Source organism: Toxotes jaculatrix, chromosome 14, assembly GCF_017976425.1.
Source record: "Toxotes jaculatrix isolate fToxJac2 chromosome 14, fToxJac2.pri, whole genome shotgun sequence".
NCBI classification, from domain to species: Eukaryota; Metazoa; Chordata; class Actinopteri; family Toxotidae; genus Toxotes; species Toxotes jaculatrix.
In genome coordinates, this window is record NC_054407.1 from 8,761,497 (window position 1) to 8,884,927 (window position 123,431).

At 39.1% G+C, this 123,431-nt stretch overlaps 8 protein-coding genes across 11 annotated transcripts; 3 read left to right on the forward strand and 5 right to left on the reverse strand.

The window, feature by feature from the left end:
* Positions 1-27,392: 27,392 nt before the first annotated feature.
* On the reverse strand, positions 27,393-33,177 carry LOC121192603 (sentrin-specific protease 3-like). The gene is made up of 10 exons (XM_041054344.1): positions 33,021-33,177; positions 31,438-32,248; positions 31,229-31,334; positions 30,893-31,040; positions 30,202-30,249; positions 29,309-29,386; positions 28,410-28,547; positions 28,195-28,278; positions 27,998-28,048; positions 27,393-27,898 (listed from the first exon to the last, which is right to left on the reverse strand). Exons 2-10 carry the CDS (start codon positions 32,246-32,248, stop codon positions 27,782-27,784), a joined length of 1,581 nt encoding a protein of 526 aa, XP_040910278.1. The 5' UTR covers positions 33,021-33,177; the 3' UTR covers positions 27,393-27,781.
* Positions 33,178-34,884: 1,707 nt separating this feature from the next.
* ahsg2 (alpha-2-HS-glycoprotein 2) lies at positions 34,885-37,593 on the forward strand. The gene is made up of 7 exons (XM_041055415.1): positions 34,885-35,151; positions 35,770-35,880; positions 36,023-36,104; positions 36,204-36,358; positions 36,469-36,564; positions 36,757-36,828; positions 36,930-37,593. The coding sequence occupies exons 1-7, from the start codon at positions 34,954-34,956 to the stop codon at positions 37,347-37,349; spliced, it is 1,134 nt and encodes a 377-aa protein (XP_040911349.1). The 5' UTR covers positions 34,885-34,953; the 3' UTR covers positions 37,350-37,593.
* A 2,263-nt stretch (positions 37,594-39,856) lies between these two features.
* Positions 39,857-45,048, reverse strand: LOC121193055 (protein piccolo-like). Its single transcript, XM_041055174.1, has 7 exons — positions 44,712-45,048; positions 44,357-44,539; positions 44,113-44,234; positions 43,859-44,024; positions 43,062-43,177; positions 39,982-42,984; positions 39,857-39,895 (listed from the first exon to the last, which is right to left on the reverse strand). Exons 1-7 carry the CDS (start codon positions 44,986-44,988, stop codon positions 39,857-39,859), a joined length of 3,906 nt encoding a protein of 1,301 aa, XP_040911108.1. The 5' UTR covers positions 44,989-45,048.
* A 2,763-nt stretch (positions 45,049-47,811) lies between these two features.
* On the reverse strand, positions 47,812-52,367 carry LOC121193551 (profilin-2-like). Of its 2 annotated transcripts, none has more exons than XM_041055904.1 (3): positions 52,038-52,364; positions 50,169-50,361; positions 47,812-48,091 (listed from the first exon to the last, which is right to left on the reverse strand). In XM_041055904.1, exons 1-3 carry the CDS (start codon positions 52,164-52,166, stop codon positions 47,994-47,996), a joined length of 420 nt encoding a protein of 139 aa, XP_040911838.1. In that variant the 5' UTR covers positions 52,167-52,364; the 3' UTR covers positions 47,812-47,993. The 2 variants fall into 2 exon arrangements, with proteins under 2 accessions (XP_040911838.1, XP_040911839.1); XM_041055905.1 differs by lacking the exon at positions 47,812-48,091 and adding an exon at positions 48,098-48,405 and having other exon boundaries at positions 52,038-52,367.
* A 4,027-nt stretch (positions 52,368-56,394) lies between these two features.
* Positions 56,395-76,715, forward strand: LOC121192664 (TSC22 domain family protein 2-like). Of its 2 annotated transcripts, XM_041054438.1 has the most exons (4): positions 56,395-58,941; positions 66,515-66,589; positions 74,209-74,260; positions 74,728-76,715. In XM_041054438.1, exons 1-4 carry the CDS (start codon positions 57,065-57,067, stop codon positions 75,091-75,093), a joined length of 2,370 nt encoding a protein of 789 aa, XP_040910372.1. In that variant the 5' UTR covers positions 56,395-57,064; the 3' UTR covers positions 75,094-76,715. The 2 variants fall into 2 exon arrangements, with proteins under 2 accessions (XP_040910372.1, XP_040910373.1); XM_041054439.1 differs by lacking the exon at positions 66,515-66,589.
* Positions 76,716-77,094: 379 nt separating this feature from the next.
* LOC121192666 (UAP56-interacting factor-like) lies at positions 77,095-81,508 on the reverse strand. 2 transcript variants are annotated; one of them, XM_041054442.1, is made up of 9 exons: positions 81,309-81,508; positions 81,008-81,148; positions 80,723-80,886; positions 79,066-79,214; positions 78,608-78,680; positions 78,368-78,423; positions 78,177-78,251; positions 77,813-77,939; positions 77,095-77,662 (listed from the first exon to the last, which is right to left on the reverse strand). In XM_041054442.1, exons 1-9 carry the CDS (start codon positions 81,379-81,381, stop codon positions 77,561-77,563), a joined length of 960 nt encoding a protein of 319 aa, XP_040910376.1. In that variant the 5' UTR covers positions 81,382-81,508; the 3' UTR covers positions 77,095-77,560. The 2 variants fall into 2 exon arrangements, with proteins under 2 accessions (XP_040910376.1, XP_040910375.1); XM_041054441.1 differs by having other exon boundaries at positions 80,723-80,889; positions 81,309-81,507.
* A 61-nt stretch (positions 81,509-81,569) lies between these two features.
* LOC121192665 (CPD photolyase) lies at positions 81,570-86,869 on the forward strand. Its single transcript, XM_041054440.1, has 10 exons — positions 81,570-81,773; positions 82,011-82,384; positions 82,488-82,636; positions 82,818-83,000; positions 83,263-83,421; positions 84,023-84,221; positions 85,242-85,394; positions 85,624-85,745; positions 85,873-86,032; positions 86,139-86,869. Exons 1-10 carry the CDS (start codon positions 81,751-81,753, stop codon positions 86,285-86,287), a joined length of 1,671 nt encoding a protein of 556 aa, XP_040910374.1. The 5' UTR covers positions 81,570-81,750; the 3' UTR covers positions 86,288-86,869.
* A 22,534-nt stretch (positions 86,870-109,403) lies between these two features.
* On the reverse strand, positions 109,404-111,185 carry LOC121193289 (neuromedin-U receptor 1-like). Its single transcript, XM_041055525.1, has 3 exons — positions 110,498-111,185; positions 109,976-110,209; positions 109,404-109,714 (listed from the first exon to the last, which is right to left on the reverse strand). Exons 1-3 carry the CDS (start codon positions 111,183-111,185, stop codon positions 109,404-109,406), a joined length of 1,233 nt encoding a protein of 410 aa, XP_040911459.1.
* Between the last annotated feature and the right edge of the window lie 12,246 nt (positions 111,186-123,431).

Below are 123,431 nucleotides of genomic sequence, written 5' to 3' on the forward strand. Positions count from 1 at the left end.
TCATAGTATAGTAAGGCGTCAAAATCGGCCAAAAAAAGTCAAAAATTTTTTTGACCTCAAAATGTCATGAAAAACGTCATAGTATAGTAAGGCGTTTTTTTCGGCCAAAAAAAGTCAAAAATTTTTTTGACCTCAAAATGTCATGAAAAACGTCATAGTATAGTAAGGCGTTTTTTTCGGCCAAAAAAAGTCAAAATTTTTTTTGACCTCAAAATGTCATGAAAAACGTCATAGTATAGTAAGGCGTCTTTTTCGGCCAAAAAAAGTCCAAAAAATTTTTGACCTCAAAATGTCATAAAAAACGTCATAGTATAGTATGGCGTCAAAATCGGCCAAAAAAAGTCAAAATTTTTTTTGACCTCAAAATGTCATGAAAAACGTCATAGTATAGTAAGGCGTTTTTTTCGGCCAAAAAAAGTCAAAATTTTTTTTGACCTCAAAATGTCATGAAAAACGTCATAGTATAGTAAGGCGTTTTTTTCGGCCAAAAAAAGTCAAAAAGAATTTTTGACCTCAAAATGTCATAAAAAACGTCATAGTATAGTAAGGCGTCAAAATCGGCCAAAAAAAGTCAAAAATTTTTTTGACCTCAAAATGTCATAAAAAACGTCATAGTATAGTAAGGCGTTTTTTTCGGCCAAAAAGAGTCAAAAAATTTTTTGACCTCAAAATGTCATAAAAAACGTCATAGTATAGTAAGGCGTTTTTTTCGGCCAAAAAAAGTCAAAAATGTTTTGACCTCAAAATGTCATAAAAAACGTCATAGTATAGTAAGGCGTTTTTTTCGGCCCAAAAAAGTCAAAAATTTTTTTGACCTCAAAATGTCATAAAAAACGTCATAATATAGTAAGGCGTTTTTTTCGGCCAAAAAAAGTCAAAAAATGTTTTGACCTCAAAATGTCATGAAAAACGTCATAGTATAGTAAGGCGTTTTTTTCGGCCAAAAAAAGTCAAAATTTTTTTTGACCTCAAAATGTCATAAAAAACGTCATAGTATAGTAAGGCGTTTTTTTCGGCCAAAAAAAGTCAAAAAATTTTTGACCTCAAAATGTCATAAAAAACGTCATAGTATAGTAAGGCGTCAAAATCGGCCAAAAAAAGTCAAAATTTTTTTTGACCTCAAAATGTCATGAAAAACGTCATAGTATAGTAAGGCGTTTTTTTCGGCCAAAAAAAGTCAAAATTTTTTTTGACCTCAAAATGTCATGAAAAACGTCATAGTATAGTAAGGCGTTTTTTTCGGCCAAAAAAAGTCAAAAAAATTTTTGACCTCAAAATGTCATAAAAAACGTCATAGTATAGTAAGGCGTCAAAATCGGCCAAAAAAAGTCAAAAATTTTTTTGACCTCAAAATGTCATGAAAAACGTCATAGTATAGTAAGGCGTTTTTTTCGGCCAAAAAAAGTCAAAATTTTTTTTGACCTCAAAATGTCATGAAAAACGTCATAGTATAGTAAGGCGTTTTTTTCGGCCAAAAAAAGTCAAAAAATTTTTGACCTCAAAATGTCATAAAAAACGTCATAGTATAGTAAGGCGTCAAAATCGGCCAAAAAAAGTCAAAATTTTTTTTGACCTCAAAATGTCATGAAAAACGTCATAGTATAGTAAGGCGTTTTTTTCGGCCAAAAAAAGTCAAAAATTTTTTTGACCTCAAAATGTCATGAAAAACGTCATAGTATAGTAAGGCGTTTTTTTCGGCCAAAAAAAGTCAAAAAAATTTTTGACCTCAAAATGTCATAAAAAACGTCATAGTATAGTAAGGCGTCAAAATCGGCCAAAAAAAGTCAAAAATTTTTTTGACCTCAAAATGTCATGAAAAACGTCATAGTATAGTAAGGCGTTTTTTTCAGCCAAAAAAGTCAAAAAATTTTTGACCTCAAAATGTCATATAAAACGTCATAGTATAGTAAGGCGTCAAAATCGGCCAAAAAAAGTCAAAAATTTTTTTGACCTCAAAATGTCATAAAAAACGTCATAGTATAGTAAGGCGTTTTTTTCGGCCAAAAAGAGTCAAAAAAATTTTTGAACTCAAAATGTCATAAAAAACGTCATAGTATAGTAAGGCGTTTTTTTCGGCCAAAAAAAGTCAAAAATGTTTTGACCTCAAAATGTCGTAAAAAATGTCATAGTATAGTAAGGCGTTTTTTTCGGCCAAAAAAAGTCAAAAAATGTTTTGACCTCAAAATGTCATAAAAAACGTCATAGTATAGTAAGGCGTTTTTTTCAGCCAAAAAAAGTCAAAAAATGTTTTTACCTCAAAATGTCATAAAAAACGTCATAGTATAGTAAGGCGTCAAAATCGGCCAAAGAAAGTCAAAAAAATTTTTGACCTCAAAATGTCATAAAAAACGTCATAGTATAGTAAGGCGTCAAAATCGGCCAAAGAAAGTCAAAAAATTTTTTGACCTCAAAATGTCATAAAAAACGTCATAGTATAGTAAGGCGTCAAAATCGGCCAAAGAAAGTCAAAAAATTTTTTGACCTCAAAATGTCATGAAAAACGTCATAGTATAGTAAGGCGTTTTTTTCGGCCAAAAACAATCTAAACATTTTTTGACCTCAAAATGTCATAACAAACGTCATAGTATAGTAAAGCGTTTTTTTGGGCCAAAAAAAGTCAAAATTTTTTTTGACCTCACAATGTCATAAAAACGTCATAGTATAGTAAGGCGTTTTTTTCAGCCAAAAAAAGTCAAAAAAATTTTTGACCTCAAAATGTCATAAAAAACGTCATAGTATAGTAAGGCGTTTTTTTTTCGGCCAAAAAAAGTCAAAAAATTTTTTGACCTCAAAATGTCATAAAAAACGTCATAGTATAGTAAGGCGTCAAAATCGGCCAAAGAAAGTCAAAAAATTTTTGACCTCAAAATGTCATAAAAAACGTCATAGTATAGTAAGGCGTTTTTTTCGGCCAAAAAAAGTCACATTTTTTTTTTACCTCAAAATGTCATAAAAAACGTCATAGTATAGTAAGGCGTTTTTTTCGGCCAAAAAAAGTCAAAAAAATTTTTGACCTCAAAATGTCATAAAAAACGTCATAGTATAGTAAGGCGTTTTTTTCGGCCAAAAAAAGTCAAAAATTTTTTTGACCTCAAAATGTCATAAAAAACGTCATAGTATAGTAAGGCGTTTTTTTCGGCCAAAAACAATCTAAACATTTTTTGACCTCAAAATGTCATAACAAACGTCATAGTATAGTAAAGCGTTTTTTTGGGCCAAAAAAAGTCAAAAATTTTTTTGACCTCACAATGTCATAAAAACGTCATAGTATAGTAAGGCGTTTTTTTCAGCCAAAAAAAGTCAAAATTTTTTTTGACCTCAAAATGTCATGAAAAACGTCATAGTATAGTAAGGCGTTTTTTTCGGCCAAAAAGAGTCAAAAATTTTTTTGACCTCAAAATGTCATAAAAAACGTCATAGTATAGTAAGGCGTCAAAATCGGCCAAAAAAAGTCAAAATTTTTTTTGACCTCAAAATGTCATGAAAAACGTCATAGTATAGTAAGGCGTTTTTTTCGGCCAAAAAAAGTCAAAATTTTTTTTGACCTCAAAATGTCATGAAAAACGTCATAGTGTAGTAAGGCGTTTTTTTCGGCCAAAAAAAGTCAAAATTTTTTTTGACCTCAAAATGTCATGAAAAACGTCATAGTATAGTAAGGCGTTTTTTTCGGCCAAAAAAAGTCAAAATTTTTTTTGATCTCAAAATGTCATGAAAAACGTCATAGTATAGTAAGGCGTTTTTTTCGGCCAAAAAAAGTCAAAAAAATTTTTGACCTCAAAATGTCATAAAAAACGTCATAGTATAGTAAGGCGTCAAAATCGGCCAAAAAAAGTCAAAAATTTTTTTGACCTCAAAATGTCATGAAAAACGTCATAGTATAGTAAGGCGTTTTTTTCGGCCAAAAAAAGTCAAAAATTTTTTTGACCTCAAAATGTCATGAAAAACGTCATAGTATAGTAAGGCGTTTTTTTCGGCCAAAAAAAGTCAAAATTTTTTTTGATCTCAAAATGTCATGAAAAACGTCATAGTATAGTAAGGCGTTTTTTTCGGCCAAAAAGAGTCAAAAATTTTTTTGACCTCAAAATGTCATAAAAAACGTCATAGTATAGTAAGGCGTCAAAATCGGCCAAAAAAAGTCAAAAATTTTTTTGACCTCAAAATGTCATAAAAAACGTCATAGTATAGTAAGGCGTTTTTTTCGGCCAAAAAAAGTCAAAATTTTTTTTGACCTCAAAATGTCATGAAAAACGTCATAGTATAGTAAGGCGTTTTTTTCGGCCAAAAAAAGTCAAAATTTTTTTTGATCTCAAAATGTCATGAAAAACGTCATAGTATAGTAAGGCGTTTTTTTCGGCCAAAAAAAGTCAAAAAAATTTTTGACCTCAAAATGTCATAAAAAACGTCATAGTATAGTAAGGCGTCAAAATCGGCCAAAAAAAGTCAAAAATTTTTTTGACCTCAAAATGTCATGAAAAACGTCATAGTATAGTAAGGCGTTTTTTTCGGCCAAAAAAAGTCAAAATTTTTTTTGACCTCAAAATGTCATGAAAAACGTCATAGTATAGTAAGGCGTCAAAATCGGCCAAAAAAAGTCAAAAATTTTTTTGACCTCAAAATGTCATAAAAAATGTCATAGTATAGTAAGGCGTTTTTTTCGGCCAAAAAGAGTCAAAAATTTTTTTGACCTCAAAATGTCATAAAAAACGTCATAATATAGTAAGGCGTTTTTTTCGGCCAAAAAAAGTCAAAAAATGTTTTGACCTCAAAATGTCATAAAAAACGTCATAGTATAGTAAGGCGTTTTTTTTGGCCAAAAAAAGTCAAAAATTTTTTTGACCTCAAAATGTCATAAAAAACGTCATAGTATAGTAAGGCGTTTTTTTCGGCCAAAAAAAGTCAAAATTTTTTTTGACCTCAAAATGTCATGAAAAACGTCATAGTATAGTAAGGCGTTTTTTTTCAGCCAAAAAAGTCAAAAAATTTTTGACCTCAAAATGTCATAAAAAACGTCATAGTATAGTAAGGCGTTTTTTTCGGCCAAAAAAAGTCACATTTTTTTTTTACCTCAAAATGTCATAAAAAACGTCATAGTATAGTAAGGCGTTTTTTTCGGCCAAAAAAAGTCAAAAAATTTTTTGAAATCAAATTGTCATAAAAAACGTCATAGTATAGTAAGGCGTTTTTTTTTCGGCCAAAAAAAGTCAAAAAATGTTTTGACCTCAAAATGTCATATAAAACGTCATAGTATAGTAAGGCGTTTTTTTCGGCCAAAAAAAGTCAAAAAAATTTTTGACCTCAAAATGTCATAAAAAACGTCATAGTATAGTAAGGCGTTTTTTTCGGCCAAAAAAAGTCAAAATTTTTTTTGACCTCAAAATGTCATAAAAAACGTCATAGTATAGTAAGGCGTTTTTTTCGGCCAAAAAAAGTCACATTTTTTTTTTACCTCAAAATGTCATAAAAAACGTCATAGTATAGTAAGGCGTTTTTTTCGGCCAAAAAAAGTCAAAAAAATTTTTGACCTCAAAATGTCATAAAAAACGTCATAGTATAGTAAGGCGTTTTTTTCGGCCAAAAAAAGTCAAAAATTTTTTTGACCTCAAAATGTCATAAAAAACATCATAGTATAGTAAGGCGTTTTTTTCGGCCAAAAACAATCTAAACATTTTTTGACCTCAAAATGTCATAACAAATGTCATAGTATAGTAAAGCGTTTTTTTGGGCCAAAAAAAGTCAAAATTTTTTTTGACCTCACAATGTCATAAAAACGTCATAGTATAGTAAGGCGTTTTTTTCAGCCAAAAAAAGTCAAAAAAATTTTTGACCTCAAAATGTCATAAAAAACGTCATAGTATAGTAAGGCGTTTTTTTCGGCCAAAAAGAGTCAAAAATTTTTTTGAACTCAAATTGTCATAAAAAACGTCATAGTATAGTAAGGCGTTTTTTTTTCGGCCAAAAAAAGTCAAAAAATCTTTTGACCTCAAAATGTCATATAAAACGTCATAGTATAGTAAGGCGTTTTTTTTTTCGGCCAAAAAAAGTCAAAAATTTTTTTGACCTCAAAATGTCATGAAAAACGTCATAGTATAGTAAGGCGTTTTTTTCGGCCAAAAAAGTCACATTTTTTTTTTACCTCAAAATGTCATGAAAAACGTCATAGTATAGTAAGGCGTCAAAATCGGACAAAAAATAGTCAAATTTTTTTTTTAACTCAAAATGTCATAAAAAACGTCGTATTATAGTAAGGCGTCAAAATCGGCCAAAAGAAGTCAAAAAATTTTTTGACCTCAAAATGTCATAAAAAACGTCATGGTATAGTAAGGCTTTTTTTTTGGCCAAAAAAAGGCAAAAAAAATTTTGACCTCAAAATGTCATAAAAAGCGTCATAGTATAGTAAGGCGTTTTTTTCGGCCAAAAAAACTAAAAAAAATTTTTGACCTCAAAATGTCATAAAAAACGTCATAGTATAGTAAGGCGTTTTTTTTTCGGCCAAAAAAAGTCAAAAATTTTTTTGACTTCAAAATGTCATAAAAAACGTCATAGTATAGTAAGGCGTTTTTTTCGGCCAAAAAAAGTCAAAATTTTTTTTGACCTCAAAATGTCATGAAAAACGTCATAGTATAGTAAGGCGTCAAAATCGGCCAAAAAAAGTCAAAATTTTTTTTGACCTCAAAATGTCATGAAAAACGTCATAGTATAGTAAGGCGTTTTTTTCGGCCAAAAAAAGTCAAAAAAAATTTTTGACCTCAAAATGTCATAAAAAACGTCATAGTATAGTAAGGCGTTTTTTTCGGCCAAAAAAAGTCACATTTTTTTTTTACCTCAAAATGTCATAAAAAACGTCATAGTATAGTAAGGCGTTTTTTTTCGGCCAAAAAGAGTCAAAATTTTTTTTGACCTCAAAATTTCATAAAAAACGTCATAGTATAGTAAGGCGTTTTTTTCGGCCAAAAAAAGTCAAAAAATTTTTGACCTCAAAATGTCATAAAAAACGTCATAGTATAGTAAGGCGTTTTTTTCGGCCAAAAAAAGTCAAAAATTTTTTTGACCTCAAAATGTCATAAAAAACATCATAGTATAGTAAGGCGTTTTTTTCGGCCAAAAAAAATCTAAACATTTTTTGACCTCAAAATGTCATAACAAATGTCATAGTATAGTAAGGCGTTTTTTTGGGCCAAAAAAAGTCAAAATTTTTTTTGACCTCACAATGTCATAAAAACGTCATAGTATAGTAAGGCGTTTTTTTCAGCCAAAAAAAGTCAAAAAAATTTTTGACCTCAAAATGTCATAAAAACGTCATAGTATGGTAAGGCGTTTCTTTCGGCCAAAAAAAGTCAAAAAATTTTTTGACCTCAAAATGTCATAAAAAACGTCATAGTATAGTAAGGCGTTTTTTTCGGCCAAAGAAAGTCAAAAATTTTTTTGACCTCAAAATGTCATGAAAAACGTTATAGTATAGTAAGGCGTTTTTTTCGGCCAAAAAAAGTCAAAAAAATTTTTGACCTCAAAATGTCATAAAAAACGTCATAGTATAGTAAGGCGTCAAAATCGGCCAAAAAAAGTCAAATTTTTTTTTGACCTCAAAATGTCATGAAAAACGTCATAGTATAGTAAGGCGTTTTTTTCGGCCAAAAAAAGTCAAAAATTTTTTTGACCTCAAAATGTCATGAAAAACGTCATAGTATAGTAAGGCGTTTTTTTCGGCCAAAAAAAGTCAAAAATTTTTTTGACCTCAAAATGTCATAAAAAACGTCATAGTATAGTAAGGCGTTTTTTTCGGCCAAAAAAAGTCAAAAATGTTTTGACCTCAAAATGTCATAAAAAACGTCATAGTATAGTAAGGCGTTTTTTTCGGCCCAAAAAAGTCAAAAATTTTTTTGACCTCAAAATGTCATAAAAAACGTCATAGTATAGTAAGGCGTTTTTTTCGGCCAAAAAAAGTCAAAAAATGTTTTGACCTCAAAATGTCATAAAAAACGTCATAGTACAGTAAGGCGTTTTTTTCTGCCAAAAAAAGTCAAAAAAATTTTTGACCTCAAAATGTCATAAAAAACGTCATAGTATAGTAAGGCGTCAAAATCGGCCAAAAAAAGTCAAAATTTTTTTTGACCTCAAAATGTCATGAAAAACGTCATAGTATAGTAAGGCGTTTTTTTCGGCCAAAGTCAAAATTTTTTTTGACCTCAAAATGTCATGAAAAACGTCATAGTATAGTAAGGCGTTTTTTTCGGCCAAAAAAAGTCAAAAAATGTTTTGACCTCAAAATGTCATAAAAAGCGTCATAGTATAGTAAGGCGTCAAAATGGGCCAAAAAAAGGCAAAAAAAATTTTGACCTCAAAATGTCATGAAAAACGTCATAGTATAGTAAGGCGTTTTTTTCGGCCAAAAAAACTCAAAAAAATTTTTGACCTCAAAATGTCATAAAAAACGTCATAATATAGTAAGGCGTTTTTTTTTCGGCCAAAAAAAGTCAAAAAATTTTTTGACCTCAAAATGTCATAAAAAACGTCATGGTATAGTAAGGCGTTTTTTTCGGCCAAAAACAGTCAAAATTTTTTTTTACCTCAAAATGTCATAAAAAACGTCATAGTATAGTAAGACGTCAAAATCGACCAAAAAAAGTCACATTTTTTTTTACCTCAAAATGTCATAAAAAACGTCATAGTATAGTAAGGCGTCAAAATCGGCCAAAGAAAGTCAAAAAATTTTTTGACCTCAAAATGTCATAAAAAACGTCATAGTATAGTAAGGCGTTTTTTTCGGCCAAAAAAAGTCAAAATTTTTTTTGACTTCAAAATGTCATAAAAAACGTCATAGTATAGTAAGGCGTTTTTTTCGGCCAAAAAAAGTCACATTTTTTTTTTTACCTCAAAATGTCATAAAAAACGTCATAGTATAGTAAGGCGTTTTTTTCGGCCAAAGAAAGTCAAAAAATGTTTTTACCTCAAAATGTCATAAAAAACGTCATAGTATAGTAAGGCGTCAAAATCGGCCAAAGAAAGTCAAAAAAATTTTTGACCTCAAAATGTCATAAAAAACGTCATAGTATAGTAAGGCGTTTTTTTCGGCCAAAAAAAGTCAAAAAATGTTTTGACCTCAAAATGTCATAAAAAACGTCATAGTATAGTAAGGCGTTTTTTTCGGCCAAAAAAAGTCAAAATTTTTTTTGACCTCAAAATGTCATAAAAAACGTCATAGTATAGTAAGGCGTCAAAATCGGCCAAAGAAAGTCAAAAAAATTTTTGACCTCAAAATGTCATAAAAAACGTCATAGTATAGTAAGGCGTTTTTTTCGGCCAAAAAAAGTCAAAATTTTTTTTGACCTCAAAATGTCATGAAAAACGTCATAGTATAGTAAGGCGTCAAAATCGGACAAAAAATAGTCAAATTTTTTTTTGAACTCAAAATGTCATAAAAAACGTCGTATTATAGTAAGGCGTCAAAATCGGCCAAAAGAAGTCAAAAAATTTTTTGACCTCAAAATGTCATAAAAAACGTCATGGTATAGTAAGGCTTTTTTTTTGGCCAAAAAAAGGCAAAAAAAATTTTGACCTCAAAATGTCATAAAAAGCGTCATAGTATAGTAAGGCGTTTTTTTCGGCCAAAAAAAGGCAAAAAAAATTTTGACCTCAAAATGTCATGAAAAACGTCATAGTATAGTAAGGCGTTTTTTTCGGCCAAAGAAAGTCAAAATTTTTTTTGACCTCAAAATGTCATGAAAAACGTCATAGTATAGTAAGGCGTTTTTTTCGGCCAAAAAAAGTCAAAAATTTTTTTGACCTCAAAATGTCATAAAAAACGTCATAGTATAGTAAGGCGTTTTTTTCAGCCAAAAAAAGTCAAAAAATGTTTTTACCTCAAAATGTCATAAAAAACGTCATAGTATAGTAAGGCGTCAAAATCGGCCAAAGAAAGTCAAAAAAATTTTTGACCTCAAAATGTCATAAAAAACGTCATAGTATAGTAAGGCGTCAAAATCGGCCAAAGAAAGTCAAAAAATTTTTTGACCTCAAAATGTCATAAAAAACGTCATAGTATAGTAAGGCGTCAAAATCGGCCAAAGAAAGTCAAAAAATGTTTTGACCTCAAAATGTCATAAAAAACGTCATAGTATAGTAAGGCGTTTTTTTCGGCCAAAAAAAGTCAAAAATTTTTTTGACCTCAAAATGTCATAAAAAAGGTCATAGTATAGTAAGGCGTTTTTTTCAGCCAAAAAAAGTCAAAAAATGTTTTTACCTCAAAATGTCATAAAAAACGTCATAGTATAGTAAGGCGTTTTTTTCGGCCAAAAAAAGTCAAAAAATTTTTTGACCTCAAAATGTCATAAAAAACGTCATAGTATAGTAAGGCGTTTTTTTCGGCAAGAAAAAGTCAAAAATTTTTTTGACTTCAAAATGTCATAAAAAATGTCATAGTATAGTAAGGCGTTTTTTTCGGCCAAAAAAAGTCACATTTTTTTTTTACCTCAAAATGTCATAAAAAACGTCATAGTATAGTAAGGCGTTTTTTTCGGCCAAAAAGAGTCAAAAAATTTTTTGAAATCAAATTGTCATAAAAAACGTCATAGTATAGTAAGGCGTTTTTTTTTCGGCCAAAAAAAGTCAAAAAATGATTTGACCTCAAAATGTCATATAAAAGGTCATAGTATAGTAAGGCGTTTTTTTCGGCCAAAAAAAGTCACATTTTTTTTTTACCTCAAAATGTCATAAAAAACGTCATAGTATAGTAAGGCGTCTTTTTCGGCCAAAAAAAGTCAAAAAAATTTTGACCTCAAAATGTCATAAAAAACGTCATAGTATAGTAAGGCCTTTTTTTTGGCCAAAAAAAGTCAAAAAATTTTTTGACCTCAAAATGTCATAAAAAACGTCATAGTATAGTAAGGCCTCAAAATCGGCCAAAGAAAGTCAAAAGATTTTTTGACCTCAAAATGTCATGAAAAACGTCATAGTATAGTAAGGCGTTTTTTTCGGCCAAAAAAAGTCACATTTTTTTTTTACCTCAAAATGTCATAAAAAACGTCATAGTATAGTAAGGCGTTTTTTTCGGCCAAAAAGAGTCAAAAATTTTTTTGACCTCAAAATGTCATAAAAAACGTCATAGTATAGTAAGGCGTTTTTTTCGGCCAAAAAAAGTCAAAATTTTTTTTGACCTCAAAATGTCATAAAAAACGTCATAGTATAGTAAGGCGTTTTTTTCGGCCAAAAAAAGTCAAAATTTTTTTTGACTTCAAAATGTCATAAAAAATGTCATAGTATAGTAAGGCGTTTTTTTCGGCCAAAAAAAGTCACATTTTTTTTTTACCTCAAAATGTCATAAAAAACGTCATAGTATAGTAAGGCGTTTTTTTCGGCCAAAAAAAGTCAAAAAAATTTTTGACCTCAAAATGTCATAAAAAACGTCATAGTATAGTAAGGCGTTTTTTTCGGCCAAAAAAAGTCAAAAATTTTTTTGACCTCAAAATGTCATAAAAAACATCATAGTATAGTAAGGCGTTTTTTTCGGCCAAAAACAATCTAAACATTTTTTGACCTCAAAATGTCATAACAAATGTCATAGTATAGTAAAGCGTTTTTTTGGGCCAAAAAAAGTCAAAATTTTTTTTGACCTCACAATGTCATAAAAACGTCATAGTATAGTAAGGCGTTTTTTTTCAGCCAAAAAAAGTCAAAAAAAATTTTGACCTCAAAATGTCATAAAAAACGTCATAGTATAGTAAGGCGTTTTTTTCGGCCAAAAAAACTCAAAAAAATTTTTGACCTCAAAATGTCATAAAAAACGTCATAGTATAGTAAGGCGTTTTTTTTCGGCCAAAAAAAGTCAAAAAATTTTTTGACTTCAAAATGTCATAAAAAACGTCATAGTATAGTAAGGCGTCAAAATCGGCCAAAAAAAGTCAAAATTTTTTTTGACCTCAAAATGTCATAAAAAACGTCATAGTATAGTAAGGCGTTTTTTTCGGCCAAAAAAAGTCAAAAATTTTTTTGACCTCAAAATGTCATGAAAAACGTCATAGTATAGTAAGGCGTCAAAATCGGCCAAAAAAAGTCAAAATTTTTTTTGACCTCAAAATGTCATGAAAAACGTCATAGTATAGTAAGGCGTTTTTTTTCGGCCAAAAAAAGTCAAAAAATTTTTGACCTCAAAATGTCATAAAAAACGTCATAGTATAGTAAGGCGTCAAAATCGGCCAAAAAAAGTCAAAATTTTTTTTGACCTCAAAATGTCATGAAAAACGTCATAGTATAGTAAGGCGTTTTTTTCGGCCAAAAAAAGTCACATTTTTTTTTTACCTCAAAATGTCATAAAAAATGTCATAGTATAGTAAGGCGTTTTTTTCGGCCAAAAAAAGTCAAAATTTTTTTTGACCTCAAAATGTCATATAAAACGTCATAGTATAGTAAGGCGTTTTTTTCGGCCAAAAAAAGTCAAAAAATGTTTTGACCTCAAAATGACAAAAAAAACGTCATAGTATAGTAAGGCGTTTTTTTCGGCCAAAAAAAGTCAAAAAAAATTTTTGACCTCAAAATGTCATAAAAAACGTCATAGTATAGTAAGGCGTTTTTTTCGGCCGAAAAAAGTCACATTTTTTTTTTACCTCAAAATGTCATAAAAAACGTCATAGTATAGTAAGGCGTTTTTTTCGGCCAAAAAAAGTCACATTTTTTTTTTACCTCAAAATGTCATAAAAAACGTCATAGTATAGTAAGGCGTTTTTTTCGGCCAAAAAGAGTCAAAATTTTTTTTGACCTCAAAATTTCATAAAAAACGTCATAGTATAGTAAGGCGTTTTTTTCGGCCAAAAAAAGTCAAAAAATTTTTGACCTCAAAATGTCATAAAAAACGTCATAGTATAGTAAGGCGTTTTTTTCGGCCAAAAAAAGTCAAAAATTTTTTTGACCTCAAAATGTCATAAAAAACATCATAGTATAGTAAGGCGTTTTTTTCGGCCAAAAAAAATCTAAACATTTTTTGACCTCAAAATGTCATAACAAATGTCATAGTATAGTAAGGCGTTTTTTTGGGCCAAAAAAAGTCAAAATTTTTTTTGACCTCACAATGTCATAAAAACGTCATAGTATAGTAAGGCGTTTTTTTCAGCCAAAAAAAGTCAAAAAAATTTTTGACCTCAAAATGTCATAAAAACGTCATAGTATGGTAAGGCGTTTCTTTCGGCCAAAAAAAGTCAAAAAATTTTTTGACCTCAAAATGTCATAAAAAACGTCATAGTATAGTAAGGCGTTTTTTTCGGCCAAAGAAAGTCAAAAATTTTTTTGACCTCAAAATGTCATGAAAAACGTCATAGTATAGTAAGGCGTTTTTTTCGGCCAAAAAAAGTCAAAAAAATTTTTGACCTCAAAATGTCATAAAAAACGTCATAGTATAGTAAGGCGTCAAAATCGGCCAAAAAAAGTCAAATTTTTTTTTGACCTCAAAATGTCATGAAAAACGTCATAGTATAGTAAGGCGTTTTTTTCGGCCAAAAAAAGTCAAAAATTTTTTTGACCTCAAAATGTCATGAAAAACGTCATAGTATAGTAAGGCGTTTTTTTCGGCCAAAAAAAGTCAAAAATTTTTTTGACCTCAAAATGTCATAAAAAACGTCATAGTATAGTAAGGCGTTTTTTTCGGCCAAAAAAAGTCAAAAATGTTTTGACCTCAAAATGTCATAAAAAACGTCATAGTATAGTAAGGCGTTTTTTTCGGCCCAAAAAAGTCAAAAATTTTTTTGACCTCAAAATGTCATAAAAAACGTCATAGTATAGTAAGGCGTTTTTTTCGGCCAAAAAAAGTCAAAAAATGTTTTGACCTCAAAATGTCATAAAAAACGTCATAGTACAGTAAGGCGTTTTTTTCTGCCAAAAAAAGTCAAAAAAATTTTTGACCTCAAAATGTCATAAAAAACGTCATAGTATAGTAAGGCGTCAAAATCGGCCAAAAAAAGTCAAAATTTTTTTTGACCTCAAAATGTCATGAAAAACGTCATAGTATAGTAAGGCGTTTTTTTCGGCCAAAGTCAAAATTTTTTTTGACCTCAAAATGTCATGAAAAACGTCATAGTATAGTAAGGCGTTTTTTTCGGCCAAAAAAAGTCAAAAAATGTTTTGACCTCAAAATGTCATAAAAAGCGTCATAGTATAGTAAGGCGTCAAAATGGGCCAAAAAAAGGCAAAAAAAATTTTGACCTCAAAATGTCATGAAAAACGTCATAGTATAGTAAGGCGTTTTTTTCGGCCAAAAAAACTCAAAAAAATTTTTGACCTCAAAATGTCATAAAAAACGTCATAATATAGTAAGGCGTTTTTTTTTCGGCCAAAAAAAGTCAAAAAATTTTTTGACCTCAAAATGTCATAAAAAACGTCATGGTATAGTAAGGCGTTTTTTTCGGCCAAAAACAGTCAAAATTTTTTTTTACCTCAAAATGTCATAAAAAACGTCATAGTATAGTAAGACGTCAAAATCGACCAAAAAAAGTCACATTTTTTTTTACCTCAAAATGTCATAAAAAACGTCATAGTATAGTAAGGCGTCAAAATCGGCCAAAGAAAGTCAAAAAATTTTTTGACCTCAAAATGTCATAAAAAACGTCATAGTATAGTAAGGCGTTTTTTTCGGCCAAAAAAAGTCAAAATTTTTTTTGACTTCAAAATGTCATAAAAAACGTCATAGTATAGTAAGGCGTTTTTTTCGGCCAAAAAAAGTCACATTTTTTTTTTTACCTCAAAATGTCATAAAAAACGTCATAGTATAGTAAGGCGTTTTTTTCGGCCAAAGAAAGTCAAAAAATGTTTTTACCTCAAAATGTCATAAAAAACGTCATAGTATAGTAAGGCGTCAAAATCGGCCAAAGAAAGTCAAAAAAATTTTTGACCTCAAAATGTCATAAAAAACGTCATAGTATAGTAAGGCGTTTTTTTCGGCCAAAAAAAGTCAAAAAATGTTTTGACCTCAAAATGTCATAAAAAACGTCATAGTATAGTAAGGCGTTTTTTTCGGCCAAAAAAAGTCAAAATTTTTTTTGACCTCAAAATGTCATAAAAAACGTCATAGTATAGTAAGGCGTCAAAATCGGCCAAAGAAAGTCAAAAAAATTTTTGACCTCAAAATGTCATAAAAAACGTCATAGTATAGTAAGGCGTTTTTTTCGGCCAAAAAAAGTCAAAATTTTTTTTGACCTCAAAATGTCATGAAAAACGTCATAGTATAGTAAGGCGTCAAAATCGGACAAAAAATAGTCAAATTTTTTTTTGAACTCAAAATGTCATAAAAAACGTCGTATTATAGTAAGGCGTCAAAATCGGCCAAAAGAAGTCAAAAAATTTTTTGACCTCAAAATGTCATAAAAAACGTCATGGTATAGTAAGGCTTTTTTTTTGGCCAAAAAAAGGCAAAAAAAATTTTGACCTCAAAATGTCATAAAAAGCGTCATAGTATAGTAAGGCGTTTTTTTCGGCCAAAAAAAGGCAAAAAAAATTTTGACCTCAAAATGTCATGAAAAACGTCATAGTATAGTAAGGCGTTTTTTTCGGCCAAAGAAAGTCAAAATTTTTTTTGACCTCAAAATGTCATGAAAAACGTCATAGTATAGTAAGGCGTTTTTTTCGGCCAAAAAAAGTCAAAAATTTTTTTGACCTCAAAATGTCATAAAAAACGTCATAGTATAGTAAGGCGTTTTTTTCAGCCAAAAAAAGTCAAAAAATGTTTTTACCTCAAAATGTCATAAAAAACGTCATAGTATAGTAAGGCGTCAAAATCGGCCAAAGAAAGTCAAAAAAATTTTTGACCTCAAAATGTCATAAAAAACGTCATAGTATAGTAAGGCGTCAAAATCGGCCAAAGAAAGTCAAAAAATTTTTTGACCTCAAAATGTCATAAAAAACGTCATAGTATAGTAAGGCGTCAAAATCGGCCAAAGAAAGTCAAAAAATGTTTTGACCTCAAAATGTCATAAAAAACGTCATAGTATAGTAAGGCGTTTTTTTCGGCCAAAAAAAGTCAAAAATTTTTTTGACCTCAAAATGTCATAAAAAAGGTCATAGTATAGTAAGGCGTTTTTTTCAGCCAAAAAAAGTCAAAAAATGTTTTTACCTCAAAATGTCATAAAAAACGTCATAGTATAGTAAGGCGTTTTTTTCGGCCAAAAAAAGTCAAAAAATTTTTTGACCTCAAAATGTCATAAAAAACGTCATAGTATAGTAAGGCGTTTTTTTCGGCAAGAAAAAGTCAAAAATTTTTTTGACTTCAAAATGTCATAAAAAATGTCATAGTATAGTAAGGCGTTTTTTTCGGCCAAAAAAAGTCACATTTTTTTTTTACCTCAAAATGTCATAAAAAACGTCATAGTATAGTAAGGCGTTTTTTTCGGCCAAAAAGAGTCAAAAAATTTTTTGAAATCAAATTGTCATAAAAAACGTCATAGTATAGTAAGGCGTTTTTTTTTCGGCCAAAAAAAGTCAAAAAATGATTTGACCTCAAAATGTCATATAAAAGGTCATAGTATAGTAAGGCGTTTTTTTCGGCCAAAAAAAGTCACATTTTTTTTTTACCTCAAAATGTCATAAAAAACGTCATAGTATAGTAAGGCGTCTTTTTCGGCCAAAAAAAGTCAAAAAAATTTTGACCTCAAAATGTCATAAAAAACGTCATAGTATAGTAAGGCCTTTTTTTTGGCCAAAAAAAGTCAAAAAATTTTTTGACCTCAAAATGTCATAAAAAACGTCATAGTATAGTAAGGCCTCAAAATCGGCCAAAGAAAGTCAAAAGATTTTTTGACCTCAAAATGTCATGAAAAACGTCATAGTATAGTAAGGCGTTTTTTTCGGCCAAAAAAAGTCACATTTTTTTTTTACCTCAAAATGTCATAAAAAACGTCATAGTATAGTAAGGCGTTTTTTTCGGCCAAAAAGAGTCAAAAATTTTTTTGACCTCAAAATGTCATAAAAAACGTCATAGTATAGTAAGGCGTTTTTTTCGGCCAAAAAAAGTCAAAATTTTTTTTGACCTCAAAATGTCATAAAAAACGTCATAGTATAGTAAGGCGTTTTTTTCGGCCAAAAAAAGTCAAAATTTTTTTTGACTTCAAAATGTCATAAAAAATGTCATAGTATAGTAAGGCGTTTTTTTCGGCCAAAAAAAGTCACATTTTTTTTTTACCTCAAAATGTCATAAAAAACGTCATAGTATAGTAAGGCGTTTTTTTCGGCCAAAAAAAGTCAAAAAAATTTTTGACCTCAAAATGTCATAAAAAACGTCATAGTATAGTAAGGCGTTTTTTTCGGCCAAAAAAAGTCAAAAATTTTTTTGACCTCAAAATGTCATAAAAAACATCATAGTATAGTAAGGCGTTTTTTTCGGCCAAAAACAATCTAAACATTTTTTGACCTCAAAATGTCATAACAAATGTCATAGTATAGTAAAGCGTTTTTTTGGGCCAAAAAAAGTCAAAATTTTTTTTGACCTCACAATGTCATAAAAACGTCATAGTATAGTAAGGCGTTTTTTTCAGCCAAAAAAAGTCAAAAAAAATTTTGACCTCAAAATGTCATAAAAAACGTCATAGTATAGTAAGGCGTTTTTTTCGGCCAAAAAAACTCAAAAAAATTTTTGACCTCAAAATGTCATAAAAAACGTCATAGTATAGTAAGGCGTTTTTTTTCGGCCAAAAAAAGTCAAAAAATTTTTTGACTTCAAAATGTCATAAAAAACGTCATAGTATAGTAAGGCGTCAAAATCGGCCAAAAAAAGTCAAAATTTTTTTTGACCTCAAAATGTCATAAAAAACGTCATAGTATAGTAAGGCGTTTTTTTTCGGCCAAAAAAAGTCAAAAAATTTTTTGACTTCAAAATGTCATAAAAAACGTCATAGTATAGTAAGGCGTCAAAATCGGCCAAAAAAAGTCAAAATTTTTTTTGACCTCAAAATGTCATAAAAAACGTCATAGTATAGTAAGGCGTTTTTTTCGGCCAAAAAAAGTCAAAAATTTTTTTGACCTCAAAATGTCATGAAAAACGTCATAGTATAGTAAGGCGTCAAAATCGGCCAAAAAAAGTCAAAATTTTTTTTGACCTCAAAATGTCATGAAAAACGTCATAGTATAGTAAGGCGTTTTTTTCGGCCAAAAAAAGTCAAAAAATTTTTGACCTCAAAATGTCATAAAAAACGTCATAGTATAGTAAGGCGTCAAAATCGGCCAAAAAAAGTCAAAATTTTTTTTGACCTCAAAATGTCATGAAAAACGTCATAGTATAGTAAGGCGTTTTTTTCGGCCAAAAAAAGTCACATTTTTTTTTTACCTCAAAATGTCATAAAAAATGTCATAGTATAGTAAGGCGTTTTTTTCGGCCAAAAAAAGTCAAAATTTTTTTTGACCTCAAAATGTCATATAAAACGTCATAGTATAGTAAGGCGTTTTTTTCGGCCAAAAAAAGTCAAAAAATGTTTTGACCTCAAAATGACAAAAAAAACGTCATAGTATAGTAAGGCGTTTTTTTCGGCCAAAAAAAGTCAAAAAAAATTTTTGACCTCAAAATGTCATAAAAAACGTCATAGTATAGTAAGGCGTTTTTTTCGGCCAAAAACAATCTAAACATTTTTTGACCTCAAAATGTCATAACAAATGTCATAGTATAGTAAAGCGTTTTTTTGGGCCAAAAAAAGTCAAAATTTTTTTTGACCTCACAATGTCATAAAAACGTCATAGTATAGTAAGGCGTTTTTTTCAGCCAAAAAAAGTCAAAAAAAATTTTGACCTCAAAATGTCATAAAAAACGTCATAGTATAGTAAGGCGTTTTTTTCGGCCAAAAAAACTCAAAAAAATTTTTGACCTCAAAATGTCATAAAAAACGTCATAGTATAGTAAGGCGTTTTTTTTCGGCCAAAAAAAGTCAAAAAATTTTTTGACTTCAAAATGTCATAAAAAACGTCATAGTATAGTAAGGCGTCAAAATCGGCCAAAAAAAGTCAAAATTTTTTTTGACCTCAAAATGTCATAAAAAACGTCATAGTATAGTAAGGCGTTTTTTTTCGGCCAAAAAAAGTCAAAAAATTTTTTGACTTCAAAATGTCATAAAAAACGTCATAGTATAGTAAGGCGTCAAAATCGGCCAAAAAAAGTCAAAATTTTTTTTGACCTCAAAATGTCATAAAAAACGTCATAGTATAGTAAGGCGTTTTTTTCGGCCAAAAAAAGTCAAAAATTTTTTTGACCTCAAAATGTCATGAAAAACGTCATAGTATAGTAAGGCGTCAAAATCGGCCAAAAAAAGTCAAAATTTTTTTTGACCTCAAAATGTCATGAAAAACGTCATAGTATAGTAAGGCGTTTTTTTCGGCCAAAAAAAGTCAAAAAATTTTTGACCTCAAAATGTCATAAAAAACGTCATAGTATAGTAAGGCGTCAAAATCGGCCAAAAAAAGTCAAAATTTTTTTTGACCTCAAAATGTCATGAAAAACGTCATAGTATAGTAAGGCGTTTTTTTCGGCCAAAAAAAGTCACATTTTTTTTTTACCTCAAAATGTCATAAAAAATGTCATAGTATAGTAAGGCGTTTTTTTCGGCCAAAAAAAGTCAAAATTTTTTTTGACCTCAAAATGTCATATAAAACGTCATAGTATAGTAAGGCGTTTTTTTCGGCCAAAAAAAGTCAAAAAATGTTTTGACCTCAAAATGACAAAAAAAACGTCATAGTATAGTAAGGCGTTTTTTTCGGCCAAAAAAAGTCAAAAAAAATTTTTGACCTCAAAATGTCATAAAAAACGTCATAGTATAGTAAGGCGTTTTTTTCGGCCAAAAAAAGTCACATTTTTTTTTTACCTCAAAATGTCATAAAAAACGTCATAGTATAGTAAGGCGTTTTTTTCGGCCAAAAAGAGTCAAAATTTTTTTTGACCTCAAAATTTCATAAAAAACGTCATAGTATAGTAAGGCGTTTTTTTCGGCCAAAAAAAGTCAAAAAATTTTTGACCTCAAAATGTCATAAAAAACGTCATAGTATAGTAAGGCGTTTTTTTCGGCCAAAAAAAGTCAAAAATTTTTTTGACCTCAAAATGTCATAAAAAACATCATAGTATAGTAAGACGTTTTTTTCGGCCAAAAAAAATCTAAACATTTTTTGACCTCAAAATGTCATAACAAATGTCATAGTATAGTAAGGCGTTTTTTTGGGCCAAAAAAAGTCAAAATTTTTTTTGACCTCACAATGTCATAAAAACGTCATAGTATAGTAAGGCGTTTTTTTCAGCCAAAAAAAGTCAAAAAAATTTTTGACCTCAAAATGTCATAAAAACGTCATAGTATGGTAAGGCGTTTCTTTCGGCCAAAAAAAGTCAAAAAATTTTTTGACCTCAAAATGTCATAAAAAACGTCATAGTATAGTAAGGCGTTTTTTTCGGCCAAAGAAAGTCAAAAATTTTTTTGACCTCAAAATGTCATGAAAAACGTTATAGTATAGTAAGGCGTTTTTTTCGGCCAAAAAAAGTCAAAAAAATTTTTGACCTCAAAATGTCATAAAAAACGTCATAGTATAGTAAGGCGTCAAAATCGGCCAAAAAAAGTCAAATTTTTTTTTGACCTCAAAATGTCATGAAAAACGTCATAGTATAGTAAGGCGTTTTTTTCGGCCAAAAAAAGTCAAAATTTTTTTTGACCTCAAAATGTCATGAAAAACGTCATAGTATAGTAAGGCGTTTTTTTCGGCCAAAAAAAGTCAAAAATTTTTTTGACCTCAAAATGTCATAAAAAACGTCATAGTATAGTAAGGCGTTTTTTCGGCCAAAAAAAGTCAAAAAATTTTTGACCTCAAAATGTCATAAAAAACGTCATAGTATAGTAAGGCGTCAAAATCGGCCAAAAAAAGTCAAAATTTTTTTTGACCTCAAAATGTCATGAAAAACGTCATAGTATAGTAAGGCGTTTTTTTCGGCCAAAAAAAGTCACATTTTTTTTTTACCTCAAAATGTCATAAAAAACGTCATAGTATAGTAAGGCGTTTTTTTCGGCCAAAAAGAGTCAAAAATTTTTTTGACTTCAAAATGTCATAAAAAATGTCATAGTACAGTAAGGCGTCAAAATCTGCCAAAAAAAGTCAAAAAATTTTTTGACCTCAAAATGTCATAAAAACGTCATAGTATATTAAGGCGTCAAAATCGGCCAAAAAAAGGCAAAAAATTTTTTGACCTCAAAATGTCATAAAAAACGTCATAGTATAGTAAGGCATTTTTTTCGGCCAAAAAAAGTCAACATTTTTTTTAACCTCAAAATGTCATAAAAAAGGTCATAGTATAGTAAGGCGTTTTTTTCGGCCAAAAAAAGTCAAAAATTTTTTTGACCTCAAAATGTCATAAAAAACGTCATAGTATAGTAAGGCGTTTTTTTCGGCCAAAAAGAGTCCAAAATTTTTTTGACCTCAAAATGTCATAAAAAACGTCATAGTATAGTAAGGCGTTTTTTTCGGCCAAAAAAAGTCAAAATTTTTTTGGACCTCAAAATGTCATAAAAAACGTCATAGTATAGTAAGGCGTCAAAATCGGCCAAAATAAGTCAAAAAAAATTTTGACCTCAAAATGTCATAAAAAACGTCATAGTATAGTAAGGCGTTTTTTTCAGCCAAAAAAAGTCAAAAAATGTTTTTACCTCAAAATGTCATAAAAAACGTCATAGTATAGTAAGGCGTCAAAATCGGCCAAAAGAAGTCAAAAAATTTTTTGACCTCAAAATGTCATAAAAAACGTCATGGTATAGTAAGGCTTTTTTTTTGGCCAAAAAAAGGCAAAAAAAATTTTGACCTCAAAATGTCATAAAAAGCGTCATAGTATAGTAAGGCGTCAAAATGGGCCAAAAAAAGGCAAAAAAAATTTTGACCTCAAAATGTCATGAAAAACGTCATAGTATAGTAAGGCGTTTTTTTCGGCCAAAAAAACTCAAAAAAATTTTTGACCTCAAAATGTCATAAAAAACGTCATAATATAGTAAGGCGTTTTTTTTCGGCCAAAAAAAGTCAAAAAATTTTTTGACCTCAAAATGTCATAAAAAACGTCATGGTATAGTAAGGCGTTTTTTTCGGCCAAAAACAGTCAAAATTTTTTTTTACCTCAAAATGTCATAAAAAACGTCATAGTATAGTAAGACGTCAAAATCGACCAAAAAAAGTCAAATTTTTTTTGACCTCAAAATGTCATAAAAAACGTCATAGTATAGTAAGGCGTCAAAATCGGCCAAAGAAAGTCAAAAAATTTTTTGACCTCAAAATGTCATAAAAAACGTCATAGTATAGTAAGGCGTTTTTTTCGGCCAAAAAAAGTCAAAATTTTTTTTGACTTCAAAATGTCATAAAAAACGTCATAGTATAGTAAGGCGTTTTTTTCGGCCAAAAAAAGTCACATTTTTTTTTTTACCTCAAAATGTCATAAAAAACGTCATAGTATAGTAAGGCGTTTTTTTTGGCCAAAAAAAGTCAAAATTTTTTTTGACCTCAAAATGTCATAAAAAACATCATAGTATAGTAAGGCGTTTTTTTCGGCAAAAAAAAATCTAAACATTTTTTGACCTCAAAATGTCATAACAAATGTCATAGTATAGTAAGGCGTTTTTTTGGGCCAAAAAAAGTCAAAAATTTTTTTGACCTCACAATGTCATAAAAACGTCATAGTATAGTAAGGCGTTTTTTTCAGCCAAAAAAAGTCAAAATTTTTTTTGACCTCAAAATGTCATAAAAAACGTCATAGTATAGTAAGACGTCAAAATCGACCAAAAAAAGTCAAATTTTTTTTGACCTCAAAATGTCATAAAAAACGTCATAGTATAGTAAGGCGTCAAAATCGGCCAAAGAAAGTCAAAAAATTTTTTGACCTCAAAATGTCATAAAAAACGTCATAGTATAGTAAGGCGTTTTTTTTGGCCAAAAAAAGTCAAAAAATTTTTTTACCTCAAAATGTCATAAAAAACGTCATAGTATAGTAAGGCGTCAAAATCGGCCAAAAAAAGTCAAAAAAAAACTTGACCTCAAAATGTCATAAAAAACGTCATAGTATAGTAAGGCGTTTTTTTCGGCCAAAAAAAGTCAAAAAATTTTTTGACCTCAAAATGTCATAAAAAACGTCATAGTATAGTAAGGCGTTTTTTTCGGCCAAAAAAAGTCAAAAATTTTTTTGACCTCAAAATGTCATAAAAAACGTCATAGTATAGTAAGGCGTTTTTTTCGGCCAAAAAGAGTCAAAAAATTTTTTGGCCTCAAAATGTCATAAAAAACGTCATAGTATAGTAAGGCGTCAAAATCGACCAAAAAAAGTCAAAAATTTTTTTGACCTCAAAATGTCATAAAAAACGTCATAGTATAGTAAGGCGTTTTTTTCGGCCAAAAAAAGTCAAAACATTTTTTGACCTCAAAATGTCATAAAAGTCGTCATAGTATAGTAAGGCGTCAAAATCGGCCAAAAAAAGTGAAATTTTTTTTTACCTCCAAAAGTCATAAAAATGGTCATAGTATAGTAAGGCGTCAAAATCAGTCAAAAAAAGTCATTTTTTCGAACAGCCTCAAAATGTCATAAAAATGGTCATAGTATAATAAGGCGTCAAAATCGGCCAAAAAAAGTGAAATTTTTTTTTGGCCTCAAAATGTCATAAAAAACGTCATAGTATAGTAAGGCGTTTTTTTCAGCCAAAAAAAGTCAAAAAAATTTTTGACCTCAAAATGTCATAAAAAACGTCATAGTATAGTAAGGCGTCAAAATCGGCCAAAAAAAGTGAAATTTTTTTTTACCTCCAAAAGTCATAAAAATGGTCATAGTATAGTAAGGCGTCAAAATCAGTCAAAAAAAAGTCATTTTTTCGAACAGCCTCAAAATGTCATAAAAATGGTCATAGTATAATAAGGCGTCAAAATCGGCCAAAAAAAGTGAAATTTTTTTTTGGCCTCAAAATGTCATAAAAATCGTCATAGTATAGTAAGGCGTTTTTTTCGGCCAAAAAAAGTCAAAAAATTTTTTGACCTCAAAATGTCATAAAAAACGTCATAGTATAGTAAGGCGTCAAAATCGGCCAAAAAGAGTCAAAAAATGTTTTGACCTCAAAATGTCATAAAAAACGTCATAGTATAGTAAGGCGTTTTTTTCGGCCAAAAAAAGTCAAAAAATTTTTTGACCTCAAAATGTCATAAAAAACGTCATAGTATAGTAAGGCGTCAAAATCGGCCAAAAAAAGTCTAAAGTTTTTTTGACCTCAAAAAGTCATAAAAATGGTCATAGTATAGTAAGGCGTCAAAATCAGTCAAAAAAAGTCATTTTTTCGAACAGCCTCAAAATGTCATAAAAATGGTCATAGTATAATAAGGCGTCAAAATCGGCCAAAAAAAGTGAAATTTTTTTTTGGCCTCAAAATGTCATAAAAATCGTCATAGTAAAGAATGGTGTCAAAATAGGCCAAAAAAAGTCATATTTTAGTAAGACCTCAATATGTTACAAAAAATGTCATACGGCCGTAAGGCGTCAAAATATTACAAAATACGTCATATTTTAGTAAGACCTCAAAATGTCATAAAAAATGTCATAAGGCCATAAGGCGTCAAAATAGGCCAAAAAAAAGTCATATTTTAGTAAGACCTCAAAATGTCATAAAAAATGTCATACGGCCATAAGGCGTCAAAATATGCCCAATGCCCAAAAATGAATGAACTTTTGGACAATAGTGTCTTAAGAGCAACATAACAAGATTTCAGCTCCATCCAATGATTTCCCTAGGAGGAGTTAATTAAAGAAAAAAATGATCCACTGCCATTAGGTGGCGCTGTGACCACATCATTATATTAGCATATCAATCAATTCAGAAACACATGCTCATCATGCCTGATTGTTTTCATCCACATTAGATGAAGTATGTGTGAGATTCAGCCACAAATACATCCATTTCCTGTATGTTGGCGAAGGGTCATTTTTGTGGCGGCGTCACGGCAGACCATGTAACCCACATCAAAACATTTGATAACTTTTTGTCCCTAATGCCTTCTGAGCAATCTGACCAAAATTCTGTACAATCAGACAATTCCCCTATTAGGAGTTCGTCAAAGTATGGCGAATGCGAAAGGCAAAATGGTGCAGACTTTCCAAAATGACCGACTTCCTGTACATCGTGGAATTTTTTTCTTGTCTTGACGTGATGCATCTGTGTACCAATTTTCAAGTCCATAGGTGAATATTTTCACACTCTAGGGATCGCTGCAGAGCTGTTTGGCTGTGCCCAGTCGCACGGACAGTGTCAAACAAGAATTTCCATGGGGGGACAATTTTGGGTAAAGTTTAGTGATTTTTTGAGCACGGGGGTTCAGGGGGTCAAATTATCCAACAAAACAGCGGAAGAAAAATAAAAGAGGAGAATAATAATAATCACCCCAGTTACAGTAGGGCTTCGCACGAATTTCGTGCTCGTGCCCTAGTAATAATAATAAGAATCATACCAATACCAATAGGGCTTCGCACAAGTTTTCGTGCTTGGGCCCTAATAATTTTCTCAGCAACCATGAGGCTAAATTCTAAAAGTTGTTCCCTTAATATGAAACATGCATGAGTTCACAAGACCAGAAGAGACAGGAAATTTCATTATATCTAGTGTACTGAGAAGGTCAGTAATAGAAATGTCTGTTGTGAACTGATTTATTTGGTCATGAATATTACATATTGTACCATATTTATTACAGTATATTAGTGCATTTTATCTGGTTATCATACTGAAAACCACACATTTGAGTTTTTCTTGTACCAAAAAATTTTCAGCCTCAAAATGTCATAAAAATGGTCATAGTATAATAAGGCGTCAAAATCGGCCAAAAAAAGTGAAATTTTTTTTTGGCCTCAAAATGTCATAAAAATCGTCATAGTAAAGAATGGTGTCAAAATAGGCCAAAAAAAGTCATATTTTAGTAAGACCTCAATATGTTACAAAAAATGTCATAAGGCCATAAGGCGTCAAAATAGGCCAAAAAAAAGTCATATTTTAGTAAGACCTCAAAATGTCATAAAAAATGTCATACGGCCATAAGGCGTCAAAATATGCCCAATGCCCAAAAATGAATGAACTTTTGGACAATAGTGTCTTAAGAGCAACATAACAAGATTTCAGCTCCATCCAATGATTTCCCTAGGAGGAGTTAATTAAAGAAAAAAATGATCCACTGCCATTAGGTGGCGCTGTGACCACATCATTATATTAGCATATCAATCAATTCAGAAACACATGCTCATCATGCCTGATTGTTTTCATCCACATTAGATGAAGTATGTGTGAGATTCAGCCACAAATACATCCATTTCCTGTATGTTGGCGAAGGGTCATTTTTGTGGCGGCGTCACGGCAGACCATGTAACCCACATCAAAACATTTGATAACTTTTTGTCCCTAATGCCTTCTGAGCAATCTGACCAAAATTCTGTACAATCAGACAATTCCCCTATTAGGAGTTCGTCAAAGTATGGCGAATGCGAAAGGCAAAATGGTGCAGACTTTCCAAAATGACCGACTTCCTGTACATCGTGGAATTTTTTTCTTGTCTTGACGTGATGCATCTGTGTACCAATTTTCAAGTCCATAGGTGAATATTTTCACACTCTAGGGATCGCTGCAGAGCTGTTTGGCTGTGCCCAGTCGCACGGACAGTGTCAAACAAGAATTTCCATGGGGGGACAATTTTGGGTAAAGTTTAGTGATTTTTTGAGCACGGGGGTTCAGGGGGTCAAATTATCCAACAAAACAGCGGAAGATAAATAAAAGAGGAGAATAATAATAATCACCCCAGTTACAGTAGGGCTTCGCACGAATTTCGTGCTCGTGCCCTAGTAATAATAATAAGAATCATACCAATACCAATAGGGCTTCGCACAAGTTTTCGTGCTTGGGCCCTAATAATTTTCTCAGCAACCATGAGGCTAAATTCTAAAAGTTGTTCCCTTAATATGAAACATGCATGAGTTCACAAGACCAGAAGAGACAGGAAATTTCATTATATCTAGTGTACTGAGAAGGTCAGTAATAGAAATGTCTGTTGTGAACTGATTTATTTGGTCATGAATATTACATATTGTACCATATTTATTACAGTATATTAGTGCATTTTATCTGGTTATCATACTGAAAACCACACATTTGAGTTTTTCTTGTACCAAAAAATTTTCACCTTTTTTTCTGAAGCACTGTTATCTAATTTAGTGTATATTTTATAACTGTTCAGGGACACACTCACATACAGTTGTAATGTGCAGGAGATTAATAAAATACATGTATAAATCTAGGAAATAATGTATTTACAAAAACATATGTAACCTGAAATAAATGAATAAAGAATATTCAGCATGCAGTGCATACAGCACCTGGTCTGTAAGGTGAAAAAATAAAATAAACTTTGTGAAATGTTTGGAAAGGGTTTGATTTTATTTGAAACATTATATACATACTTCTATTGTGCAACAAACATCAGGTAAACTATAACGCAAAATATCGCCAACTACAAGTCGACAACGATAGATGAGACTTTAAAAAAAAGTCAAATAAGGTGTACAGAGATTTTAAACGCTAAAAAAGTAACACGGATATGGACCATGACAGACTAGATCCATTTCAATAGGCAGTCGATTCAGTAATTCAATAAGGCTCTGTTGGTACACTGTATGATGTGTAAAATTTGCACTAACAGTATCGTAAGTCTGTGAGCAGCACAGACACAGCTTGGACTGCTGATCTCATATCTGAATCAGAAGCAGCACGTATCATCAGCAATACATACAACTCTGAGTTACTCATCAGCTCTCTTCATGGAGCTTATAGTCGCAGAGCTCTTTGTAGATTCTCTTACGTATATTTGGTATGTCCTCCTGTGAAAACTGCAGGGGTTTTGATAGAGCAAGGCGTCTAGAGTACTGATAAGGAGAGAAAAAGAGAGGTATAATGTAATGAGTGAACAGATTAAAAAAAAAAGGAAACAATAATGACTGAAGTCATGAATGCTAAACAGTTACCTCCAAGACAAAAACTCCACAGTCATTTTTATTGGTCTGTTGTGGGATTTTCTGTGAACAGGCAGCAGGGGGAGACAAGACATCGTGTCAGTGAGTTTGCTGGGCAAATCTCCTGCAGGTGATGATGCTTACAGCCTGCACCAGGCCTCAGACACCAGCTTCCCTCATTTCAGGACAAAACATCAATGTCTGCCTACCTCATCAAATGACACTGCCCAACCATTTTCAAAAGCTGTTTGCTGCTTCTCCTTTGCTTCTGTCATCAAGTATTTCAGGATGTTCTATTTTAAGCAAAGCATAAAATATACACTAAGTTCTTTGAATACAGACTTATGATTACTTCAAGAAGAGTGACTGAAATGTTTATGTATATTGTTAGAGTGACAAAAATTTACACAAAATTTGTTATTACCCTTGCGACCTTCTGGAGTGCGTTCCCTTGAGAGTCATATAGGCAGATCTTTTTCTTGACAAAGTCAGCAGTCACCAGACACCAATGAACCTCCAGGTGGATTGGCACTAATAGCAAACTCTTAGAAAACAAATCCACCTGTGCAAGAGAGATCTTAAGTAGGGATGGGGCCGATCTGATCCAGTATCGATTTCCGATACCAATATAATTCACGATCAGAAATTTCCGATCCAACCTGCAGAGATTTCCGATCCATGAACCATTTCTGTGCTGTAATGTTGTCTGCTGAAATTACTCCACAAGTGATTCCCTGCGGGCTGCTTTGCTAACTGGCTGCAAAATGTGGAATGGATTTCCTGAACGGAGGCGCGTCTCAGTGTGACACTGAGTAATGAGACACCTCGCCATTCACACAAACGATAAACCAAAGCGGGACACCATAACAGGTAAGTCATACAGGTAATTCACACACCAACAACATATTACTCACAGACTTATGTCCCTTCTAGGTACAGCAGGAAGAAAATGAACCGTGAGTGAGCTTCTGGCCCTCGGGATGTTTAAGATTTGAAAAACCTTGATTTGTTGCTGCTACAAGAGCCAGTATACTTAATTTGTGCTGATCAGATCAAGTAGCCCTTTTTATTTCTATTTTATTTGGAGAGGGGTAGTCTAAAAGAACGTTACCCTTTATGGGTATCTCTTCGGCAGATATCCAAATTCAGGTATCGGGATTGGATCGGAAGTGAAAAAATGTGGATCGGTGCATCCGTAATCTTAAATCACTGTCATCTCATAATAATCTGATGATGAAGACTTAAAAGTTCATTTGCTCTTTTTTTTTGCAAATATATGTTATAAACACAGACAAATCACAGAACTTCCATCTTAGACCTTACCTGCTTTGTCCACCTCTTAACACCTTCATATCCTTTAGTCATGAGCTGCCGGTGGAAGAAACTGTTGAGAAAATGGACCTAAGAGTGAAGACAGAAGGAAATAAAAAGTTACAAAACTACAATTATAAAACAAGGAAGATTTATAAACATGTCTGTGCAGGTTTGTGTGTTTGCATTTGTTTAAAAAATATTCTTGTCAACTGTCATTGTCTTAAAGTTCTTCAAGAGCTGTATATACATGAGATCAAGAAATAGGACAATTCTCTGAGTGTGACGCAGTCAAGCTTATAGGCAAATACTGTGATTAATTAAAGGAATAGTTCAACATTTTGGGAAATAAACACTGGGTTGCCTGGAAGCCTTACAGTGAGGACAAGATTCCTACAGAGGTCCCTGTACCTGACCAAGAAATAATCTCCTGCAAAATAACAAAATGTAATTTTTACTCTTTAGTTTTTATATGGATTTCACAAACAATATATAACTTTTTTTGTACTTTTATACTCATGTTACTTATGTTATTTTTATCCTTATTTTTATGGTAGTTTATTTTTTCTTGTACCATATTGTGGTTTTCCTTCTCTACCTCTACTGTGATCTTCTGAGCTAGTGCAACATAATCTCCTTCCTAATACGTACCTGAACGTAGAGGGAATGACAATAAAGTTCTCGGAATCGGAATCAGAATCATGTTAATTAGTTTCCTTCAGAGATGCTGCTAGGCAGATTTTTTTTTGTTGGACTGAGCCACCTTAGCTGTTTCCCCGTTATCAAGTCTGTATGCTAAGCTCAGCCAACTACCGGTTGCAGTAGCTGCACATTTAACATACAGACATTAGAATCTAAAAGAAAATATTCTAGCATCTTAGACTGTGTACATAGCATTAGATTACCTTGTGACGGGCAGATTCCACAATCAGTTCTCCGTACATGTTCATGACCTAAAGCAGAAACAAACAAATTTATATACAGTTGGAAGCAAAGGTTTGTTCACTCCCAGGCAAATGTTTAAGTTAGTTGTTTAAATGAAAAGAAGGGAATACGACCCCTGATGATTCTCTGACTCCTCAAACTGTGTGGTAATACTCAACAAACCATGGGCTCCTTTTAAGCAACTGACCGAGGATCTGAACATGGAGCTAACTGATGCCTACAAAGCAGGGAAAGGCTATAAAAAGATATCTAAGTGCTTCCAGCTTGAAGTTTTAACTGTTCAAAATGTCATCAAGAAATGGAAGTTAGGGGGACTGTGGAACTCAAGACAGGATCTGGAAGGCGAAGAAAGATAAAACTGCACATCTGCTGGGCAGAAAGATAAAAGTTTAACTGACAAAAGAGTGATGGTGCACCGTCCACTGTGCAGATAAAGTTAGAAATTTAGGCCACAATCACCAAAACTTAAAGAAAAACTTAAAAAAAAAAGCAGCGTTCGTTGAAAAGCAGCGTTTAAGCATGTGGGTGAAAATATCCTACTTTGTGGTTGTGTGGCAGCCAATGGCACAGGAAACATTGTACAGATAAAGAGAAGAATGGATTCAACTAAATATCAGTAAATTCTGGAAATCTGGTGTGTTAGATAATAACCTGGTCGTTGAGCCAGTTCTGATCTGCCAGTGTCGACAAATCATCCAGCGTCAGTGTGTGTTTCTTGTAGACCACCTGGAAGGAGGGAACAGGTTTCTGAACAGTCGCAGCTCTGTATCTGGTAACCTCTGAGAAGATGACATTTTTCCTGCAGAGGTTGGAAAACATAAAAACAATTGGTCCAAGAATAAAATCATTTCATTTCAATGTGACTGCTCCACCGGCAAACACACGACCTTTAAAACACTGCACCTAAAAAAGTCCAGAAAACTTCCATGCAAATAGAGAGAATCATATGACTCAACATGACTGAAGGACAGTCAAATTTAGATTTACCTGTCACTGAAATCAGTGTTAAACGTCCTCTTCAGGTGTGCCAACACGTCTCTCTTTTGTAGCGGGATGAAACTTCCATATATCCGGTAGAAGTTATCAAGGAAGTCTAGAGAAACATGGAAACATTGTAATCTCAAACAGCTATGAAAGACTAAAACGTAAAGCCAAAAATAGAGGTACAAAAATGATAAATGTGAAATAAGATCTACCATGAATGTCCTTAGTCAGTGCTTTAAGACTGACATCAGGTTGGGAGAACTTTTTACAGGTGAATCTCTCAGTGTCAGTATCTCTGTCTGGAAGCTGGTCCCGAAATAGAGTGACAGTAGTATGTTGCCCTGATTGGCAGTTGACTTCGAGCCTTTGAGGTAGTATCATTGCCCTTGGTACCTTAAACCTTGTAATCCCTCCACATGCTTCACCATCTGCACTCAGCGGGGGTTTTAAAGTATGAGAACGTTTTGAAGAAGTTTCAGTTTCAGCAGTATCACAGAACTGTCCGAAGGTTTCTGCTCTTTGAGCAGACGTGGCTTGAGTGATGGCACCCGCAGCAACATCTGTGTCTGTAACCTGCTTCTGCAACGAGCTGGAGGCAGTGCAAGTTTCTGACAGACTGATGGATTCATGTGGCTCCAGCAGGCAATCCTGCCCTCTACGTGTGTCCTCTGATGCTCCATCATCGCATCCAAGTGGTGACACAACAGCTGAAGTTCTGGCTTCCGAGTTTTCTATGTTTAGTGTGTGGTACGTTGGAACTTTCCTGTTATTCTTCTGTGATTGCACTTTTAAACTGAGGCAGCTGCCGGAGCCAGAGCTGATCCCCCAAGCTCTCTTCTTTGCTCTGAAAATCCCAAAACTGCATTTCTCTCTCCGCTTCCTCCACATCCAAAGCTGTAATTTGCAGCACAAGCGTCTCTTGGCTCGCCTGGACAGATGAGAAACTCCCTTGACTGAAGACATGAACTCCTTCCTCCTCTTGAGGTAATTTGCTTTGCTCTGCTGGCTCTGTGTTCGGTTCATCTGGGAGAGATGGACAGAGGGTCACATGAGAACACAGAGTTGCAGGTGTCCTTACAGCGGTGGAAATGGCAGGTGTGAGTCAGAAAGCTCATATGAAGCAGTGCTGAATCTGGACTTTATTTTGTATTCTTTGTGACAAAAATATAATCAGTTTCCACACCATGATCCACTACCTCTAATGCCTGCTTCAGGTGTAATTATCAGTAATACACAGTCTGAGCATCTGCTGCAATACAGGATGGATGGGTTGTTACATGCAGAGCTCCCAAACGTGTTCATCTCACTTTTTTAAAAAGTTACAAAACGTTTTTTTCTGAATTTTGATGAGCTTTCATTGTTATACATGAAGGTTATGGCTGAACAATACAGTGGTTAACTAGACAGTGGTGGAATGTAATTGAACTCAGAACTTGAGTTTGAATGCAGGACTTCTGGTTTTTTATAACCTTGTATTGCTACTTTATAAGTAAGAGCTTCAAACAACCTAAAGCATTTTCAGAAGATGTCAAAGCTGTGCACAGCAGTGCAAGACCTTACTACGAGTCCCACAGAGTCCCACAAGGCAAAGTTAAAAAACTATAACTAAAACTCGACTTCCTCCAGCCTGTCACACCACAGATGGCTCGCGGTTTGGACCAGCCTGGCTTAGTATCTTCTCGACAAGTGTTTCCAAGCAAAGCCCCCCGGCTAAACTAGCTAACATAGCTCGGTTTACAGACACTGGAAAACGGGGAGGGAGGGAGGGGAGTGAGACATGAACACTGTGCCTCACCGTTACTGCCTCGTTTGCCTCATTGAAACCTCGGAGCGGAAATGAGCTCTTGCCTGATAAACGCCTTCCATGTCTACCTTCTGGAGAATTTATGTACTTTCTGACCGGCTAAACCTGCGGGGCTCTCAGCAGCATGTATACAAACCGCTGCACACTGGGAGCGTCGCGTGTGGAATGCGTCATCATGGCGCCGACCAATCAGATTTTAATAAGAACGAGGAGCGGATTCAGGACAATAAACAAAAAATAAATCACTTTCCAAACCAGAGGTACGAAGTGCTTTACTTTAAAAAAAACATGGAATAAAAATAATAAACGGACAGCCCAAAGTATAATAATAAATAATGAATTTTACACGTGAATTTTAAACAACATAAATAATCAAAACCATTTCAACATTAGATAAAATTGAGATTTAATAATTTCCCTGACTGAGATTCTCAGGCAGGGAGTACCAGAGCTGAGGGGCCCTAACAGCAAAGGCCCAGTCACCTTTAGTGACAAGTGGAGACTTAGGGCTCTGACAGAAGATCTCAAACAGTGATCAAGCTCATAGGGAGTTTAAAAACAAGTAGTAGAATCTTACAATCAATTCTGTAACTCACAGGTAAGGGTGAAGGGCAGCAAGATTCTTTCAGAAAGTATTTAAAGCCAGACAGCAGTGCCTTTGGATGTTTGGCATTGGAGCTGGAACTGTTTGTTGTTGTGTTCACTTGAAATATTCAGTTCTTTCATTTTCTGCTTTTTCTGAATTAGTGTTTTCTTACCGGGAGCCAAAAGTATTTGGCATCTTCTCAGTTTTAAATCTGACTATGCTACACTCAAAACTTAATGTAGAAGCAAACAAACAGCTTGTATTTATTTATGAAAACTGCCATTTGGTCCTTCATGTTGAACTTGCAAATAAGTCCTAATTAAGCCATGGAGGAAGAGTGTTGAGGATGTTTTTTTCTCCACTGTTTTCTTCCTGTTTTCTTCTAATTTATCATTTATAACCAGGACATGTGGGATTAAAATCAGTAGAATTAGTGTCATAAAAATCAATGTTAAACATCCACTACAGATGTCTTAATGCTTCACTCTTTTGCAGTGTGATGCAACTTCCATGTAGAGAAGTCATAGTGGAATTCTAGGGAGATTTAAATAACACTGCCGTGAGAGAAAAAGCCTCTATGAAAAAAAACTTCTGGACAATACAACAATGCAATAAAAAAGATAATGAGAAAAACAGAGTTGTCGGTGCTCTATTTCTGACGTCTGTTTGAAACAAACTGCTTTTTACTAGTAATCCTCTCATCAGTGTCTCTGTTTGTAGCCTGGTCCTGACCTGGAGTGACACAAGTGTATTGTGCAGTCCAATGCAGAGCAAACATGTGGGCGGCAGCAAAAAGTGCCAAACATCCTCTCTGATGAACTGTCATTGAGCAAGGAACTGAATCACTGCAGACAGTGGGGCCCTGTTCTGTGGCTGATCACTCTCACTGACCTCTGTGGACAGCCAGAGATGGTTACACAATACAGGTGTTCGAACATAAAGCTCCTCACACATTTTTATATTTAATTCAAGGAACATTTTTGCCTGATTGGCGTTGGGGGGGGGGGGGGGGGGCAGCCATCAAATGATAGAGATGTTTGCAGATGTCTCACTAAAAAAAAAAAAAAAAATTAAGAAAAAAGAAAAGGACAGTGAAATATCACTGATTTAAACTCTAAACTTGACTTTGTCAACTTACATTTGTTTTGGCAGCAGTCCTAAGACAGAGTCCAACCCACGTGTGACGCAGAGTCAGGAGGGATGATGATTGTGTTTAACTTGGCTCTGTTTTCCCGTTTAAAGTACAGGATATATACACCACACACTGCATGAGTTCTGCCTCTCCTCCTTATCCTTATTTGCTCCACTGCTCCGGTACCTCTTGCATCTCTCAGAGAAATGAACCTACTGAGCATCACTGTGGTTCTGGGACTACTGGTGGGGGCATGGGCTCAGGTCAATGTGAGACGGCCTCTGTGTGACTCCCCTGAGGCAGAGGAGGCTGCTCTGGTGGCACAGGATTACCTCAATGGTCAGCACACTCACGGCTACAAGTATGCACTGAATAGGATCGAGGATATTAAGATCCTCTCCAAGGTAAGTCAGCAAGTAGATGCTAGTGCAGTTATAGGCAGAGACACACAGGTAGTGACCTGTTTTTCTATCAGCTTGGAGGTGGGAACATAAAATGTTCTACACAACAAAAAATTTCATATGTACATTTCATCTATACCACTGGACAATATGATCACATACTTGTGATTAAAATGTGAACTGTATCAAGAATGTGCGACTGAATTAAGCTGACAGGAGAAGAAATGTGGTAAAAAAAAAAAAAAAACATATATAACAAATGGCTAAAACATAAAGCTATTGCAAGTAAAACGGAATAATTTCAGAAAAAGCACATTTTGTTATAAATACCTCCTCACTTCCCTTAGTTGTTGCTCATCTTAAATAGAATATATTCTTTCTTTCTTTCTGTCTTTCCATTGTGTTATTTGATGCTGTCAGCACCCAAATTGAGACATGATCCATTCAAGAATATTCAGTTGTTGCTTGATCCCTCTGCATGCATACGTTTCAGAAAAGATTAGCTCTGTTTTTCAGTGTCAGAAACTACATATACATGTTCATCCATGCAAATATGAAGACAATTTTTTTTTCTCTGATGAAAGAAGAAGATAAATAGTGTTTGATTTTATGTCTCCTTAGCCTGATGGAGATGACACGTATGTCCTGGAAATCGACCTGCTGGAGACAGAGTGTCATGTGTTGGACCCCACACCTGTTGCCAACTGCACAGTCAGACCCAAAGCAAAGACGGTGAGACTGCACAGCAAGATACCTGATACCTGAGCTACAGAAATTCAACAAACTATAAAGATGATAATTTTAGGATATCACTGGAATAGAACAGAAGATTGTTATGCTGTTTGGACTGATCTGATTCTTTGTCTTCAATCAGGCAGTGGAAGGAGACTGTGACGTGGTGCTGAAGAAGGTTGGAGGAGCTCTGACTGTCACCGCATTCAAGTGTAAAACAGAGGGTAAAACTTCCTGATTACTCACTAAACCATATGAACACACACACTTACAACCCTACACACAAAAACTTGCGTGTGTCTTTTTTGTTTACTGACATACAGAATCGAAAGAGGATCTGTGCTTGGGCTGTTCAACCCTCCTTCCCCTAAATGATACTGCAGCGCTGGACTTTGTCCATGCCTCTCTGGCAACCTTTAACAACATTACTGTGAATGAATCTTACGCTGTTCTGGAGGTTGGAAGGGTGTCATCACAGGTGGGCTTAAGCATAATCTGTTCAGATGAAGTGCAAGAATTTTACAGGATTTAATGCACCTGCACATTTAATTAGTGTCTCTCAGTACACCAATACTTCCTTTGTTTCAGATTGTGTCTGGTGGCCCAAGATACTCAGCAGAATTTATCATAGTTGAGGCTAATTGCACTGATGACAGCTGTGTGCCCCTGAATGACCCCCTGGCTGTAAGTATGCAAATGCATCAATTTTGTTTGCCACAAGAACAGCCTATTTTTGAAAGAAATGGGGGAATAGTTCTCTAAATTATTACTGGAATGGTGTATTTTATACATCTCTTTAGACCTGATGATAAGGTAATCGAAAAAGACAGGGATATGACAAGCTCCCCTTTAAAAACTTTTTCTTTTCCTTACCAGGAACGTGGTATTTGCATTGCTGAAGGAGTTCAAACTGCTCTCACAGTGGACTGCAAGATGTTTGCTGTTCTGGTAAAATACTGTTTCACTCCTCGATATTATTTTTTGATGGCCATTAATATGTCTTGAAGTTTAACATGCATAAGCCTCTCTTGATGCATATGATTTTTCAGGCACCTGCTATAGATGCCAACAACACTGTAGCTGCTGCTCCTGCCTTGCCACCACTGGTCCATGTACACGCAGGCAGCCTGTCACACAAGCACGGTCTAAGACACCATAGGCTGACCTCTCACCACGACCCTCATCTAAGTGGCCTCCTGTCGGCAGAATCAGCCGAGTCAACTGAAACTGTACCTGTAGTAGTAGTGGTCGATGCTGCTGCAACTGCTGTACCTGCTGCTGATCCCGCTCCAGCTGCTGACCCTGCATCAGCCTCAGATGCCTCAACCAGCAGGGAGGTCCCTGTTTTTGTGTTTAAGAGAGATGTAGCTGCTGCACCAGCCCCTCCAGCAGGTGACACCCCTGCGGCTCAAACAGAACCTGTTCTTCTTGTGCCAGTATGCCCAGGAAGGATCAGATTCTTCGACTAAACAGGTCCCACAGACTCTCTATATTTGCTGCCTTTGGCTACACTAGTGCTAGCGTAATTTTAATTGACACATGAAGATGTGCTGGGGTAGACAGATGTAATACTATTACATTTCCTGCAAAGGAGGAATAATCCATTGTTTGAAATTGTCAGTGGAGCATAATGTATTGTAAAACAGCTCTTGAAATATCTGTAAAATGCATTATAAAGATTTCATGTTGCTGAATAAATCTCTCAAGTCCAAACTTTTTGTGTGCTTACTTTTTGGTCATCACATTCTTTAATATGAACTGAAACACGTGGCCATTGAAGGACTGAGAGTCATGTAAGGCAAAGCGCCTTACATGACATGACAGGTTTGAGGAGGACACACTGATAACCCCTCTATACAGAACTTTCAATGAACCAAATGCATTTAATCATTCATGCCACATCTTTAAGGGCGATTGCAAAACACAGTGCTGTTTGCTGATCATGTTGACCCATGCCAATGACATTCCCGTGAACCCACTGACATTTCTACTAATACAGCCGCTGCAAAAGAGTATCTGTTACTTACGTTTTGTCCTTCATGGCACAAGAGTTCAAAACAGTTTAGCATTTCAAACACTATTTTACTGACATATTAAAGACTGTTCCGGGCTCTTCTGCTGCCAGGAAAAATATATTGCTCAGGTGGATTGATAATACCATGCACCTACAAATGTGAGATGGCATAAGCTGATATGTCATAGGATAATCCAACGTACAAATTTAAAAGTAAATTGGATGATTGTTTAAGAGCTGGACATCTTACTTTAGATACGCTTAGAAAAGACCTCGAAATATTGTATGAAATGGGATGATCAATTGTAGTGATGAAAACTGGCAAACTGCGCACACTGGGCAAACTCCAGATGTGTATATATAGTTATACAATTCAGGTGTCCACCTCCAGAGGAGGTAAAACACATGCCCACATTTGAATATTCCCACCACTATGTTTCACGGTGGTATCATTTTCTCTCCTGTTCATCTCCTTGAATACACCTTTATGTTACTGCCAAGAGTTTGGCCTTGTTTCCCCCTCTTGCCTCTCGTCCTCTGAGACCACTACAAGTCATCTTTCTTTTGACACTACTTGTGCTGATTGGAGTTTTGCATTCTTTATTTATCAAATTCTGCATTTGTGATGAAGCCCATGCTTTTCTGTCTCTCAGGGAACTAAGCGTGATGTATTGATCTTCTAATGGTGTGGTCACTTTTGGTCTGCCTGATGGTGCCTTGGAGTCTAAGACTTCCATACAGTGCCCCTTCAGAAGCTTTTAGCCATGATTTGATGCTGAGAAAGCCCCTCTTTGCTTAGAATAACAATTTGACTTCTGACACTTTCACTCCTGATGTTCTGATGCCATTTTTCCTACTATCACCTGTAATTTGCTGCTGAAACAGTAATGACGTGCTGGAAACTTGATGCACGACCTTATAACATTTGAAAGAGCCTCTGATGAGACAATCAAATCCACCTGAGTGTCGTCTGAACACATGCCTCAATGGAAGGCGGACAATTCAAGCAAATCTGTCTGTTGAGATAGTTTATTCCTTATACCTATGTAGTAAATTGTATCTAATTTAGTTTTGAATTTAAATTTAAGTTTTTAAAATGCACATGTAAATACACAAATGTCTTGGTGGTGGATGAGTTTGAATGTGAAAACCACTGAATTGTCCCTGACGTATGCATTTCAAGTCAAAGCAAATCAAAAGTGATCCAGTTTAGTCCACACTGACTGCTGTTGTTCTTACTGAAGGGTTTAAAAAAAAAAGAGGACTCAGTATTGAGAAATGCCTTTTAGCAGTTGTAGAAAAACTAACATCCAAAGGTCAGGTTGTAGGAGCAGTTCATGGGTTAGAAAACACATTTAAGTATCTGGTAGGCACTAAATATAAGTAATTAGACCAAATTAGACATTTTTTGCTAGACCCAACAGTCAAGAAAAAAAAACATTATACCTTTTACCATTTTAGGCTATAAATATAAAATACTGTGTGAAACAGTGAAACGTTAAAGTTTCAAAGAATTTAAAATTTCAAGAGCAGGTGCAAAGATTTTAGGGCTGCACGCACAGAGGCCACTGTTGATGAATGGGTAAATCTTACTAAGTGTATTTACATGAATGGGTCAATGTTCAGTAAGCACCAGTTCATGGTAAAGCAAAATAAGCAAAACAAATAAGTTCAACAAGGGCAATGCACCTTTTGGGTCTAAAAAGCGGATATAATGCCAACAAGTACTGACTAAACCATCAACTTTGAAATTAGCTTAAAAGGGAAAAAAGCCGTTCTTTACTGCCGATGCCAAAAGAGATACTGATGTCTGTAGCAAATCTTTTACACCCATTTTACAGATTTTGTTCGCCAGACACTTGCAGACAAAAACTAATTCCAATCTTCTGGGAGGAAAAAAGCCAGCTCAGGTTCTGTTTTCATTTTTTTAATTATTGACACTAAAGGCAACTCATTTCTGCTTCAGATTTCCACCCTCTCCATGGATGGGTTGATTCCATCCTGTAAGAGATAAGAACATTAGTTCAAAAGACTTCAAGACATTTTCTTAAAATAAAAAAAATAAAAAATAACAACACACCATTTGCCTGGTGGTCTGCTGCAGAGCTCGATCGTTGAAATGCCTTTCCAGGAACGTGGGCTGGAATCCTTCGGTGGGTGCCTAGAGGTGTAATGGGCTTCCACATATCTTTCAATGACTCAGGGAATTCAGGCCTTAAATGTACTGCACTAACAGAAGGGTCCTGGGGCAAAGGCACAAAATGAGGGTGATCCGAAGCAAAGGCATGCAATGTCAAACTTTCTGATTTATCACCAGGTCTCGGCATGTAGTCGATATTACCAGGTAAAGGACCGGACATTTCCCCCTGCCATTTGGGATGCAGGGGTTTTAAATTCTGAGAATGTGATGGTTTACGGCTGTGAGGTTTAGCAACATTTTGTGACAGGAAGTTTGTGTCACGAACCAGATCTCTGAAAGGCAAAGGAGAGTCATCAAAACTGTTAAGCTCCCTACCTGGCAGGCCATGCTTTAGCAGCACAAAACTCTTTGGCTCAGAAGAGGGATGGTCAGTCTGTTCATGTTGGGTGGACTTCTCTGAGCCACTCAAAAACACCTGTGGTTGTGAGGAGTTATCAGCAGGAGCTTGATCGTCTTGAAGCATGTAGTAAGGGACCATAACATGTTTGAGTTCACTTTGGACTTTAGAATGTGTCAGCCTTTCAGATTCTTTGTGTGGCTTTGTGTTTGATGGCTGTAGGTTCTTGGCTCTCCATTCACGTTGCTGGTTTGGTACATGCTCCTGTTGCTGATATTGGCTGAGATAAGACATGAATTTAGGCCCAGAGGGATTGTTCATGTCCCCAGGTGACAGTTTGCTCATTTGCTGCTCTGGGGACTGTATGTAATACGGCTCATATTGCACCACTGGAGCCTGAGGATTGGACGGAACATTGTAGTGAGCTGCTGATTGGCTTTGCGGTAAATTTTGTACTTTCTCGTTTTGTGGTAGAAATGGCCATTTAGGATATAGTGAATTGGGTATAAAATAGGGATAAACTGGTGGTTCAGGACTTGTAGGCTTCCTGATAGTACTTCTCGTTTGTTCAGCAGGGTTGCCATCTGGTGGCAGGAGATATGGCTGCTTTTCATTTGCAGGTGGGAGGGGCTGCAGTGAAATGGGTGCATAGGTGAAAGCTTGTGCTGTTGCTTCAGTTGGCTCTTGAGGAAGGGGAGCGGTGCCCAAGCCATAACCGAACCCAAACTGTGCCAGTGAAGGAAGGAATGACAGTTGCGGATAGACTGGAGTATCTTTACTGCCACGTCCAGCTGGAACAATATGATGGTGATGTTGATGAAAAGCAATTTGTGGACAGCAATTAGAAAATCCAGATGGGCAAAACTGAGGGCAGTACAAAGGGGGCATATATGGAGGGGCTGGTTGAGGGCCTTGTGGGACTATACCACCAGTAGCAGGTTGTGTGATGGCAACCTGTTGTGGCTGCAGCATGGAGGTAGTAGGGGGTAATGTTATAGGCTGAGGGTGCTGGGGCTGCTGTGGGTAGAACAGGTTAAAACCGTTATAGATCTGGCCATCTGGTGGTGTGACACCTGGAGGCTGCTCACTTGGGACAGGCTTTCCAGTGGGTGTTTTAGCACCATTTGTTCCAGCACCTGGTATCTTTGATGGTTGTTGTGGGTGAGAAGGTTTATGCACTGGCTTCTCAGCTGGCTGTTTTTCAGGCTCTGGCTGCAGGTAGAAGTAGTAGGGGTAGGGCATTGGATGCACTTGACCCCAAGGGGCTTCAGGTTGTTGGACAGAGGCCAGATGTTTACCTGGGTCTGGCTGAGGATAGAGAGGGTAGGGATATTGGTGTACCTGACCTCGCGGGTCTTCAGGCTGTGGTGGCCCTTTGCTCTCTGGAGCTGGTTTGCTGGGTGACAAGTGTCCAGGGACTTGGGGTTTAGATATTTCGGGTTGCAATGGACTAGGAAGTTGTTGTATTTGGCCCTTTGGAGCTGGTGTAGGGGTTTGCTGTGTGGGTGGCAACTGTGTCTGATAAGGACCTTGAGGCAAAAACGGAGGGTAAAATGGATATTGGTAGAATGGCGGGTAAATTTGTCCCTGAGGTTTCTGAGGAACTGTGGGTTCTGGTGGCACAGTCTTTTCAGGTAATGGTTTTTCAGGAGATGGCTGTTCTACTTGGGAATATCCAGAAGCTGGTGGTTGAGGGTAAATATAAAATGGAATAAAGGGTTTCTGTTCTTGGCCCCCAGGCTGGCTTGCAGGTGGTCCTAAAGGTTTCTGAGGGGGTCCAGATGAGGGGATAAATGGATATGGAAGTACATGTTGATCCCACTTATGTGGCGGTGGTTTAGTTACTGGTGCCTGGGTAGAGGGAGTTTCAGGTTTAGGTAATTTAGGATAATACGGAAAAGGGTAGTAAGGTAGCTGCCTTTGGCCCTGGGTGGCTTGAATAAATGGGGGAGATGTAGGTTTAGGTTTCAGTTCAGGCCTGAGTGCAGGAGGCACATCAGGGCTAAGGGGCTTCAAATAGTATGGATAAGTGTAAAAAGGGCCATTCACTTTACGATTAGGTGGTTGGGTGGCTGGGGGCTGCACAGGAGGTTCTTTTTCAACAGGCACTTTTTCAGGTTGGACTGGCCATTGGTAAAATGGAATGAGTGGCTGGGGCACTTGTCCCTCAGGGGCCACTGGCAGATTTGAAGGATAGACAGTTTGCTGGGATTGCAGTTCATTTTTCTTAGTTACAGGAAATGGGAGTGTCTGTACAGTAGGTGGAGCTTTTGTGACTTGATAAGGGTAGAAATAATGGGGGTAAAAAGGATAGTAAGGTAACTGAGGTTGAATGATATCCTTTGGCCGTTCGTCTGGTTTCTTGCTAAGTACCTCTGGATACTGAGGAAAACCTGGGGCCTGGGGAACAGCAGACTGACGACTTGGGGTTTCAGCTGGCTGTTTTGGACCCTTTGCAGGAACTTTTGTGGTTTCAGATTGAGCTTCTGACAGTGATGGACATGAAATCTTAGTTTCTCCTTCTCCAGCCAGTTCAAGGGTGTACATGCCATCCTGGAACAAAATGTTTATAGGTTACACTAAACAGTTTTATAAAGAGTGGAAATTTTTACAAAGAAATAGTACTGTACCTTTGCCTCCAGGCAGGGTGCATAGTGAACAGAGATGACTACACCCTCAGGATGTTCAATTACACTGAACCCACATCTGGGTGCAGCCTTCATCAGTGGCTCCCAGTTACCATTCACTGTGAAGGAAAAATATATTAATTCTATGCACACTTTACACAAAACAAAATTAATCATATCAGCAGGAAGCTATAAAAAAAAAAAGACTCCAAATAAATCACTGAAAAAATGAAACACATCAATGCCTCAAACCAATTCCCACAGCCAGGACCTACTATACTGCTACACTGACTATAAAGCTGAGTGAGTTTAGGCCCGTCATTTAAGGATAAGAAAATTAGACAAAATTATGGGCATAGCACTACTTGCAGGCATTATGGAATTCAAAGTAAAAATTACAATAACAACTAAATAAAAGAGATTAGAGTACAAGTTGGGACAGACAAGACAGTTCATAAACCAACCGCATAATAAACTTATATCTCAGACCTCTGGAATAAGTTATTGTTTTCCAGAACAACTTAATGTCATTACTCAGCCAACATTTTGCTGTATCACTGTCTGTAATGTGCTGTGTGGAATAGCAGGAAAAGCAAAGATGGCACTTAAATTATGACAGCAGTAGACAAGCACACGCGCGCACACACACAAAACACAAAGGCCCTGGCATGACTAAACATTTAGCAATAAAAATGTCAGTGAGAAAGGTTCACAGGGCAGTGCAGCAGACATGTTATGCCTCTACTAAGCTTTAGAAATTCTCATTTAAAAAAAAAAAAAAAATAAGAGCAAAAACGTACAATTTACTTTAATTTTAGAGACAGACACCGTCCATTCTGTTTTCACAACCATGCCCTTAGCATGGCAGGTGACCATCGGAGGGTTAGGTGAAGACGGCCTCATCACAGGGCACGACATCCTCACTGGTACTCCCCACCAGCGCAATGGGAGAACATAGCTGTCCTCCTGAAACCAGCAATAAAAAAAAAAAAGTCACAGGGGTGCACATGTAAATGCTTCAAGTGCGCAGTGCTTTCAGAATAAAGTATCCCACCTCAAGAGCAACAAAGCAACCATCATAGGGCGCAACTAAGACCAAATCTCTCCGTGTTGACCTGATGGTGTAACCACAGCTTGGTGGCAACTTTGACAGAGGAAGAGGAGACAGGCGACTTCCTGAGGGATTCAATTTAACAGAAAATAGGAATTCAAATAATTACATAAAACTGCTCTGCATACTTTAAATGTTGTAGTAAATGGTAGTAAATGCATGACCCCGCTGGAAAGTGAAAACTTACCCCTGTCCACAAAGAACAGAGATCCAGGGGTAGAAGCAGCATCCTGGACTTGAAGCTTCATGGAGTCTCCTGTACATTCAACCTTTGGTTCCATTTTAAGGAGACGTTCCACTGTTGCATCGTCTGGCCACGGTTTTAAAAATTCTTCATGCTGCCCTTTAGGTTGCTTGAGCTCTGGCCAGCCTATTAAAAACAAGGATTTGTCTAAGTTAAATATATAAAAACAATGCCATTATATAACTGTTTTAACAATGATGCACACAGATTCAGTTAAAAGCCTACAGGTCAAACAGGTCAACAGTCTTAAAAGTGATGATAAATTTTTGTAGTCTATTTTGTGCACAACTTTACATACCCATATCTGCTTGATAATCACTGTCAATATCCAGGAGGTTCTTTGTGGTCTTGGTTCCTTTGTGTTTAGCACCTTGCAGAGGATTTTGCCCAACGTAGAGTCTACCATGGCGCAGACCACTCCCTTTACTTTGACCTTGGCTAAGCGTCGAGTTTTCTCTTGATTTATCCAGTGCCTTGAGCCTCGTCAGTGTGGCACAACGGCAAAACGAACTAACAACCACAAAAAGTCCTAAACACAGTAAAATCCTACCGACCCCGCTCTCACTACACGCCATTGGAACGAAGAAAAAGCACCGCACGCAGGCAGATTGCCTCAGCAGTGTGCCGCAAACGCACCACTCTCCTCCGCGCAGGTAGTTTTAACGGTTGAGTGCGTGAGGTCTAGTCCTAATTAAGGCTAATCAAACACGTGACTGCTACGGGTGTTATCAATCGTGCAGGTGAGGGAGGGGCGTGAACAAGGTACCTGTCTAAAACGTAGTCTCGAAATCTTAACAGTAAAATGCAGGTTGAAAAATGTAAAACAAACATTTTATGATTAAACTCTTTTTATGAAGCCTATTTGTCTGTAAAGTTTTTTTTTCTTTTATCTGTTAAGATTTCCCAAGATGATGATGTGTCTTATGCACAACTAAGAGAAATACCTTCAGTACCAGACAGGAGCAGGTTTTATTCAAACAGAAATGAGAAAAGCTTAGCAAAGGCAATCTATTGGAATCAGAAAGTCAGGCTCAGACCCAGGTCATCTCATTTTAGATTCTAGTGGGCATCCTAAGTTTCCCAAGAAACCAAATATATGACATCTTCAAGCAGATACAGAATATAAATGATAGTGTTGGTCAGAAGAATAACCTTAAAGCTACACGGGAAATAAAAAGGGGAACAACTGTAGAAGGTTTATTTTTATGTGGTTTTAAAGGGGTAAAAACAGCCCATTAATGAAAGCCAGAAGCTTATTCCTTTGGTTTTATCAACATGTCTTCTTTCCTTTGGTCTGATCAAGAACTTTCATGAAAGCCAAAAGTCAGATTAGTATGTACATTTTATTTTGATAGTAAAAAGTTTTTCTTCTCATTTATATACTGAACCCAAAAGTTAAAGAGAACTTTTGCTCAATTGTGCTTCCTAACTATGAGAAAGAGCTTATGTTCAACACTTCTTGTTTGAATTGTCAGACATCACTGGAGTAGGCAGACCCCCTCCAATGTAATTCATTCAATTACAGCCTTCAGCCCAATAACATTTAGTTGATCTTCTTCCAGCTTTCTGCAAAGAAACAGTTTGTTGGTCTAATTTTTCTGGGATTCAGCAGCTGAGAGAACATCTACATCCCCTGACACTGAAGATTCTCTCATTAGAGAACAGTGGAATCTATTAGTTCAATAATTAATAGACTATGAGTGGTGCTTTTCTGATTGAGCATACATAACAAGATCTATACCATTTTAACAGAAGTATGCACTGTTCCTTATGCAGTGCATGATTAATTAACTCTTCAATCAGTCTACATTCAAACGTGTACTCAAAAGGCAACAGACAGGACATATTGGCATTACCTCTGGTTGGAATAACTTTTATTTGATCTGTCTGTAAACAAGATGTCCCATCAATTCATGGCATTTGAAATAGCAGATTTTGTGGCAGAAGGAATTTTCCATCTCAAGAAAAAAAAAAAGACAAAATATTGCAAACGTATTTTTCTGTCGTTTAATTCTGTACATATTCCACAAAGTCTGGAGATTACTGATGCCAAAATATCCCTTAGGAAAGTGCCATTAAAAGTTACTTCTTGCTGGGGCAGCAGTTAAAAATCCAACTTGTAGTAGCAACAGATCAGATCGATTTTATGGCACAGAATACACAGTTATTCTCAGAAAATTTTCACAAGACAACTTACAAATGTTCTTATTCCAACCAACACCATTTTCAATATGTTTAGTGTACACAGCATCATTTTTTCTTTTAAATATACTTCTAAGTACCATACTATGACAATTTGTGAATACACCTTTGATGACTAAAGCACAAGGCAAATAATTCCAAGGTGTTGGAGCCCAACAGCCTGGATTTACAGTCAAAATGCATTCATACTGTAGTAAAATGACATTGCCGTTTCATTGGTTAATGGACATGAAGTTAGCAACAAATCAGTTAGTGATGAAAAGTTTAAGTAGTGTTGTCTAAAGAAGCAGTTAAATGTTTTACAGTCATCTGAAGTTGTCTTAATGATTTACAGTCAACAGTGATGCCAACAATCATCCATCAGAACAAGCTGAAGTAATTCTGATAATCCTCTTATACTGACAATTGGTCCAAAGGGGGGGGGATAACTTCACATGAGTGTGTAGTGATTCACAGCAAAATGTACAAATTGCAGGAGCTGACTGACAAATGTCCGAGCTGTCACGGAAGTGGAATGTCCACTGAGACTCCAGGATGTGCGGAAGTATCGTGACAATATCTTGAGGACCTCAGCAATGTCGACCTTTACACTACACTCAAACAACAGCCCAACACCACATCATTAACTTTTAAGACCACATTCAGGTACGACAGCAAAAGCGTGTGACGGAGGGTAAAAGAAGTTGTGCCTGAGGGCGGCGAATCGGTACACACATACAGGACTTTGTCAGAGGAAATGTGTCATTTCTTTAACGGAGGCTATGAAGAACCTGAAGATGGAGGCAGATGAGAAGATGGTTTTGGCTGGAATATCACACTGGGACAGAGAGAAGACAGAGCTGGGATCTGTATGCTTAAGAGGGGTAAAGCATGCAACTTTTAAATGCCCACATGCTGATGAAAAATAAGAATAATAATAATAATAATAACCTGGCATATTTTAGTAATGCTCAAAAAAGCATAACTACACAAACTGTCACCACCATTACATGTGTACTTCCCCTTGGAATATGAGGCAGTTGCTAAGTGAACGTTATACAAGGCGAGTCCAAATTTGTTTAACACGTTTATTACACTTTTTTGCACACTCTTTTGGTTTTTGAACATTTCAAAGAACATGCCATTACTGTAGTGCCAAAAACATGAGAAGTACAATGTTAAAGTGGGAAAGGTTTTTTTCTTTTAAAAAAAAAAAAAAAAAAAAAAAAAAAAAAAGGTAGAGAGAAAGGGTGGGGGGAGTTTAGCAAACAAAAGGCTGTATATAAAAGTAGACTGGGGAGGAAGTAACATTGTATGCCATCTAATCCTGGAAGTAGTGTCGACACAATGCGGTGAGTGGGAGTGAGCTGCTAAGTTGATGGATGGGTGGAGAGGTTGCTTAATATCCAGACTTCCTCAGGTAGTCAGCCATTGCATGTGCTTTCTTGTTAAGATTTCCACCATGGACCGCCTCCTTTCCCATGACTAAAACCAATACTGGAGCACACAAGGAAAAAAAGAGAAATGAACAAAATTGAAGAGTCTCCCCCCTACAGGATGAAGGGGGGAACAAAGGTGACACAGTATCTTACCACTCTTCATTGCTATTAAAAGTTTCCAAGACATTTGACTGCTTGCAGGAGAAATCTTAACAGCAATATTTCTTTTCTCTTCTTTTTGTCCCTCAATTTTATCTAAGTGAGCTTGAAAACATTAAAACCCTGAATCCCTCAAGTATTTTGCCATTGAGTAAGCCTTCTTATTCAATCCGCCTCCATGGACCCCTTCTTTGCCCATTACAAGAACCAAAACTGAAAGAGAAGAGATAGAAAAAAGGGACAGTTAAGAAAAGTAAAAAGGTAAAGGAAAGGCATTCCAAGTAATAAGTATCATCACCTGAAGTGTAGTAGTTCAGGGATATTCGACTGTGTGCCATACAGGTTTTCCTTTGCTATCAACTGATGCAATGTGCTGTCCATAAATACATTACTGACTGTTGATGCCGAGGGTTCAGTGTTAGTGTTAGGACTAGTGTTTTGTTTTTGCTTTTAAATAGGAATAGTCAATGAGTGTATAAATGGACAATGTCCCACACAGTCCTGATCCTCTATAGCACATGGCTGAATATCACCAGTGAGTTTTTGTGTTTTTGTTTTGGTAATAAAAAGCAGAGAGAAGATCCGTGCACTTGATTTTACAAAGAAAACATTTGTCGCACAGACTGGCTCATTCTGCTAAATCAAGACATGACTAGGAAGATATATGCAAGAGATTAATGAAGGTGCAGTTTATCTTCTGTAGAGACTGAAGCATCTCACTGCACTTGTTGTTAACACTTCATTTAACTACCCTTTACAAAAGTACAACATGCAGAGCAGGAGGGTGACAGGTGGAAAAAAAAAAACAGAAAAGGGAGGAATGTTGGGAAAATTAAACTAAAACAGAGTTTGGTTTTGATTGCAATCAGTGTTTCCCTTTTTAAAATTTGGCAGCACACTCAGGTAATTTTTTTCCTGAATGAGGAGAAAATTTATTAAGAAATCTACCAGACTTGTGATTTTGGTGAGCAAATGTATAGACTAAAATGTCTTGTGAATACAAAGCTATGTTGTAGCCAATTAGTCTTAGATGTCAGTCTCCCAATAAATGTTGTCAATCTTATCAACCTGTGAGAAACACTGGAGCAATTTGAGACATTGAAGGCCACAAAGGCAAACAGACTGGAGTAGGCAAACCATGGCTTACATGAGGCTTATGATGAAAATCATCATTAAGTAAATGTATTGTCATTTTAACTTCACAAGTTTGATTCTATAAGTTTTTTGCCTGAGAGCATCTGGGGCCTGACTCTGGGGCCGGTTTTTACAAAAGCAATCTGTGAGCACTGCTTCCATACAGACCACAAATCGGTGCAACAGAGCTGCGGTGATAGACAGAAAATTAACAAGCATTTCAACTAACGATCCTTTTCTAGCCGATTCCTTTCTTGGTTAATCATTTGTCAATAAAAATGTTAGAAAACAGTGAAACAGCCCAAAAAGATGCTTTCAAATGTCACATACTGTCTGACAAACAGCCCAAAAATCTAAAGCTACTCATGAATAACAACAAAAAGCATCAAAATTTGACATTTAAGAAGTAAATGCTCTGCTTTTTTGCTTTGAAAAAGTTAGTAAAAAGATTATTCAGTTATAAAAATAGCTGCAGATTAATTTTCTGTCAATCAGCTAACTGACTCAGCTCACAATCTCAATGACTCTGGTCACGATCACAATGTTTGTCACTTACATTAAGCAAATAAATGTGTGAGTCTTACAGGGCTCTTTCTCATGTTTGGTTCAAAACTCTAGCATATATTTTGATTATCCAAACATGTCAAAAGCAACAGGAGAGGAAATGATCTTATGTTGCAGATTTCATAAATTGGGCCCCTGATTTTCAGTCAGGCATTGTGTGAGGTAGCTCTCATACCCATGTGACATCTTAACAATATTAAACAATATGGTGTCTTAACCCATAAAGGAGTATTTTAATAGCTGTGATGTAGAGAACTATTTTCAAACTACATGTTTACCTTTTCCAGCTCTTCCCACAGAGATATTGTATGTAGGTTCTCCTCCTTGGCTCTTTGTCCTGATGTCCATTGTCCAGTCCCCGTCATCATGGAGGCTATCTCTGAGGACCGAACACTTCTTTGAGCCCAGAGTGAGACCGCTGGTGTAAAAGGTCTCCCTGTCCTTACCGATAAGGACATCAATTTCTTGAGACTGAAAAACACGCAAAACCACAGCATTGGGACAATTTCAGTCAGACACAGATTTGATAAATATGCTTTCAGTTACACGACCAACATAATTCATCCAACTATGAAATGCACAATGTATATAACAAGTACATCAATTAACTAAAAAGAAAGACTTTTGACTTTTTGGGGAACTCAAAAAGTTCCCCAAAAAGTCAAAAGGGCACTACTTTGTTTAGGTATAAAAGTAAAAAAAGCCATCAGTATAATGGCATTGTAATAGCAACATATAGTCATGCTACGCAGCCATGTTCATAAAGGCCTCTTCACTTTTGTACCTCTGTGGTGTCCCTCGGCTTTAATGGGAATTAATGTCCTTTTTTGTGGACACTTCCTGTCAGTATATCAGGAGCTTTGTGTTATATTACTGTCAAATCCAAGAAGCATTTAATTTCATTTTTAAGAGTCAAATTTCCAACTACAGTTGAAGGGATCAAGATCAATAGTCAATGATTCAATAGGCAAGTGTAGAAAATCTATCAGCAACAATTTCAATAATTGTTTCAGTATAAGGGTAAAACAATTAGTTGATTCAGTTATTGCCAGAAAATTCACTGGCAATTATTTTGATTCATTGTTTTAATTATTTTATGGGGGAAAACAAACATCAGGATTTTGCTGCCTCTCTTCTCCATATATGACAGTAAAATGAATATGTTCAGACTTGGTTGATCTGTTACACTGATCATATGTCATTGTTCTCTGATATTTTATAAAAACTGATTAACCAAGAAATAAATCAGCAAATTAACAGATCATTTAAATTGTTGTAAGCTGCAGTCTTATTCCAAAAATCAGTAAAACTGCTATCCTGGCACCAGAATTCCAGCCTGGGAATAAGAGAGAGGAGGTTTGTGAATAAAACCTGGAAACATGCAGATGTATTGATAACGGTATCACAATTTCTGTCCCTTAACACCCCCCATCCCGCACCCAGGCAGTAACAACAGCTTGCAATCTTTGCCTGCAGTAAGGAGCGGAAGTAAAGTGACGTCCATGCACCCGTTAGCTTACATGCCGTCCCTCTTAATGAATTAAAAAAAAAACAAAAAAAAACATGTACACACATTGTCATTGCCATCAAAAAATTATACATGCATTATTACATATTAATATGAGAATAAGACAGGTTCATCGTAGGCTGACCAAACGTAAGCCAGAGGCAGCCTTTTTAACCACAGGCAGCCGGTAAAGCTGCAGCTTAACGTTTTCTAATCAAAGCGTCCGTGCACACAAAAGCATGCACGCTCCCTCAAGTCAGACACCGTCTACTCGCTGGTTTTAAATTAGCGTCAGGTTCATTGAGCAATGTACTGAAATGGCTGATTACTGTTCGTCAACTGCAACTAACTGGTTTATATCTTTATGGTACGTGCAAGCCTTAATGAGCGAAGTCTTATCTGATCCACACGAGGTCTAATCCCGCATCGTTTCCTTAGCAGGAAATAGCCGAGACAGGCCACCGATGAGCTAGCTAGCCCGCTAAGCTAGCACGATACCGTTAGCTTGCTAGTCATTTAGATCCTGCGAGGTAACGGTTTTAGCGCTATTCAGTCTGGTGAGCGTCTGCGTGGGTGATACATAGCAACACTGTCAAACGGAGCCACACTTTCACTCTAATTACTTTTTTTTCACTCTTACCGTGATATTGTTGAAAGTACCACCGGCATGTGCTGCCCAAACATATTTGGCGTCCGTATACCCAACAATGGCGCTATCCTGACAGCTGCCATCGGCCATCAGGTTTTCCACGTAGCTTTGCCAAGACATATTCAAGAAATCGATGCAATATAAAAATCCCTACAGCTTTAGAGGCAAGCTGGCCAAACGAGAGACAGCCAAATTGGAAGAAAGCCTACAGGCGAATTTAGAATCTCCAATCTAACCCGCACTTCGACGTTAACCAACGTCAAGGCTGGGGCAGCAAAGAAAGCCAGGGCAGTGAGGCAGCGGCTGGGTGTAGTCCGTATCAGATCACTCCGCACAATGAGCTCCCCGGCGCTTTTATGGCAGCAGGCGGCGGAATAAAGAGGGACTTATCAGCTCAGCCAGGAGTCAACTGTCTGAGGGAATGCCGGGGTACACATAGAGGCGGGTGGGGATTTACTGATTGAATCATTTAGTCATTCATTCTTTCATTCACTGAACCTGTTTTCGTGTTGTAGGAATAACATGACAAAGAGCGTCACATCAGACAGTTCAGTGTGTGTGTGGCTGAGGACAGCAGCAGATACCGGCGGCGCATACAGAAAACAGCAGGTCCTCATGTGCATGTGGCTGGATGGATCCCAAAATTATTTACTCACTTTCATGAAATCCCCACTTAAACTGTATTTGTGAAGCCTGGTTAGAAGTTCCCCACCGATGGCTGCTGATGAAACATTCTCTCCTGCTAAATCTGAGTTACTCATAAGTTATTTAAGAGACACAAAATGTTTAGGCTATACATTTTATTATAAGGATAGATGGTGATATGTTTCGAAAGTCTCTTACAGAAAATGACACATTATTATTGTTTGTGGTCTAACCTAAACATCCCTACCTCAATTCTGTATTAGAAACACAAACAAAAAGAATATATGTTCAAAGCCATATAATATTAATGTCCTAATCTGTTGTAATAACTGCTTTATATATAATGCTTTATATAATGTTTTATGTTATTCATTAATGTGTGTTATTCATCTTTAATGTGCAATCCCAGTTTGAACCAAAGGGTTATCATTTAATACTTTTTAGATACTGCATTTTAATAAGGTCAAAAGAAAATAATGATTTCTTCACACTACACTTCATCTCATGCTACTGTGGAGACATTTGGTGTGCTGCTCAAGAGAAATCTTTCAGCCCATTTTTATCTAGTCAAAACCAGGAATGAAACGAGGCACCTTAGCAAGTCAGAGTATAGGCTCCCTTCCTATATATTATGATTATATCTTAGAATATTATGATTATATCTTCTATTCAGGTCAGATTAAATGATAAAAACAAATGGTCATTTTACTATAATCCCTGACCAAAGAGATTTTGCCAGTAGTGTAGATCTGTCATTGTGCAGTGAAGTACCCTGCAAGCTGGACCCAGTGCGCACGGAGTTCCCCTGTTATTCCGTATTCTGTGTCACTTTACCTTTTACCGGATGTTGTGCTTCCCACAGCAGCATAAAGTTCAAATAGATTTTCATCAATCATCATTACTATTTATTTGTGTGAAATGGCTCAATATTACCAGAAGCAGCCCTACCAATTGGGTTTATGCAGCTAAGTATATGTCAAAATTCCTTCAAGAAAACAATTAATTTAATATTTGGTACACTGTTCAAGTGTTCAGGTTTTCCCAGTGTGTAACGCCTCTGCAAGTTCCATAAAAGCTCAATGCAAATAACAGACCTGCATTATAAAAATGTAAAGCTACATGTTTCATTGTTTTCACAATAGGACTTCAACTGATTGAAAGGTTAGACATGTAGAAGAGATGTGAACCACCACAGAAAACGAAACAGAGACTGTGAGCAGCCTCATTTGCAGAACTAGATCAGTCCTCTGCAAATTCACCCCATGACACGTGATGGAACTATATGACTTGAGGTGATGAATCCATGCATAAAGTGTATAATGTTACTTCTAATGAGCATATAGAATGGTACTTTTTTGACCATATTGTTGGTTCAACCATTTTGTGGCTGTTTACATGTTCCTCTTATTTATTTTGGAGAACAGTGATCATCAGTGACAGACTAGTACAATTGTCTGAATTTGCATTGTATGGACAATTTTCTGAGTAACTGTCATAAAACAATGATATTAAGGGACATAAGCCAACCTAGATGGTAGCCAGTTCAAGGTTCATCCAAAATAACCAAAAAAGGAAAAAGAAGTATGACACCCTGTCAAAGTGTAAATTACACGCATTGGCCACCAGGGGCAGTGTACTCCGTGTTTTGTTTTTTGTTTTGTTTTTTAAGTGCAGAGCTAAGACTTGTCACACGTCTTTAAAACTGCATTTAGTCCATTTCCATTGACTTTCTTAGATAATAAAAAGGCCACACACAGTTCTTCTCTTCACAAAAGCTGAAAATATAATGAATCACTATGACTTAGTCATGCATGATGCAAAATATTCCTACAAACATGTCTCTGTGAATCAACCTCCCGTTTGTTCCTTCAGAACATGCTGCTTTTTATGACTTGCTTACAATATTTTATATCTAGTAGTGCAGTGATCACAGGAGTTACTGAATGCTCTGTCATATGCTCACTATTTCAATACATCAGAATCTCTAAAAACTCAAGCCCAGTGCAAAAGAACAACAGTGCAATGTACATTCATTTAGAAAAAAAAAGGTTTGTATCAACAACCCTCAATCTCATTAAAAATAACTAGAGAACTATAAACCAACTTCACTTGTTGAATATCTTTTGAATCATCTTCAATAATGCATTGATTTGATGTTTTAGATACTGTTGCTATGCATGGCTACCTGAATGTTGCAATGATAACTTTGAATCTTCCTTTACACGGTTTTAGACCAGTGTAGGCACATTAAACAATGTTTATGGCTCAAGATGTGCATATCACAGTAAAGTATATTAACTGCAGGAGTAGAGTGGTAGAAATGCAGCCACAGGATCCTGTGATCACTATTTTATGAGGCTCCCGGTGTGTGAGACTGCAGCATACAGAAAAATCTATGGAGTGAGGGAATGGGAGAGGCAGAGTTGATGCCTTCAAGTGCTCACCAGTAAAGTCTGACTTCTGTGGCTTCTGTGGGCCTTCAGAGCTTGCAACAAGGAGGAGGTACGAATAATACAGGCAAACCTGAAATCTAAGACCAGGGAGGCCAAGTAAGAAGGGAAGAAGTAAGAGGGGAAACTTCAGCAACCTATACTGTGTATACGTCATTTTAATCTCATGTACATATGCAAATACGAAGATGTTTTTTTTTTTTTTCTGATATTATATGCGAGCTGGAAAGAGACTATTTTCAGTTTATTTTAGAAACATTTGTTCTCTGTGTACCACGTTGCAATTGGGAGTTTGTCCTTAACAAAAGAATTTCCCTGCAGGGATTAATAAAGTTTTCTGTTAATAATAAAGTTTCTGGTTCTCATTAAAAGGAATGATTTAATGATAGGTGGTCACTGAGAAAAAAGAAAGCAAAATAAAATGTATGCTATGCAGAAGTATTCTGATGGTTACTGTGTTTTATAATCAAAGCATCCCAGGGGTCCTTTAGAGCAAGAGCAAGAAAAGAAGCATGACAGCTCACTGTCAAACAAGGAAAGAGGACATTCTCAGTGACATGTTTTTTTCCACAGGTTGCACAAACTTGACATACTAAGGTCCTTAAGGTGAGTTCTGCTGTGTTACCTGATTTTAGGGTCCTGTCTTCAAGAGAGTCCCTGAGAAAAAAAAACCCCTTATAATTTCAACTGAGAAGAACGGGCGGGGTGGGGGGGTGATAGGGGACTAGTAAGGTAGCATCGTTCAGTCTATACAATGTCAAATAATAGGTAATGGTCAGATAATGCTTGTCACAATTTGTGATTAATTGATTTGTCAGCACCAGCAGAACTGATATAGAACTGATTAATCAGTCATTAAAAGTGTTGGCGATTTTTTATTTATAAAAAATATTAATCAACTTTTTTAGTTTCAGCACCACCAGCAGCTCTTTTTTTTTTTTTTGCCCCCTGGCCACAAAACAGGTTAATCCATCTGTGCACTTTCAACTGGAGAGAGACTAAACTGTCAGTATGAATAAAGACTATATAGAGATCTGGGATTAAAATCTGCGTACTGGCGGTGGTCGCAGAAAATGTTCACTTTTTTCGGTTTCATCCTGTCTGCCTGTGCACGCATCACAATTGCTTATTTTTCTGACGGTGTCATGAAGGCAGCATGTAGGGCGATTCTCAAACGCCTCGTACGTACACATCCTTGTGCACCCTACCTACCCACGATGCAGCGCGGTTGCTTACAACATAGCCATCTTGTCAAGAGTGACTGAGTGAGGGAGGTAACTGTAAGCGCTGTTTAGATTCTCATTTGTTTCAAAGCGAGAAATTTGACAGTGTTTTACTCTCTCGATCGCGGTTAGCTTCGAAGTAAGGGTCGCCACCGGATGACCTTAAGCTGGTGAAGCGAGCGATTACAAAGGACTGCTTTCGGGAAGATGTCTCGCATACTTGTTCCGACGTAGGGGGAGTGTGCAGCAGCCAGTTGGCTGTCGACTTGCTAGCTAGCTCGGTGAGTGGAGGGCTGCGGGCCCTCCTCAGCCTAAAGTAGCTCCTGCAGCTGGGCAACACATTCTGCGACAACGGCCGTTTGACAACTGCACAACCGGGATATTAGCAGGCCGGTACGGGCAGACGGAAGGCGCTGGATCACTTCTCGCACCGGCGGATGGTATCGGTGTCTCAAGCCGCATTGCTGGACAAGACGACACGAAGTGTGGCGTTGCGTTATGAGCTCATGAAACGCAACAGGAGACCGAGAGAGGAAGAGGGATGGCGCAGATTCATCTCGATTACAGTTAGCTAGGCTAAGTAAAATAGATACAAGTGTGCTGTTTAATATGATCTAAGCTTTTGGAAGCTGCAACCAGCTCGTCCCTTTTTGACGGAGGATAAACATAGCCATACGGGACTTGGAATCAGGCTGCCATTATGTCGAAAATGCCGGCCAAGAAAAAGAGCTGTTTTCAGATCACAAGTGTGACTCAGGCCCAGGTGGCGGCTATAGGTGCCACCGACGACACGGAGAGTCTGGAAGACCCAGACGAGTCACGGACTGAAGACGTGTCGTCGGAAGTATACATGTCGCGGGCCGAGTACGAGCCTGCGTGTGACAGGAGTTCATCTGAAGAAGCCCTGAATAATGTTGGGGATCCAGAGGCAATCAGTGTTATGGCAGCATCACACATACCTCAAGCCGGTCAGTTGTCTGCGCTATCAGGCAATCCCATTGGGGAGTTTCGAAAAGTGGGAGTGTCGGGCTCAGCTCAAGGTGGTCAGCAGCCGCCGGGGATCGGCGTTACAAGTGGTTTACCCCTTATTACTCAACCTGGGGCAATGCAGCAACAGTCTGCTCCAGCAACCAGCGCTGGACCAGCCATTGTGTCAGTAAATGCATCACAACCTGCTGCAGTGACCAGTTCAGCTCCTCCTCCTGCCACCTCCACGGTGAGTTGCACTTCACGCTTCAGGGTCATTAAACTCGATCATGGTACTGGAGAACCCTTTCGAAGAGGAAGGTGGACGTGTACAGAGTTTTATGAGAAAGACTCTGAGAGCTCTGTTGTTAGTAGGACTGTAGATAGCATTAGGCATGCCAGTGCAACACCGGACCCTGCCGCAGACAGAGACAGTGGACTCGGGCTTACAGGAGGCTCTGTGGTTGCCCCGGCAACACACTCAGGTCAGGGCTTGGGCTCCATGGCTGACGCTTCTCTCTCATCATCTCGCATGCATTCAGTGGAGACACTACCACACCAGCAGCAACAAATCCACCATCAAAGCTTCGGTGCCCGTCAACAGAGTGTTAGTGGGTCGGCCACGCAGAGTGCTTTCTCTAGCAGCAAGCCGACAGCTGCCCCAGCTCAGCAAGCAGTGGGAGGTCTCCAGCCTTCTGCTCCCCAGAGCGTGCTGCCTGTCGGACAGAATGGGTTGCCTCAATCTGGTGTTCACATACAAAAGTCCCCCATCATGCCTCCCTCAGCCCAGCCCATTGCTTACCCTCCCCAGCAGCAGCAGCAGCAGCAAGTTCCTATGGGCCACCCCTTGACCAGCCAGTCATCTGGACTGATGCAGAACCAGACGGAGTACTATCAGCAGCAACAGCCTGCTGCCATGCAGCCAGGGCTTTCCACTGGCCAGTCCCTTCCAGTGTCCACCCTCTCTGCAGGGCTGCAGCCTGTGGGACAAGGACCTGCTTCGGTCATTCCTCCAGCCTCTGGAGGAGCTCCTGTGCCAAGTCAGGTTGGAGATATTGCTGGAGCAAGAGGGGGATCTGTACCTACTGGACAGCCAGCTCCGGGCCTCTTGCAGCAGCAGGCTGTAGGAATGGGTGGTGTCGGAGGCTCCATGCTGGTTGGTGGATCCGCTCTACAGCAGCAGACTGTGAGTCAGTATGCAGCCGCTGGACAGCCTCAACCCCACGGCCTCCACCCCACATCCTCCGGTGTACAAAATGTGCCTGCCATCGCAGTGAGCTCCAGTGTTCCCACCACTGTGCCCGCTGCTGTGCCCAGTGCCTCCAGTGCAGCCATGCCAAATGTGACAGTTTCCAGTTTGCCTCCAGGTCAGATACTCCACAGCAAGACTCCAGCAAATTTGGGGGCACAGGGCCTTCCAGCAGCTGGATTTGGACTGGTGGAGGGTGGTGGTGGAGGAAGGAAGCTGGAGGGTCTCGTCAATGCACAGTCTCCTGTTGTCTCTGGGAAGGAACCAGTGAAGGCCCTAATGCCTGAGAGCCTGCAGCTCACCACTCCGTCTGTCAACAGCCTGTTTGGAATCCACATACCTGTCGACGGGGAGGAGGACAGGTAACAGCTCTCTAGATCTTAATGTTAACGGTAGAAATCTCTAATACACACAGTTTGTACAGTTGCATTCAGGCAGTGTGAGGCCGCGCAGCTGTGCAGAAGCTTGTTTGGCCATTTGCTGTTACACTAAGGGGACAGGGTTTTCCCCTTAGCTTCAGAGTCATATGGAGGGAGGGGGGTGAGTAAAAGGAAGACAGATGGGGCACACAAGAAGGAAATATAATGTAAAGTTTGGTGATTCTCATTAGGGCCTAAATAAGTAAGTGGAGTGTAGCGCCCTTGAGGAAAACACCCATGGTTTCCCCCCTCACAGGCAACAACTCGTTAAACATACACATGACTTATGTCATACAGTGATTCTGTGTGTGTTAGGGTGTGTATTCGTGTTATGTGTGTGGAAGTATTTGGTTGCAGGTCTGATGTCTCCAACTTTGAAGCCCTCCCACATTAGCTGTCACCCTTCAGGACAGTGTCTCGTAGGTTGACCTTGGCTGCAAGCATCTTGGATGTGTTGCTAGTTTCTACAGCGTGTAGAGTTCGCTCAGTTAGCCTCAGGCTACTCCTGACCACTCTGCAAATGTGCTGCATGCCTGACCTTTTAATAAGTTAGTTCCTACTCTGGAAAAGATTTTGTAATGCAAACATAGTAGAGACTGTTTGATTTTGTGTTGCCACTTTTATGATATCATGGTTTCCACTCATAACCCCATCAGGCTCCCCTCAGGAAAGTGTTTACAGAGGATTTTAGAGCACCAGCTGAAACAACTGCTGATTAGCTGTGTATTGCAGATATTGTGCTGCTTAATGATCCTTTGGATTGCTAAGACAGTGCGTAAATACACAAGTATGACTATACAGATGAATATGTGAGACATAATGTTATCAGTGTGCTGTTGTCAGTTATTTGCGTCCTTTCCAAAGTAATCTTTCTCTCAATTCCTGAGTTGTAGCTCTTTGTTTCACTTGTAGTAGATGGCACTCATGAGCGGAAATGATACAGTGCCTGAAATCTCTCAGTGGTTTCCATGTACAGATCTTAGTCTCATAGATGTATCAGAATGTAGACCCGGCCAGATATGCAGACTGCAGTGCCAGTGTGGCTCTGCTTTTCTTCACATGTGGGAGGACAATCTGTTAAACAGTGTTTAGATATATCTCAGTTTGTCATGTGCTCTTTAGGGAAGCTTACAGTTTGTAGTTTGTCAGTAAAATCCATTGCCTGTGGCAAATGCAACTTTGACACTTACACTAGGCAAAATCGAGACAACCGATCCCCTGAAAATTATTTAATTCCCTAAAAAGTGCCAGTGTACTTTGTGCAGTATTTACTGTTACTATTAAAGCTCTTGATTCACAGTATTTAAACTTTTAAAAATCACATTCTTCTCACATTATTGCTTGGTTAAATTGTAATAACAAGACAAATTACTTGAGATAGACTTTTATGCCAGTTGTGTCGTTTAAAACATTATTTAGGTGTGATACAGTGCTCCTGACTTCAGGCCTTCTTTTTTTTTCTTTATTCATTGTACTTATGTGTTGCTTGTGAGAAGACCCAGCTCCCAGGCTGATAAGGGCAGGGGTCTCTTACGACAGTCAGGCACTATCAGACATTGAGCAGTAGCCTTTCCACTGTGTCCCTATTCTGCCGATAAGAGACATGACAGTGGGGTGTGTCAACCAACTGTGCTTGTTGTCACGTTGTGGCCCTTTTCTTTTGCAATGCAAGGTCAGGCTAAATTACTGTATAATCTGTTTAGGGCCTTTGGATGTGGTTAAACACACGCCCCAATGTATAGTAGGGGCATGCACAGTCGCTCTGTAAGTCACTCAGAGCCCCAGCTGACTGGTGTTATTGACTGTTGCCATTTTTTTTTTCTTTTTTTTTAACTACTGGTGCAGCATCAGTGCAGTCGGTGCTTTGTACCTACTACCACACTGATTGACTGACAGACAAGGCATGGCAGTTGTTCATGTACAGATGAAGTGCTGAATGACATTCCTTTGCAGTAGCAACTGTGGTATGCTCAGAAGAGGTGGAGGAAGCTGCAGAGTGAAACTTGTGCCTCACTTCACCAGGCATTTTAACTATGCTCAATACACCCCCGCCACCCAACCCAGCTTTTTTAGTCTCTTGCTTAATTTCTACATTTCCACCACGGTGTTTGTTTTTTCTCTTTCTGCCCCACAAACCACACAACAAAAACACTTCCATTTTCTCCTTAAATGGACTACTCCAGTAGCCAATACAGGGCTCCAGACTGCGAACATTTAGTTTGCAGCTTGCGATCATTTTTTTGAGAAAATGCTGCTATATTTCATAACTTAACATCATAATAAACCAAGATGGGGACAGTTTTGTGTAGGATGTCATCTACCTGTGTCTGGTCCATAAGTCGTCTTGCTCTTGCTCAGCCCTTTACTTTCAATCAAATCGAATCGGTTTGTTTTTCAGCCTCCTGTGCCACTACAATCCCAAATTTCTGATGAGGACAGTTTAGACAAGGAATCAGTAGGGCATCTCGATGTGAAAAAGGCTCGGACCAACTCTTTTCGTCAGGAGTGGCTTGCTCAATTTACATGGCTGAGAAATTGCAAAGAAATGAGCGCCATATATTTTATGTACTGTGCTCAGTGTAGGCCAGTATCTGCAGAGAAAACCAGGTTTGCCAACTCAACCTTAAACTTTAAATGTACAACACTCGTAAAGCACAGCAACATGATGCATAAACTGTACAGGGACAGATGCACTGATAAAGTACTTCATCACTATATATATATATATATATACACACACACACGCATGTACCCACTCAAACACACACTACTGACGGCATGTTTAAGAAGGTTGTAGACTTTACACGGGTTGCACAACCTGGAAGAAACTCTCTTGGCCACTCGGTAGGCTGTAATGTTTGTCCCCATCTTCCTCCACCCCGTAGTTTTCCCTGCAAGTAATTAAAGAAAAACAGATATAGAGATTGAAGATATTGTTCTCATGCTTGGAATATGATTCGCGCAGCTTAATGTTTCCCAGATGGCCTCAGCAACTGAAGGCATAAAATAACACTGGTGGATTGTCTTAATGTCTTTGTTGTACTCACAGGGGAGTTGCTTCTATTTTGCAGGTTCATTTGCATAAATGTATTGCATCTGTAGTCTGTAGGTAATTGAAGTCATACTGGGGAGGTATGGTTTATTGTCCCCAAATAGTGGGGAGCTTATGTAAAATGGTACTCCTTAGGTAGGTAGGAGGAGGGGAGTCCAGCTCTGCGATGTAGTGGAGCAGTTACTGCCACTGTGAATTGAGAGGCTGTGTCTGTGTGGGCGGATGAGGGGAGTGACTTTAAAAGGGGATGGGTTGACTCAGCGTGTGCTTATGTATGTGTGCACAGCTATCCGTGTTGGGGGTTGGGGTGGAGGGAGGTGGCGCTCATTGAGCAAAGTTGCGTGGTCTGGCAGTACTTTTGGACAAATTCACCACAGACATCATCAACATCTTATTCATTTTTAGTCATGGTTAAACTGTGTGGGTGTGCGTCTGTGAGAGGGAGAGTGACACAGAGACAACATGTACCACAGGGTCCTTCCCTTCCCTCTGTGACCTCTGCTTTACTGCTGTATCCTGTTTTCAGTCAGTCCCTCACATTGCTCTCCACCTTCTATTCATTTAATATTCCTTAGCTCGCTCCCCGCTTCCGCAGTGGGGCTCTCTGGTCATATCATATGACATTTTGTGGGCACATTTTATCCAGAGTGCCTCACAGAGGTAGAAATACACACTTTTTTTTGGTTAACCATATTTGGCCTCATTAGTAATCACTGTTATAAATTCCCATTAATTACTGTAACTACTTCACTGCACCAGATCTAAGATCTGTGCAGGAGCAATACAGTTGCCGCATTTAGCAGTAGTGTAATACTTCAGCTTCTGCTCCTGCCCCAAACTCTTTCACCACTCACTGTGTATGGTGTGTGTTTCTGACCTCAGTCTCCTCTCTGTCCCTAAAGCTGTTTTAAAAAGAAAAATGCATTGTTCTGGTTTGACTGACGCTACTAGCCCATATGTCCGTTGGCTTTGCCTCAGTCATCACCTCCACCCCAGGTGTTGAGGCCTCCATTGTTCTGACAAGCAGAAGAACGTCACCGACACAGTCCAGGGTTTTAATGGCTCGTTTAACAGAGGATCTGCTGTACTGTGCTGTCGACAAGCTTAGCTGAGAATATCCTTGTCTTGATTTTGGAAAGTGCCACTTGTGTGACTTAAAGGATTATAAAGACCCACTTTTCAGCTTTTGATTTTTCACCACCTTCAGAAACTACTAATTGTTCTAATAATTAATTATTGTCTTTCTTTTAATCCATTCATTGTATTTCATTAATTCATTTGCTATTCTATGAAATCTTAAAATAGTTGAAGGTCCTTAGACAAAATAATCACAGGAACTAAACTCAGGGAGTGAAGGTCCTGTTAGCACTTTGGACTAATAACGACAGCAGAATAAAAAGTGACTGCTTGTGATGAGCCAGCACAGAGATTATGTTAAGTTATGGTGTTTTTCCTTATGACTTCCAACTGGAGCCATGATTTTTAATCAGTGTTGCAAAGGAGGCATGCAGAGCAGAAAAGGGAGGTTGAAAACAGCTGAAATACAAGATGTCTGGCTCCAAAATAGCAAGGTTGTGCAGACTTTCTTTTTTCTTTTTTTTTTTTTTCTCTCTGACTGCTGCACCAATTTAAGCATTGGACTCCTGTAACACTGTCGGAGTCACAGTGGACAGTGAAACAAACAAAAAAAAGGAACAACACACGTACTTCTTCCTTGTCAGAAAGTGGCACATACATTCACCTACAGTCACACGTAAAGCAGAGATGAGGTGCAGGTTGCAGAGGTCTGGTAAACTCACTTCTTTCTAACTCTACACCCCCAGATTTTTTTCATTTTCAGACTTGGAGTCTTGAGATCCAACCAACATTTCATGCAGCTCCCTCTGAAGCGAAAGCAGCAGAATTCGCTTTAATTTCACTTTAGCTTCTCTCAATTCCTGTCTTGTTTACCCAGTTTCTCTCATTATCACTCTATTTTTTTTTAGTTTGGGGAAGTTGGCTGTACAAATGTGGTTTCAGTTTAAAAAAAAAAAATTCTAGTCTTTATGTTTTGATTCAACAAACAGTGCTTGCTTGCTTGCTTGTAGCCTGAATACGTTCTGTACACTATAAAGAAGTTTGTGTTCTCCACTTTACACCTTGATAACCTGGAAGTACCCTGGAAGTACCCTGTAAATGCCCTGAAAGAAGGGACTTTTTGCGGAACTATGGCCCAGGATCAGAAAGATGAACTGGGCTCCTGCGGTCATCAGGGGGGTAAAGATCCTGGGTTTCTTGGCTCTAATCTATGCTAATCTCCTCCAGTGGCCATGCTGTAATCATGCAGTGGCTCTGGGTTCTCCCTGTAGTCCCTCTCCCTTGCCTACAACCCATAACCTGCTGAAAGAAACTCCCACAGGGCAGCTGAAATCTAAATAGTTTTGACCTACTTCTGCTCTGTGGCAGATGGATGGATGGCGCTGAGAACCTGAAGCCTCACAAGCACAGACAGCGAGAGTTTTCAACACTCTCTTTTAGCTTTTCGCTCTTCGCTCTGCACCCCCGCACCACCCAATTACTCTACCCGTCCATCTACTGCCACCCGCACTTTGTTAGTTATCCCTCAGTCCTCTTTCCTGTGCCACGAGCCCCAACATATTAATGCAGGGTTTGCACTGGAGATGGCTTAGCGAGCTCACTCTGAACTACTGAAAACACAGGAGGAAACACAAGCAGCCCAAATCAACCAGTCGCAATACTCAGTTTTCACAGGGCATCTCTGTTGCCTGTACAGTCACAACCTGTAGCCAAGTTTTAAAGTGTCAGCTTTGATGAAGCCTATGCATGAAGCCTCTGTCAGCACCTTAGCGCCAGAGTAAAAATCTATTTTGACACCTTTTGTTTCCTCTCGCTCTTTTGAGAGGAAAGCACTCTCACTTTTCTTTTCTACTCTTGCACTTCCTTTCAAACAACCCCCCTCACCTCCCACTCACAGCTCATCATTTAAGGCTACTTTTGGTTTCCACGTGCTCAGTGAGTTTGCAAGGTTATTAAGAGGTTCGACACCATGAAGCTGAAATTTTTGACACAGCCACTGGTGTGCGGCTCAGGCACATTGAAGGGGGAAAAAAAAAACATGGGTCATGCTACGGCTAGATGTGTGACAGCAACATGCAAGAATGCACCAAAAGGTTATTTTCGTGTGCTGCCAGGTCAGACGTTTGCTTTGGGGCAGTATCGGGCAAAGCTTGAGCATGTGCAGCCATGGTTTTTGTGTCGGGTTAGCTTGTGTGGTTTCAGAGAGTGGGTTAGAGAAAGAAAGGGGGGGTTTTTCTCTTTCTGTTCTCTTCACACTCCATACTCTGGGGGTTTTTATGGGGGAGACGGCACTTTTCACCACTGCCGAACACACTTGACTAGTTGTTTTACAAAGAGGCGCTTTCATAAATGGATATTGACATGTTACATTTTCGACTTACAAAGAGAGTCATTGAGAGCTGAGTGTTTGCTACTTGAAAACAGGGAATGATGACTCCTCCAGTTCTTACCTCATTCATGGAGATGGTGCTGGACTCCAAGTCATCTGACCTCGGTGGTTTCAGCCGATTGCTCACTTGTGCAGATCTCTGCGTTTTAGCCTCAGTGAATAAGCGAGGTTTTCTGTGGAGGTGTGTGCTTGCCACACGTGCGTGGAGGTTTTTCTTTAGCTGTTGCCTGCAAAGTAAAATTAAGCAGAAGGAATGGGAGGAGGTTTGAGAGAGTGTTTAGTCATGAGGTAATGTGACAAAGGGAGTTTGTGCCAGAGATTTCTAGGAAAAGAGTCTTGGCTGCTATAATATTCACACACATGCAGTAAATCAACTCCTCCTTCCCCTGCACTGTGTGTGTGTGTGTGTGTGTGTGTGTGTGTGTGTGTGTGTGTGTGTTGGGGTCCGAGGTGGGGGGTTTCCTTTCCCCTTCTCTACATACATCCCTTGGCATAGAACACCATGTACTTGTAGTTAATCACCAGGAATATAGGAGGTACTGTTAAACTCCATAAAGGACGGTATTTGACCCAAATTTCAGCTTCCTGTTACAGGTACAACTAAAAAAGCTTTAGCTGAAAAGTAGGGGTTATGACTGATTCTTTTTTTCTTTTTTCAGACTGTGTGTTTATTTGTCAGGAAAACAACCTAAGCATGAGCGATGGCCAGCATACTGTAGGTGAATGGCCTGAGGGGGGGCCCTTAAAGTTTATGAAGCTGTCCTAACCTTTGAGCTTACATTCCTGTGTTTAGGTCAAGACTCCCTTTCCCCAGCCCCTGTCCCATATGTTTTACTGAAAGCTAAGAGCCAGCCACACAACATGAGCAAAGGAGTTTTTCTGAGGTGGAATAAAGTTAGATAAGGACACGTTTCTAGGAATCACAACTTTAGTCTGGTTTCACTGTTTCAACTCTTCCCTATCTCTGTCGCTTCTTTCTTTCCCTGAATGTGACACAGGAACCCCTCCAAGGCTTTCTACCAGGCCTTCCAGTCTGGCAGCAGATTAAGGGACTCAAAGGCCCACAGTGATAGGTACCGTACTATACTGGATTGGACTGGATAGAGTGTAACAACATGTGTGCCGTGTTCAGTAGCAGCAGAGCTTTGCTTGCTCCACATGCATGGATTGAGTTTGGAAACAAAGCTTGGCAGCAAGCACAGGATTGGCCAATAGACTTCTCAACAACATCTCTGTTTCTCTCTCTCTCTCTCTCTCTCTCTCTCTCTCCTGTTTTCTCTCAGCTTCTCTCTCTGGCGCTTTCTTTGACACTCTCTTTCTGTAACTACATATATTGTCTGTGTCACTTCAAAATTCTGGTTGTTTTACTGCCTGGGTGTTATTTTCATTTGTTTGGCCACGTCTCTTACGTCTCGTGTACCAGCTCAGTTGTTGAGATCTCGGGGTGCAGAGACAAACGATCGAATGGAGAAAGTTAAAACAGATTGTAAACATGTGAATCCCAGTTTGAGCTGCAGGTAACAATTAACTTTATCATCAGTTCATCTGACACATTTTCTAGATTAATTAATAATAAACTGATATGCATTTCCACCCACTACTGTTAAGAGAATGTTAGGAGTTGGTTCATTGATATAAACAGCTGGTGCCATTAAATCTTTGCAGATGAGAGGACGGTGCAAGATGATGTAAATAAACCTGTTAATAAATGTATTAACAGGTGTGATGTTTCTGTCTACTGCTTTTTTTAGTCCTTTCAGTAGAGGTTTAGGTCACATGCTTCATGTGAAACCCCATAATTTATTTATTTATTGTATTTATTATTAAGTCTGTTTCCACTGCACAATTTGCTTTTATTTATACACCAAACTGAAAATATGTCTAAAAACAGGTAGATGGAAACACACCTAGCTTCTCCGTTACACCGTTTGGTCTACCAAAGAGAACTGACACATTGATTTTCCAGCAGTAAAATATCAAATGGATCTGTCGTCATTTTGTTTGTATATGTCGTGTTACTATTGGCTGACAACTGCATCGTTAATGGACATTTTAAACTCTCAAATTTTGAAATCAAAATTAACCTAAAAAATCTAGTATTGATCGGGGTGTTGCAGGAAGTGGCTCTGCAGTCCAGTAGACATTTTGAACAGACACCTGTGCTCTTAATTTACGTGAATTTCACTTAGAGTCATTTGGTTAAACTGAGTGTCTGTTTACAGCAATATCTGGTCATGTGACCGTTCCTGTTGCTGTAAGTACTGGGCTCCATTGTAGAGGCGTCTAAAGATCAGCTGTTAATACACTAAGTAAAAGGCAGTTGTTTACGGAAAATGGCCAAAACTATGAATATAATACTGTTGTTAAACACACAGAAACACACAGAAAATGCGAACATCTTCAACTTGTTGCTTTCAGCTTTCAGGTGGATCAGTGAGGCTGAAGAGTGTGTGTGCATGCTCCCTGTAATGCAGGACTTGTATAACAACCTGAGTAAGGCCTGGTTTCTAAGTGCATCAGTCTTTCCACTGAGACACTGAGTTTCTGTCAAACAACTTTTATTTAGTTAAATTTTGAAGTTGTCGTAATTATTACACTTATAAAAGACACTGTAGTACGTGGGCTTACTCTTACTGACATACAGAAACTCTCACCCTGTTGCTGTATAATGAGCAGGCACCTTAAAAAGCACTGACCGCTTTTATAATGCCTTTTACATAAATGAAAAGGGAAGCACACAAAACCATATCTGAGTGACAGGAAATGAAACTGTTTTTAGAGAAATATACAGCTGACGCACCATCACCAGCCCCTGAGAATTACACACACACGCACACATACGCACAAATAATTTCAGTCCTTTTGTTAGCAGCTAACAGGTAAATCAACATTGTGATGCCATTATCTAAACTGAGATGTGTTGTTACTTCGAGACACAATATCTGTTTATTCACAATCAATGTTTTGCTCCATTTGCCCAATTCCAACTCCACTCTCAATATATGGTACTACAAGAATAAGATGGCACAAATAGTGCTGATATAAGCCCCTTCTTGTTTTTTTTGTTTTTTTTTTTGAGTTGTGCTATTGTGGATACACTGTTTTTTCCAAGCAGCTTTTGTTTCCATGGAAGCAAAGATAACCAGGGCTTTGTTTAAGACTTTGTGTTTGGTAGATCTTGGTGATGACCTTTGGTGCTGACCCTCAATAAGTCTATTTTATTTAGGTTTATTTGGGAGCATGTCCAAGGCAACCAGATGAAGTCATAAAAGAGGTTCTGAAAGTGAAAATGTGCTAGAATATACAAGACATTTTGGCAAAAAAAAACCAACACTGACCTTTTTACCATAATGCAGTTGTTCAGACAGACAGTACGCAGTGCTTACTGTCCGACATAATTTAGTAATGCCCAAGTTTGCACTTTTTTATTTTTAACTTTAACTAAGCATTGCTTACTGTAGCTTCACACCACGCACGTTCGTACGTGAGCACATACGAATCGATCTTTACAAAATAAAATGAGAATAGGAGAATCGATTTTATCAACACAGTTCTACACCCCCTGCAATGAAGGCCGGCTGTATAATAGCACCTCTTGAGCAATGTTGAGAAAATGACATGCATATGAAAGCATGTATGTGAAGAAAACCTATATTTAATATCAATATTCTTGTCTTGTTTTTTTTTTTCTTCAGCCGCTTTTCATCAATAGCGGCTTTATTTTTCCTCAAAAAGAAAAATCATGCAGAATATAAAACTTTGGAGTCACCATCGACATTTTGAACTTTTTGCAAACATACATGTTTGTGCTGATATTCCAGGCTCTAAGCACTGAAGAAGTACAGTATTAGATCCATATTGGAGTTGCTTTTTTATGTTTACATTTTTTAAAAATGTTTTCTGCAACCAGCGGAGACTCCAGGAAATTACTGCACCCAACCAAGAAGTAGTCCAGTACACAATCTGTAACATCATGAATTGCAGTTTTTGCACTTCTGTTCTTTTGTACAAATTAAACACGATGTTAGTTTGTTAGATTAAACTTCAGATTGCTAACTTGATAAATCTTTAAAACACACACACACACTCAGCTTCAACATTATGACATTTCTTGTCTTGTTTGCTCAGATGAAATGTGGAGATGAATGTAAATTTTAAAAATAAAACTCAGACTCAAATCTCAATTAATTATATATATTGCTCCCTCATACTCTGACCAGAGTCATGCCATTCGCAGACAGTTAAATGCTTGCTCAGTTGTGACTTCAGCACTTACTGCCCCTGCCTTTCTACGTGCACAGCTGTCTAATGTAACATTAACAGTGGAAGTTGTCAGGTCTTGAATAAAGTGAAAGTAGATATATGCTCATCTGAGTGTGAAAAAAAGACGTGTGATCTGTATACTTTTGGTGTTGATATAGCTGTACCACTGCAGTACATAGCCACGGGCCCAGAGAGAAAAATAAGATCTAAATTAATAACGACAAGAGTTTACACTTTAAAATGGGAGGTATTCATGCATCACAAGTGTCTTGTTGAGACTAACTTGTGCACCTGTTGTCCTTGGGCATATGATCAGGCCTTCCCTCTTAAGCTCTGATCTTGTTTCATCATGTCTTAGGTCGAGTTAAATAGACTTTGCTTAGTTCTTCCTGTGTAGCTGAAGGAAAGCTAATGCTCTTGAATATGCCAGCAGTTCTGCCAGAGGCAAGGAATGACAACTATTCGATGCTCAGATGAGTTATTCACCCTCTCTGCTGGGCTTGCCTGCGTTCTGTGCGAGTGTAAACTTTTCTGCCTCTAATGGACTTTTTATTGACATTCCTATTTTACTGCTAACAGTATATGGGAAAACGCCAAACTCTACCCAGAGCTTCTAAATGTCAGTCCCGTTAATGTAGGAGGTGAAGTTTACAGAGCTGTTAGTTGCATAATCAGTGGCAGAGTAAGTTCAAACCCTCGTTAGCATTCTGTTTCATCTCAGCCCAGCCCTCAGGCCTGCGGGTCTTGACCTTACTTACATCAGTAGATATACAGTGTTTGCTTTCTGACACGGGTAAAACAGAGGAGGTGGCTTTACTGTGCATTCAACATGTTTTGTTTTGAAGTCATGCGCTCAAACAAGTTCTTGACTTCGACTTGAGATCTAGAGGCTTAAACAAGATCATGTGTGTCAGGAGCCAGGCACAGTCGCTCTATTGAGCTCCAAAACACTACTCACTCATGCTGTGGTTTCCAAAATCCCCCCCCCCCCCCCCCCCCCCCAGTGCCAGTTGTTCTTGGAAGTTCTACTTGGAATACCAGATGGTGTCCTAATATGTTTTTTTTTTGGCTTGATTTATTTAATTTTTTGCCTGCTTACTTCAGTGTAACTAGTGCATTTGCCGCTGAGGTAAAGAGTAGCCGCCCAAAACTTAATGACTTAACAAAATCATCTTACCCACTTTGACTCCAGGAAGCAGAATTACAGTTTATCATCCGAGTCTTGGCTCCAGGCATTCTGAAAAAAAAAAAATCTATCTCAGACTCTTTGAGCAGTATTATTGTGCACTGATGTTTTCCAGTCTCTATAGTTACAAACCTATCACTGGCCTATCACATGTCCGGACACTGACAGCACACTTGGAGTTTTTTGAGTTTTCCTCTCCTTTTATATCCCTTGTTTCATCCCCTCTCGTTGTTCTCTCCACTGAAACCAACTGGAGGAAAAGCTTAAGAGAAAATGCAAGGCAGCAGCAAGGCAATTCGCAGGTCCCATTCAGACCCGGCATTAACACGCGTCTCCGTTGATACAATCAGTTAACAGTACAGCAGTTCACACCTGGGGTTGAACTCCGTCTCAAGTGGCCGCTTGTGATCAGGTCTCACTTCCGTGTTTTATAAGCAAATAAACGCACATGATTTCCCTTTGCAAAGACCAAATGCATTGCTGTTTGTTTTAACCAGCAGGAGGCAGCAGTGCACTTATCATGCGTGGTCCGCTGCAAATAATAATAATAAGAAGAAATCAAAACAGTGCGGAGTGGGTTTGTTCCTTGATTTTCTTTTTGGTTGTTATAACCCTCCAACAACTTATGAACTGCGAATCCCCAACAGCTTGGGGAAAGTTCTGAGAAGCATGAATTGGCCTTGTAATCAGATTTAAGTAGGTGAATACTGGGTAATAATAGATTATAACAGGCCTGTACTAAATATATACCATGTGCACAAAATACTGTGCACAATGTGTTGAAATTCTGTTATTGGTAGAAGCAAGTTTTGGGCTTCTATCCTGCCTGAAGCCAATGGTAAAGCAACAAGGGTGTAGCCCACAGACTACTCAGCGTCTGTAGTTTATAGAGTGAGAGATTCCTCTGGGCACAGGCCTATTGAAAACTCCAGTTAGGAAAGAGAACTATAGGAGGGCCTGTGTGTAACGCCTCGTCTAAATTAAACACACATTTGGTACTGGGTGAAGTCGAGGTTAATGCATTTTTTTTTCAACATTTAGTTATGTAATCACTCGTGGGGGGGGGGGGTCACATAATGTGGTCTCAAGAGGGACAGAAAGAAACTAATGAGAGAGCACTGACTGCTGAAATGTGCGTTCTTGTTTGTAATTTATTTCTCGGAGAGATTGGGGTGTGTGTGTCTGCGTAGCCTCAGTTGACAACGTGTCTATCTTACTCAACACATGTCTGCATTGTTCATTGTGTGATGTACTTAGGTGCAGCTCATGTTAGACATTGTCATATGTGACATAGATCAAAGGCAGTTGTGTAGGATAGAGCATGTGAGTGACAGCGTTTCACAGCAGCAGAGGTATGGGGGAACATTCCTTCCCCCTGGTACAGCCCTCTGATAACAATCAGCTGAGTGCTTCCTCTGGCCTCACACATAAATTGGATGGTGTGGAGGAACAGAACATCTTGTCCTCAGAGGGAGTCCACCTTCCTACCACATGGTGGCATAAGCTGCAGTTACATGCCCATTTTTTTTTATCATTCTGACCGAAATCGATCTGATTGAAGAAGATTTCAGGGTCAACTGTTTACATGGGATGTGATTTAATATGGTTTACATGGCCTACGCGTGTAATCAGAACAGCTGTGTTCAGAAGTGATGAAAATGCTCTCCATTCATCACCATACCTCATCCTGTTTGTCCAGAAACTTTGGTTTCGGAGCAGAAAAAAAGCAATGACATTCCCATCAGCCTCAGCTGATGCCTTTTATTGTCATTGTATTCAAGACACAACGAAATTGCAGATGTTTAGTGCGGTCCTCCAAATCACAAATGTTGGAAAACTAAAGTGCCAAAATAAGATTGGGACCATGGTAAACAAAGCCTGCTAAACATTAGTACCTTGAATTATTGGCTGTAGACTGCTGGTCTTGTGATCGGTGCTTCTCAGTCCCTGGAATAACTGTAGCTGTTGTTCTGATCAATCAGCACTGGAATTAAGAAAAGAAATAGACCATTGGATTATAAATGTTATTATCCCTGACCTTGTGATAACATTATAAAGATGAATTTTACAGAGGTTTATGAATAGAGTTAATTAAATTTTTATTAGATTCATAAGTGTTTTTATTAATATATTTCATATAATTCTGTCTAATACTTCCGTCTGTTTGCTTATTCCTCAATGGATTCATTCACTATGTTAACTGATGTTTGGCACCACTGGGCCCCCGTACCCCGCTTCCTCAGCAGATGGATCCAGTATACTTACTATAGTTACCGGTCACTACGAGGCGGGTGGAGCCAGAAATCATGTCAGATGTCCCTCCGCCTCCTGTCAGTCCCTCTGACTCCTCCACCCGTCGGCTCATGTTTCATTATTCTAAATGTGGCCACTGCCGCTCCGCTAAACCTCCGCCGGTGCGCTCCTGTGGCCTTTCTCTCCGCCGACACCGATGTAGCTCCAGCAGCGGTCAGCGCCATGCCGTGCACGTTTTCCTTCAAACCTCCGTGCTGCCCCGGGGACCCGACCCGGCACGCGACCGGGCCTCTCTCCCACCGGACACGCCGCAGGTAACGGCGGACGCCCGCTGCTCCGCTCCGCATTCACGGACCCCCGCACCTGTTGCTCCGTCTGCTGTAAAATGTAAATACAACAATTAAAAGGAGTCGGTCCAAAGAAACCGGGTCATCATAGATATAGATAATCGAAGACCACGTTTATATTGGTCCCTGTGTTTTATATATCTGTGTCTTCCCTTTGGGACTGGTTGCAGTTACTGGAGGCAACACCACACCTACACTGAATATGCCAGTTTCACAAAATGATGCATTATTTACACTAACTTGGATCTGTCGTGTTGCCTGCAGTAAATCCTCTCTGCTTTCTCCTGTGAACTCAGTGACCTGACCTAGATTGGTATGACCATGAGCAGTGACAGGTCATTTTAAATGATCTGTCCTAGATTCCCATGGTGAGCTGAGGGCCAGCGGTTTGATTAACTGAGCGCCAGCTTCTCATCTGTTTTTCCTCGATTCATTTTTTTTTTCATTCGTTTGGATTGTTGTTCATTGTCATGTTTTCCAGTATTCCCTGTTTTTACTATCTGTTGGGGGAAAAGACAAGAAATCAGGAAAGCAGTGGTTTGAGCAGAAAAATCTTCCCCAGGAGGCTTTGAATCCTGAAAACAAATCCTGAAAATGATGTGATTAATTCTGACATGACTTTGTCTTTTTTTTTCTTTTACAGTGCCTCTGGAACCAATGTTGTTGCCATTGATAATAAAATTGAACAGGCTATGGTGAGTAATCCTTGTAACTGATCATACATATCTGAGTAAAATTTTGTCTCATTTTTCTTTTAAATTTAAAATGTATGAAGTAGGTATTCAGTTCAGTGGACAGACAGCAATATCAGGGAACATGATCTATACGCATGTACTTTATTATGTTCTTGAATTTAAATCATTTGCGTCTGGACCTGTCTTCATCCAGCTCTCATGTCTATATTGATTTCTTTCCATGTTTTTAGAACCACAGGGTCTTTATGTGCTGTTTGTCTTTGCATTTACACATAAACACACTCTGAACACACAGCTAGAATGAATACATGAACAACTTTAGCCTTGAGCTTCCCTCTGATGTCCTTGTCTGCTGCATGTAAGAACATGATAAACCAGCCTCTGTATGACTGGTCTGCCTCTGGTTATAGGTCCTACATGCTGTTGACTCAGTTGCACATTTCATACCATGTTCTCCTCTCCCTCAGGACCTGGTGAAAAGCCATCTGATGTATGCAGTGCGCGAAGAGGTGGAGGTCTTAAAGGAGCAGATCAAGGAGCTGTATGAGAGGAACTCTGTGCTGGAGAGGGAGAACGCCGTGTTGAAATCTCTGGCCAACAGCGAGCAGCTGTCTCAGCTGTCCACCCAGTCAGCCGCCAGCTCCAGTGCCACGCCTCCCCAGCAAGGACTCAGCCAGCCTCAGCAGCAGGCCCAGCCTCCGCTTCAACTTCAGCCTCAGCCTCAGCCGCAGTCACACCCCCAGCTCCAGCACCACCCGAAACCCCAGCAGCTCCAGACTCAGCTCGATCCCGGCCAACAACAACAAGTGCAACCCAACGTCACCTCCGCTTGAAGTGCATCTGCCCTGCTTCGCATGGGGCAGAAAAAAAAAGAAGAGCATCTTCTCTACAACTTATTACAGTTAGTGTATGTGAAATTAAAAAGAAGAAAAAAAAACTTTGTCTTCTTAGCCACCAGCTTGACCACAAAGTACAGTGCTTGTATGTGCGTGTGTGTGAGAGAGAGAGAGAGAGAGAGAGAGGGAGAGGGAGAGGGAGAGAGGGTGAGTTAGCAAGCAAGTGGGAATTTGATGTTGGAATGTAAGAGTGTATGCATCTGTACTGTGGGCCTTTCCAGTGTTAATGCAATCATGAAGAGAGAGGGACAGAGAGGTTTAGACAGACAGAAAGTGTGTTTAGAGACAGAGTATCGGGGAAGGTCGGAGTGTCTTTTTTTTTTGGTCTTTCCATCTTGGGTTGACTGCCAAGTCCAAGCGTCTGGAGAGGATGTCCTTTCTGGGACCAGACCCGAGCGAGACAGGCCCTTCGACCGGACCTGAAACGTGGGTGTGTAAAGGGAGGGGTTCACCTCACATAAGGGACAAATGGGAGTGATTGTCAAAAAGAGAGCGATTATTTTTTTAAATGAGATAATTGAGTGGGTAAAGAGTTATTTTTAGCCTTTGCTGTTTCTTGTTGTAAAGTAAGACGTGGGAGAGAGCCTGTTTTTCGGAGCGCCACACCGCTGCCGTTACTTTTACATCAAGTCCAACTCTTACATCGGTCTTTTGAGTTCTACTGTCACGTGTTTTATTTATTACAGGGCTGCTATTTTCATAAATGAACAATTACATGAAACCTGTTTAACAGTAGCCCATTGACTTGGTTTCCTCCTTTCTTTTACAGTGTTTCAACAGACTGGCCAATAGATCCTGGGGGCAATGCTTTATATTTGTCAAAAATGTAGGCAAAATGAAATTCTGACAAACGTGTAACACTAACTCAAATTTTACGCTGCAGTTGCCAATCCATAGTTCAAGTTAAAAAATCCAGTATGAATGTACATTTTTGTGTAAAGTATAAAGTATTGAGAGCCTTGATGGGTGACTCTGCACCTATTTAACATCAAATCTGAACATGAGCCTGCACAAGGCTGTTGATGAAGATTCAGTTCTGTTGGTAGTTTCTCTAAAAGTGAATTAGTATTGCCATAACCCCCCCCCCTCCTCCTTACCTTGTTTTATTTTTTTCCATTGTTTTTCCTGAGGGGGCCAGGGGGAAAAGCTGTGAAATCATTCAACCTACTTTGTAACCAAAGATGCAAAGCTGTGTAAATTGATTATTTTTAAATGCACACATGTATTTGTTTTGGATTTTTTTTTTGTTACTTCCTCTTTCACAAAATATTTTGTTGCTGTTCAGCATGTTCTGCATGATCTGTAATCTTCAAACCACTTTCTTACCTCATTTTTATTCAGCACTCTTATTGTAAGATAGTCTGTGAACAGTGTAAATGGGGGCAGGGGGGGGGGGTGATGTGGCACCGAGAGAAAAATAACCTAGTGTTACTGACACTAGTCACAGAAAAATGAAGTGAGCCATGTTTTGTTCATTTAAATGGTGTTTGAATTTCATATGCCAATAGTTTTGTTACATTGCAAATTTTAATGTATTTAAATAAAAGCAATATTCAGATTCCAAAATATCTCTGTTTGTTTTATAACAAAGTTTCAGAAATCAGTTTATTCCCAGTTCACTGGGAAACTACCTGAAATGGGCTCAAATTGCTCTTGATAAAGCACTGTACTTGAACACATCCTCCTATCATTCAAACATCCAACACCCACACCAGGACACAATGCTGCAAATGCAAAGAATGTGTTGGTGAACTTTCTGCATATGTGACATGCTTCACATAAAAACAGTAACACCAGATTGCTGTAAACCCAACAAGGAGATGGCTAGTTTTTAATTCACAGGCAGGTGGCACTGTTTGATTACAAAAGATGGAGATTTGAAACATGTTCAGCATCAGTGCGCTGAAGACTGACATGAAGCTACAGTTTACAAATATATCAAATCTTTAAAGAGAAATTTATTTGAAGAAACATTACAAAACAATTCTCCAAAAAGGTGTCGAGAACATACCTGCCACCCTAGCAAATACACAGCGGTCCTATCAGTCTTCATAATAGTGTTAACAGCTCCAAGTCCGGGGGCGGGGCGGGGGGGGCTCTTTCCTTCCCAGTACAGGACATCCACAATACAAACAGCTGCATACAATGATATGGACAATGAATGGGAACTTATTTTAAACTATTTCTTCCACTGACACTTGCACACTCGAGTTCTCACAGTTGAGCAGTTGTGCACCTTGTACTCATTTGTCCCACAGTTGCCCTCCCTCCCATTATTAAAGTCAGTCAGTGGGTCAGCACTGTCCCATCCATTAAAAAGGTGGGGATCACCATGTGGGTGACAAAGGAGCTTCTGAGTATTACTCGTCACTGTCTTTTTAATTGTTTTTTTTTTTTTGGCCAGCTAACCCACAGTAACGAATCGGCTGCCTTTACTGCTTTGTGCTGTGGTGGTGCGCCGATCTTTCAGGATGCGGAATCGTTCATTCAATGTCATTGATGTTTGCTGTGGAAAGGAAAGTTTGAGGGTGACATGTTAACACAGTTTCTTGAGCGATATTTTTAAAGACAATGTGGAAATATGAAAACTTGCCGTTAAAGTGGCCCTGTGCCTGTGTATTCAACCATACGGTAATCTTAAGTAGCACGCTCTTACCGGTTTCCCAACACTGTTGATGTCAAACTGCAGAGGCACTCCTTTTGGTATTTTCTTCTCCACGGTTTCCACCTTGACAGGAGCTGAGCTGGCAGTTGGGGGATGCAGGGTCCAAGCAGTGGGAGGCCTATGAAGAAGTCACAGAGAGTCACTTTTTTTTTTTTTTTTAACCTGAAGGCATCTTGTATGTGATATTTGGTTTGAAGGTCACTATAAACATGTAAAATCCCACCTATGTGTAATACAAAGTACCAGTATAATGTTACACTATCGATAAAAAATGTGTTTATGGAAACGTTTCCCTAAACTATGTGTAAAACCAGTGTGTAAAGATTCTGCAGAGTTTGTGCAGAGCAATACTTACTCAGGCTGAGTCCTGGCTGTGGGGTTGTCAATTGAAACAGTCAAGATTCCGCTACTGGTTGTCGATGTGCGCCACCTGGTGGACAAACAGACATGCTGTTTCATATCACCTCAGCTAACCCTTAGATGGTAATTTTAGGCCCCAATGTTTTATCAAAAATATAGGCATTTTAACAGCCTATGGATACTCACTGACGAGTTCTGACTGGAGGAGAGCGAGGGCTTGGCTTTTGCACCTGGGTCTGTACCTGTAACGGACATGAAGAATAAAGTGGTGCATTAACACTTGGATTTAGTCTAGAGGTAAGTTTAAGCCTTTAAATGCCGAGATAAACAGGTACAACTACAAATACTAACATAAAATTCACATTCACATTAATCTACAAATATATTTAACAACTGCCCATAAATCCGTACATAAACATCATGTACCTTGAGTCCCCTACGAAAAAGAAATGTGGCCTGGCGTGCTTCCCTCTGAGTCTGCTGGACAGGTGGCAGTGGTCTGCATGAGTGGAACCAAAAAAAACAAAAACAAAACAAAACAGCATGGAAATACTGCTCAGTCACTGCAGGTTTATCAAAGTATGATCTATGAACTGTACAGTTACACATAAGGTAGCTCCATCTTCACTCCTCTATGCCTGTTTGAAATCTACTAAAACTACTTCCTAGATTCCACCTCTTAAAACTGAATCTTGTGTTTAATAAAATGAAAAAAATTAATAAATAAACAGCCGGGGTTCTTTCATCACTCCCACAATTCAGTATGTATTAGCAGAGAACTATACATTACTATACAGATTCAGAGAACAAATAAAGTTATCTGAATCTGAATTAACGCAAGTGCACCATAGGATTGCACATTAATGGTTATAAGGTGTTCTCACCGTCGTCGCAGTTGAAATGGCCTCCTGACTGGTGTTACGTTCGGGCCTCTCTGTGGATCGGGCTGCCTGTACGGCCGCCTCTGAACCTCCGGCTTCCTGTACTGGGCCTCGCTACGTTGAATGAAAGGCCTTGTTTTCTGTCTTGTTTTCTGAAAAGGGAGGTGCAGTGGAAAGTCTTTAATATACTGTAGATATAACCAAAGGCAAAACTTTTGCAAAGCTAGACTGCATCTACAAATATACAGCAGGAGAAGATACTTGTTGAGTTAGTTTAAAATCAGAAATTTTCTTTTTTCTTTTTGTTATTTTACCAGTTCAATGACTGAGCATTAAAACTTGTGGTCACAACACCCCCACGTGAATTCCCTTCTTTATAAAGCCTATTTTTCATATGTTCAAAAAACAAAATGACAAAACAAAATATGCACTAACCTGAATCTATGAATTATTGTCTGATATTAAGTGCAATTCAGCTTGATGCTTAAAAACTTAAAATGAGGAGAGACAGAGGATGAAAGTCACTTCACTGAGAGGCTGAGAAATTTTGAAATAGTTAGAATTTAAGGATAACAGTGATAAGAATGAGAAAAAATAAATGAATTCCCAAGAGGGATAACATAACTCCACCTTAGGTGAGGAAAACTCAGCTTTAACAATGGTTCACTAAAAATTTAGCAGAAAAAGACAGACAAATAAGGATGTTGTCAGGGTTCAAAGCGCCGATCACATCTACTGGCAAACAAAACTCAAAGTTTCTAAGATGGTCTGAAGGGGGCGACGGCAGGGGCAGCTAATGAAGCGAGTTTGCCGTTCCTGGACTCCAGACAGCAGCTGCTGTCAGTTGCCAGGCGACAGGATGTGGAGAAAACTCTGCCTGTGGGCGTGAAGAGGGTCAGGTAGAGCCAGGTCATTAAAGCAGGAGGACTACAGTCTTTCAGAGTGCTTCCTTTTAGACTTGGCAAGCAAGAGGGGCTTTGGTTACTAAGGTAACAAATAGTGATGCACAAGTTTTTCCTAAAGTATTTGTGATCTGTCTTTTTTTAATCCTACTTTGTCAGCAAGTGCAGGTACAGTGACTTGCAAGGAGTTGATCAAGCTTCAGCCAAAATATCAGCATCCTAAGTTTCACTGTAGACTCAATATTCAATGCTTAATCTTTAGTACTCGTTCTTCTTGTTTTCCTAGTTACATATTTTTAGTTCAACTAAAATAGTGGGAATGAGTTAAGAGCGTCATAGGTTATTTCTCTGTTACACTTTGTATTCAAAAGACAGTGACTCAGCGACCACACTGCGAGACTAAACATTCCAACTGAACGATAGATAAGTTGACTCAGACGCTGCTTTAGAAAGTTGTAACGCTGTACACAGCCTCTTCAGCAGGATGCAAAGGTTACACTAACAGCTTGAAGAAGGCTGTTAGCTCTTTATATAGTTTCTCAACATGTTTGCCCTCTAATACAAACACCTTATACCAACAGCAATGATTCCTGGATGCCCTGAGCAGCAGATGTTTTTACTTATTCGATTTACATTATGTTACAATCCCACAATAACATCCGTACATAAGTATTAGTTTCGTTAACAATCTACAATAGGCCAATATCAAAGGCTACTATCAGTGGCTTGGGTATACGCCGTAATATGTCAGACATTACCTGGTTGATTGCTGCTCTGTTGAGTGTCCCGGCTCGTTTAAGAAGGGCGGCTGGCCTCCTGGCTGCCAGTCCTGTGATAACCCCCTGACCCCGTCGCCGACCCGGTAGGGGGGGGACCCTTCTGTTTCTTAATTTAGGCGCTCCTCCTCGAGGTATGCCACCTCCTGCTGGAGATAATATTAGCAATATCATACATGTACAAATTAAGATAAACAGAAGCAAAGGTTACCAGTGAGGCAAACAGCAGCAGAGAAAACCCTGACTGACACACACACACACACACACCTCTCTGGACTGGTCCAGCAGTCCGCGGTGAAACCCCCTTTCCTTGGGTTAAACGGCCTTTCTTCTTGACTGGTCGGCGGTTCACGGTGGCCTGTCTCCTTTTTAGCTGCTGCTCTTTTTTGTTCAACCGAATGATGTCATCTGTTAAATTTATCACAAGAGCAATGATAAACAAGGACGCCTGGGCGTTCAAATGAGATTTATTTAGCTAGCTACTGACACACTCCCACCAAGTAGCGTTAGCTAACATTAGCTAGTACTCTATTTTGGTAACCTCAACGCTAGCTACTGAGGACCTTACCTAATGACATGTCGACTTTATCGGGAACCGCTGGCCTTCTCCCCCGAGCTGCTGTAAACCCGCCTTTGTTCATACTTTTAAAACACGACAAAACAATCCCGAGTGCAGAGAGAAATACAATAGTAAGAGCAAACCGTGCTCACTGTTCGTCCCTTTTGAGGCTACGCTACAACGCGAACCTTCTCCTAACGTAAACGGCGTCGCGCATGCCCGGTAAAGACGCCCATTTGCATTGTGGGGAGTGTAGTTCAATGTAAGGGAAGCAACGTGTTACAAAACCTAAACACAACACGGTCATGTAACTGGTTGCATAAGAGGAAATACGGGAGCAGCGTATGTGTGACATAACGACAGTCATTCTTTCTGTCGTTTGTTTCGTTTAACGTCAGATTTCTTCATCCAGTTGTGCTGTGGCAGATTTACCTCAGGCCCCATCCACTGCATGCTTCTCTGCATTTGGAGGATGTAAGTTATTCAAAGCGATGGTCATTTGAATGAGGAGCTTCTCTAGTATCGTCGAGCTGTTGGCTGTTTTCTTTCATTTGGCGTTTGGCTAATGTGTGTATTTGATGTTTGTATTTTATCCTCGTAATTGAATTTTGCGCTTGTTTTCTTTTTAAATTTGCAGTTTCCGTGTTTGTTTCGGAAACAGGCGCGTAGTTAGGTTGAGTTTTTCACCGTTTTCACTGTGGTTTCCTGCAGCTCATCGTTTTCCTCTGCACCAAAGCGACTCTTGAAGCTTGGTATCCACAGCAATCAGAGGCCCATCCCAACTCTTTCCCTTTTGATCAAGTCATTCACCAGTGAAACCATCATGTCAGACAAGAAGCGCAAGGCAGCATCTGCTCCTGCTGGTAAAGAGCCCAGCCCCAAGCAGCAGAAGTTGGCTCCCGTTAAGGAGGAGAAGAAGGCGAGAGCTGCGGGCTGGCTGCAAGACCTTGTGAAGCAGCAGAGGCCAGAGAAGAAGGAGATGAAGTTAAACAAAAAGCGCCTGCGTTTTGTATCGGACACTGAAAAGATAAAGCAGGGCTCAGAAGGTGTCCTGTACTGGATGTCAAGGGACCAGAGAGTACAAGGTAAACACCCAACACAGCCCTCTGGAGGCAATAGGAGTCCTTTTCTCGGCTTGCTTTTTTCCATGTCACTAAATGGCAACATATGTGTTTTCTGTGTTTTTAGATAACTGGGCACTGATCCAAGCGCAGCGGCTTGCCATGAAGGAGAACCTTCCTCTGCACATCTGTGTGTGCCTGTTTGTCCAAAAATCAGAACTGTCCACACAGAGACATTACAGCTTTATGCTGAAAGGTCTAGAAGAAGTTGCAAAGGTACCAACTTTATGATATTTTTGAATGCACTAATTACAGCCATAAATTCCAGCAGTGCATTAGTCCCTTTGTTGATATTGTTTGATTGACAGGGAAGTCATACATTACAGTACATATCGTATATTCAAATGATTATCAACTCTATCAGGCTTAACTTTCTTATTCTACCCTTTTAAAACAGGAATGTAAAACCTTAAACATCCAGTTCCACTTGCTCCATGGTACAGCGGGGGAAGTTCTCCCTGGCTTTGTATCTGACCGCAGCCTGGGGGCAGTAGTGACTGACTTTACCCCTCTCAGAGAGCCACTACAGTGGCTGGAGGACGTCAAAAAAAAGCTTTCAAAGGACATTCCCCTCATACAGGTAAAAACTCGCTCTCATTGAGGTGATATATATAGGTAGAGGTTGCTGATGGGATGCTCTGCATTTTTTAAATTTTCTTTGAGATATTTTTTTTCCACTGCCTTTCTCTAATAGTGTTTCTTACTGCATTTATTGTCCTTATTGCACTGTTTCACAAAGAAATACACATGAAAAACAACATAATTCACCTTTATTTTGGTCTATGTCGCTGTTTCTCCATTATCTGATATATGATTTAAACTTCCCCCTTTTATTTTTGTAGGTTGATGCCCACAATATTGTTCCCTGCTGGGTGGCATCACCTAAACTTGAGTACTCGGCCAGGACGATCAGGGGAAAAATCACCAATCTTTTACCAGAGTTCCTCACTGACTTTCCTCTGGTAGAGAAACATCCCTACACAGCTACAAGAACCGCCAAAGTAAGTGCTGCCGGAACATGAAGGGTACACTCAGATAGCTGTGGATAAAAGTAAATATGCTGTTATAAGGTGGAAGAGAAGTCAAGAATGTATGTTTTTATGTCACATTCAAGAACTTTTGGCTCAGTTAAGACTAGTCAAAAACAATTTGTCTTTTTCAGAAAATATTCATTGCTTTCGAAATGTTTACTAAGATCAATACATTGGGAAACTAAGCTGTCAGAGAGTTTATTGGTGGGGAGTCAGACTGCTGCAGTAAAACACTTCCTTTCAACCTTCAGCTGTCTCCTCTCCACTGCACATTATTTATTGATGAGTGAATATAAACAGTCAACTTTTTTTTGACTGCACAAAGGTTGAAAATCCTTCCCGGTGTTAGATATTAAAGCTGCAGGGTGTATGCTTTCACCGCAGTGCAGCGATTGATATTCCATTCACTGGTTTGAGCCTCGCGATAATGTGAGGTGAAAGGTTCAGAACTTTCTTTACTGCTTTTGAAGTTTGTAGTTCGCTGTAACACCACAGTGTATACTTGAGCTTACCCCTGCCAGCTGTGACCTCTGCTGAGTTTTTCCTCTTTTCTCCCATCTCCACCCCGCAGCCGATAGACTGGGACAAAACCCTGGCGTCCCTGCAGGTTGATAAAGCAGTAGGAGAGACGGAGTGGGCTAAACCAGGCACCAAAGCAGGGATGGCCATGTTGGAGTCCTTCATTGATGTACGCCTTAAACTGTTCGGCACCCAACGCAACGACCCAAATGCTGCTGCCCTCAGCCAGCTCTCCCCCTGGATTCGCTTCGGTTAGTTTTACCATGAAAAAAAATAGTAACCATGTATTAGTTTTATCAACTTACTCATTTCTCACGTCTTTCTTTTACACTTAAACACCTAAACAACTGTTGTTCCTTATTTGAGCTTTGATGTCTGTTTAAAATCATAGAATCACTGGTCAGCTCACATTTACTTGCCTTTTCTGGAGCCACATTAAGATCTTCAGCCGCAACAGTCAGGGTGTTGGACCAGGTCATAGTACAATAACTGCTGATCTGGATGACAATGTTAACTCAGTTGATAAAAAGCAACACTGACATTCAGTAAACTACAACGTTATTTTTTTGACAATTCTGCTTAGAGCTGGTTCAAGTCAGCTGGGTAGAGCTCAGAGTGTTGCTGCTGATGGTTTAAAATCAAGTCCTTAACTTGTTAATAGAAGGATCGATATTAGTGCCCCTGCCGTTGACTCCATAGATAAATAATGTCATCTTGTATGCCAGCAGCCTCACTGCCAACCAGGATGCCAGCAGGTTACAAAATTTTTTTCTGAACTCCAATAAGACAAAATGTATGCTTCAGATCAGCATTGATGTTACTGCTCCAATCCACAAAGCAACAGAAGTACCTAGGGATTTGGTTTGAGCTTGTTTTTCTTTATAAATCAGAGAAAACATTTTAGAGTCCACCATACTATCTACACTGGATTATAACAGTATCCTTTATGCTCACGCTGCTGCCACTACCTTCAAACAATTGAACACCATTAACCACGGTGCCATTCGATTCAGCACTCAAGATATCTATCGTACTTATCTCTGAGATCCAGAAGGCATCAGCATGGTGTGTCTTCATGCACAAGTCTTTCTAAGTTAATATCCTTAGTTGAGCTCAAAGTGAAGAGCAGTGACACTCGATCACAGAAGAGGTTAGCTTTAAAAGCTCCTTGTGCCGACTCTGAACTTGGGGAAGACACTTGTTTCTACCTGGCTGCTCATTCTGTCCATTTTTAAATGCCTCTTTTCTTCTTCTCTTCTCACTGTCATCAGGCCACCTGTCAGCCCAGCGTGTGGCGCTGCAAGTTCAGCGCAGTGGGAAGAACGCAGGTCAGTCCGTCTCCTCCTTCATCGAGGAGCTGGTGGTGCGCCGGGAGCTGACTGACAACTTCTGCTTCTACAACAAGAAATATGACAGCGTGGAGGGTCAGTTGAAATCTCATTAAATTGCATCCTGCTCACTCTGTTGTTGTAATAGTCCCATAAGTGACAGATGAGTCATCCACTCACAATTTGAATTAATTTGTGTAAATTAATAATTTGTAGAGTGCTTTTGAAATGCCTCAGTTTCTTCTTTGTGTTTTGATTGTCTTTTTTTCTTTTCCTTTCTTTTCTTTTTTTAAATGCTGTCGTATTACGTGCGTGTGGCGCTCAGGTGCATATGAGTGGGCTCAGAAGACCTTGAAAGATCATGCCAAAGATAAGAGGCCGTATCTCTACACACGTGAGCAGCTGGAGAAAGCCAAGACACACGACAAACTGTGGAACGCGGCTCAGGTACAACATTCAGGCCAGGTCAGGTCTCACTGTGTCCTTTTTTATTCATGTTTTTGATGTAAACACATTTAAACACAGTCTGTGTTGTGCTTTGTGTCTTACTGCTTTTATTGCATGTCTCTGTTAGTACCAGATGGTCACTGAGGGGAAGATGCATGGTTTCTTGAGGATGTACTGGGCCAAAAAGATTCTGGAGTGGACTTCTTCACCAGAGGAGGCGCTCTCCATCGCCCTATACCTCAACGACCGCTATGAGCTGGACGGACAGGACCCTAATGGCTTTGTCGGTAAGCACAAAAATTCAATCCTCCCCATTTGAGCAAGTGTTACACTGATTCACTGCACTGTGTTTCTCACATTTTATGCCCCTCTGCTCTGTTTCCCCTCCTGTAGGTTGTATGTGGTCTATTTGTGGCATCCATGACCAGGGCTGGGCGGAGAGACCTGTTTTCGGAAAGATCCGCTACATGAACTACAAAGGCTGCACTCGGAAGTTTGACGTAGCCCGGTTTGAGCGAAAGTACTGTCCCAAGAACCTCTGAAACAAAATATTTTGACGGATGGGAATAAAATGCCTGACAGCTTACACCTCCTACACCTTTACCATAGGGAGCGTTTGTATGGCTTCCCCAGCAGTGGATTTTCTTCTTTTTCTTTGTTTTTAGCCACTTTGTTTTGTCCAAAACATTCAGTGTATTATTGCTTGATCTGTTTTTTTTTTGTTGTTGATTGTTCAGACATGTTGTTCACACATGTTGTTAACACTTGTGTGCTACTTTTATATCACTTTTTTTTTACTTTGGGCTTGTATTGTAAATTTTATTTGACTAAGAAGATGCCTTGTTTGGGGTCACAGTGTTTTAACAGCTGATCCCACTTGCTCAGTGCATTTTACTCCTTTTTCGAAAAAGTCTTCTTTTCATACCAAACTTTAAAAAAAATTTAAAAAAGTCGTAAACCATTTTCTGTCATGGTGTATTTATTCACAGTTCAACCACTCTAATTTGTTTGTAAGAGCTGAAATACAGTTTACGTTGCCTTTAACGGACTTAGATACTTTTTCACTAAAAAACATAGACCCACCCACGATCACTTAGGGTTGATCATTCTGAAATTTAACTCAGAATTAAGTATAGCCACACTTTGAAGTGTTATCTACGAGATACTGTCATAGATCAGTGACTTTCAAAATCACATAATAAAATAAGCACAGAAAAACATCTCTCACCCACACCCTGTCAACAAATCACAAAAATAATTCACACTAGAGAAAACTTTTAAATACATTTTTTTTTCATCTAAAATAAGCATCAAAACCCACAAATATGTACTACACAAGCTTGTATTTGTGGGGGACTGGGTTACAGCACAGTTGCAAATCTGATTTTACTGAGCACTGACGTACTGTAATACGTCAGTAAGCACAGAAACAAAACCACTTTCACCCAGCCTAATTAACTGCACCCTCTGTAGTGGATAAAAAATAGTCCCTTCAGGTAAAAAAAAAAAAAAAAAAAAAAAAAACACTTAACATCGTCTCGTAAAATACAATAAGAAACCTCCTCTATGCTATGGGCTCTTCTGTTGTTTACTAATTGCAGGGAGGAAGAGATATATGTGCTAATTAGCTGAAACCAGTCAGTATATGGTTGGAATTAAAACTCTAGTTTGACATTTTAATGTAATTTACAGATTTAAGGTCCTCAGCACAGTTTCCATCATACTGGTTTTGCATGCTGTTTTAAATTAAGAGTTCTCATTTAGTTGTTGATTAAAAAAAAAGCTTGGATTAAATAACAGCTGCTCTGTGAATCCTATTCAGGACAAAACCTGAGATTTGAAAAGTGTTATTTTCCTACAGGAAATAAAACTGTGCTTCATGAATCCATCACTCAGTATATAGATTGAAAAAACAATCATTACTAACTAATCTTTCCTCCTACAAGAGAAAATGTAACATGAATGGATTTTGTAGTGTTATTTGGTGTAGCCCAATGCTACTGATGTACGTTAATCTTATTCCATGTGCTCCCGTAACCACACCAACAACAGATTTATGCTTACAGTGGAGAGCAGTGTGATCATACCATCTGCCAAGGATGTCCATATTAAGATGTTTGTCCTCTAGTGCAACTGTAAGCAGATAGAGGTGTTTAGTCCAGTCCTAGGCCCACTAGAATACCAATATTTCACTTTCACACCACCCCATGAACACTGATTCATAGAGGTTATTGTAATTTAAAAGCTTTTTGTTGCTTTATGATTTACAGTAGATCATGGCACACAGAAAAGTACTTGAAGTCACAGAATGTAGTCACGGGTCACAGCTCTTTTTACACTGAGGTTTTAAGCTGCTGACATGATCATTGCATTATTTGGTTTCTGATGGAAAAATGTGCAGATGAATCTTCTAGAGTTTCACAGTTCTAAAACTAAATCAAGGTTACACACCTAAAAATAGCTCAGCTGTGTAATTTTGCTACTTGCACGGCTTGTGCAGAGTGGAACTATTCTCAGTAAAAGTGGAGTCTGTCTCTGAACCTTGTGTCATGCTGAGATTATTATTAATTATTTTTATTAATTTTCTGAGGACCACGAATATTCATTGAATAAAGGAAGAAATACTAGACAATTCCCCTGCAGGAAATCGCGAAAGTGGTGTGCTGTGCTGTCCCATTCATTGTCTGTACTGTTACTGTAAAGCAGAAACCAAAATATTTTCATGACCTTTGTAAATGAAAGAATGATAAAAGGGTGGAAGAAGAAGAAGAAGAAGAGAGGGAGCGTAGGATGGATCAAAAAGGGTCCGATTCACAGAGGGGAGAGGAATGATAAAAATGGGCTAGTATGGAAAATTACTGTAGGAAGGGAGGGTAGAGGAAGGACACAGAAAGGATGAATAGATGGGGATGGGGCACAGAGGGGTTAGGAAAGGGAGGAAAAGATGGATAAAAATGAGTAGGAGATCTTAAGAAGAGTTAGGGAGGATAACTGATTGAAGAATGTCAATAGTGTGCGTGTGTCATTTAAATAAAGCTCAATAAAATATGAACAAAATACTTTGGGTTTCTAATTACTTCACATTCAGTTATATCATGAACATACTTATTGCAGTTCAACACAGACTGACCAGAGACCGGAAATGACAGAGCATCAGCTAACAATCAGGAGAGAGCACAATAACAGCTAACACCAACCTCACAGTACAAACTGAAAATAGTAACCTTGGAAACAGCAGAATATCCCATATCATAAGAAACTAAAGTTAAAACAATAATTTGCTGTGGTTTCTTCGTTAAACATACACATAATTCAGATGCCAATACAGATTTGAAATTCATTTATAAAACCACTCACTTGGTAAAAATGCAGCTTTAAGACAGAATCAGCAACAGCCTAAATGAACAATAACTGCAGCACTATGTCATATTAGTATCATATTTTATGTGATATAGATCGACTCAGTTAGACCTTATTTACTATATAATGGAGAAGTTCTAGCTAACTGAATCCTGTTAATGACACCAAATTACTGCCAAAATGTGAGCACTAAATAAAAGACAATGCAAAGAATTAAACACTATAAAGTACAAAATTTTCTTCATCCAAGTGACAAAATTAAATGAGAAAAATACAAGAAAAGGGACAAAGAAATCATTTGACTTCAACCTGTATTTCTTTTTTTTTTCCCAACGTATCATTTCTTTAAAAAAAAAACAAAGATACCAGCATGTGTTCAGTTTCTCCAGGGTGGGGATTCAGCTGTTCAAATTCAAGTATGTCAATAGCACGTAGCTCAGTAGGAGCAAATGAATCATTATTGTTCAACCTTGTAAACTTGACACATCTCACTGCGTTCATCATCACCACTAGATGGAAAATTACGTGCATGGAGACAGTCTAAAAGGACGCAATTGGCTTCTACTGCACTTTACATCTTTTACATACTAATCATATCAACAGGTTGGCAGCTCCATGCCTTGGTCTCAGAGACAGAAAAGTCCAAATGTAAAGTAAGAAATTATTACAAAAAAACAAAAAAAACACAAAACACAAATGATCAAGCACTACAGAGTACAAAGTTTTCTTCATCCAAGTGACAAAGTTATATAAATTCACAATAACAAAAATTTAAGAAAAAGGATAACTATGAAAACAAAAGAATAAAAAAAAATATACAGATAAATATGTAAAGTTAAACAAAAAATAAATAACATGACAAGTATACAGAAAAAGTGCTAAAGGACAGAAAACTGACAACAAGGGAGCAATGTGCAACAGACAATGTAAAAGAGCATGGATAAAGAGAGTGACACCATCACTGGAAGTTCAGCCACAGATTGAGGCCTCAGTTCAGTTATAACCGAACTACAGCAGCTACAGAATGATTTAAGCAGAATTTATGATCTGCCCAAACTTCAACAGGACTTCTCACTCTGTTTCTTCAAACACTGGAACGAGGCCTTAACTGTGTCTTCGGCATGTTTTTAAAACAGTCAAAGGTTTCTCTACCATCTGTAAACATCTTTTCAGGTTTGCCTTCTGAAATGGCTGTCACTCTGCTCATGTTTATAAAGATTAGCAGACAAAGACAAAGCCTGTTATCTTTAAGACTTTCTCTTCAATTCAACCCATGACAATGACTCATTTCAAGTATGTCAATGCACGTATTCCAGTAGGAGCAAATGAATCATTATTGTTCAACCTGGTAAATTTGACACATCTCACTGCGTTCATCATCACCACTAGATGGAAAATGAAGCAAATATACCCAAACTGGGTGCAGCTTTACATTCGTTTGAGCTATGAGTCGTCTCTCTGCCAGGATTTCTTCCCTTACCCTGTCCACCACGCAATTAAAAAAAAAAGAAAAAAAAAAGAAAAAAAGGTACAAACCCACCGACACTTAAACCTGACCCAAATAACCCCATGTCGCTTGATTCTGCAGTGAATCTTGTCCACGATTGACTTTACGTATCGCTTTACAGGGGCGGGAGAAATATCCCCTGCCGGGAGGCCTCCCTCTATGCCGACGCCAAAAAAACGCAAGAATTGCAAAACTTTTCCTCACCACACCTACTTCAACCCAGACAGGTCCTACTCCAGTCTCCCCTTGGAATGAAGGAATAAAACTTGGCAGAGTGAGACGAGCCAGTGTTTGACCTCAAAGTCCAACTAACCCTCACTGTACACTAAAGCTTCTATCAAAATTTGGGTGATGATGATGGACAGCAGTCCAACTATGCTCAGGACAAAGGCTGACCAATCGATCTACATCAGACCTGCCTGTGTATCTCCACCATTTAATGATGGAAAACTTAGCAGTAATTTAACTTAACAATGCTCAAGACACAGGCTGAATACTACTTAAAAAAAAAAAGTCTTACTTTGGAGGATCCCCAATCGATCGACATCAGACCTGCCTGTGTATCTACACCATTTACTGATGGAAAACTTAGCAGTAATTTAACTTAACAATGATTTTACTCAATATCAAAAAATGTGATCACAAATGAATCTGAGATGCCAATACAGATTTTAAATGCATTCATAAAACATCATCCATGGCCTGAATAACAGCTTGAGAAAGCCAACATCACAGATGCAGTTGTGTTTCGTTTGCACTTTCCTGAGACCGTGTCCTCTTGTGGCATCACAAGTGAAGAGCTGGTAAAACTTCAGTTCCAACAGCAGAAATAATAAATGGTCACAGTCTGTGCTTAATCAGCACTTGAGCTTCACTACACAGAAGATCAGTCCATCCACTTCCTAGATGCAGCAGACTCACTTCCTGGTCATGTCCTGTAGTTTGAAGAGCAGCTTGCAGACTTGTGCGATGTGGGCTGCAGCAGTCCTTCAGAGGTGAGTTCCAGAGGTCTAGGCGGTGTCCAGGGCTTGGTGGATCAGGTCAGGTCACAACATTCCCCTTCCAGTCTTCCTTAAGGTTGGACACATGACGAACAGAGAAAAAAAATCATTAGCCATCAGTAAAAAGCAAACAGACTATAGCAAACCTTCAACATGACCTCAGATCTTACCTATGGTTGCCGCTCTCTCACTTCCTCTGACTCTGGTGTCTGCTGCTTTCACAGACTGTTGTGGAACAGTCAAGTGCATCCATCCCTGCAGGGCGGGAAGTCTGCTGGGACTCTTTGAGCTCACCTATCCATCAGTCCATTAACTCAAAACTTCATCACATTCCAATTCTGTATTGCCTGTGGAACTCCTCCTCAGCATGTTCTGCCATGGTCTTGTGATCTTTGCAAACCCTTCCACAGAGGCTCATCAGTAATTAGTAGGTCCAACGTCCTGACGTGCATGGAGACAGTCTAAATGGACGCTATTGTCTTCTACTGCACTTTACACCTTTTACAGACTAATCATATCAACAGGTTGGCAGCTCCATGCCTTGGTCTCAGAGAAAGAAAAGTCCAAATGTAAAGCAAGAAATTATTACAAAAAAAACAAAAAAAAACACAAAACACAAATGATCAAGCACTACAGAGTACAAGGTTTTCTTCATCCAAGTGACAAAGTTATAAATTCACAATAACAAAAATTTAAGAAAAAGGATAACTATGAAAACAAAAGAATAAAAAAAATATACAGATAAATATGTAAAGTTAAACAAAAAATAAATAACATGACAAGTATACAGAAAAGGTGTTAAAGGACAGAAAACTGACAACAAGGGAGCAATGTGTGCAACAGACAATGTAAAAGAGCATGGATAAAGAGAGTGACACCATCACTGGAAGTTCATCCACAGATTGAGTCCTCAGTTCAGTTATAATCGAACTACAGCAGGTATAGAATGATTTAAGCAGAATTTATGATCTGCCCAAACTTCAACAGGACTTCTCACTCTGTTTCTTCAAACACTGGAACGAGGCCTTAACTGTGTCTTCGGCATGTTTTTAAAACAGTTAAAGGTTTCTCTACCATCTGTAAACATCTTTTCAGGTTTGCCTTCTGAAATGGTTGTCACTCTGCTCATGTTTATAAAGATTAGGAGACAAAGACAAAGCTTGTTATCTTTAAGACTTTCTCTTCAATTCAACCCATGACAATGACTCATGTCAAGTATGTCAATGCAGGTATTCCAGTAGGAGCAAATGAATCATTATTGTTCAACCTGGTAAACTTGACACATCTCACTGTGTTCATCATCACCACTAGATGGAAAACGAAGCAAATATACCCAAACTGGGTGCAGCTTTACATTTGTCTGAGCTATCTGAGTCGTCTCTCTGCCAGGATTTCTTCCCTTACCCTGTCCACCACGCATTTAAAAAACAAACAAACAAACAAACAAACAAACAAACAAACAACAACCCACCAACACTTAAACCTGACCCAAATAACCCCATGTCGCTTGATTCTGCAGTGAATCTTGTCCACGATTGACCGTACGTAGCGCTTTACAGGGGTGGGAAAAATTCCCCTGCCGGGAGGCCTCCCTCTATGCCGACGCCAAAAAAAACGTAAGAATCGCAAAACTTTTCTCTCACCACACCTACTTCAACCCAGAAGGTCCTAAACCAGTCTCCCCTTGGAACGAAACTTGGCAGAGTGAGACGAGCCAGTGTTTGACCTCAAAGTCCAACTCACTGTACACTAAAGCTTCTATCAAAATTTGGGTGATGATGATGGACAGCAGTCCAACTATGCTCAGGACACAGGCTGACCAATCGATCTACATCAGACCTGCCTGTGTATCTCTACCATTTAATGATGGGAAACTTAGCAACTTACTGACCTAACAATGATTTTACTCAATAACAAAAAATGTGATCAAAAATGTATCTGAGATGCCAATACAGATTTTAAATGCATCCATAAAACATCATCCATGGGCTGAATAACTGCTTCAGAAAGCCAACATCACAGATTCAGTTGTGTTTCGTTTGCACTTTCCTGAGACCGTGTCCTCTTGTGGCATCACAAGTGAAAAGCTGGTAAAACTTCAGTTCCAACAGCAGAAATAATAAATGGTCACAGTCTGTGCTTAATCAGCACTTGAGCTTCACTACGCAGGAGATCAGTCCATCCACTTCCTAGATGCAGCAGACTCACTTCCTGGTCGTGTCCTGTAGTTTGAAGAGCAGCTTGCAGACTTGTGCGATGTGGGCTGCAGCAGTCCTTCAGAGGTGAGTTCCAGAGGTCTAGGCGGTGTCCAGGGCTTGGTGGATCAGGTCAGGTCACAACATTCCCCTTCCAGTCTTCCTTAAGGTTGGACACATGACTTGAACAGAGGAAAAAAAAATCATTAGCCATCAGTAAAAAGCAAACAGACTATAGCAAACCTTCAACATGACCTCAGATCTTACCTATGGTTGCTGCTCTCTCACTTTCTCTGACTCTGGTGTCTGCTGCTTTCACAGACTGTTGTGGAACAGTCCAGTGCATCCATCCCTGCAGGGCGGAAAGTCTGCTGGGACTCTTCAAGCTCATCTATTCATCAGTCCATTAACTCAAAACTTCATCACATTCCAGTTCTGTATTGCCTGTGGAACTCCTCAGCATGTTCTGCCGTGGTCTTGTGATCTTTGCAAACCATTCCACAGAGGCTCAGCAGTAATTAGTAGGTCCAACGTCCTGACGTGCATGGAGACAGTCTAAATGGATGCTATTGTCTTCTACTGCACTTTACACCTTTTACAGACTAATCATATGAACAGGTTGGCAGCTCCATGCCAACAAAAAATAAATAATATGACAAGTATACAGAAAAGGTGTTAAAGGACAGAAAACTGACAACAAGGGAGCAATGTGTGCAACAGACAATGTAAAAGAGCATGGATAAAGAGAGTGACACCATCACTGGAAGTTCAGCCACAGATTGAGGCCTCAGTTCAGTTATAACCGAACTACAGCAGCTACAGAATGATTTAAGCAGAATTTATGATCTGTCCAAACTTCAACAGGACTTCTCACTCTGTTTCTTCAAACACTGGAACGAGGCCTTAACTGTGTCTTCGGCATGTTTTTAAAACAGTCAAAGGTTTCTCTACCATCTGTAAACATCTTTTCAGGTTTGCCTTCTGAAATGGCTGTCACTCTGCTCACGTTTATAAAGATTAGCAGACAAAGACAAGACAAAGACAAAGCTTGTTATCTTTAAGACTTTCTCTTCAATTCAACCCATGACAATGACTCATGTCAAGTATGTCAATGCAGGTATTCCAGTAGGAGCAAATGAATCATTATTGTTCAACCTGGTAAACTTGACACATCTCACTGTGTTCATCATCACCACTAGATGGAAAATGAAGCAAATATACCCAAACTGGGTGCAGATTTACATTCGTCTGAGCTATCTGAGTCGTCTCTCTGCCAGGATTTCTTCCCTTACCCTGTCCACCACGCAATTAAAAAAAAAAACAAACAAAACAAACAACAACCCACCGACACTTAAACCTGACCCAAATAACCCCATGTCGCTTGATTCTGCAGTGAATCTTGTCCACGATTGACCGTACGTAGCGCTTTACAGGGGCGGGAAAAATTCCCCTGCCGGGAGGCCTCCCTCTATGCCGACGCCAAAAAAAACGTAAGAATCGCAAAACTTTTCCTCACCACACCTACTTCAACCCAGACAGGTCCTAAACCAGTCTCCCTTTGGAACGAAACTTGGCAGAGTGAGACGAGCCAGTGTTTGACCTCAAAGTCCAACTCACTTTGGGTGATGATGATGGACAGCAGTCCAACTATGCTCAGGACACAGGCTGACCAATTGATCTACATCAGACCTGCCTGTGTATCTCCACCATTTAATGATGGGAAACTTAGCAACTTACTGACCTAACAATGATTTTACTCAATATCAAAAAATGGGATCACAAATGTATCTCAGATGCCAATACAGATCTTGAATGCATTCATAAAACATCATCCATGGGCTGAATAACTGCTTCAGAAAGCCAACATCACAGATTCATTGGTGTTTTGTTTGCATTTTCCTGAGACTGTGTCCTCTTGTGGCATCACAAGTGAAGAGCTGGTAAAACCTCGGTTCCAACAGCAGAAATAATGGTCACAGTCTGTGCTTAATCTGCACTTGAGCTTCACTACGCAGAAGATCAGTCCATCCACTTCCTAGATGCAGCAGACTCACTTCCTGGTCATATCCTGTAGTTTGAAGAGCAGCTTGCAGACTTGTGCGACGTGGGCTGCAACAGTCCTTCAGAGGTGAGATCTAGAGATCTAGGCGGCGTCCAGGGCTTGGTGGATCAGGTCAGGTCACAACATTCCCCTTCCAGTCTTCCTTAAAGTTGGACACATGACTTGAACAGAGAAAAAAAATCATTAGCCATCAGTAAAAAGCAAACAGACTAAATCAAACCTTCAACATGACCTCAGATCTTACCTTTGGTTGCCGCTCTCTCAATTCCTCTGACTCTGGTGTCTGCTGCTTTCACAGACTGTTGTGGAACAGTCCAATGCATCCATCCCTGCAGGGTGAAAAGTCAGCTGGGACTCTTCGAGCTCATCTATCAGTCCATTAGCTCAAAACTTCATCACATTCCAGTTCTGTAGTGCCTGTGGAACTCCTCCTCAGCATGTTCTGCTGTGGTCTTGTGATCTCTCCAAACCCTTCCACAGAGGCTCAGCAGTAATTAGCAGGTCCAATGTCCTGACGTACATCGAGACAGTCTGAGAAGACACATTGTCTTCCACTGCACGTTACACCTTTTACAAACTAATCACATCAACAGGTTGACAGCTCCATGCCTTGGTCTCAGAGACAGAAAAGTCCAAATGTAAAGCAAGAAAAAAAAAAAAAAAAAAAAAAAAAAAAAAAACCAAAACAAAACAAAACAAAACAAAAAAAAAAAAAAAACAAAACAAAAAAAAAACACTAAACAAAAATTATCAGGCACTACAGAGTACAAGGTTTTCTTCATCCAAGTAACAAAGTTAAATGAATTCACAATAACAAAAAAATTAAGAAAAAGGATAACTATGAAAACAAAAGAATAAAAAAAACAAAACATACACATAAATATGTAAAGTTAAACGAAAATAACATGACAAGTGTATGAAAAGGTGCTACAGCACAACAACTGACAAAAAGGCAGCAATGTGTGCAACAGACAATGTAAAAGTGAACAGCATGGATAAAGAGAGTGACACCATCACTGGAGGTTCAGCCACATATTAAGGTCACAGTTCAGTTATAATCAAACTACAGAAGCTGCAGAATTTATGGTCTGTCCAAACTTCAACAGGTCTTCCTCAGTTTCTTCAAACACTGGAACGAGGCCTTAACTGTGTCTTCCCCTCTAGTGTTTTTGGCATGTTTTAAAAACATAGTGAAGGGTTTCTCTACCATCTGTAAACATCTTTTCAGGTGTGCCTTCTGAAATGGCTGTCACTTTGCTAAGATTTGTTTATAAAGATTAGCAGTTGTACTTTAAGTCAAAGCCTTTTATCCTTTAAACCTTTTCATCAATTCAGCCCTTGACATTGTCTCATTTCACATATTTCAATAGCACGTAGCTCAGTAGGAACAAAAAATCATTATTGTTCAACCTGGTGAACTTGACTCATGTATTAGGTTTTCACAGTGGTCACTGCGTTCATCATCACCACTAGATGGAAAATGAAGCAAATATACCCAAACTGGGTGCATTTTTACAGTAGTCCGAGCTATTGGAGTCATCTCTCTGCCAGGATTCTTTCCCTTACCCCATCCATCACGCAATTAAAAAAAAAAAGAACGAACCCACCAACACTCAAACCTGACCCAAATAACCCCACATCTCTTGATACTGCAGTGAATCTTGTCCACGATTGACCGTACGTAGCGATTTACAGGGGTGGGAAAAATTCCCCTGCCGGGAGGCCTCCCTATGTGCCGACGCCAAAAAAAACGTAAGAATCGCAAAACTTTTCCTCACTACACCTATGTCAACCCTGAAAGGTCCTACTCCAGTCTCCCCTTGGAACGAAACTTGGCAGAGTGAGACGAGCCAGTGTTTGACCTCAAAGTCCAACTCACCCTCACTGTACACTAAAGCTTCTATCAAAATTTGGGTGATGATGATGGACAGCAGTCCAACTATGCTCAGGACACAGGCTGACCAATCGATCTACATCAGACCTGCCTGTGTATCTCCCCCATTTAATGATGGGAAACTTAGCAACTTACTGACCTAACAATGATTTTACTCAATATCAAACAATGTGATCACAAATGTATCTCAGATGCCAATACAGTTCTTAAATGCATTCATAAAACATCATCCATGGGCTGAATAACTGCTTGAGAAAGCCAACATCACAGATTCAGTTGTGCTTTGTTTGCACTTTCCTGAGACCGTGTCCTCTTGTGGCATCACAAGTGAAGAGCTGGTAAAACTTCGGTTCCAACAACAGAAATAATAAATGGTCACAGGCTGAAGATCAGTCCATCCACTTCCTAGATGCAGCAGACAGAGCAGCTTGCAGACTTGTGCAATGTGGGCTGCAGCAGTCCTTCAGAGGTGAGGTCCAGGGGTCTAGGCGGTGTCCAGGGCTTGGTGGATCAGGTCAGGTCACAACATTCCCCTTCCAGTCTTCCTTAAGGTTGAACACATGACTTGAACAGAGAAAAAAAATCATTAACCATCAGTAAAAAGCAAACAGACTATAGCAAACCTTCAACATGACCTCAGATCTTACCTTTGGTTGCTGCTCTCTCACTTCCTCTGACTCTGGTGTCTGCTGCTTTCACAGTCCAGTGCATCCATCCCTGCAGGGCTGAAAGTCTGCTGGGACTCTTTGAGCTCATCTATCCATCAGTCCATTAATTCAAAACTTCATCACATTCCAGTTCTGTATTGCCTGTGGAACTCCTCCTCAGCATGTTCTGCCGTGGTCTTGTGATCTTTGCAAACCATTCCACAGAGGCTCAGCAGTAATTAGTAGGTCCAATGTCCTGACGTGCATGGAGATAGTCTGAGAGGACGCTATTGTCTTCTACTTTACACTTTACACTTTACACCTTTTACAGACTAATCAGATCAACAGGTTGACAGCTCCATGCCTTGGTCTCAGAGACAGAAAAGTCCAAATGTAAAGTAAGAAATTATTACAAAAAACAAAACGAAAAATAAAAACACAAAATACAAATGATCAAGCACTACAGAGTACAAGGTTTTCTTCATCCAAGTGACAAAGTTATATAGTTCACAATAACAAAAAATTAAGAAAAAGGATAACTATGAAAACAAAAGAATACAAAAAAAAATACAGATAAATATGTAAAGTTAAACAAAAAATAAATAATATGACAAGTATATGGGAAAGGTGCTAAAGGACAGAAAACTGACAACAAGGGAGCAATGTGTGCAACAGATCATGTAAAAGTAAAGAGCATGGATAAAGAGAGTGACACCATCACTGGAAGTTCAGCCACAGATTGAGGCCTCAGTTCAGTTATAATCGAACTACAGCAGCTACAGAATGATTTAAGCAGAATTTATGGTCTGTCAAAACTTCAACAGGTCTTCTCACTCTGTTTCTTCAAGCGTCTCCATGCTGAATAACAGCTTGAGAAAGCCAACATCACAAATCCAGCTGTGTTTCGCTTGAACTTTCCTTTTGTGGCATCACATTTAAAGAGCTGGTAAAACTTCAGTTCCAACAATAGAAATAATAAATGGTCACAGTCTGTGCTTAATCAGCACTTGAGCTTCACTACACAGAAGATCAGTCCATCCACTTCCTAGATGCAGCAGACTCACTTCCTGGTCATATCCTGTAGTTTGAAGAGCAGCTTGCAGACTTGTGGGTTGCAACAGTCCTTCAGAGGTGAGATCCAGAGATCTAGGCAGTGTCCAGGGCTTGGTGGATCAGGTCAGGTCACAACATTCCCCTTCCAGTCTTCCTTAAGGTTGGACCATGACTTGAACAGAGAAAAAAAAATAATTAGCCATCAGTAAAAAGCAAACAGACTATAGCAAACCTTCAACATGACCTCAGGTCTTACCTTTGGTTGCCGCTCTCTCACTTCCTCTGACTCTGGTGTCTGCTGCTTTCACAGTCCAGTGCATCCATCCCTGCAGGGTGGAAAGTCTGCTGGGACTCTTCAAGCTCATCTATCCATCAGTCCATAAGCTCAAAACTTCATCACATTCCAGTTCTATATTGCCTGTGGAACTCCTCCTCAGAATTTTCTGCCGTGGTTTTGTGATCTTTACAAACCCTTCCACAGAGGCTCAGCAGTAATTGCAAAGTCCAAAGACAGAAAAGTCCAAATGTAAAATAAGAAAATTAAAAAAAAAACACAAAATCAAATGATCAAGCACTACAGAGAACAAAGTTTTCTTCATGCAAGCAATAAAGTTACACAAAGTTCACAAAGAAATTTAAGAAAAAAGATGAAAAACTATGAAAACAAAATAAAAAGAAAACCCATACACATAAATATGTAAAGTCAAACAAAATAAATAGCATAAAGAGTATATAGAAAAGGTTCTAAAGGACAAAGAACAGACAATGTAAAAGTAAACAGCATGGTTAAAGAGAGTGACACCATTACTAGAGGTTCAGCCACAAAATAAAGCTTCAGTTCAGTCATAATCGAACTATAGCAGCTATACAATAATTTAAGCAGAATTGGCCAAACAAGAATTGAAGCAGAACTTCAACAGGTCTTCCTCACTCTGTTTCTTCAAACACTGGAACGAGGACTTAACTGTGTCTTCCCCTCTAGTGCTTTTGACAAGGTTTCTAAAAGATAGTGAAAGGTTTCTCTACCATCTGTAAACATCTTTTCAGGTTTGCCTTCTGAAATGGCTGTCACTCTGTTCAGGTTTATAAAGATTAGCAGTTGTACTTTAAGACAAAGCCTGTTATCCTTTAAACCTTCCCTCAGTTCAGCCCTTGACATTGTCTCATTTCAAGTATGTCAATAGCACGTAGCTCAGTAGGAACAAAAAATCATTATTGTTCAACCTGGTGAACTTGACACATGTATTAGGTTTTCACAGTGGTCACTGTGTTCATCATCACCACTAGATGAGAAATGAAGCAAATATACCCAAACTGGGTGCATTTTTTACAGTGGTCTGAGCTATCGGAGTCGTCTCTCTGCCAGGATTCCTTCCCTTACCCCATCCATCACGCAATTAAAAAATAAATAAATAAATAAATAACGAACCCACCGACACTTAAACTTGACCCAAATAACCCCACGTTGCTTGATTCTGCTGTGAATCTTGTCCACGATTGACCGTACGTAGCGATTTACAGGGGTGGGAAAAATTCCCCTGCCGGGAGGCCTCCCTATGTGCCGACACGAAAAAAAAACGTAAGAATCGCAAAACTTTTCCTCACTACACCTACGTCAACCCAGAAAGGTCCTACTCCAGTCTCCCCATGGAACGAAACTTGGCAGAGTGAGACGAGCCAGTGTTTGACCTCAAAGTCCAACTCACACTTGTACATTAAAGCTTCTATCAAAATTTGGGTGAAGATGGACAGCAGTGCAACTATGCTCAGGACACAGGCTGAATACTACTTTTAAAAAAAAGTCTTACTTTGGAGGATCCCCAATCGATCGACATCAGACCTGCCTGTGTATCTACACCATCTACTGATGGAAAACTTAGCAGTAATTTAACTTAACAATAATTTTACTCAATATCAAACACCATCAGAGCCTAAGAGACGGCCAGCGCACCAACATGGCGGCTGTAGATGCCTTCTTGCTCACACTCTACCTTTTACCTCAACAGTAATCACTTCTATATACAGTAGACCTATGACACATATGTTTTTGTGTTACTCAAGTTGTGATGACACATTTTTGTGTTACTTAACTTGTGAGGACACAATGAAACATAATGCCTTAGCTCCTTACCCTAACCTAACCCAACCCAGTGCTTCTCAAATAGGAGAGAGATAATGAGACAAACAAAAGTCAACAAAAAAACAAAAAAAATTGAGAAGCACAGCCCTAACTTGACCTTAACTATCCAAACTGAAAGTAGAAAGGAGGGGTTGACTTATGAAAATGTCTGTTTTTTTTTTTTTGTTTTTTTTTTTGTTTTTTTTAAATAAACAGCTGTCTGTGTTATTTGACCTTCCACACTTGTGACTATGGTCACAAGTTCAAGTTAATTTGTCTTATTTGAAGCATTTTGTCTTGTGACATAACTGCTTATATAAATCACTGTATATTTTGCCAATCATCTGTCTGCTTTTGAAATTTGGTGTTTAGGTTGATCTCATCTGCCAATAAAGGTAATGGGGGCCAAAATCGACCACATTAGACAGAGAGACGGACCCTAAACAGCCCCAATGCGGGGCCCTCAGATCAACCCCTAGCAGGCTGATTAGAGGGAGGGAGGGAGGGAGAGGGAGACAGAGGTGTGAGTGTGAGTCTGTGTGTGAGAGAGAGAGAAGGACAGAGACTGGCACAGCAGCCGAGACAAGGTAAAATGATGGCCCGGTGGCCAAACAAACACTAGATACCTCATACCTCTTGAAGACTGGACAGACACGATGGATGGACTGATGGACAGCAGCCAGGTTGGAAGGATGGACAGGAACAAATTCTCTAGGAGGAAAAGTTATGGCACGGCGGCCAGACATCCCGGCATCAAAGAAACGAAACTTATACCTTGTATAGCCTCTTCTTCCCACGTAGTCAAAATCGACGAGCAAACAATAATCAAACAAACAATAATCAAACAAACAAACCGCCCGACCAACAGACCGATAGAGAGACAACCGATGGCAGCCACACTGGATGGACAGGAACAAATTCTCTAGGAGGAAAAGTTATGGCACAGCGGCCAGACATCCCAGCATCAAAGGAACGAAACTTATACCTCGTATAGCCTCTTCATCCCACGTAGTCAAAATCGACGCTACAATGCTGAAAGGGTTGGGGTTAGGGTTAGAGTGCAAGAGTATGTGCGAGTGAGAGTGACAGACAGGCAAACGGTCGGGCGGACAAATAATTATGGCATGGTGTGTGAGAGAAAGAAAAAAAGGGTGAGACAGATTGGCACAGTGGCCTTGTGTGTGTGTTTGTGTGTGTGTTTGTGTGAGTGTGTGTGTGTGTGTGTGTGTAAGCGTGCGTGTAAGCGTGCGTGTGTGTGTGCAAAAGAGAGGCACACACACACACACACCCCAGGAGCAGAATAAAAACTTCACTTACAATTAGTTGATTTATTGTCATGCTGATCTGTTTGTGGACCTGAAAGAAGAAGAAAAAGAAGAACCAGCTCAGTCTGAGTCTGCAGGTCAGAGCCAGTTCACCTGTGAAGACACGGAGTGGACTGATCCTGTCCAACACTCGCACTCTGTGGACATCAGTTGACTGGATATAAATCCATCTGTGTGAAGCTTTATACACACACACACTTCACACTGATCAGGGAATAATCATTTCTCCTGCTGTGATCGAGCTTATGGAACATTCCTGTCACAGTTATTGATCATATTGGAGACTGTGATGTGTGAGTGAGGATGACTGTGGTGAAGCTGAAAGATGAAGATTTTCAGACTAACTGCAGGTGGTTTAGAGATCAGCAGCATGTTCTCTTCACTGAGCAGCGTTTCTCAATCTTTAAATATTATTTACTGATTAAATTCTGCTCAACGAGAAAAACGGAAAATCAACACTGATCAAACTGATGACGGTATTTTACCGTCCGAGCTTCACTCAGGTTCACCTTCACCCAGGCCGCTGCTGCACCTGTGAGCCAAAGCAGCCACATTCCATGTGCACTGACCTGCAGTTCTGGACTCTAATATAACTAATAAATGTATATGTGGGCAAAAACTCTGAGGACTTGCAGGCCTGTCTCCACATACCCCTGATAACCGGAGCATGTGGGAGGTGAACTGAGGATTTACTAACGTGAACTGATGAGGCCGCTGAGGCCAAATTATCTCTGTGCGGCTGCGCTGTCCCGCGTCATATTCAGCCTTTATCTTTACCACATGAACCACATCAAGGTCCAAAATTTAAATACGTCAAACCACCAAGACTTAAGAAATGTTTCCTACAGAACCAGGTGAGCTCCACCTTAAAACATAACCCCAGGTGGCACCAGGGCAACATGGCACCGTAAACTGTGACTGTGTTTTCGGAACCCTGTCGTTGGCGCGCTCGTGGATTGAAATGTTGTGTGTACTCACTTTTCGTAGAAAGTCCAGAAAGCCGTTTCCAAACCGTCTGTCCAAGGCGAGCGGTGAGCGGAGACGCGCACTGAGGCTGTGTGCGCGAGCGTGTGCGCGGGCGTGAGCAGAAAGTGGCGTCTGTGGCTCACACTGTGGAAAGGCCTCTGTTGCAGCATCTGAAGTACAGAGATTAACAGGCTGATACACCTGGGCTGATACACCTGGTCTGATACACCTGGTCTGTTTCCCTCAGTGTGCTCACACTGTCTCCATACTCACTCATAAACTCGATGAAAGTCTGTGTTCCGCGCACACGCGCTCTCCTCTCCTCCAAACCGGCGCGGTAATGGCGGACTCGCTGATGGCGGACTCCTCCAAACCGCCAAACCGGCGCGGTAATGGCGGACTCCTCCAAACCGCCAAACCGGCGCGGTACTGGCGGACTCGCTGATGGCGAACTCCTCCAAACCGCCAAACCGGCGCGGTAATGGCGGACTCGGTGATGGCGGACTCCTCCAAACCGCCAAACCGGCGCGGTAATGGCGGACTCGGTGATGGCGGACTCCGGCGCGGTAATGGCGGAGTCGGTGCAGCGCATGGTGGTCACAGTGGGACCGTGGTTTAGCTGAACAACGAGTTGAAACCAGCTCCAGCACACGGCTCTGCGTCCGGTTTTATAAGGTTACACTCAAAGCACTGGGTCTCCACCTGATGAACAATAGTATCTCACAGATTTGAATAAACTCAAAACCAGCGTCTCCAGCGTGTCCGCCTGTTCCTAGGGTCCTGGCGGCTTTCACCTGCCCCTTTTAAGTCCCGCCTCTCTAACAACCAGGTGGGTCGTCATCTCTGATTGGCTAATGATTGGCCAGTGATAATTGGGCCAAACCATAATATCACAGGTCATGTATTACGAAACAAAACATAGAAACAAATAGGAGTGTGCCATACTGCAAAATTTGGTATGATCCCATACCAAGTAAATACAGGGCCGGTACTGCCCATAGCAAATTTTCGGAGCACCTCACAGCTGCTCCAAAGGGCTCATTATCGGCCGATTCGGGCCTGTCAAACTATTGCTATTTATTCAAAAACCAAACATGATATTGCCAAACAAATTTCACGGTCAAAGCCACAAGACCTTAAGGAAACAGTGATGGTTTTTTTTTTTTGTTTGTTTGTTTTTGTTTTGTTTTGTTTTGTTTTGGTTTGGTTTTTTTTTTTGGTCCTAGTGTCAAAATGTGGATAATACGATAATACGAGTTTAAAAAAGAGTATTTTCTGCTTTTCTCCAAAAATCCTCTTCTCGATTTACATTGGAGTCAATGGAGCAGTTGAGAGCGACTCATGTCGGTAAAAGGCAGATTATTCAAAAAACGTAAATCCTACCAATAAATTAAACACATTGTGAGAGAGAAGTGTGGCTACAAAGTTGGAAAATATCACTGTTGTAGAGTAAAATTTGTGGCTGTAGTCGTGTGAAGAAAAAATTTCGGAGACTTTTTAAAAGCCCCTACACTCTAAGCTCCCACTCTAGGCTTGAACATTAAGCAATACACACCCATTGTAAACTCTGACTTTTTTTTTGTGCGAGTTACAAAGCGAAATTCTAGGTGTAAGAAAAACAAGAATAACAATAGTGTGCGGTGCTACAACCCGCACCACTAACAGTCTTGAATAAAGAGGTGGAGCAACCAACAGAGTGGTATTGACGTCTACATGCGTTGAGTGGCTCAACATGAAAAGATGAGATGTCAGACAATATGAACTTTTACTTTCTCCTGCTCTCCTGCGGAGTTTCTCCCCTCTTGACTTTGCAGCCAAGTGTCTGAGTCATTCAAGTACAAGAGCATCAGACTTATAAGGAGAATGCAATCACAGCAGAACACCAGTGTCCTGGGATTTACCTGTCTTTTGTGAAATAGCATGAGTATAAATTGAGTGGAGAGCTAATCTCACCCACTAAGACTGGTATAACAAGGAAAAAATGGAAACAGCGAAGCTGTGCCAGAGTTTAATCAATATGCTGTTGATATTCCTTTTCCCTTTTATCTACCGATGTTTAAAGTTTGCAAATTACTTTTTGCTTACACTGACATCTGGTTCAGTGTAAGTATATTTTTCTACATTCCAGCAGGTTCCCAGCTGAATAATGTTTTGGCACAACCATGACACTCCAAGAGTGATTGGTACAAGCAATTTTCAGGAGGGTGGGGAAGGAAATGCTTCAAAATGTAAAAAATTAATTCCTCACAGGCCCACATCTGCCCTGGCATTAGTATTCAGGCTACAGTTATTTTCCATCCATTCATTCTTTACACCCGCTCATCTTGTTCAGGGTCACAGGAGAAGGAGGAGGTAATACCATGCCCTGGGGCAATGCATGATGCACCCTTTGTTAAGTTTTTTAATTAATGTAACCAGTGTGTCTTTGAACTGTGGGATGACACCCACACACACAGAATGTAAGGTAGGTTTGAATAGTGCTAAACACTGATTCATTGTCCAATGAAAATATAGCCATTTGCTTTCTGAGGTGTTTGCACAAGATCTGAAAAAAAAGACCCACGGCGCATTTTCTGAATTTAAGTACAGACTCCCTATTGCTGCTGGAACTGAAGTCTAAACCAATGGTGCTGGTGTGCAGGACTGCAGATGGAACGGCAGCCCAGCACCGGTGCTCTGCCCTCTGCTTTAACACATCGGGTCAAAGATGTAGTCTCATGTCTTCATTGGCTTTTTCTCAACTGCCGTTCTTGTTAGAATGATCTTCGATCTCCAGTCACACCATCAGGGTCGGTTCCCATCCTCACAATAGGCTTAAACTCATCTCATTATGAGACATCTCACACAATCCTTTCTGCAGTGAACCATATTTCCTCCTCCAGATCCTCCTTGTCTCCGATATGCTTTCGTGCTTCTACATCACCTCCTGTCCTAGCACTTGTCTTAAATTATCTTTTCGTTGTCATAAGAATATTGCAGAGTGATGCGGCCCTTAGGTTGCCAGACATCATCATCGGCTGCTTTAATAGAGATGATCTGAAAGTTTACAGTGGACTCTGTCAATTAAGTTTCTAAATTAAAAATTGTGACTCTTCTCTTTTCATTATGTGGTGTGTCAAAACATGTCAGGATGATGCATGTAAATTACTTACACAGATCTACATGCAGGTTGAGTTTGAACTTATGAAAACAAGTGATGTGAGGCCAAAAATTTTGCAATGCCTGCCTCCTACAGCTCCAACTGAGAATCAGATTGACAATTTATTGTTTCTAATTCTGGCATTTTATGGTTTTCAACCTGTCGAAATTTCCAGATCTGCGCTTATTTCTCTGGGTGAAAGTCAAAATGAAACATGTCATATTTCTCATTTGGGTTGATTTGTACTTTAATTTCATAGCTCCCATATTCTGTCCACATCATTCATTAAAGTTAAATGATACTGTCTGCCTCATATTGTTATATCAAGGAGCCACGGGTGGTGATTATAACCACGCTTTTGAAATAGCATTACTTGGGTGATCCAACCTTTTAAATGAGTCTGTTTGCAGAGGCAGTGGGTACAAACCAGCTTATACTGTGATGGTGATGGAGGTTGTGGGTATATTAGACAGTCATTAGTGCTGGTGTGGCACATTGATAACACTGTACCATTGCAAAGTGACTTGTCAGTATCTACCATTTAACTAATTTCTTTTCTTGCATCCTCCTCCTCATTCTTCTCCTTAATTTTTTTCCATGTTATTGACCCAGTGGCGTCATCTTTCGCTTTAGCCTCTCCCCCTCATGATCATCATCTCCATGTGTACAAATTACTTTTTCCCCTTCACGGCACGACACCCAAAGTTGAGATGAGACAGCCCAGGGGGAAGGCTCTGGTGGCCCTTGGCACATCTCGTTAATCAAAAATAACTTGTACTGTTTCGGGCAGCATGTGTTTACACAGAAGACATTTCTGTCCTGGAGCTGGTAGCTCTGTAGGAACCTGAATATGAAAGCAAGTGCAGAGACTCATTATACTCGTTTCTTTCTGAGTTAAACCAGAACAATAAATCTGCCACTAGTACTGATGTTCAAAAGCAGGTCATGGAATAATATATATATATATATATATATATATATATATATATATATATATATATATATATATATATATATATATATATATATATATATATTTCAAGGGTACACGCTGAGAAAAACATACATGCTTTCATTAAATAGCTGAATACTATACTACATCAGACCCTGTGCATTAATAAAAGAGTTGATGAATATTCACATGTCCTATATACAGGTGATGCATAAAGTTAACGCTGTTAAGTGATACATGAAACAGCAATAACACTTACATGTTTTCAGATTAGAAAGCAATGAACAAATGTGATCCTTTAAACCTGGCAATAAACACTTCTAAAATTAAGTATATTTTATTAATTAACCTTTAAATAACATAACTAATATTGTAGAATTACTAATATTGTACATCACGTAAGTAAGTGCACAATACAGTTATAAAAGAAATATGTGTGGGAACATGGGAATTGGTCTATTAAACTATTACACCTCAAGTAGTTTCTGAATATAATTTAAATACTTGTAAGACACCTGACTAATCACCTTCATCACTGCTTATAAATAGCATAGTCAAACCATGTGACCACGTTATGATTATTCCCCCTTTTCCCCTAATTAACTTTCACTTCCACCTCTGATTCATTCCACGACAAATGTTTCTTGCTTTTAAACAGGAACTGTTGTGCATTCATTCTTTTTTCTGACAGCGGGTTGATGTTGGCACTGTACAGTGTTAAATAGGCAAGCCTGGAAATGTTATTATTCACATTATACAATAAATACAATACATTACATACACAAATAGAAAAGCTTTACTTTTGAGAGAGTTGATGGGTTACATTTCCAATGCAATAAAATGCTGTTGTGTCATTTATATGATAATTTCATTTCTCATCTGAGCAGTGACTTTGTCATCTTTTCCCTTCGTCTAGGATGTTGTCTTACTGGTCCTCTCTCTAAATGGGATTTGAGTCACTGTAGGTATTACAGTCAGACAGTGTGCAGCATGCAAGCATGCTTAGTTTTTCTTAAGTGTGTCTCTTCAGGCTTGTCACGTAGCCTTTGGTCACACAATTCTGCCTATCCCTCGCAACGTCTGTTCATCCCCTACCACTTAGAGCATATCGTTGCATTTGGTGTCAAGACCTTCCCATTTGATTGTGTTGTGTTTGGCCACCACAAGCCTGCAGAACAACTTAAATGCTCTATGTCATAGATTTATTCTAAATGTCTGAGTACTCTTGGAGGGATGAACAACATTCTTCCAAAAGACATTCCCTAATTTGGTGTGTTGATGATGGTGGTGTTTGGTCCAACATCTCTCACTGGTGTTCAGTTTGGATTAGATCTGGCATCTGTGTAGGCCATGGTGCATCAAACCATTCGGTGACCCCTCATGTCCTGTTTTGTTTCATTCCTGCTCTCAGTTCTTTTCTTTGAATTATCAGAAGACCCTAAGTCCATTTCATACTGCTGGGAGTTTTCTCACTCAAGGTGCTGCGTTGGGTCATCTGTAAGCTGGAGCGCATCGGCCAGCTGTTAGAATAACACATCACGTGACCGAACATTTCTCTGAACCTGGTGGACATGAGGTTGTAGAGGATGGGGTTGATGGCGGAGCTCAGGTAGAAGCAAACGCCGGAGACAACGTGGACGTGCTCAAAGATCATGAGGTGCTGCTCGGACGAGGTGTCGATGTAGCTCCACATCAAGCGGTCCACGTGGAAGGGAGCCCAGCAGAGACCGAACACAACCACCAGCACACCTGGAACAGATGGACAAATTACATGAGCCATAGCCAACCGGACAGACAGACTGGTAACAGGAAAACAGAAACACATAAGCAATCGTGACGTCAGTTCAATCACCAGGATGTCACAGACAACAGGACAAAGCTAAAAAACAACAAATACATTTGGGAGTAATGGGTGCTAACACTCTTATGAACACACACATACTCAGTGAATTCAATTCTGTTTTCTGCTGCTTTGCAACTTGGTAAAAGCATAACTGAAGTGACACCTACACAGCATTTTGGTGACCTGCACGTTGCGTTTGCTCAGCTTTTGCTCATGGGACCTTGAGAGACTTTCCGGTCCAAAGCTGCACCTGGTGTCCACCATGGTCATTATCCCCTCCCTGTGGAGCCGCAAGCCAATGAGGAGGTAGAGAACACTAATTATCAGCATGGGGAGCAGAAAGAAGACCACCGTGGAAATCAGGATGATCAGGTTGTACATCCAGGTCGGCTTGACCACATCTGAGAATGGAGATGTAAAAATGTGGGATAACACAGATTTGTCAGGCTGGTTATGATGCCAGGTGTGTAACCATGGGTATTATCACTTCAAATGTCACTACAAAACCTCTTAGCTTTTTTAGCTCTCTGTCAGTGTGGGTCTGGAGATGGTCATGCCAGTCTGTAAGTCCACCACCTTGATCCAGACTGAACATGCTAACATTAACATGTAGCCTCATAGCATTCATAGCATGTGTCTCTCTAGACTGATAGAAACAGCAAAAATAAATTATTAAATTCTATACGTACGGCAGATAGCAGATTGTGGAAACGGTCGCCCAAACTTTGGAGGCAACACCATAATCCCATGCAGACTGGTGTTTGGCACAGCACACAGCATGGACAGCACCCACAGCAGGAAGATTACCCTCTTGACATGAGCACGTGTGGTCATGTGTTTGACTTTTAGAGGGTGTACCACTGCCACATAGCGTTCCACGCTGAGTGCGGTAACGTTGAGGATTGAGGCGAAGCAGACAGTCTCAAACAGAAAAGTTTTGAAGTAGCAGCCTCCCTCCCCTAGGAGGAAGGGGTAATTCTGCCACAAGTCATAGAGCTCTAACGGCATGCCCATCAGCAGCACCAGCAGGTCAGACACCGCCAGACTCAGCAGATAGTAGTTGGTGGGCGTCTGCATCACTCTGTAGCGTAAAATGACCACACAGGTCAAAGAATTGCCCAGGACGCCCACCATGAAGATGGCAAGGTAGGTGACACAGACAGGGAAGAACACGGGGGACCTCAGAGGCCCCAGGTGCCTGGCCAGGTACTCTTCCTCGCTCAAACACATTTCATCCAGATCTTCCTCTGTAGCGTTGGCCAACACCCAGGAAATATTCATCCCACACACCACAGCAGACTCGGGGCACCCTACGTCACTGAAGGCTGCAGCACCGGTTGTGAAAAGAGCTTCGAGGGAACAGTTCAGCTCCGGCATGTCAGCAGGAAGGTTGCTGTGTTTCTAAACCTAAAATGGAAATATGAAGAAGGAAAACAAAAGGAGAAAAGGTGGAATTTAAAGGGGAACTGCCCCCATTTTACACATTAAGCTCAATTTTCCTATGAATGAAAGCTTGAGAATGTCTTCTGTGGCTCTGGAGAGTCTTCTTAAGTTTAGGGAGAAAAAAAACCCCTGATGATGTCATCAGGGTTATTTTAGCTTTATATCTCAAATTTATAATGAAGTCTGAGTCATAAGCTGGAGGTGTTGAATTTGAATGATGTGGGCATTTGTAGGGTCGAGATTTTAACGAACAAAATCCTTGTCTTGTGAAAGAGGAAAGAGGCAAATCTGATTAAAAGTGAGGCTCAGAATGAGTCATAGTAAAAGGTATATATGGTATTTTTTCTCCCCACTCCTTTTTCTTTAAACAGCCAAAAAAAAAAAGTCAGGATGCACGTAAGTGGTATTCTAATTTTACCAAACCGGTTCACATACAGCAAACTGTTGTTACCAGGCAGCTGCAACTTAGCTCTCATCTACAGCAACAAGCAGGGACACTACTGTATGTCCAAAAAGCGGTCTAATCAGTTTAATGAATAAATGGTATATGCAGTGTCACCATGGCAGCAATAACCAAGAGGTTTGACACAACTTAGACGTAGCCATAAAAAAAAACAAAAAAAACAAAACCTTCTACAATTTGCTTAAATATGTTTGGTATAATCTCTTATTCTCACATAAAAAAAATGCACTTAAAGACTAACAATGTTATCATTGTATTAGGAATTTATGTTCAGGAGAATGAGACAACTTGAGACAACTTCAAATAAAAAAAAAATCAGAAAACGTACCTGCAGTTTGTAGGCTCCTTAAAGGTTTTGTCCTCCTCTTATGTACAAGATGAACAAAATTTGAAGAAATGTGAGAAGATGTGTAACCACCAGATTTTACTGCATCCTTGACTTTTTCTGGTACTTTATCTGGACTGCTTTGGTGCTTCAGTGTGTCACTGCTGCCTCGACTTCCCGTATTTGAAGCCCTGGTTTTCACCCCACCTCTTTCTCTCTCTCTCTCTCTCTCTCTCTCTCTCTCTCTCTCTCTCTCTCTCTCTCTCTCTTTCTCTCTCTCTCTCCCTCTCCCTCTCTCCATCACCAGAGCATCTTGTTTGAACCCCCCACCATTAGCTGCTTTTTTCATCTGTTTCTTTTCCAATTCAGCATCTTTTCATCATCTTTTTTTTCTCATTTTCTTTCACATACTCAGTCACACACAGACACACACTTACACACACTCACACTTTCATTATCTTTATACGTGAACCTACAGAAACTCTATACCTTGCATCTTCCTCCATTCTATTACTTTCCCTTCGAAAGGTCATGTATTGTGGTGATGTGAAAATTAAGGTTGAGATTGCTTTGACCTGAGTGCGTGTGTGGTGTGGGGGTGTATAGAATATGTACACACACACACATAAACACACACGTGTACACACACACACATACATATATATATGTATATGTATATGTATGTATGTGTATATATATATATATATACATATTTCCATGTGTTCCAAGTCATAGACAAAACAAACAAATCCCTCTCAATTCAATAATAAATGAACTAAAAATATATATTTGAAATAATACTTTGGCATGAATGTTCAGAAATTGTGGACAATTTTCAGTTGCTCAGAAAACAGGCAGAAAATGGTGACACAAACTATGAATGCAAAAAGCAGAACAACAACAGCAATTACAGTTATCTTTTAAAATTTAAAACCTGCTTCATTTTTTAAAAAATTCTTGTTCATACCTTTTTGTGCAATGTGACATAACTTTAAGACATTCATGGTCCCCAGGGGATGAAGCCTAATGAGTCATTGCCAACATTTCCCTCTAGTGCCACCAGTCAGTCAAAGTTTTCATCAAACCTACTGGATGCACTGGTGCAACATGCTGTACAGAAGTTCATTGTTCCCAGAGGGTGAATCCCTTTGGTGATCCCTGACTTTTCATCTAGTGGCACTATGAGGTTGACTTTTGTGGTTTGGAGTGTCTGTATTGGATGGATTGCCATGAAATTTAGTTTGGACATTCATGTGCCCCTGAGGATGAATCGTAACAGCTTTTGACTGGCTCCATTCAAATGAATTCTCCACAGGAAATAATAATAACACTGGTATTATTTGCCATTCTAACATTGTTGTACATGTGTTACTGTGTGTTTTTGTTATTTTCCTTTTATTAAACGCAAAGTTGATCCAGCCTAATCTAAGCACAGTCTCATTATGTCTAAATTTCATCACATCTGCAGTCCCTCGTTGCCAGTGAATGAAAATCTGGGTAAAAATATCTCCATGTGTGAGCAGATGCTGTGATTTCCAGTGACTCGTGTTATTCAGTAGCCTACCATGTCTTCTTAAACATACAGCATGTGAGTCATCAAGTGTGTTATCATGTTTGAACATTAGGGAGTAAAATATTTTAATACTTGAGGCTCAGAGGAGCATTTTCCCTGAGCCTAATTGTTAAGACAGACCGTTTTTAAGAATATTCCTGAATGTACACAGGGGAGAGCTGAGGAAATATTTGATATGCCAAGGATTGCTCTGCTGGTAGATCAGCCCAATGAGAAACATCCCACGCAGTACATTTACAGGAGAGGAACAAGGAATTGTGTGTGCAATAAATCACCAACAGAGTTTCAGTCAGAGACCAGAAAATTTGCAGTTTTAGCCGATTGCACACGCCCGTATGACTGTGTCTTGTACCCCCACCTCTGCCCATCTCTCTGCCTCCCTCTGTGGCAGTGTCTAATTCAATCACAGCTTTTAGTCCCAATGCAGGGGCTCCGATACTTCCCTGGCAGGAAACTGACATGTTCTCATTGGTGCCTCCATTTAGTCAAGCATTAATTGGGCTTCTGTGTCAGAGAGACTGAGACAAAAAGCTTCGATTGTGACTAGACTCCCTCAACATGCTCGCCAGGTCAACTACATCACAACGTCACACACTGTGATCTGTACAAACCAACGTAGTCACAAAAGCATGCGTGTCAGTAATTGTGTCTGTGTTACTCTGGAAAGTCCACAGACCACAAAGTTTTCACTGGAACTAGTTTTATTGGAGAAAGAGGCATTTTTCAACGCTGCAAGCTCTGCAAACAAAATTCCATTAGCCCCCATTGGATTGGGTGGCAGCCAGATTCTCAGAATCAGATAAGTCAAATGCTGGCCAAATAAAACCAAAACTATCCGCATGGATAGATAAAACTGCAGCAGTAGCTCCACAAGAAAGAAGAAGAAAAAACTTTATGCTATCCAACATTATGTTCATTTATTATGACCCTTTCCACAAATCTTTGAAATGCTGGAGATCTGTACCCTAGTACCACAAAAATAGATAATAGAATAAATGAAGCCAAACAAAAAAACAAATGCGTTTTGAGATTTTGAGATTTAACCCTTTAAATGAAAACAATGGATGTGAACATTCAAACTCAGATCAGTTCAGTTATTGTGAAGCATTTTGTGATGTCTCTACCATCAAATTTTTAAAGAATGATGATTTAAATGAATAAATCATAGCTGGGTTACGGCAAACACATCCCACATGATATTTTACATTATTTAAAATGTGAAATTACAAGACAGATGAGCAAACAAAGAAAATAAAATCTGCTTTTTTTTTTTTTTTTTACCTCAGCCGGCTGCCTCTGGTCAGGTCAGGCCTCAGGTTTTCATACATCATCGGCAGTGCTGGTCCTGTCCAGGAAACACATGGTGCTGCCTGTAGAAAGTTTTCTTGTTCATATTAAATTCTGTTTTGTACCATCCACTGCCTTGTTAGAAGAAACCCTCTCAGTGTGTCTGAGGAATAACATTAAAACAGACCTGTCATTCTGGGATTGTGGACCTGTAGTAAACAACAACAGCGTGATGTTAAAAAATAAATAAAAATTAAAATAAAATAAGTCCCACGTAACACCACAGTGTGACTTCTGTGGTTGCCGGGGCATCTGCTCTTGCTTAGCATTAAGACATAGCATCATATTTGAGGTGGCAGGGTCGAGGAGGAGCTCCCCTCCCCGGGAGGTTCACAGTGTGACATTTCCTCCATGCCAGCACCGTTTTCTTCACAGCACCACACAAGAATGGATGCCAGGAGGATTTCTGTCAGGAGGATTTATTTTAATTGTGCACACCTCTCCTTGGGCTCCACCTGTGCCAGCGGAGCCTGTGTGAAAGAATCAAGTCTCTGAATAAAAACTAGAGTCTAGACTGTATATTGTATCTGTGTTCTGTCATATTTGAATGTAAACTTGCTTCCCCACAACCGACTTACAGATTTAATCAACTACATGTGGAGTCTTTGAACTGTGAACTCTGTCCAGAGTGAACAAAGAGAGCTGCTGCTCTTGCAGGCTCTCCACTGCTGGATGTGTGAATGAGGAATGCCATTACAGTCCCTTCAATTAACAGTTTAACAGTGTTGTTTTGCAACTGGAGCTTAATTATATCCTTGTAATATTAGATCCCCGTTCCAAAGAAAATATCAGTGCTTTTATAAAAAAGTGCTACCTTGGAAACAAATATCAGCTCAGAGGGTTCATTCTTTTGTAGGGAGGAAGGAGACTGAAAAAAAAATCATTAAAAAAATGTTGTTACCGACAGCTTTTAATGAAAGGTCTTTATTTATACATGAATAGAATGGCAGCAGGGTACTTAGGTCCTGGCCTTTTTATAGCAGCAAATGCAGCCACTTTTAAACAAACCTGACATTTAAGAGCACTCTGTCAGTGTTTCTAATTGCATCTTTAACATACATTAGTAAGCGTGTGTGAGTGTTGACTAGCTGATGAGTCAGAAATGGTCAGTGGAGATGCTCTCGGCCTTTTACGCCATAACTCCCCCGGGGTCCATTATGGATGGAGACACAGTTGGAGAGGCTGATGGAGTTTGTCCTGTATCACACTGTGACGAGGGACTCTTCAGAGGTGCAGCTGCTGGATGTACAGAGGAGAAAAATAGACAGCCTTCTGACTTTTACTGGTTTTCAGGGCTACTTTTACAGGTTCTGGACTGTTTCATAATATATTGATTTCGGTAAATGTGTAAATGAATTTAAATGTACTAAGGGTGCAAAGCTGTTTTTTGTTCAAAGTTTATCTATAAATGTGTTAAGTAGCATTTTATGTATTTAAAGGAGCTGTTTAATGGACATAAATAGGAAAAGGCACATTTTGTATATTTCCTTTAAATAGCTCTTCCTCCTCTTTTTTTAGGTGTTTTGTTTCTGAAGTGAAGGGTATCAGAAAATGTGAATATATTTTATGAATTGGCATTTTATCTTTTTAAACCAGTTATATACAATGAACATGGTTTATTTTACCCAACAGATTTCAGCTATTTATTTTTGTACTTCTGTAAAGTTGAGGGTCTCGTAAAATTGAGTAAAATTGACTGAGACATCCTTAGTCTCTGCACCTCAAACTCTTTAATTAGATCCACTTGCTTTAAATCCAGGCAATACTCTCTATGAAAAATTATGAAGCTTCTGAAAATGTGTTTTCAAGTTAAGGTTTTGAGAACAACATCTTTAAATATCATTTATTACGAGTTAAACAAATCTAATCTGCTTCATTTGGAGTGTGTGGGTGTGATCTCATTACAGTTGATTGATGGTGGTCTGGCAAGAGGAAACCAACCCCACAGCTGTCATCAGATGTGATTTGAATGGGGCTAAATCATGATTGGTGAATAGAAGTAGGTGACATCATCTTTTTCCACCTGAGTCCCACCAATGAAATTAATGAGAAGAACACAGAGGAAACCAAAAATACAGAAAATATCTCAGGTAAAAATAATCCTGTTCAAAGTTTGGTAGAAAAGGTTGTGTTGAAGTAGATACTTGAAAAAAAAAAAAGAAAGTAAGAAACAGGGACTTTAAAGCTATGATATGCAAGTTCTGGAAATAAAGCTTGTGCTGGCATTAAGCTTGAAAACAAAGCACTCCACTCCTCTCATGCCTCCCTCTTACTCCGCTCCGTTACGCTCCACCCAGCCCTTCACCTACATCCTCGTCACGTATGCTGACTCCTGTCTCTCTGGAGCATATTTCAACTAAAACATAAAAAAACATACTGTGCTTCAAGTCCCAAGTCTAAGCTGAGATAACCCTGATGAAATCATCAAGGCTATTTTTTCAAAGTGGGGAAAGCTCCAACAGAGCTTCAGAAGACCTAACACTACATGTTTTCATGGGTTGAGTAGTTTCGTAGTAGCTTACAACTGAATAAACTGAACTTCATGTGTAATCTACAATCTATTCAATCTACTGTTTGTGCTACAAAACAAATTAGTTGTAGTACTAAGTAAGTAAAATGGACTTATGTTACAATCCCTCGGGTTCCTGTAAAAGTCACTGTCTTTTATTATTAAAGCCATTTCATTTACACAGTTATACACACACACACACACACCCAACACTACTGTAAACCAGATAACAAGGATGAAAAAGACAAACAATACAAGAGATCCTTGGTCATAATGGGCTGACTGCGCGGTCACGTGTGGCTCATTTTGCTGATAATGGTGATCTTTAACTTCTCTTGAAGGACCACTTACTTCTGCTTATACAGTACATGAGAAAATTTAATTCCCCCTGTACTTGTGTAAACATTTCAAAATTTAATTTGAACCCTCATCAGTGCTCTTGACAGTCAAGCTGTAAACAACGCTGCTGTCTCAGTTTCTGAAAAACAACACAGATTACAGTCAAAACGCATGACAGCGAACACAAAGATTTCAGGATGACCTAAGGTTACCTCAGAGTCATGCCGGGTATATACTGTAGACAAATTACTGCAACACCACATACTGGTGGAGCTCACAACTCTGTAATCCATAATTATGTTTATCCCTTCTTTTGCAGAGGTTAGTGTTAGACTTTCTGTCACTGCTGCTCAGTTTATGGAAAGGGCAGCAGTGACACTCTGTCATACTACTGCTCCTCCAAACTTGGGTTGAGGCTTTTTTTAGATTCAGCCACCGTTTACAGAAGAGTATGGGCGCCAGTGATGTTCTCTCACTTCAAACACTCGGAGGATGGGTACTTACTGTGGGGAAAGTCTTCACCATCACAGATTGCTTGTAAAACACAGCTGACGGTTTAGCTTGCTGGTATGGCTCTGCTCTTACTGATGCTTCCAGCTGTGGTAAAACAACATCACACAACACGGAATTACACATCAGCATGATAAACACGATGCACAAAATAACCCTGTGGGAAAAACAATCAAGAAATGAAGGATTTGTGTAAACAGAGGAAATAGATAAAGTGGACTTTGGGGCTGAGGAGGTTTTTGCAGCAGTGAGGTACAAGTCAGCGTTCTCTGGATTACAATGTGAGCATGAAGGCCTTTAAATAGGCCGCCACATTAATACAGGGAGATTTGACAGGTGCTGTACGCCTGCTGTCAGCTGACGCAGCATTGCATTACTCAGAGTGTCCTGCCAGAACAAATTTATTGTTCAAACTGAGTTTTTGTAGGATAAATCAACAAATAGAGTGTGTTTAGCAAAATGCTTTCATAAATGTCATTATTGTTAAGGTCACTGTATGATTTATAAACCTTACTCGCTCGGTTACATGGCGGACGTCAGGTTTTTACCCTCACAATAAGCCCTTGATTCTTCTTCCAACATTACAGGACTGGGTTCAGTAGCCTTTATGTACTACAGCCGTCACAATAACACGGCGGCTTTGTTTACAAGCCCACTTCTCAAGGGACAAGGCCCTGCAGGCTTTATTTTGAGCCCGTGGCTGACTGCATACAAAAAAGACACAAAATCCCACATTTTAACTCTGTCACCCATCTGCTCTTTTCACCGTTAGCTGAACATGGATAACAGCCACAAGCCAAACAGATGTAGACTGAAAACATATTTTCTTTGTCTTTCAGGCAGTCAATGAAACCATTTCACAGTTCTATAACCAGTGTATACCTGCTGTACTGTACACTTCAGCCTATGGTATAATGGGTTAGTGTACAAGAAATCAATGTTGTGTACTATTTTTTAAGTGATACAATAAGTATGTTGAAGCACATCAATCAACCAATGACCTTTAAGTTGTTGTTCTTTAGTTTAAATGTAATAAATGCAGTGTGAATACAAATGAGTTTTCTTTTTGACAGAATTGAATATAAACATATGTTTTTGAACACCTAACAAATTGAACTGAAATGTGGTACGGTAATTCCCTTGAATTTAATTAATTTGTGTTTATTATACCTGCAACCTTGGAATGCCTTTGCCAATTCAACTTCACAAGGGGATAATACTTTTTTGGTTTTTGTATTACTCTGGGAGTGTCTCATCATCATCACCCACAATTTCTTTTAATTTCTTTTTTTTTTTTTTACGACTCCTCTGGTTGTTTTGTGCATTGCATTGTGGGATAACAGTGTGTACTGACAGCACACTCAAAAATGTGAGAAAGTGAATTTAGTATGCAGACTTTTTTTTTGAGTGCACTTAATTGTCACATTTTCAGCTTGAATGCCCTTCATTCTCAGAATCTGCTCAGCAGTTAGTCTGTAATATTGCACTTCACCTTTCGGACACTAGAAGGCGCTCGTGTTCCATGAGTGAGGGGTCCTCCACTGAAGGTATGAGGACTGTACCTACTGAAGCACACAGCGGATTGCATCATGATGCAATATTTCCTGTGTCCTCATGCCAGATAAAATTACTGTGTCCCCAACCCAAATTTCACTTTGTGTAACAACCAGGCTTCTCCCTGTCTTCATTGTGTGTCACCACCCGTCAACCGAGGTTGGGGGGGTGGAGGCTCGGAGGGAGCAGACAGTCACAAATGTTCATCATCATCACCGTTACCTTTAAATTTGGCTGTGAAGTCATTTCTGCTACATGCAAGTTGTTGCAGCCTGCGATCCTCCCAGGGGTTTGGTCCAGCTAATCGGCTCATACATGAAATAAACCTTTCTCAAGGCGTTTGACTCATACACACACACACACACACACACGCATGCACGCACACACACACACACACACACACACACACACACACACACACACGGCATCACCCTGACCTCATTATGAAAAGGTTTCACAGAGTCTTCGACCCACAGATTGACTCCTCTGCTGTTTCCTCCAAGTTGAGGCTCATGAGGTCGTACCAGGTGTGTCTCCAGGGGAAAGTAATGTCTCTTTGATGCACAGCTCCTACTGTGGGTGGAGGAACTACTTATTCTAAACACACACACACACACACACACACACACACACACACACACACACACACACACACACACAAAAGAAAAAAAAATGCAAAACTAATACAAGTTTATGGAAGGTGAAACTGACTATTCTGTCTGGTTTGAGTTCATGAAAAAGAATGACAGCAGAAAGTGTTGTGTGACACGGTAGGTTTATTTTTTTATATCCCCAGGAGGAAAGAAGTTTTGAAAATATACTGTTACCTGCATTAAAAAAATAACGTATTTTCAACTAGGTATCGCTGAACTCTGTGCAGCTGCCTTTTTTCACAAACAATCCTGTTGTCAGCTGGGCCATTTTAAGATTCATTCTAATTGCAAACAGCCCTTTTCTCAGGTCTCCCATTTTGGATAATGCTCTGCTCCCTGCCTCACTCACAGACTTTGCATAACAAATGCGGGTTAGTGCAGGTGTGACCTGTGTAAAAGACTTCTTTTGCCTCATCCCAGTGATTGCAGACAGCTCTGGGCGTCCACCTCTATCACTTCTTACAAGTTAGATGATTTGTCAAAAAACATTCTTCTACATCTCTCGAGGCGGCTGTTTGAGGAATGCGTGGACACTGACAAAAGCAAAAGGCTGTACAGCTGTAAAAGCTGCATATCTGTTTTATACCACAGTTCAAGCAGCTGCATTTCCTTCCTCAAACCGCATTAAGGTGCAATGGGGAGAGGAAGTGGGCTGACAAATATCAGAAATGTCTCAGCAGTTAGCAGTGTGTCTGATTTATTACTCATGAATACACATTAGGAACTGACTGCTGTAGAGGTCTGACTTCATGGCCTCCATCTGATCTAACAGTTGTGACACAGCTATTGATCGTAACCCTTTGACAGCTAAAGCAGACTCTTGGTTTAACCAGGTGGTTTCCTAAGATCCTGCTGCCTTCTCTGGTATGTTTTTAAAATAGTTCAAATCCACATAAACGTGTACAATGTTAAAATGTGCAGTTGCCCATTCCCTTTTTTTCCTCTCTTTCCTTATACTCTCCCTTGATATTATGTGTTTGTTTATGGGATGGATGTATAATATTCTGAAAATGTAATAGAAGTGTTTGCAGATAATGTAGAATCAGTGTGTGCCTCCTGTTGACCAATAAAACAGAAAAAGAGCAGAGGATGTCTTGTACTGGTTGAATTGAGCCTTGGGGGAACACATGAGCTGCCTCTGCAGCAATCTGCTCAGCCTGTGTGATAATTTTTGTGCCTGAGTAGAACCTGAAGTGGAGGATGCTGCTGCCTAAATCATCATTTTGCAGGATGTGCAGGGCAAGGAAATACTCTGCTGAAGAGTGGACCTTCAGCTGGAATGACTGCCAAACCAAGCTGGGACACACACTAGAGCACAAGACACTTTTTACTCCAAATGAGAAGTGTAAGAAACAAAACAGTCTGACACCAATTACTCCACCGGTGGGAGGAAGGGGGAAAGCTGCAGCAGACACCGCTTACCTGGCCACTCGAGGAGGAAAATCACACATGGGTCCCTCAGTACTCAAGAAATCCCTCAGATTTTCTTGAGTACTGAGAATTAGTGAGTGTTAATAATAGATGTCGAAAAAGCTGTGTGTCTCTCGATTTTCAACATTTGTATGCATGAGAGGAGACAGTGATCTGACACACCTCCAGTGACCACAGGCTTGCATGGCGTGCTTCACTCTGACCTGCTGTGGCTTTGAGGTGTGAAACTGTTTCTCCATTTAAAGCTATGGTTTTAACCAGCTCGTAGTTAAAACCACAAATATGTTTACAAGACAGAAGCAGAGGCGGAAACAGCAGGCGCGCTGCCTTTCACTCTCTGTCCTCTGTTATCTAATTTGTCTCAGTCCTCTTTGATCGTGTCCCTGTGCCATCTCAGCTGATGAAAAACAATTGTCTGTATTCATTTTCTGCCTCCACTATTCCCTCGTCCTCTCCTCTTCCTTCCTGTGGGAGCCCAGTTGGCTGCACTCTAAGCTGGTGAGGGATGTGAACACAGAAAATTAGCAAACACGCCAAAGCCAGTAATTGTTAAATTGCAGCAAATGGACCCCATGTGAACCAGGCAAATAAACTCAGAAATCAACAAAGCCTACCCAGACCCAGTTTATCTAAATTCCAATAGTATGCTCAGTAATGGAAAAACACTGTAGAAATGCCATTTCAAATAGACCCCAATGTAATCCCCTGCCCACTGGGGTCCATTTAATCAATGCTACAGACATGAGCATAGAGGAGGAACAGTCTGCAAATGGAAGTGGAGTTCTGAGTCAGCTCACAGGAGATTAAAAAGTAGAGGTGGATGAATAATGGAGGAGGAGAATGGTGGGAAAATTGCAGAATGTGGCGAATCATCAATAACGCCTCCTGTGAATAATTCTGAAGGAAAAAGACTTCTGCTGAAAAACTGTCTGTGCCCACTAAAATGGAATTGTTCTTAATTAGTTTTTGCTGTGTATTGCCTCACTCTCCGGATGAGCGCTCATTATTTTACAAGCCAGCTTCCACTCGCTTGCTCCTAAGATTACCTGCAATCCTGAAATCTCTGGCTGAAATTCCCCCCCCATTATGCAAGCTCCTGTAAAATAACTGACAGCTTTCCACTGATTAGCTGTGAAGCCGGAGAGTCAGAGGGAGTGCAGTTGCTGTTTGGTGGAGCTCGTACACCCCAACCTGGAGCTGCAGGCTGACACACTGACAGCTTCATGAGAAGAGTCGATTCAGGAGCAGTGAGACAAACACGACGAGCTCCTCGAACCAACACCAATTCATGTTTAATCAGTCGGTGGTGCACAGAGCAACACGCTGAGAGCAGTTTGTGAAAAGCCCAGCAGTGATCGTGCCCTTAAGCTCCTGCTAACAGCCAGCTCCCTGTCTGAACATAATCATGTATCATTACTTCTCCAATCAATGAAGCAAAACGCCACTCCTGCACTATTTCATGTCTCGTTTCAGCGG

Coding starts and splice junctions, on each gene's coding strand:
- LOC121193551 (XM_041055904.1), bottom strand. CDS start 52,166: ATGTCTTGGCAAAGCTACGTGGAAAACCTGATGGCCGATGGCAGCTGT. Junction 50,362..52,037: donor GTACTTTCAACAATATCACG/GTAAGAGTGAAA, acceptor CGTGTTTTTCAG/TCTCAAGAAATTGATGTCCT. Junction 48,092..50,168: donor TGTGGGAAGAGCTGGAAAAG/GTAAACATGTAG, acceptor TGTGTGCTCCAG/TATTGGTTTTAGTCATGGGA.
- LOC121192665 (XM_041054440.1), top strand. CDS start 81,751: ATGCTTCTCTGCATTTGGAGGAT. Junction 84,222..85,241: donor CTCCCCCTGGATTCGCTTCG/GTTAGTTTTACC, acceptor CACTGTCATCAG/GCCACCTGTCAGCCCAGCGT. Junction 86,033..86,138: donor GGACCCTAATGGCTTTGTCG/GTAAGCACAAAA, acceptor CCCCTCCTGTAG/GTTGTATGTGGTCTATTTGT.
- ahsg2 (XM_041055415.1), top strand. CDS start 34,954: ATGAACCTACTGAGCATCACTGTGGTTCTGGGACTACTGGTGGGGGCA. Junction 35,881..36,022: donor TCAGACCCAAAGCAAAGACG/GTGAGACTGCAC, acceptor GTCTTCAATCAG/GCAGTGGAAGGAGACTGTGA. Junction 36,829..36,929: donor GCAAGATGTTTGCTGTTCTG/GTAAAATACTGT, acceptor ATGATTTTTCAG/GCACCTGCTATAGATGCCAA.
- LOC121192603 (XM_041054344.1), bottom strand. CDS start 32,248: ATGAACCGAACACAGAGCCAGCAGAGCAAAGCAAATTACCTCAAGAGG. Junction 28,049..28,194: donor GGGCAGTGTCATTTGATGAG/GTAGGCAGACAT, acceptor GCCTGTTCACAG/AAAATCCCACAACAGACCAA. Junction 27,899..27,997: donor GTGGAGTTTTTGTCTTGGAG/GTAACTGTTTAG, acceptor TCTCCTTATCAG/TACTCTAGACGCCTTGCTCT.
- LOC121193289 (XM_041055525.1), bottom strand. CDS start 111,185: ATGCCGGAGCTGAACTGTTCCCTCGAAGCTCTTTTCACAACCGGTGCT. Junction 110,210..110,497: donor TCCACAATCTGCTATCTGCC/GTACGTATAGAA, acceptor CTCCATTCTCAG/ATGTGGTCAAGCCGACCTGG. Junction 109,715..109,975: donor GCAGGTCACCAAAATGCTGT/GTAGGTGTCACT, acceptor CATCTGTTCCAG/GTGTGCTGGTGGTTGTGTTC.
- LOC121192666 (XM_041054441.1), bottom strand. CDS start 81,381: ATGAACAAAGGCGGGTTTACAGCAGCTCGGGGGAGAAGGCCAGCGGTT. Junction 81,149..81,308: donor TAAAGTCGACATGTCATTAG/GTAAGGTCCTCA, acceptor TAAATTTAACAG/ATGACATCATTCGGTTGAAC. Junction 78,252..78,367: donor CCTCCAGTCAGAACTCGTCA/GTGAGTATCCAT, acceptor TTTGTCCACCAG/GTGGCGCACATCGACAACCA.
- LOC121192664 (XM_041054438.1), top strand. CDS start 57,065: ATGTCGAAAATGCCGGCCAAGAAAAAGAGCTGTTTTCAGATCACAAGT. Junction 66,590..74,208: donor TCAAAGGCCCACAGTGATAG/GTACCGTACTAT, acceptor TTTCTTTTACAG/TGCCTCTGGAACCAATGTTG. Junction 74,261..74,727: donor ATAAAATTGAACAGGCTATG/GTGAGTAATCCT, acceptor CCTCTCCCTCAG/GACCTGGTGAAAAGCCATCT.
- LOC121193055 (XM_041055174.1), bottom strand. CDS start 44,988: ATGGCGTGTAGTGAGAGCGGGGTCGGTAGGATTTTACTGTGTTTAGGA. Junction 42,985..43,061: donor CACCCTGCCTGGAGGCAAAG/GTACAGTACTAT, acceptor ATTTTGTTCCAG/GATGGCATGTACACCCTTGA. Junction 39,896..39,981: donor GCTCTGCAGCAGACCACCAG/GCAAATGGTGTG, acceptor TATCTCTTACAG/GATGGAATCAACCCATCCAT.